Raw genomic sequence first — 107,308 nt, forward strand, 5'->3', positions numbered from 1 at the left:
TATTCCTGACGGTACTTTTGTGGACTCTGAAACAAATAAGGTTTTCTTAGCTAAACCTCTTTCTAAATACAGAATATTTGTTTTCTGTGCATACTAGATATACCAATTTACAGTATATATATATACAATTAGAGCTTACCTTTTCTTGCGAAATGTCGAATACACGATAACAGTTAGGACTAGTTTGAAACTAACCTCACACCATGCACTTCAGAACGTAACTGATGAAATATGAATGCTAATATTACTTCTGCACATGCGCTGCATCTGAGAGGGAGAAAATACATTGGACTCCTGTGTACCGTTAGGCAGAAGCGAAACAAATGAAATATGTACAATATACACGCTTTCAAAATCTGTGGTACTTTAAAGTACCGTCGGGCAACAAAGGGTTAACTCCTCTACGTAGAGATGAATTATATGATTTCATCTGATCTAAAAACAATTTTACAGTAACAAAAAAAATGTTTTTAAATAATAAAGTTACCTGATAAATCAATATAGGCCTTATGTTTGTTGTATTCCAGCACACTTTTGGGCTTCAATAACTCACCTAACGTCTGTTGACCACCACCATTTCCGGTAAAAATTTTGTGTTTAGCATAAAGACATCTCTCTTGTCCTTCCATTTTGTACAAAAATTCCAGTATTGCTTTCTTCTGCAATAACTTCTCCACGTTTTAATTTGGCTGGCAAAACAGTTTTTGGGTTTAATTTTCTGTTGCTACGAAGAGTTCCAATTATATGGGTATTATTCTCTAGCAATTTATGTGCCAATTCTATTGATGTGTAATAATTGTCCACTACAATGGTTCTTCCGCTGTTTAGCAAGTCTCTAGTTAAGTTAACAACTTGAGGTGGAAAAGAATGCTTTTCTGAAACCTCTTTCTCTCTTCCACAGTACACCTTTAGGTCATATAAATAACCCCTCCAAACACAGTTTAAAAAGTTTAATTCCAAATTTAAATCGTTTATTCATGATATATTGCTTAAACTTTAGCTTTCCTTAGAAAGGAACAAGTGTCTCATCTAGGTATAACAATATATTCACCAGGTACTATGGAAGCTTGAAACGTTTCCTGTAACTTTTATAGTAAGGAACAGATTTTATGTAGCCTGTCGTCCATATTAGCTGGTTCGTTGTTCGTAAAATGCCACATTTTTAACAAAACTTGAAAGCGGTTTCTAGACAAAACATGTTTTAGTGAATTTGGATACAAACTTTTTTTGACCAGTAGACAGAAAGGGAAGGAAGCTGAACTAATCTCATCCACATAAGGCATCCTAGAAATGATTCCATTTCATTGTCCGTGGTGTTTTTCCAAGTTTGAACTAGGGAGTGTTTAGAGGTATTTTTAGCTTTTTGTTGATGTGTATTCGCTCCGTGCGTGACCATGGTAGGGGTACCTTGAAACGATGCCAGCGTGCGTAGCGGCGAAATATGACAAAATTGGAATCTTTTTACCCATAAATTTTATCAAAAATGTGTGCAAATACATGTTGCTTATTTAATTGTGCTAATAATAGCAAAAATTGTATGTGTAATTTTTATCGGTTCCCAAAAATTACATATAAATTAGAGAAAAGAAAAAGATGGATCGGTGCTATTAATATGAAAAAGTTAATATCACATAACCTCATTTTTATGCAATTGAAATAGGAAATATTTAAATAATTTACCTTAAATGATATTTTATAAGGCTTCAAGCTAACTGCAGAGTGCCTGATGACTTTAGCTTTTATATCATAACTTTTACTATTACTGTTTTTAATTATATGCTCTTTCACGTTAAAAACTTGATTTGCCACTAGATTTGCCTACTAGATTTTTCCCTTTCTTTTCCGTTTGGGGTTAAAAGATATATTATGATGAATTTTGAGAAACCCAGTTTTTAATACTACATTTATTTTGTACATAAACTGAAAAAATATAATTAAAAAGTTAATTATTAATAATTGTCAATTTCGTCTGTATTTAACAATGTCAAACATATGTCATATGTTTAACCTGAAAATTGGTAGGTCCAAAACTGTCAGATGAAGGCGGTAGGTGTCGCGTCAGTCACGCACGGAGCGAATAGATATTGGTTTCCCGAACAAATAATTGAATAATTTCATCTGTAATCATCATTTTGTAAAAAAAAGTATGGAGTCTGTTCATATTGTTCGTAAACAGTTGCCTTGATTCCTGAACCATTTATAGTAACAGGAATATTTTTCAAAAAATTTCCTGTTGACTGGCCCCATTCAAAATTGATTATTGGCGAGGGTTCAGATTCATCATCAATATAGTCTATTCTATGTTGTGCTATTACTGACTCAATTATGTGGTCTATATTAGTGGATGCCCTATTTATGCAACTAGACGTTGATGGTTGAGGGGTTTTGATTATTACTTTGTAACTCTGATTTTGGAGAAACGTTTACTTGTTGGTCAAATTTTATAACTTTTGTTACCCGCTGACATTTTTTATCAAAAATAGGCAATCTTGTTCTTTTTTTGGCGTCACGGGATCATCAGAATCAGAACTTTAGCTATCTGAGGGCTCGTAGTCGCTTACATCCAGCGAAAAATTGTGTTCATCTCCAAAAAATCTTTCATGTTCACATTCGTATTCACCCATAATTCACAAACCAAACTCGAAACTACTAAATTCAAAAAATAAAAACTAATAAATTCACAAACTAACTCGAAATTCATAAACTATCACGTAGGTACGTATTTTATAACCTCACCGGACTGCAGTTTCCACGATACCACCATTCTAAACACGAAAACGCGTTAAACGCGTTTCATGTGTCGGACACGCATGTCCCCGACAGCCGTTCCGAAAAAAACATGTGTTATCGCCATGGGGGGGGGGACAAATGCTGTCAGACAAAAAAAATATTTTTTTGTATAAAAAAATATTAGTTTATAAATAAAATAAGTTATTCATATGTTTAAAATAATAAAAAAGTTTAAATTAAAAAACTTAACCGGCCAATATGGACAGTTTAATATGACTTCGATTGCAGCACTTTACGTGTTAAATTGTTTATCTGCTCGAACTAGAGTAACTGGAGCGCCACTTTCTCGTGAACACCGAATTGCTTGCCCGATTGAATTTTGCACGAGAACAGTTGGCTTGGACAATACAGGATTGGAGTCGTGTATTGTTTTCCGAGAGTCAGATTGTAAGAGTCTGAGTACGTCCAAGCGAGAGATATACTAAAGCTTGTGTTGCAGATCGACTTTTATTTGGTGGAGGGAGAGTTATAACATGAAGAAGCATATCGTTTGACGCTCGCACGGAGTTAGTCTGTATCACGTATCGAGAATGGGACATTGATTGCATATAGGTACCTGACACAAGTTCTAGAAGACCTTGTTTTACCCTTTTTGGATTCTTGGAGACGACGCAAAATTTATGCGTGATAATGCACGGTCCCACACTGCTCAGATAGTCACTGAGTATCTTGACGAGGTTCAAATCACACTAATTGTTTGGTCTGCTAGCAATCCAGATATGAATTGCATAGAATACGTTTGGGATGAGATGAAGAGATGTTTAAGAAGTCATGTACCGGCCCCCAAAAATTAAAGAGAGCGTCGCAACATATTGGTGCGGGAATACAGTAATCTTACGCAAACCAAACCAAATTCAAAACTAAATTAAAATTGTCATTTTTCAATATTTAGTATATTAAAGGAAAGTTGTTTATTTTCATTACTTTCAATGACGTTTGAAGGATAAAAACGTTTCTTTAAGCAATCCGTTTGTAAACTATGTTACAACCGAAAATATTTAAAAAGAATAATAATTTTTAAAACAAATTCAAATCAAGGGGTGACCCAATTTTATGCTCGGCAGTGTAATTCCAGATAATAAAACTGATATGTATCAGGAATTAAAGTATAAACGTCCTTTAAAAAATCATCTGGAGGTGGATACTGATTCGTTTTGCACTTTAAGATCCCACAGGTTGCCAGTCAAAAAGTGGCCGCAAATATTTATGTTTATATATTTTTGTATATTTTTGTTCATTATTATCATAAAATTAAAATAGAGTTAGCGTACAAAAACACTGCAGTTTGACAAGTTCGACGCATGCTTTAAAAACTTACACAACTGACATGCAACTGACTAGCTATCTCAAACCAGTGGCGTTGCGCGCTAGCTCTCTTTTACTTTATCTTTGATTTCTCGCATTTTTAACAGCTGGCAATCTTCATTTGCGACCATTTTTTTCTCAGGCAATCTTATATCATCATATGAGAAGAAATATTAGCTCTAATTTTATATCAAAACATGCAAATAAGTCATGAGCAACGCATTTTATTTAAAAAATAAATGAATACAATTTTTGTTCAAAAATTAATTACTATTAATTGAATTAAAACTATTTGCGACCACTTTTTAACTGGCAACCTGTTATCAATATTGTAACGAAATAGCCCATCTCCGATACGTCATAATTTATTCTTAGAAGGACGAATCTAGAAAACGTAAGAATCGGCATGTCAATACCGCCCGTATTCGATGGTTCTTTCGAAGAGACAATTAGAGGTGGGACAACGCCAGAATATTCTCGAACCTAGTAACTGTAGTATATATACAAGTAACGATGATTAAGTTTTTTAGTCGTTAAGATACTACCGAACTGTAAAGTTATAAATAAATATATGTATATAAATTCGAACCGCTCGTTTTATTTAATCTCGCTACAGTGGTGTCACGGTGTGAGGATAATTGATTTATTTAAATATAAATTCAGCAGTGACTTTGGAAAAAGACTTTTGAACATTTTAAAAAGTACGCGTGCCTGACCAAAGATGCTGCTAGTAGAACTGTCAGTAAAACAGTTGCGTAAGCAGCTAGAAGAACGTGATGAAGACTGCAGTGGGTCCAAGAAGATACTCCAAGAACGACTGAAGACTGTGCTTAACAAGAATGGAGAAGACCCAGAGACATTCCAGTTTAAATCAACAGAAGAAGCAGTTTTAACGAAAATAATTGATGGAAAATTTGAGAATGTCTCGAAAAAAATTGAAGAATCTTCTAAAAGAGATAATAATAAATTAGAGAATGTTTCCAAAAGATTCGATCAAACATTCGAAAATGTATTTAGAAGATTCGACGAGACTTCACAAATAATTAAAGAAATATGTATTCAAAACAATGAGAAATTTGAAGAAGTCTCGAGAAAATTCGATAAGATACAGAAAAATGTAAACGACAAGATAGGAGACGTAGAAGAGAAGATCAAACAATTAGAGGCCATGATAACTAACACGAAAGTGCTACCACCAGTTAATACAGTAGCCTTAGATCCGGTAGTGAAAGAAGAATCACCGAGAGACGAAATGATACATCATATGAGATTCAAATTGCCACCATTTGATGGAAAGTCCTCTTGGTCTATATACCTTAGACAATTTGAAGCTATTGCGACAGTCAATCATTGGACAGAACAAGAAAAAGCTGTTTCCTTGACTGCTGCTTTACGAGGTGATGCTGCGGATATCCTAAGATCAATTCCTAAGGGTCAAGAAAAATGTTACCAGACCTTGTTCACTCGACTAGATAAACGTTACGGAGATGCCCATCTACAACCAGTCTACAAAGCACAAATAAGAAGTAGAATCCAACGAGCAAGTGAGAGTTTGCAAGAATTTGAAGCAGATATTGCTCGTATAGCGTTGTTGGCATATCCAGAGGCACCAGACAACATTTTGGAAGAAATTGCTGTAGATGCCTTCGTCAATGGGTTAAGAGACAGTGAACTACAGAAAGCTTTACGACTAGCAAAACCGAAAGTTTTAGATGAAGCGCTCGCTATTGCCTTAGAACATGAAACAGCTAGTCAAGCTTCACGGAGCTATCGAGTACGAACCTCTGAAGAGAGCGACGAACAAAACGAGAAACGTCTGGAGGAAATCGTACGGAAAGTAGTTCGTGACATGATGCCGAAGAGACGTGAACCCAGATGTTGGAATGGTAACGACGTAGGTCACATTCGTCGTAAATTGCAAGAAAATAATACAACAGTCAGAAAGCTAGAACAAATCAAACACAGGGCTGGAAAAAGTCATTCAAATGCTGATGCTCAGTCAAGACGGCCATACAGTGCAAATCGTAATCATTGTATTAAATTAGAAGAACGACTTTGCCCCGTGAGACGAACCACCGTCATTAATGAGCAATGGCAGCCTTAACAGCTACAAGACGCTCAAGCAGATGATCCATGTATAAAAAGAGTATTGGATTGGATGCGTCAAAGTGAAAGACCTTCTTGGCAAGACATTAGTGCATGTAGTCCAGAAGTCAAGTGTTACTGGAGCCAATGGAATTGCCTAGTGCTGAAAGATGATCTTCTGTATAGAACCTTTGAGAACGATGATGGTACAGAAACTAAGCTTCAGTTAATTGTACCTAAAAGTAAAGTGTCAGAAGTATTGCGTCAGTTGCATGACGGTGCATCAGGTGGACACTTTGGTATCACGAAGACTCTGCAAAAGGTTCGAGAACGGTTCTATTGGGTGAACTGTAAAGATGATGTAAGAAGATGGTGCCGGAAATGTGAACTGTGTGCAACCAGTAATGGTCGAGCTGGTAAAAAGAGGGCACCCATGAGACAGTACAATGTTGGTAGTCCTATGGAACGAGTAGCAATCGACATTGCAGGTCCACTTCCAGAGACAAATGATGGAAATAAATATATCCTGGTAGCCATGGATTATTTTACGAAATGGACTGAGGCTTATGCGATGCCAAATCAAGAAGCTGCTACCGTTGCAGAGGTACTTGTTAAAGAATTCTTTAGCCGATTTGGTGTTCCCTTGGAGATCCACTCCGACCCAGGGCGAAACTTCGAGTCAACCCTTTTCCAAAACGTTTGTAAACTGATTGGTGTCAATAAGACAACGACACCCCTGCATCCTCAATCAGATGGAATGGTCGAGAGAATGAACCGAACAATAGGTAAACACCTATCCAAGGTTGTATCAGAACATCAAAGAGATTGGGACCAGCATATTCATTTATTCCTAATGGCCTACCGCTCGGCCGTGAATGAAACTACAGGCCAGACTCCAACCTGCCTGATGTTAGGTCGTGAAGTTCGTTTACCCTGCGACCTAGAGTTTGGCTGCAGACCTTCCGAAGAACATGTTGCCAGCGAAGATTATGTCGACCGCCTGAAGTTAAGAATGAACAACATTCATGAACTTGCCCGACAATACATCCAGATAGCCAGTGACAGAATGAAAGATCAATATGATTCTCGATGCAAGAGTGAAAGCTATGAAGTAGGTGATCTTGTTTGGCTTTATAATCCACAACGTCGTCGAGGCTTGTCTCCCAAACTGCAAAGACAATGGGAAGGTCCATATGAAATTAAAAAGAAAATAAATGACGTAATATACCGAATTAAGAAGTTACCGAAAGGTAAACCAAAAGTAGTTCACATAAATCGTCTTGCACCATATGCTGGCTCAAATGAAACAGAAGAAGCACGAACCCTTCAACATGAGATCAAAGATGACCGGCGACCAAGCTTTCATGAATTCATGTCAAATTACGCAGAGAGAAAGAGTGCTAGATTCGGCGTGACCACAGAAGTTCAGCAGGATCTTTTTAGTGTTCCGCATAACGTCTCTCTAGCCCACTGTGTTGCCCAAGATCTTGAGATGACTAAAGGAATCTCATCCGTATTTTATAAGAAATTCGGTCGTTTGGACGAGTTAAAAAAACAGCAACCTAAAGTTGGAAGAGTACTGAGATTAGAAGATGGTTCTCGATCTTTGCTATATATGGTGACCAGGAAGTCGTATACAGACAGGGCAAGCTACGAGGATATATGGCGTGCTCTAACTAATTTGAAGAAAATTGTGTGCAATTACGACATTAAGAATTTGGCCTTACCCAAGATAGGCCATGCACTAGATAATCTGGACTGGAAGATTGTCAGAAGCATGCTTGAAGTGATCTTCCGAGAAACCGGCGTACAAATTACTGTGTGTTGCATTAACCCGATGAGATCGTATCCTTCAAAGTCAGTAGACTGTTATTTCTTTCTAAAGGGTTCATGCAGAGCTGGAGAGTCTTGTAGATTCCGCCATCCTGTGCCTACATATAGAGTTGCTGATCGGGACGATCAGATTTAAGAGGGGAGCAGTGTAACGAAATAGCCCATCTCCGATACGTCATAATTTATTCTTAGAAGGACGAATCTAGAAAACGTAAGAATCGGCATGTCAATACCGCCCGTATTCGATGGTTCTTTCGAAGAGACAATTAGAGGTGGGACAACGCCAGAATATTCTCGAACCTAGTAACTGTAGTATATATACAAGTAACGATGATTAAGTTTTTTAGTCGTTAAGATACTACCGAACTGTAAAGTTATAAATAAATATATGTATATAAATTCGAACCGCTCGTTTTATTTAATCTCGCTACAATATAATCTCCTATTCTTAATTGTATGTAAAAATATGAGTTTGATTAACTATGTTATGAACGTAGTGATCTTGCAGTGAGATCTCTTACTATTCGCAATTATTTATAATATTTCTCAATATTATTTTCTTAAATATTTCTTAATAAAATTATTGTGTCTTTTATCCGATGCTGAAAGAATTCAAGTGAAACAACTATGAGACTATTTAGGCTAAAAAGAGTTTTTGATTAAAATTTAATAAACAACTACTTCATTATTTTACAAAACTGTAGGTATTGCAAGAAAGTCATTACATTTTTACTGCACACTGTACGCAGGTAGGTACTTTAAAACCCATGAGATTTTCCACAAAATTATTCTCTTTTATTTATGGTATTCTCACAATTGCATGAAAATTTAAAAAATATGGATCTCCTGTTCAGAACATAATTTCATTCGATATTTGAATTTGTAAGTACAGCCATCTATTCACAAATAACTCATATAAAAAAAATAGAACTCACCAATGAAAGTCACACATATTTATAGAGAATTATCCTTTAAAATGAGGGCGCTACAAAAGTTACTAAGCTCGAATAATTATAACAATGTAAAAAAACAGCAGGTATTAGTGAAAGTTAGATATTTTAATGTAATGATATCACGATTCACGATCATCATTTTTTAATGTTTTTATTCACATCTTTCATTTACAATGTTCTCCAAATGTATACAACCAACAACATAACCACCTCTCAATTTTCATATTTTATTTTAATTTGGAAAAGTGTTACTCAATCTAAATTTATATTTATTATCCTCTGTAAATTATACATTTAGGATTATACACTATCCTTGTTTAATGTTTATATGTAATCTGATTTTCAGTATTCTTTTAAAATTCTCACATATCACATACGACGTTGGCAATAACGATTTTATTTATAGTAGCGTTGAGTTGACATATTGACATATGAAACGTGAAAGGTTAAGTCAAAATTAAAAAGATGACTGGTTAATTTTTCAGCAGAAGGGATATACTTTGTTTTTAATAAGTGGAACAAATAAGTGTAAAATGGTAAGAGAACTATCTCTTCAGTATTATTTATATATAATTTATCTTTGCTTTATATTAGGGACAAAATCAATCTGGACCAGGAGGTGGTGACAAGAAAGAAGAAAAAGATAAAAAGAAAAAGTATGAGCCCCCCATTCCCACTCGTGTTGGCAAAAAGAAAAGGCGTACTAAGGGACCCGACACAGCTTTAAAACTACCAGCGGTTACTCCCCATACAAGATGCCGGTTGAAACTATTGAAGTTGGAAAGAATAAAGGATTATTTGCTTATGGAAGAAGAGTTCATTCGAAACCAAGAAAGGCTGAAACCACAGGAAGAAAAAAATGAGGAGGAGAGATCCAAGGTTGATGATCTTAGAGGTAAATATTATTTAAATTGTTTTATCATGTACCGCAGTGGCTATATTAGGCATTATAATCTTTCCAAGTATGAGATCTTTTCCTTAGAGATCAGAGAGCATAGCTCATAGATTTGCTCTATTTTTATGGAATATAGACACTTGTCTATTTAAATTAAGTGTATGCCTCTATAATATTAATTTATTTAATAAATAGATCTAATAGAACTAATCTGCTGCTGAAGATAACAGTCAAATATGATATCAAATGAAATATACTAAGAGAATAAAAATCATTGTACAATTATCAGTAAGTGAAGCAGAATTCATTGATATAAATTTCATCTTTGTAGACATTGTTTTTGTCTCACTACACTAGTACCAAAAGCTTTATTTATGTAAAGCATTTTTTGCATTAACTACCAAATTATAATTGTGATTCATTCCAAATATGTAGCTGTTATTGATTGAAAAGGTTTTTAGGCACATTGTGTTATATATTTTTTATATAGTTGGTGCAAACTCAGCTCTTCAGTTCCTGTTAGATTTGATAGTCCTTCTAAACTTGCGCATTTGATTATATATACCTTATAGGAATCTATACTAAATCCCCAATGCGAAAGTTTATGATTTATGATATTGTATAAAACAATTTTTACACAATGTTACAGTACATTTTCAATAATATATTAGTGGTTTGGCTTCAAAATTGTCTCTGCTCTTCTTGTTTCTTCATGAAGTGTTCTTTACCACCAAATTTTATGTCAGTAACTACTTTAGATGTTGATGTTCTTGATCTTTCTACTATATTCTTTATGCATATGTCAAGTTTAGGTAGGGGACTACCACAGATCGCTGAAAATCTAATAAAGTAATATTTACTCATTTTTAGACAAGCCATGAATTTACTAATACGATATCAATCAGTTCTGTGAATATTGGCCAATATCACTTCTTAGCTCTGATTTAGTAGTATATTTTCCAAAAAAAAAACAGTAGTCTTGATTGGTCCCTCCTATGAATTTATTATATACTTGCGGTTAAGAAATAAATGTTTTCCTTTAAGCTTGTGATTCCATCTAATCGTTTGTGCGAGAGGTTCTATATTATCAAGATTCGATACTGTAGTAACACAATTATTATCATTCCATTCTATAAACAATATTTTCCCATTTGCATCAAATCGAAAATTATATCATCCAAGAGCTTCTTTGCCAGGGGCTATATACCTTACCTCGCAAATCAGATCATTAGGTTTTTCAATAAACAATTCGAAACATTCCTACTTATACTTCATCTAATTTACTTACCGTTGCATGTCATCCGCGTCATAGCCCTTGAGGTCACATGATACCAACACAAAATATTTAGGCGGTAGGTGTCTTCTTTTTAGAATCACTTTACTGAGTACACTGGCATTACAGCCACTAGACATATTTTAGTATATACGCGTAGAAATAATATTTAAAGATTTCTATTAATGTTAACTTAAAGAAATACACAATAATATGTTCCATTTAATTTGTATAAATGCATTATAAAGCGTTTTTATGAAGAACATTTGTTCGGAACACAGTGTAACTGTATTCGAACGAAGGTGATATTTTGGCATAAATTGGTAACACTTATTTGACAGTTGCGGTGTTGACTAATGCTAATAAGTAATGAAAAAAGTGCTGTTTTTGTTTAAGTATTCCATTTTACATCCTTATACAATGCATACAAGCGGCTCAAATTGTTTTTAACAAGATTATTTTTTAACTCTTGTTTTGTTTCTATTTACATTATATATTAATTTGTTTATGTTGTATAATCTACTTTTGTAATAATTATGTGACGTATTTGATTTAAAATGGATTCAGGATTTTTTTATACTTTGGCAAGTATGTCAACTTCGATCTCTGTCAATGATAATGACGTGCAACAGTAAGTAAATTAGATGGACTGTATAAGTACTTATAAAATGAATAAAAACATGTATTACAATTTTATAACAATTATTATCTTTTAAACAATCTTCAGTAAATATTTCAACTGATCTATATTATATTTGCCTAACAGAAAAGTAGAATATCAACACTACCGACGCGTGATATATTCATTCCCAAAATCTAGAGATGCTGAAGAGGTATCTCCTTGTTACAAAATCACTTATACTGTAACTGATTATATACAAAAGCGTATCAAAAGTAACAAGTAGAAACTCACAAGTAACGACAATCTACACCTCTAAACAAAGACGCATAATTTGCAGTTTTAACAGATATGGATTCAGTAATCCTTACGAATCACATTTATATCTGTTGAATATAATTATAATTATATATATATATATATATATATATATATATATATATATATATATATAATATAATTTTTACTTTTAATAGCTCTATATATGTGTGTGTGTGTGTTGGTATAATTATAGTGTCGGTTTATAATTATAGTGTTATTTAAATAAACTTAGAACTGTGAACATTTTTAAGGTGTTTGCTGTTTTCTCTCAACTGAAGTAAGTAAATTTAATATTATTTTGACTCTATTATAATAATTGTTATGATGATAAAAGGGTTGCAAGTGTCAGTCCATAATTGAAAAGATATATTAAAAATGTCAATACTCACAATCTAATATTTACTTTCAAAGTTTTACAGAAGCGATCAGCTTCGAGGCTTTCAATATTTGCCTCATCCTCAGGCCCAGCAAAGAGATTGTTTTGTTAAAAACCAATAATATAGGTACGCCAATAAGAAGTTTTCCGCTTACATCCAGGGTACTGTCTGTCTTCATCTTTTCCTTATGACACTATCATTGTAGTGAGGTGATATGTTGATCATTATATACGTATATAAATAAAAGGTCTTACTAGCTTTAGGTCTTTACCTTGTAAGAACCTGTGACAAAAACAACAAAAAAAGGACATCATACTGCATAATATGTGATTTTCCATCTTCCACAAGTTTTTAAACTATATAAAGTCCGGATGTGGCAGCTTATACTGTATGTGTATTTCTCTTTAACTACTTTTAATTTTATTACAAACCAGAAGATAATCCTACCTTTTTAATAATAAAAAAACTTTGACAACAACGACATATATAATGATCAACATATCAGCTCACTACAATAGATAGAGTCATAAAGGAAAAGATGAAGACAGACAGTACCCTGGATGTAAGCGGAAAACTTCTTATTATATATTATTGTTTTTTAACAAAACAAACTTTTTGCTTTGCCTGAGGATGAGGCAAATATTGTAATCCTCGAAATCGGTCGCTTCTGTAACACCTTGAAAATAAAGATTTTGGGTATTGACCTTTTTAATATATCTGTTCAATTATCTATTATCTATTATTTTATTAGAATATTAGCCTGCAAATAATATTTTGCAGGTTTGTATACACAGTCACTAAAACAAATTAATATGTCGGACACGGATTCTGCCGATGAACTCATAAACATACCTTTAACTCCCCCAAAAAGAGATTGAAAAAAGGCCATTTAAGCGTAAACGTGAAAGAAATAATTGTAAACGTGTATAAACACGAGTTACAAGAAAATCTGGCATTAATATTGTCCGCTGTTGAGAAAAGAGTAGCCGATAAAGTTGGAGTATCGGATAGTTCTGTGTTTAAAGTTATTAGAGCGATAAGAAGAATAGTGCATCAATTCTTTTTTAGAAATGAAATTCCCACGATAGATAGAGTTCTACAACAGGTCAACGACGACCCAATCTACCTGATTTCAAACGTACTACTTTTTACAAGATTTTGAAAAAACTTCAATTCAAATTTGAAAAACGTGGCAGGAATAGTATGCTTACAGACAGAGATGACCTTGTAATCTGGAGAAGAGAATTTTTAAGGCAGATAAAAGATTATAGGAATGGCAATCGTAAAATGTATTATTTAGATGAGACTTGCATTAACGCCGGTCATACTAAATGAAAAACATGGATTGATAAGTCAGTCACCTCATCAAGACAAGCATTTTTGGATGGACTCTTGACAGGTCTGAAAAATCCATCATGTAATTCCTGGACCCCGTTGTCCAAATATTTTTCCTAGCAGGATGGCTTATAGAAGGGCATATCTGGATTCATTTCGCATAATGTGTCCAAAGTACTGTAACTTTCGAGATTTTATGGTGGTCAGTACCTCTCGGTTCTTCTTCATTCTTCTGAGGACCTCCTCATTGGTGACTCGGTCAGTCCACGGGATTTTAAGTATTCTCCGATACAGCCACATATCAAATGCTTCCAATTTTCTGCACATATCTTCGTTCAAGGTCCACAATTCAACGCCATAAAAAAGAACAGATTAGACGTAGCATCGCAGCATTCTTACTTTTATAGCAAGAGAGAGGTTGTGGCTCTTGAAGAAGGCCCCCATCCGGTTGAAGATGGATCTAGCTTTTGATGTGGAAATGAGTAGCAATGATAAATAAAAGATACGAAATTATTCGAAATTATATAAACAAAATGGAATATTTTAAAAATGAAAAACTGTAACCCATTTTACTCATTGTACCTATGTAGTTTTCCAGTACTTATTTTTCGTAATTGGATATTACTTATATGTAATAGTAAAAAGTTTTTTTCATCATTTTCAAAGAAAACCTTTCGTTTTACATCCGCAAAGTATGTTCCTTTGTGCGTTGTCGCCTATGCAATATTGGGGACGATCTATCAATGGATTCATATATAGTTTTGTCTTCTGAATCAAAATCTGAAAACGGCATTTTGATATGTCGAACCATCTTCGACATAACCGGCATCAAAGTCAAAAATGGTGACGTCACAATTCTTCTAAATATACATTCGTTTCTGCTGACACAAATAATTGTTAAATCGAAATCGAAACGTCGACTTTTTTATCGTCGATTTTATTTTTTAATGTTAATGTAATGTTAAATGTATAAGTCTATCTACCCAATAATATATGTATAAGTATTTTCCCTAACTTTTACATAAGAAGAGGTCTCTTTTATATCATAATGATAATATTATTACTTATTTCCAAATATTGGTCTTAAAGCGTAAATGTATAAAAACAACTTTCTATTTTTTGCCTTTTGATTAATACCACAATTATCTAATGATGTGTGAATGACAGTTTACAAAAACTAATATTAAAGTATACTTCTTTGGAAGATTAATCATTGGTTACTATTATTTTAACAGTAATCCTAAAAATTATAAATTAATTCATTTCAAATTTAGATGTTATAGACTGCTAGAATCTTAATACAACCCTGTACAATTATATAAATATCAGGTTTCGCTTGTTCTGTACATGCATTTGTTGACGGCTTCTTTTCTGTTAAATGAATTTAGTATAGATTAAAATTAGCATCAACTTTTAATTTAAACCAAACAATGTAATTTCTCTCCCAATGTAGCACATAAATCTTTCATTTTGCACTTCAAATTTTAAGTAATATTTCTGGTTTAAAAATTATATTGACCAGTTCAAAATTTCATTTCTCTTTAGGAACTCCCATGTCTGTTGGTACCTTAGAAGAAATCATTGATGATAACCATGCAATTGTTTCCACATCAGTAGGTAGTGAACATTATGTGAGCATTTTGTCCTTTGTTGACAAGGATCAACTTGAACCAGGATGTTCAGTACTACTGAACCATAAGGTAAGTGATTTTTTGGTATATAAAGATTCAGAACTGTCTAAGAGAGTCTTCTTAACTTAGTTACCCCAACTTAAAAATCGCACTTTTTTGACCACTGTAAATAATTATATGCATTACATGCTTTTGTTGGTTCTTAGGTTAATTAATATGAAATTTTTAAGCAAGATAAATAATTTATATTTATAAACTTTGACTAATATAAAAAATGCAACAAATTTAATTTTCTCGTATCTCTTCTTCTTTGTCAACCATTTTCCATCCACTCCTGATGTAGGTCTCTTCCAATTGCTTCCATCTTTCTCTATCTTTATTTTTTTTATTGATTTATTTATTATCTTGCGCCAATATAATCCACTGTTTGCCTGCCACTGTTCTTATGTCATCTACCCATCTTTTTTGAGGTCTTCCCATGCTTCTTGTTGTCATCCTTGGTCTCCATTCTAGAATTCTCCGTGTCCACCTGTTGTCATTATATCGGGCTATGTGACCTGCCCAGCGCCATTTCATTTTTGTAATTTCTTCCATAATATCCCTAATCTTCGTTCTACGTCTTATCTCGGTGTTTCTAATCTTGTCTCTTAGTGATATTCCAAGCATGATTTGTTCCATTGCTCTTTGCGTTGTTTCTAATTTGTTAGCAGATTTTTTGGTAAGGGCTATTCTGCCGTGTTAACTCAAAAGGGCGTATCTGCTTTAAACTAGTTTGCGAGAAAAATCAGTTTTAGTGGTTTTGATGAGGCAATCGTGATTTTTTAAAAAGTTGTCACTTGTACCATATAGAAGTTAACAAATAGGTTTATACTATCATGTGACAGATTTTGGTAGAGTATAAACTTGGGAAAACAACACTTTTGACAGTTACGCCTTTTTCGCTTAACATGAGGTATATAATTAAGAACGTAACTACATGATTTTTTGAAAATATTTATTGCATTAAACAAATGAACGTTACAATATTAATGTATTAATTTCGTAAGTTATTCTTAATAATTAGGAAAAGTTAAAAAAGTAAACAACAATACAGACTAACTAAAATATCATACTCAGTCAATCAAATATAAATAATTAATACTTAATTTTCTACTCCGAACTAGTTATTATATTATATTAATCATCAATTATTGTGTCCACATTTTCGCTGACAAAAATATTTTTCCAAAATGTAATGCGATTTGGGGGCATTATTTGACCGATTTTAGTGATTATATTCTGTTTTCTTACTAATGGTAATACCTCGTGGTTGAGTGAAAGAGGGTGGTTTTGCAATGCCAATTTTTTGGATATTAGCCTTTAAAAAATTGGCACTTATGATTTTTCCTTCAAAACTAGTTTTATAACCTAATGTATGGAAACCTCTCATGAACTAAACTTCCACCATTTGTTGAAGGTACAGACGAGGGACCAACCTTGTTATTTTATATTGAGATGATTCGTCTTTCCTTCTTCTTCTTCTTCTTCTTCGGCTTTTCCCATTATGAGTTCGCCGTTTTCGTCCTCCACAGCACTCTATTCTCCCAGTCACCTTCTCCGAGGTCTCTATCTATCATAGCATTTCAGACGTATGTTTTCCATTTTGTAGCAGGTCTTCCTCTCCGTCTTCTTCCCGGCGGGTCCCAGTTTAATATTCTTTTCGGCCACCTATGCTCTAGCATTCTTTGTACATGCCCGTACCACTGCATGGCTTTGTTTTCCAACTTTTTTGTAATTGAGCATTTTACTTCCATTCTGTTCCATATTTTCTCCGTTCTTATTCTATCCGCTCTTGTAATTTGTAGACATCTTCTCATAATGTCCAGTTCAATTGTTCTTGTTTCGTCTTTCCAGTTGTAAAAATCATTAAAAGCCATGACGATAACTTCGACATTACGTGTTGACGTTTTAACCGCATTTACAAAATCAACGAAGTCATAAACTTTACCTTTTGGATTTAGTGATTGCTCGACTCTATGGTGAAATGAGTCAGCTGCCATAAATGTACCTATGGCCTGACTCAAAATATCTTAGAGTTATTTTCCTCATGTTCAATTCTAATGAGTTTACAGCATACACAAAAAATGTGTACAAGCACCATTTTTTGTTCTGACCGGAACAATTATCCACCCAAACAACAACTTCTTTGGAATCCCTAATTTTGTTTAAAAATGTATAAAATGTGCTAACAATATCAGCCTTTTTTCGTCCAGAAATAGCTTCATGCCATAGAACAGCAACTGTAGAAGTTTTAAAAGTACCAACTGGAACAAAGCTCTCATTAAAGGCTATCAGTCTAGGAGTAAATATAATTTCTTTGAAAGTATCGCATCTTGGGAGCATAATCACCTACAAAAAGATCAATTTACAATAACTTCAGAACCAAAAATATTTACCTTGACACATAGGTACAAGGTAACAATTTGTATTTGTTTATATAAATAGTATTTTATATAAATTAGTAGAAAATATACTTACTAGTTGTTTCTGCAAAATTATTATCCATATTTATTATGAACAACAAACTAAACACATTCTATGAAAAAACGAAAAAGTAAGGTTAGAAACAAAGTAAATTGAAAGTTTACTACTTTTCTCGCCAACATAATAATATCTTGAAATATTAAGTGAATAGGCCGTATCTGCCGAAAACTTTTTAGTTACAGCTTTTTGTGTTAACATTTACAGTTGCGGCTTTTAAAGCTAACATTTTAGTAGAAAATTCAGATACGGCTATTAATTTAAGCAGTATATATCCGGTTTTATTGCAGATACGGCTATGAACCTCAGGTAGATTTGTAGAAAAGATTACTATATAACTGGTGAGATATGAAACTAGTTTTTAATAAAAATTGCAGTTACGCCCTTTTGAGTTAACACGGCAGTATTGTCTCCAAGCCGTAGGTACAAACTGGTAGTATGCATGTGTTATACACCTTTTTCTTTAAGTTTACAGGAATGCAGGTGTTTTTCAAGATATATGCTAATTTGCAGAAAGTGCCCCATGCCAGTTGTGTTCTTCTTTTAATTTCAGCATCTTGATTTGATTTTTCTAGTTTGATAACATGACCTAGATATACATAATGTTCAACATTTTCTCGTATAGATGAATCCAATGTAATATTGTTATGATTATGTTAGAACTGAAGGCACCTTTGAAAAATCAAATCACAATTGTCAATTACTGTTAGAAGAATTTTATAAATTTTGAAGTCGGGTGGTATTTATGTGATTTGAAAATGGGCAAAAGTAAGATTATCGATTGAAACATGGGTTCAATTATTGTTAGATTTTCCAATTCAGGAAAATTAAACTCATAAATTTCAAAATTATTACAATTATCAGGGGTATAGTGTAAGTGGGCGCTCATAACGAGTGTCCCACAAGCGGTATGGGATTGTACCATAATCGATCAATAGGTAAAATAAGATACCCTAAGAAATATGGTTAGAAGATATAAAACTACAGGTTTAATAGTTTTATGTGACATTAATATTGTTTATTGTTTTAGGTGCATGCAGTTGTAGGTGTTCTAGGAGATGATACTGACCCAATGGTAACAGTAATGAAGCTTGAAAAAGCTCCCCAGGAAACCTACGCTGATATTGGTGGCCTGGATACACAGATTCAAGAAATTAAAGAATCTGTCGAATTACCTCTTACCCATCCTGAGTATTATGAAGAAATGGGTATTAAACCACCTAAAGGTGTTATCCTTTATGGCCCTCCAGGTACTGGAAAAACTCTTCTGGCAAAAGCTGTGGCTAACCAGACATCTGCAACATTTTTGAGGGTTGTTGGTTCAGAACTTATACAAAAATATTTGGTAAGCATAAAAAGTTCTGCATTTATTTTTAAGATATTTGCAACATTTTACTGACGGTTCTATATTTTTAAGAGTTCATGCACATGTTAAATTATAGATTTATGCAGAACTGAACTTATGGACAAAACAAGACAAAGATTTGTCACCCCGTCACATTTTCAGCTGTCCAAAGTCTTTCTTGCTAAACAATATCATTGCTCCAATAAGAACACACCTGTATTGAATCTAACAAATTAGCCTATATGTTTTATTGCTGATAAAGAAAATATAATTATAACTGTGTGTATTTTATATTTTTTCTTTTTTTTTAGGGTGATGGGCCTAAACTAGTCAGAGAATTATTTAGGGTAGCTGAAGAGCATGCTCCTTCCATTGTATTTATAGATGAAATTGATGCTGTTGGTACTAAGAGGTATGATTCTAATTCTGGTGGTGAAAGAGAAATTCAGAGAACTATGTTAGAGTTATTGAATCAGTTAGATGGATTCGATTCAAGAGGTGATGTAAAGGTATGCAACTTTTACTTTACTTGATTTACCATAAAACCATTCAATTGCGGTTATTACTGTAATAATATACTGTATTACTGAGGTCATTCGGTGTAATATATATATATATATATATATATATATATATATACAGTAAAACCTCCCTTAACCGAAACCTTTTTAACCGAAACATCGTTTAACCGAAACGGCTGACAGTTTCAATAATTTCGTCAATAAAAAGTAAATGTTTGTCGCCAAACGTAAACAATTCCGTTAATTTCACTCACCAATTGATGTCTATGTGTGTTGGGAAATCACAAAAACCAAGAGCTCTAAAAGATATTTCTGAAAAGGCATTTTAAGGTATAGAAGCCAAAAAAGTTCATGGATGTCGACCACTTTATTTTTAGAACGGTTTGAAAATGAATTCGTCTCAAGTGTAAAATCCTTTTTAAAATCAAAAAACCTTCTCATCAGCGCATTGTTGTTTGTTGACAATGCGCCCTCACCCTCAAAATCTACAAAATGGTGACAATTGTCAGACTTTTGCCACCGAATGTCACAAGCTTAATCCAGCCGTTAGACCAGGGAGTCATAGAGACATTCAAGAGACATTATAGAGAAGCATTCTTAAGACATCTGTTATTACGGGAGATGAATTAATCCAAAAGTGTTCCCGAAATTCTCAAATCTTTAACAATACAACATTTTTATTGGTGAGCTGAGTCGTGGGCCAAGATCAAATCTTTAACTTTGGAAAAATGCTGGAACAAACTTTTTGATAAGATTTTGATTGACGATCCTGAAGAAGAAAATGGTAAGAAAACGACAGAAGAAATTAAACCTTTCATTAAAAATTTGCCGGGACATGACGAAATTAACTAAGAAGAGATATGTGACTGGTTAGCAGCTGATGTCTCAGAAAGTGAATTCATCGACCAGGACATCATTGATATGGTTCTTTATCAAGACAACCTGAGCATATCAGATGACGAAGATGACGACCCAAGAGGCAACAGGCAGCACAAGACCGTCGACGAGATTTTCAATGCTTTAGAGGAAAGAATTTTATACAGTAGGCCTAATTAGTTAGGGACACGACTAGATTCTGAATTTTTGTTGTCATTACATAAAGTTTTGTACTTTTCAGATTGCTTTACGTTTCGTCGAACAATCGAATGAGCCAAACTCATGACGTTCTGCAAATAAACGATGGAGGGAGAGAGAAACATTGTTGTCAAACGAAAACGCAAAAAAAAATAGCAGATTTCTTTAAAAAAGCATGTTAAACTTGTTCATTTTCCTTAATTTTATTATTTTATTTTGGATTTACTTATTAGAAAACATTACGAAATCAACTTATAGTATTTTTTAATACCAATACTTTGATCAAAAATATTATAAAAAACAATGTTATTTTTAACCGAAATTCTTGTTATCCGAAACGGCCCCCCCCCCCCCAATTATTTCGGTTAACGGAGGTTTTACTGTATATATATATATATATATATATGAAAAGCTTGCAATTGAGGTAAAACTGGAAGGGAAACAAAGTTAATGTAGATTTTTTATATAATACACCAACTATATCAATTCAATTATCTGTATTACAATCTCAGAATGTGCAAGAATAGTAGAAGAAAATAAATTAGAACAATGTTATAAAAGGTAATTACATCATGTTACTCTACCATATTGATATCTATGAAGAAGAAACATATTAAATTAAGTAAAGTTATATAGACCAGAATATTAATTGCATAAATTGTCTATCTGACTGTAAAATTTTATGTTTTTATTTACTCATTTAGAAGAATGTATTTTCTATTTCTGGTCCTATTGATGATGAGCCTTTCTAAATGAGAGTATTATCTTCTATTTAATTTTTAGGTTATAATGGCTACCAACCGTATAGAAACTCTAGATCCTGCTCTTATCAGGCCTGGCCGTATCGATAGAAAAATCGAATTCCCTCTTCCTGATGAAAAGACAAAGAAACGCATTTTCAACATTCACACTTCTAGGATGACCTTGGCCGAAGATGTCAACTTACAGGAGCTCATAATGGCAAAGGATGATCTTTCAGGAGCAGACATTAAGGTAATTATATCTAAAAAAAACTCGAACATGGAAGTAAAACATTTCTTTTACAATTGCCGTATTTAATTAAAAATTAAATTTAAAAAATCCAAAAAAGATCAAGTTCAGAACGTTTTTGGAGTAATCAGTCCATCTTCAGTGAACCTAAAAGCAAGTAATTCCACTAAATGAATAAAAACGTAGGATAAAATTTTGACTATTATATGCAAACTTGTGGTTAATTACTTACTTTGTAGTACTTGCAAAATAACCCCAAAATCAAACTTCTTGATCACATCTTCTACTGCAAGGGTAAAGAATTTTGGAGAGATGGTGTCTCTCTATCTAACTCCTCTTTCCGTTTTTTTTGCTTGTTATTGGACCTTCTGCTACATTTATTTGCATAGTTGCATTGTCATACTTATATGTATTTTATGAGTATTCTATATTTGGAATCAACCATTGCGTTATTCATTCTTTCTAATACGGCCCAGTTCTATTATATTAAATGCTTTATTGTAATCCGCAAATGCCAAATGAAGAGGTTGATTGTATTCGTTACACTTTTCAGTAAGTGTCAGTATTGTCATAAACTTAACAGCAACAATTTTGGACCACCTGGGAATCCCCAGGATCAGAATTTCAAAAATAAAAATTTAAAAGAAGACGTCTGGGTGAAAATCTCAAGAGGTATGGACATATCGAGACAAACATCTTCTTCTTCCTTCTTTTATGTAGGCTTTAAAGCCTGTTTCTTCTTCGATATTAGCCTAATAAATTGTTTAAATTATCGCACCATCTTTTTCTTGGTCTGCCAATTTCTTTGTCCATTTGGTGACTTTTCTCGTGCTATTTGTACTATCCTATCCTCTGCCATTCTACTAATGTGTTCGTTCCACTCCTGTTTCCGTTTTGTCACCCATCCATTTATGTCTTCTATATTGCATGCTCTTATGTTTTCGCTTCTCTCCCTATCCAAAGACTTTTCCCTGATATTCGTCGAAGTATTTTCATCTCTGTTGTTTCTAGTAGTCTCGTCTCGTTTTAGATGTATCAGGTCTTATGTCTGCAGTTTATGTTAATATAGGTCTAATTACTGCTGTATAGATTCTTGTTTTTGTGTCTTGTCTTAGGTGTTTGTTCTTTCAGATTGTGTCATTAAGAGATCCTGTTATCCATGTCGTACTTCTTCTTCAACATCTCTGTTACTAGTTATAGCTATTCCCAAATATCTAAACCTTGCTTTTTTTTCTGCTGATATTATCATATTGTATTTCTTGGTTGTTGTATTGAAGATATGTGTTAATCTTTGGAGCTCGTCTTCTGTCTCGGCGATTAATGTGGCGTCATTTGCATAACATAATATTTGGATTTCTGTGTTCTCCATTCTGTAACCATGACCTTTACGTACTGCTTGTATTATTTCGTCCAATATTATATTAAAGAGAAATGGGCTTAACGAGTCACCCTGTCTGACTCCGCTTTGTACTAGTATACACTGTGTTAGTTTTCCATTTATCTTTGCCTGTATTCGATTATGTAAGTAGATGTTTTCGATGGTTTGTATAATATTGATTGGTATGTTTTTTTTATACAGTAGGTGTAAGACGTCTTCGACTTGGATGCGATCGAAAGCCTTTGTCAGGTCTATAAAACATAGATATGCTGGTTTATTGTAAGCGATGGCCTTTTCTGTGATTTGTCTTAGTACAAATACGGCGTCTACACAGGATCTTCCGGATCTGAATCCTTGTTGTTCATCTAATAAAGTTGTTAGTTTATTGATTTTATTGGTTAGGACTTTTGTGGTAAGCTTAAGTACGGTGTTCAGTAGATTTATACCTCTATAATTGTTGGGGTCTTCTTTATCTCCTTTCTTGAACATTGGTATCATTATACTGTTTCTCCATGCGTTTGGTATCTTGCAGTGCAATATTAGTTTTTGTATAAGTTTTGTCATCTTTAGGGTTATACTTTCTCCTCTGTGTTTTAGAAGCTGCTTGGTTATTCCGTCTGGTCCTAGTGACTTTCTATTTTTGAGTAAATTTATGGCTATTTCTACTTCCTGAAAACTGATTTCTATTTCGTGTCTTAATTCAGGTACATTATTGTGTACATGGAAAAGAAAATGCGAAGGCATGGGAGTACCGGTACGGAACGAATACCTATATACATTAAGTTTTGCAGACGATCAAGTAGTGATTGCACAAGACCAAGACGACCTCAGCTACATGATAAAGAAACTACAAGAAGAATATACCAAGGCTGGCCTAGATATTAACCTCGCGAAAACAGAGTACCTATCTACAAGTGAAGAAGACATAGAAGATCTACAGATTGATGACAACGTAACAATCAAAGGAAAGGATAAATTCAAATACTTGGGGTTTATAATCACGAAAAAGGCAACAACAGAGGAAGAAATTACACAAAGATTAGGGCAAACAAGAACAGCAATCCGACAACTTAACTCAGTATGGTGGGATAGACACCTAAATATGAAGACAAAAACGCAGATTTATAAAACATTAGTGCGAAGTATTATGACATATGGGGCTGAAAATTGGATCATAAACAAGAAAAACAGCAGTAAGATAGTAGCAACAGAGATGGAATGCCTGCGAAGATGCTGCAGAGTAACAAGAATGGATAGGAGAAGTAATGACGAAATAAAGCAAAGAACATCAATAGAAACAGACATACTAACATATATAGAACAAAAAAGACTAAAGTGGTATGGACATGTAAGAAGAACTAGCGACAGCAGATGGATAAAGAGAATAACCGAATGGAGCCCCATAGGAAGGAGGAAAAGAGGACGACCCCGAAAATCCTGGAGGAACGAAGTAGACGACGCCATGAGTAAGAGAGTACTAAACGATGGAGAATGGAACAACAGAGAGAGATGGAAACGGTTGAGCGAGGGAAGGCAGTGAATACTGTAGAATCCCTAAATATATATATATATATATATATATATATATATATATATATATATATATATATATATATATATATTATTGTGTTGATTATTATTTTCCTTTCCTTTAAACAGTTCTGTCAGGTATCTTTCCCATTCATTTGCTGGTATGTTATTGTATTCCTTCAATTCTGCCATTTCTTGCCGTTGGTTTCTTATGAATCTCCATATTTGTTTTTGTGTACCATAAAAGTCACTTTCCATCCTTTTTGTAAACTGTTCCCAGTGTTCATTTTTTGTTCTTCTTACCAACTGTTTTGTTTCATTTCGTATTCTTCTATAGATGTCTCGGGATTCTGGAGAATTTGATGTTTTTTACTTCGTGTAGACCTCTCGTTTCTCTTTACATTTCTCTTTTATTTCTTTTGTGAACCATGGTGTATTGTTGCTGTTTCTATTGTTCACTATGACTTTGCATTTTCCTAGAGCTTCTGTTGCTGCTTCTTCAATGTTGTTTTTAATTTTCTCCCAGCTCGCGTTTATATCTTCGAAGTCGTCTATTTGTTTTAGCTGTATCTTCTGTGCTAGCCTCCTTTGGTACATTTCTCTTGTAGTCATTCCACAGTGATTCTAAATTGAATTTTTCCTCGGTGATTTCCTGCAGAAAATGTTTTGTGTTATTTCCATTCTTATTTTTGCTAGTACTAGTTTGTGTTCACTCCCTGCGTCTGCTCAGTTTAAAGTTCTGATATCTAGAATCTGCTTTGGGTGGATTTTTCCATTAGTGGCTGACTATAAAATCAATCATAGATTTGTGCCCCCTGGAGTATTCAAATGTATATTTATACTGGGGCAAATATGAAATGATAAAATGAAAATTCTGCTTTTGTGGAAGAGAGAACCTTACTAACAATGAACAATATGGTTACTACAGTAAATCCGATTTATTCATCAGCACATTCTCCGTTAACAACTAGTACCTCTCAAGCTGATATTGGTCAAGGCAGTCCAAGGGAATCGCAGTACAACAGAGCTAGTACTTCTCAACCTGATATTGGTCAACATAGTCCAAGTGAATCGCAGCACGGATTCTTTTGATGTCAATGACTACCTTTGGTTACACTTTTTTTTAATAAGTATTGCAGGCTTCTAAATTGTAGCGGTAATACTAATTTATGTGTAGCCGATATGAGGACATTCGCATGAAGTTTTTATAATGGCCACTTAATTCATAGATTTGAGTTCCAACGTCAATGAATTCGGACGTCTTTACTTGTAAATGTCAGCTTCCCAAAAGCGAGGGTGGCTTCTATAGTCTTCGAGAAGATAATGAAATAAAATATATGCTGCACTAGCAACTAATGGTGACGACATGTTTACTCAAAGGTTCGTTGAAAACTGTGGAGGGCACGAGGAGGTTGCGTGTTTCATGTAGAGGAGCGCATGTCGTATCCATTGAAGCAGTTACAGGAGTACGGAGCGTGAGAAGTTCGCGAACATAGTGGATACCCGCCTTAATATGTTTCCATATAATAAGAAATAACAAATATAACATGCTACGAATAATATTGAAAGGGAGATAGAAGGCTGAAGTGGAGTACATATAAGAACAGTGTCATGGCTTCGCAATATCAGAGCTTGGACAGACTTGAACGTTCAGCAATTACTAAGAGCGGCGCAGAAAGGAAAGATTTTGAGGTAGTGCATTTCAAATCTCTATTATAGTAATGGATACACCACAAGAAGGATTGAATACAAAGTCATTTTCGTAACACATATATGGCCTCTGATTTCCCTGAACCCAAAACTCACGTCCATGTGAGCGTAAAAACGTCTTCTCTCTCTAGGCGACTCTGCGCTGTCGTAAATGATCTCCGGACGGGTTATAAATTAAAATGACTTGGACAAATATACGATTTTTTCGGTTGTTTTCCTCAAAATAATTTTTCTTGCTGTCCTGCATGTATAAATAAATAAACGGGCGACTTTTTGACACCATCTTGTTATCGTGGGTGGCCACTGTTTCAATGTTACATTGTAATAAGCTATTGCACAGTTGTAATAACTAATAACTTTTCACTATTTTTAGGCTATTTGTACTGAAGCAGGTCTGATGGCGTTGCGAGAAAGACGAATGAAAGTGATGAATGAAGATTTCAAGAAGTCCAAGGAAAGCGTGCTTTATCGTAAGAAGGAAGGCACTCCAGAGGGACTCTATCTTTAAATACATAGTTTGAGTTGCAATTATACGTTTTATTTAATTTTTTGGTAATAAATAATTTCTAATTATTATTAATTTTTTTTTAAACCATAAAATGCCATCAAAAACCGTTAGATCCAATATATGAATTGTGTAGATGGAAAATTCATATTTTTTTAGAACAAAAGTTCTAAAACAGATCATCCAACAGATGATTTGCAGCAAAATTTACAATCTCCAATTCGACCAATCATAGTGCGTAGGGCGCATCACGTGATTTTCGTCATTCTGGTGATGGTTTGTTAACCTCACTTGTTGTATTTATATGGGCTTGTTAAGGTTAATTAACGCTTTAATGATTGTGTTTTAAATAATACTGCTTTTATTACTGGTTAATAAAACTGGTTTAACAAGGAAAAAAAGATCCGAGAAGTGGAAACCAAACAAATCTAAATTAGCAAGATTAGTTGCTAGTAGGCATTCCCCTATCCGGTGGCGGATAGGGGAATGTCTCCCAGATATGGGTGTTACCGAGGAAATGAAATACCCGGCGTGGACCAAAAACTAGCAAGTAGCGTCCGATCCACAGTGGACGGCTACGAACAGCGTCTGAGCCAGAGTGGGCGGCTGATACAGAACTTTACAACCCGTCTGGCAAGCGAGGTGTTTTAATGCCAAAAATCCTCTTCAGGAAACATGTCGAATTATGAAACAAACGGAATAGGACCCCAGATGGGTAGAGTTACTAACTCGGAATTCCACACCGGGAAACCGGTCCGCCTCAAGGATTCTGGGGGAGGCAAATATTCGACAAAAATAAATGTAGGAACGTGTAACATCAGATCCATGAACGAAGACACTAAAATCCACGAACTAGAAGAACTGACTAAAATACAGTGGGATATTATCGGCATATCCGAAGTAAGAAGAAAAGGAGAACAAAAAATACAGCTAAAATCAGGAAATTTGCTATACTATAAAGGTAATGAAGAAAACACCAACAATGGAGTAGGATTTATAATAAATAAAAAAGTAGTTAAACATATACAATCTACCAAGGGCATACATATCAGATAGAGTAGCATACACGCTGCTTAAATTAAAAAGAATGTCCTTAAAAATCATACAGGTGTACGCTCCAACAAGTACCTACAGCGATGAAGAAATTGAACATTTCTACGAAGACCTAACAACAGCTATGGAAGAAAAGAAATAAAAATGAACGCTATGAATAGGGGACTTAATGCCAAAATAGGAGAACAACTATATCAAGAAGAAGACAAAGTAGGACCCCATGGATACGGCAAAAGAAATGATAGAGGACACACATTGATGAATTACTTGGAGTAGAAGGAACTATATGCAATGAATACATTCTTTAAGAAAATACCCCAAAGAAAATGGACATGGATTAGTCCCAATGGTAAAACTAAAAACGAAATTGATTATATTCTTTCAACGCAAAAATCCATGGTTAAAGACGTAACAGCCCTAAATCGCTTCTCAACTGGTAGCGACCATAGACTAGTCCGAGCCAAGCTGATCATTGATAGTAGATTTGAACCAAGAAAGAAAATGGAAAATAATCAGAAAATGAGTCATGGAAAAACTAAAACAAGAAAAACAGACGTACGGAGAGAGAATAAAGAAAATATTGCCGACCAAGGAAGATATAGAACACATCGATGAAATAAACATGATATTTACTGAAACTCTAATGAAAGTGGGTAAAGAAATAGCACAGACAACAAAAAAAAAGAAAGTTTCATATCCCAGGAAACAAAGATTCTTATGAACACAAGAAGAACATTACTAGAACTCTCTCTTGTCGTTTCCTCATTGCTGAGGATCGTGATTTCCTACAATGCGGGCTGTCAATTCTCTCCATCTCTTGCGATTTTGGGCTGCTCTCATGGACTCGGAAAACGTCTCTCCAGTGGCTTTCTGTACTTGATCTGACCATCGGATAGGTGAGCGTCCTCTGCCTCTACGTCCTTCTACGTTTCCGCACACAATTAGTCTTTCTAAGTTGTCATTGTCTCTTCTCGCAATGTGGCCAAAAAACTTTAAAACATTTGCAAGACACTGAGAGGAGAGTCTGGTCTGAATGTTTAGCTTTTCGAGAATCGACTGATTGGATCTGTGCTCCGTCCACGAGACGCGTAGCATTCGTCTCCAGCACCACATTTCGAATGCGTCAATTCTTTTCCTATCCTCTGATTTTATTGTCCATGTTTCGGCACCGTAACTGAAGATTGAAAAAATGAGTGTCCGTACCAGTCTCATTTTGAGTTTTTTGGATAAAGAGCGGTCCTTCCATATTTTTGACAGTCGACTTATCGCGTTCTTGGCCATCCCTATTCTTCTGCGAATTTCCGTATGGGAGGAGGCTGCATTGCTTAAGGAAGATCCTAGATACGTGAACTCGTCTACTTTCTCGAATTGATTTAGGGCGCCTGTTGTTTGGAGGATATTCGCGTGGTCCACAATCATGATTTTTGTTTTCTGATTATTAATCTTGAGCCCACACTTGTTGCTTTCGGTTTCTACTCTCTTTATCAGTCTCGACATCTCCTCTTCAGATGTTGCTATCAGTGTTGTATCGTCTGCGAATCTTAAGGTTGAGATCTTTTTTCCTGCAATGGAGATGCCGCCTCTCCATCCATCGAGTGCGTTCCTCATTATGTATTCTCCATATAAATTGAACAGGTCTGGAGATAGTATGCACCCTTGTCGTACACCTCTGCTGGTTTTGAAGGTATCAGATTGCTGGTTTTCAATTCTTATTTTAACTGAGTTATCTTCGTATAAGTTTTTAATTAATATTGCCAAATGATCTGGAACTCCCATCTCATGAAGAACTGTCCAGAGAACTTCCCACTTCACACAATCAAATGCCTTTTGGTAGTCTAGAAAACAGATTATTATTGGAATTTTAAATTCGCGGGCCTTTTCTATGAGCTGCCGCATATTAAGGATTTGCTCTCTCGTACCCTTCCCTTTGACAAAGCCTGCTTGTTCTTGGGGAATTTGTTTGTCTAAGTATTGTTGCAAACGGCGTTTAATGATTCTTAGTAATATTTTGCTTGGATGGGAAATCAGTGAGATGGTACGATAATTACTACACTTTGTAGTTGTTCCTTTTTTATGGATTGGTATGCACAATGATGTGCGCCATTCTCTGGGCCACTTTCCGCATCTCCAAATTTTATTACAAATTTTCCACATTATGTAACATCCTTTGTCTCCCATGTTCTGAAGGAGCTCTCCCGTGAGATCATCGCAGCCAGGGGATTTATTCTTCTTGAGGTGAGTTACAGCTTCTTCAATCTCGGACAGCAGAATTTCAGGTTCAGGGTTGTATGCGATGTTTTCGAGGGCTGAAGTGTGGCCTAGATTTACGTGTTCTTCCCTGTAGAGCTCTGAACAATAGTTTTTCCATGTTTCCAATACTCTGTCGATATCACTTATGATAATACCATGTTTGTCCTCTATTGCATAGTTCTTGGGTTTAAATTCTCTCGCAAGAATTTTCACTTTCCGGAAGAGGTCTTTGGTTTCATTTCGATATCCGTGATTTTCTATCTCTTGACAGATTTCAGAGATGTATTCTTGTTTGTCTTTTCGGCATCTTCGTTGAATATCTCTGGAGAGAGCTTTATATGTCTGTTGATCACAGGGGCCAACTTTAAGTTGCTTTCTTTGTTCAATCACTTTCCACGTGTTTCTGCTGATCCACGGTTTAATGCTATTATTTATAGATGGTTGGCGACATTGGTTCACTGTTGTTACGATGGTTTCTTTAATATCTGTCCAGGCTTCATCCACACTTTGTTCTGCCTGATTGTTCTCTATTCTGGTTAGTGCTGGTTCAATTCTCTCTTTAAAGGTAGCTAATTCGGGGTCCGTTAGCCTAAAAGAACGGGGAGAAGCTTTGCGTATGTTCTTGAAACGTATTCTGTAATCAGCCATTAAGAGCTGGTGATTGCTTCCGCATTCTGCTCCTGGAAATGTTTTTGCGTTGGTAATTGAAGACTTCCATCTCGAACTGATCAGAATAAAGTCTATTTGATTTCTTGTTCTATCTCCAGGTGATTTCCAGGTATAGAGTCTACGCGGATGATGCTTGAAATGCGTGTTCATTACAGAAAATTTCCTTTGGTTGCAGAATTCTAATAGTCGGTCTCCTCGCTCATTCCTATCTCCTAGACCATATGGCCCTACAATCATCTTCATGTGGTCATCTAGATTCGTTCTTCCAAGTTTGGCATTAAAGTCGCCTAGTATCACCACTATGTCTTTGTTTGGTATTTTATCAAGTACACCTTCGAGAGCCATATAAAAGTCTTCTAGTGTTTTTACTAGATTAATAGAATTAGTTATTACTAGAACAAGGGGACAGAAATAAAATGGAATACTAAGAAATAAACAAAACTATTAAAAAATATATCAAGGAGTGTAAACGGAGAGTATAGGAAGAAAAGATAGAGAAAACAATTGAAAAAAATAGAAACATGAAGTGCTTAAAGCAGAACCTGGGAAACATACAAATTAATAGCATAAAGAACAAAGAAGAAGTGGAGACCAACAATATAAAAGAAATTCTACAGATAACGCACGAATATTATACAAATCTCTATAAAACCGTTGATTGAATAACCCAATTTGGATTATTCAATCAACGATAAAACAGAACAAAAATTAACCCAAAAAATCCGTAATCAGTTACAACTGAAAATAAAGAACGTTAACTCTGACCTACAACCAGAAATCAGTAAAAATTAAATAAAAAAGGCACTCAAAGAAATGAAGAATAACAAATCTCCTGGGAAAGATGGAATAACTGGAAATGCTAAAAAATGGGGGGAAACTACAGTGGAAGTCCTTTATGTACTAATGAATAAAATATTGAACACAAAATAAATACTCACGTCATGGAACGAGACAATAACACTATTACTATTTAAGAAAGGCGATAGAAAAGATCTGAAAAACTACCTAGCCCATAACGCTACTGAATGTAATGTACAAACTGTTAACTAAACTACTAACAAACAGATTAACAACTAAGTTAGATAATTACCAGTCAAGAGAGCAAGCCGGTTTTAGAAAAGGATTCAGTACAAGCGACCATCTGCTTACGATAAAAATATTAATTGAAAAGGCCAACGAATATCAAATCCCAATGTATATGGCATTTGTAGACTTTGAAAAAGCATTCGATAAGGTGGAACATTGGGCAGTAAAGAAGTCTTTCCAAAATGGGAGAATAGACTATAGATACACGGACTTAATTTCCAATATATATATGATCAAGCAACAACATCCATTAAAATAGTTGAACAAACGGAGCCATTAAGATACGACGAGGAGTCAGACAGGGTGACACTATATCACCCAAACTATTCAATCAAGCTTTGGAAGACGTTATGAGAAAATTACAATGGGAAAAACGGGGTATTAACATAAATGGCCAATACTTGAATCACTTGAGATATGCAGACGACATTGTATTAACAACAGATAAAAGGGAAGAATTACAAAATATGATGGATGATTTAAATAGTGAATGAACAAAAATAGGTCTACAAATGAATTACCTATAATAAAACGAAAATTATGACCAACCAACCAGAAGAATTAATAATTACAATTGCACAAACAACTATAGAACAAGTAAAAGAATATGTATATTTGGGACAACTAGTTAAATAAAATAAAGAAAATCAGACCGGAGAAATAAAGAGAAGGATAGGGTTGGCTTGGGTATCATTCGGAAAACTTCCCTATATACTAAAAAATAGAAAATATCCCCAATATTCAAAAACAAGAGTCTTCAACCAATGTATACTTCCTCTTCTCACCTACGGTTCTCAAACTTGGACGTTTACAAAGGAAAACATGTAAAAATTGCAAAGAGCCATGGAAAGACAAATGCTGAACATCAGGCTATCAGACAAGAAAAGAAGTACTTGGATCCGCAACAAAACAAAAGTGACCGATGTATTAACGCAGATAGCAAAACTTAAGTGGAAGTTCTCTGGACATAACCTAAGACAGATGGAATAAGATGATTAAACACTGGATACCATATAGTTACAAACGAAAAAGAGGAAGGTCACAAATGAGATGGTCAGATGACTTGAAGAAACACGCAGGCCCGAAGTGGATACAAACTGCCTACAATAGAGAGACGAGGAAGAAGGAAGAGGAGGTCTATGTCCAAAATTGGACAGCAAGGACTGTATATATAGATAGATAGAGTTATTGATAGTCTAAAATATTAGCATTAGTCTTTAACAGTTGGCAACACTAATTTGCGACCATTTTTTCTTAGGCAACCTTATATCATCGTTTTAAGAAAAAAATTAGCTGTAACTTAATATAAAAAACATGCACATACGTCATGAGCAGCATATTTTATTTAAAAAATAAATTAACGAAATAAATTATTTGTCAAAAACTAATTACTATTAATTGAATTAAAAATATTTTCGGTCAATTTTTTGACTGGCAACCTATTACCAATGAATTCTCCTAATTTTAATGTTATGTAAAAATGAGAGTTTGATGAACTACGTTATGATCGTAGTGATCCTGCAGTGTGATCTTGTACTAAAATGTATGCCTGATTTTCCTACTTGTAACCTTAATGGAAGACAATTTCAATGCACTACTGTTCCTTTCCAAGATATTAGACGTTTCCATCAAAACTTCTACTCTCATGAAGATAAAGTTCACCAAGATAACTTTATTTTAAAGTTTACCTAATCAGTATAAGTTAAAAGAAGAAGACCATCTTCTGGACGGTACAAAAGACAACCTATAAGGACCAAATATTTTATAGGCTTGAAAGGTAAATCCATGATACCTGTATGCCTTAATACGTTCATAGGTGTACTCCATGTTTCACGATTTCGAGTAAATGGAATTTTAAAGCGTTTCAGAGAAACCTGTGAGCTTAGTAAAGAAAACAGAGGAGGTGACAGAGTTTCTACTAAAAGTTTTCGTAAGAAAACGCATGTAATGAATTTTATAAATGGATTCAAATGTTCAGAGCCTACTTACTGTGCCAAACACATGGGCAGAAAATATCTTTCTGCTGAGTTGAATATTAGGAAAATGTGCAAAAGTTCACTCACAGAAGATCAGAGTGATTTGAAAGTAACACACTGGTACTTTAGGTCAATTTTTAACACGAAGTACAATCGTGGCTTCGGATCTCCTAGGGTAGACATTTGCTCTACTTGTCTATTGTTAGATGAACGATTAAAACACGCACAGCAAGGTAATGAAAGGCAAGAGCTCATGACTGAAAAAGTGTTCATAAATTACGTGCTAATACTTTTTATGAATCGTTTAAATGCACTGCCCCAAAAATTTAAATTGTTGGTTAAAATTTAAATAAAGCAAAGTTCAAATATTTTGCTTCATAATTAACATTATCCATGAGTTGGTGGAGCAAATCTCATAGTTAACCAAATTTTGGTCCAAAACTCACATTGTCTGAATTTAAATTAAATTGACAAATTTAGGCAAACAGTTTCTATTACAACAAAGTTGTTACGCCAAAAAAAAATTGAAGCATTATACCATGGCCTTCAATATTAAAGCTTTTCTCATTTTTCTGTTAAGCGTGGAGAATGTAAATTTTGAATTTACATAATTCATATTGGGATAAACTAAATATAAATATAAAAAAAATTGTACTCAAAGTACAGAGTAATTCTCAAGGACACGCCACTTGAAATTCAAAAACCATTTTTTTAGAGTGGCCTAAAAGAGTCTTGAGATGGATCATGTACTTTGCCGACTATGGGAGATAATGCAATTAACAACAGTTGTTGAATGGCAGGATTATCTACAAAGTTCTAAAAATGACATCTAGTATTCATGTTTGGGGATGTAGCAAAATTATAATAAACTAGCTGACCCGGCAACTTCATACCGCCTTAGAATTAAATAACACTCGACTATATTCTGTACGAAAAACGTTTAATCAATTTAATGCTTTGTGATACACAATATTTTTGGTCTTTTGGCTAAAATATACAACAAAGACGGTTTTAGGACGCGCGAAAACGCGACGTATGATTGTTCATGAGCGAAACATGGAAACTCAAAGTTGATTCCACAAATTTCCAACGATTGGCTTTGCGATTTGTTTATCGTCATTGCAAAATTCTTCCTCTTTATACGCAATTCTGCTTGTTCATTGGTAGATTGATACCTCTATGAATGGTTGTCACTTATTTTTTTGCGCGGCCGTCCGATACTTCTACCGATTGGTAATTTATCTCTTGCTATTTTGACCATACGGAGTCTCTACCATTCTGCTTGAGGTTGTTTTTTTTTCTGTTTAGTGCCCATTCGTTTATCCACTGTACGTTTTCTTCTAATGTCTCAACTTCTCTTTAGATAGCTCAGCGTATTTCCTGTAATTCTTCTCATTACTCTCATCTGTGCTGTTTCCAGTAGTCTTTGTGTGGTGGCTGTGTCAGGTCTTGTTTCTGATGTATGTGGTGGCTATGTCAGTCATTATTGGTTTTACACTGCCTTCACAAATTCTTGACTTCATATTAGTGTTAATATGTCGGTTTCACCATATAGTGTTATTAAGTCATCCTGCCAGTCTATTTGCTTTTTTAACTTAATCTCTCACTTTTTTATTCAGGTCTCCATAGCTGGAACGAGTAATTCCAAAGTATTTTATTTCCATTACTTGGTTAGGTAATACTGATGCCATCGATTTCTATTTTAGATCTGATTGGTTATTTGCTGGTTACCATTGTTTTAGTATTCGGAGTTGAGATAGTCATGTTAAATTCTTTTGTTTATCCTCAGTTTAACCTTCAGGACGCATTTTCTTAGTTGTTTTTTTCTATTGTCCAAAATTCACCGTATATTTCCATTGCTTGTAAAATTGCTTTAATTGCATCTTTGGTGGTTTCTATGTTTGGGAGCGATCTGAGCGACATTGTATTTTTTTGGTTTTACCATTTTGTCAAATGTAGATAACGGTATTCTAATGATAGCTATGTACATATTCATTTGTGGAGTACTACTTTGGCCGGGAGCTGTATTTCCGTTGTCTTTCCGAAAAAAACTAAAATCTCAATTTCCCAGTTTTTAAGGGTTTTAACGTAAAATAAACTTAATTTTAAAGTAAAATTGTGGCTTATTGCCAACAAAAACAGTAAATTACCTCAAGATTTAATTTAAAATTCGAATGTATTTTTTCATCTATTGAAAAGTGCTTTTATTGGTTTCCTCATTAGCTTTTTCGACATCAGTTCTTACTTTTTTGAGATTTCTCACTAATAACAGTGTATACAGCGTGATTTTCTAATGACTACGAAAAATTAAATATTAGATTCATCCAATCTATTGGATTTAACATAATACATTTTGGAGCACAATCTGTAGTAATTATTTGGGAAACTATCAATAAATTGTCAAGAGCTTCGTAAACGCTAAATTTATAAAAGTGTTCATTATTCCGAAAATCTAATTCAAATTTAGATCAACACGAGTCATAATGATTTTTCCTATTTATTTTCGAGCACTATTATATTTACCTACATATTTATCTAGGCCTATTATAATAACATTTTCTTTAATTCAGGTATAAAACCACTTCGTATTAACAGTATTAAATAAGCAATCTTATATTACAAATAATTAATTGACGATTGGAGTAAACTATTAAGGATGTCGCTAGCTTTACACGTTCTTGGAATCTTTATTTTATACTACCAAATGAATTTCTGCCAAAAATAGATTTCTATATATTTTCAGAAAGGAGAAGCAAATTATGGAGCAGGAATTAGGGGATTTATAAAAATCTTAGGTGTTATAAAATAAATAATTAGGTAGGGGATTTACAGTAGGAATCGGGTGAATTACAGGATTCGTGGAAATATGTATATAAATAAAATTCTATGCTTCACCTCCTCTTCTTTTCCAAGTTGTATTTTGTATTAATTAGATTAAGTGAATAGTACAAAGGTATAAAACAACAAATATTTTTTATATCCATGTTATTTTATTAGGCAACCAACAATACATCTCATCATTTTATTCAGAATTAGGCAACCATATATATATTTATTCCAATCTAGCGATTTCTAGGGATATTTTAGTGTTCAATTTAGGGAGGACAAACAATTTTACCTGGCAACCCTGTGTATATTTCAAAGCAGAGAAAGCAGACGCCATGCCAAAGAGCTAAGACCAAGACCATAGGTACATAATATAAGGTCCATTCGCCCAACTCGGGCATATTTTGACAGATTCATAGCTGGAAACCTACAACACAAAAGTTCCTAGCTCACAGTATTAACAGCTTAAATAAACTTTTATTACAGACTTCTTTCATTGAAAAAAGAAGAATTATTATAAATAGTGGAAGTATGTACTAAGCCCATAAAATTTTGGGTAGTATATATTTAACAAATATATTTCAGTTGTTATAATTTAACATAACTATTTATTATATGGTGCAAATAAATAAATATTAATTGTCGGTTATTCGTAAAGTTCTATTTTATTTACTATTTAGTTTTTTTACTATTAATATTGGCTATGAGTACGTGTGCTTGGTTGTATAGTAATTTCCAACCACTTCCAGTCTGTAAAAAAGTAACTAACTTCGCAAAAAAAACGGGTGTGGCAGTCCAGTGGGACTGCCAGTAGATGTTATACTTCTATACACGCGTTCGCCATTACAAATTTTTATAGGAGTCAGTCTGCACAATCATTACATATGTAATGCTATAGGTAAGAGAGAGAGAGAGCAGAAAGAGAAACATAATTAGGTATATGTAAGATATTCATGTTTAAGAATAAGAAGAATTGCGTTTTGTTATTTTTGTATATCTGTGTTTAGTTTAAAATAGGTACTGTCATTTGTCAAGTTACTATGTATTTGAGGACATAACCTCTATAAGGTAATTAATTAGAGAGTTTGTAAAAGGCACATGTTTTGTAAAACGTTCTTTTGAAATATATGTTTATTTGAGCCATCTACATTTATTATTACCAGTTATTACTACATAACAATTATTTGGCGACGAGGAAAATAATTGTACAGATATTTTGAAGAAAAAAACATTTTAATAGTTCAAAATGTCTAGGAATGAAGATAGTGCCAGGGGTTACCAACCAATTATTAACGTAGTAAATACGGGCGGTGTATCTTCATTAGCCATTTATAAACAGGGTGACGATTTTGAAGTTTTTGAGGAACGTTTAGAACAATATTTTGGTGCGAATTTGATTGAGGAATCTAGAAGGGTTGCTGTTTTAATCACATTACTAAGTGAGGAGGTTTATAAAGTTTTAAGAGACCTATGCAATCCAGAGAAGCCCAAGGAAAAAGATTTTGAAACTCTAATGAAACTTTTAAGTACTCATTTTAAGCCTAGATTGTCAGTGTATCGAAGGAGGATAATTTTTGACCTGTTAAGGCAAGGACAAGAGTCAGTTAATGATTGGTATCTGAAAATTAAAAACCAGGCAGCACAATGCGATTTTGGTGACAAATTGTTATACCGAGTCCAAGATAAGTTTGTGGTAGGCATGAGGCCAGGGCCAATACTAGATAGACTTTGTGAAGAAAGTCCTTCAAAAAGTTTGCAAGATTTTTTGGAAATTGCTTTGAATAAGGAAGCAGCATTAAGGGAACAAGGTAACAAAGTGGAGGTTAATAGATTTCAACAAATAAAAAAAGTGGAATCCAGAGTGGAAAGGAAAGAAAATAGTGGAGAATCAGAAGAGAAGGCAGAGGTAAAGTGTAATTACTGTAATAAAACAAATCACACCTTTAGTAAGTGTAAATATAAACAATTCACTTGCAAAAAGTGTGGTAAAAGAGGTCACATAATGGCAGCCTGCAAAGGTAAAGTGGAGAAAAATTATTTATTAGAGAATGTGGAAGACTCTTTAGAGTTGTTTAGTTTAGATTTGGAAGAAATAAATTCTATAAGGCCAATATGTGTACCTGCTTTACTGGAGACTGTGTCAACTCAAATGGAACTTGACACTGGTGCAGGAGTTTCTTGCTTGCCATATTCATTTTATAAAGAGAAACTAGGTCATGTTCCATTGGAGAATACTTCTCTTAGATTAAAAACTTATTCAGGAGAAATAGTTATACCTGAAGGCAAGATTTCAGTTAATGTATCAATAAACAATTGTTCAAAAATGTGTGAATTGATTATAATTAAAAAAGCTACAAAAATTTTATTAGGCCGGGATATCATTAATAAATTTAATTTGTCTTTGAAAGATTCTGAAGTTATTATAAATGATATAACGATTTGCCCTGATAAGTTATCTGATTTGTTGTCAAAATATTCAAATGTTTTTAAAAAAGAGTTGGGTTCCTATAAAGATGAAAAAGTCAGTTTAGAAATGAATGAAAAGGTTAAGCCCATTTTCCACAAACCTCACCCAGTTCCGTTTGCTTTTCGGGAGAAGGTGAAAAATGAGCTTCACAAATTAGAAGCTGAAAAGGTTATAGAGAAAATTTCAAATTCGAATTGGGGAACACCACTAGTGCCTGTTATGAAAGCAAATGGCAATATTCGTATTTGTGGCAATTATAAAATAACAGTGAACAAGTATTTGAAAGATTTTAATCATCCCTTACCCAGAATAGATGATATCTTTGTTGCTTTACAGGGTGGTCAAAAATTTACTAAATTGGATTTTTTAAATGCTTATAACCAGTTAGTTTTAGATGATAATACCAGTCGTTTGTTATCGTGGAGTACCCCATATGGTATTTATAAGGTAAATCGTTTGCCTTATGGTACAAAACCTGCTTGTTCAATATTTCAAGCTATTGTAGAAAAAGTTTTACAAGGTTGTGCAGGTACTGTAAATTTTTTAGATGATGTGGTTGTCACAGGTAAGAATTTTGATGAACATTTAAAAAATCTGGAGGAAGTCTTATGTAGATTAGACAAGGCTGGATTTAGGTTAAATTCAGGAAAATGTGAGTTTTTTAAAGATAGTATTTCTTACTTGGGTCATAAAATTACAAGCCAAGGATTAGAAAAAGATAAAGGAAAAGTAAGTGCTATAATTAATGCACCTCGACCTAAGAATTTAACAGAAATTCGTGCTTTTGCTGGGATGATAAACTATTATTCACGTTTTATTCAAAATTTGCAAGGAATTTTGAAGCCTCTATACAATTTAATTAGTAAAGGTACAGAATTTAAGTGGACAAAAGAATGTGAAATGGCTTTTGAAATGGCAAAAAAAGAATTAGTTTCAGACAAATTGTTAGTTCATTATGATCCACAGAAACCTATTCGTTTAGCTTGTGATGCTAGTGACTATGGTATTGGAGCGGTTCTAATGCATGTAATGGCTGATGGTTCAGAGAGGCCAATTTATTATATTTCTCGTGTGTTGACTAAGGCTGAGCAAGGTTACTCAATGATAATGAAAGAAGCATTAGCTGTATATTGGTCTGTTTCTAAACTCTACCAATATTTAGCTGGTCAGAAATTTGAAATTTCAAGTGACCATAAGCCTCTGCAAGCTATCTTTGGAGAGCATAAAAGCTTACCAAAAATGGCTGCTGGGCGTATTCAACGTTGGTCATTGTTTTTAGCTGGTTTTAATTATACTTTTCGCTTTATTAAAGGCGTCGATAACTCTAAAGCTGATGCTCTATCAAGATTACCTTTACCTGTAGGTGAAGATGAAATTGAAACAGATTTAAATTTTGAATATATCAATTTGGTGGAAAACTTACTACCAGTTGATTCAAATTTAGTATGTTCTGAAACACGAAAAGATGTAGTTTTAGGTAATGTGTATAATTTAATTAGATATGGGTTTCCTAAGCATACTGAAAATTTAATTTTTAAGCCTTTCTTAGTTAGAAAGAATGAACTCTCAATAGAAAAGGGTATTATTATGTGGGGTTATCGAGCAGTCATTCCCACTAGCCTCAGACAACAATTGCTTGAGGAACTTCATAGTAATCATGAAGGGATAATTAAAATGAAATCAAATGCACGTTCATACTTTTGGTGGCCTAATCTAGATTCTGATATAGAACAAATAGTAAATGGTTGTAAGGTCTGTGGACATCTAAAACCAGAGCCCACCAAAGCTAAATTAATTAAAACTCAATTATCGACTTATTTTTATGAAAGAATTCATGCTGATTTTATGGGACCTATTAAGGGGAAAATGATACTCATAATTATTGATACTTTTTCAAAGTGGCCTGAAGCTTTCATAATGAGTTCTACTGATACAGAAGCTACTATAGATCGTTTTAGAGAATGTTTTTCCCGATTTGGTTTGCCGCGAATTGTTGAAACGGACAATGGAAGTCAGTTTACTTCTGAAAATTTTTGTAATTTTTTAACTAATAATGGTGTAAAATTTTTAACTTCACCACCTTTTCACCCAGCATCAAATGGATTTGCGGAAAATGCGGTAAAATCTGTTAAATCTGGTTTAAGGAAAGCACTTTTAGATGAAAAAAACAAAAATGTTTCATTAAATACATTATTGTGTCGATATCTTTTCTCTTACAGAAATTCAGTTCATGCTACAACAGGGTTGTCTCCCTCAAATGTTATTTTTAAGTCAAAGATAAGAACACGTTTAGATTTATTAGCACCAAAAGGTGTGCAAGTTAATGAAAAAGCAAATAAGCAAGAACAGAATTATAAAGGGAAAAGAGATGTACATTTTGAAGTAGGGGAGAGAGTCTGGTGTAGAGATTATAGGAACCCAAATAAAAAAGGTTGGGTGGAATGTGAGATTGATGAGATTTTAGGTGATAGAATTTATTTTTGTAAGTTAATAGATCAAAACATTGTTTGGAAAAGACATTTGAACCAGATATTAAAGAATATATCTAATCCCTTAGATGTAATTGTGCCAAATGAGAATGTGTCTCAACCTTTAGATGTAGTTGTGCAAAATCCGGTTATTATACAAAATGAATCAGAGCAAGAACTACCGATAACTCCTGAGACAGAGCTAGAGGCGATTCCAGAAATAGGTTCGAATGATTTAAATTTTGATAAAAATACTTCAGAGGTTGAAAATGGAATTTTGTTAAAAACTGTATCTAGTGCAAAAGATAATCTTAAGTTAGTTAGTAGTAGACCTAAGAGGGAAATTAAACCACCACAACGATTGAATTTGTAAAGGGAGGTATTTGTAAGATATTCATGTTTAAGAATAAGAAGAATTGCGTTTTGTTATTTTTGTATATCTGTGTTTAGTTTAAAATAGGTACTGTCATTTGTCAAGTTACTATGTATTTGAGGACATAACCTCTATAAGGTAATTAATTAGAGAGTTTGTAAAAGGCACATGTTTTGTAAAACGTTCTTTTGAAATATATGTTTATTTGAGCCATCTACATTTATTATTACCAGTTATTACTACATAACAGTATATAGGTATATGATGCATTGTTTGCTGTATATAAACAACATTTGACTTGTAATAGAAGGATTTCATCAAAATATAATAATATTTTGATGAAAATGTATATTTTTATTTTCATATATGTATGAAAGGAGTTGAATGCAAAAATTGTTTTACACATACTCTGCAGTAAAATTCATTGTTTATTTTGTTATTAATATAAAAATACAATACAATACACTGCAACATAATTCAATATAATAATACAATACAAATTAAAATGCAATATTCATAAGTATTTAAAAATGACAATAATATACATAGAAAAAATACACTACAATACAGTGCAATATAATTCAATATAATAATACAATACAAATTAAAATACAATATTCATAAGTATTTAAAAATGACAATAATATACATAACTTTTCTACTTACGCATATGTTTAATTTACCATGTAATAATTATAAAAAAAATGCTTCCCGACTGGGAATCGAACCCTGGTCTCCCGCGTGACAGGCGGGGATACTGACTACTATATTACCGAGGACATGACATAAACGTATTTCAAAATTGACAGTTCTGGGTGAAAGTGATTCACGTGATTTATTGAGATTATTATTTTGAAATACAAAAGACTAATATAATAATTATGAACATTTAATATACTCGGTTCGCTATTCCCAGTCCAAACTGTCTAGTGAATTTAGTAATTATTTTTTTGCGAAGTTTTGACAGACTAAAAGTGGCTGGAAATTACTATACAACCAAGCACACGTACTCATAGCCAATATTAATAGTAAACAAACTAAATAGTAAATAAAATAGAACTTTGCGAATTACCGATAATCAATATTTATTTATCTGCACCATATAATAAATAGTTATGTTAAATTATAACGACTATAATATATTTTTTAAATATATACTACCCAAAATTTAATGGGTTTAGTATACACTTCCACTATTTAGAATAATTCTTCTTTTTTTAAAGAAGGAAGTCTGCAATAGTAGGATACTTGAGCTATTAATACTGAGAAGTAGGAATTGTTGTGTTGTAGGTTTCCAAAAATGAATGTGTCAAAATATTCCCGAGCTAAGCGAATGGAGTAAAAATGATAACACTACTATTCGCGATTGAAAACAAAGTATCTGACCTCTGGCGGAATAAATTTAAACTACTAAAAGTGGTATAAACAAACCAGACAGCTGTTGATTTGAATAGAATTATTAAATTTTTTTAGTAAATTTCAGCATTATGACTATGTCACAGTATATTGCCAAAGAATATTCTTTATAAAGTAATATACTGTGACTACGTTAAAGTATTTTAAATCAAATCGGTATTGTTCTGTTCCTCAATGCAATTCAAGATCGACAAAAGATATTTCTCTTTCCTAAACTGGAAAACTTGAGGAAAAAGAGGAAATCAATAAAAAGAAAATACCACTATCATTAAGTCAATAACATACTGAGAATACATAATTTATTTTCTTGAATAACAGAAATACAAATACTTACCATGTTGGGATAGTATCGTGAGGTTTTTTCCTTATGATTTATTACGGAATCTTTTAAAGACAAATCATGTGCTATGATCTTTTTTGACAGGTGACTCTCCAAGTTAAGTTTGATTTCATGTAATCAAATGAGGGGTGTAAAATCAAAGGCGGCAATCTCCACTTTTTCTTGTTTTGAGTTAGGGGCGCCATCTGTTGCGTTTTTTTATTACCTGTTAGGTAAAACTATTTGTAAGAACCAAAAGCGATCTTATCTTTATACAAATCGCAGTGAAAAATTCGTGTTGGGATCAAAACTGGCAATCTCCATAGCTGAGTGCGTACCAAATACGGCAATCTCCGCTTCGGCCAATAAAAACCACGTAGCGCTCGCACGTGATCAACACATGGTTAGATTTGCCGTAATATCGTGCTCGTGATAATATAGTTTGTTTTAGTTTTGGGAGACGTTACATTGTTTTTGTGCTTTTCCTAAACTATATTGTATCTAGGAAATTAGTTTTAAATATAAAAAAGTATTAATTTTTTATCATGGAAGTTAATGCATCTCCTGTTACACCAAAAAAGGCACAGAAGCGGATAAGACAACCTGAAAAATGGAAGAAAAATGTTGCAAAACGTCTAAGGTGAGTACTTTTGTGAATGTTATGATTCCATTTCCAAGCCGTTGTGAATTTTGTTTTTTTTTTCATTTTTCTTAAAAAATTGTTAAGATTTGAACCCACTTTAGTACTTATGTTCATAACTATTTTTTGTTGTAGATATTCTGCGAAGAATATGCCAGAATACCCAACATGTGGGCACAATTCAAAAACATATAAGTGCTGCTTGCCGAAAATATACAGAAAGATATACAGAAATTTCATAGCCTATTCTATGAGACCTAAGATAAAACGACTCAAGATGCCCTTATTTTGAAATACTGTGCACTGTGAATAGTACTGTCCGGCGTCGACCGAAAAATGAAAAGCATTCTCCAAAGAAGCACCAGGTAAAATGTTTCATCCGTAATTTTTTATCCAAGGAGAAAATTCCAGTGTGCCAATCAGCTTTTTTGAACGTGCTAGGGATACCAAAACACAGGCTTTCCTACGTGACAAAACGATTTACTGAAACAGGCCAAATATCGATTGAACTCAGAGGTGGTGATCTGAGAGTGCAAAAGTTTATAAACCAATTAAAATGTACTGAATCCCACTATTGCCGTTCAGTGACGAAAAGAATGTACCTTCCATCTGAACTCAGCGTCTCTAAATTGTATTCAATGTACACTGCTCAGACAATTCCAGCGGAGACTGTAAAGAGATCGTATTTTCGCTATATATTTAACAGAAAATACAATTTGAGCTTTAAAACCCCAAGAACAGACGTTTGTTCAAAGTGTTTAGAGCTAAGTGAATGCATTAAATACAAAAAAAATGAGCAATCTAAAATTAAACTCATGACTGAAAAACGGCTTCACAAACTTCGAGCCAAAGCATTTTTCCAATTTCTTCAAGAAAAGAGAGAACACCTAGTTACTTTGTCGTTTGACTGCCAAAAAAATTTGGTCCTCCCCAAAGTTCCTGATCAGAGTGCTTATTATTCGAGGCAGCTTTATTTTTATAACTTTGCTGTTGTTGAAGGTTCTTCAAAGTCTCTACTTTCAGAGGAAATTATATTTTCATACTGTTGGACTGAGGACATGTTTGGCAAAGGATCAAATGAAATTTCCTCTGCAGTCTTTCATCGAATTAATAACACTGATTTTGACAACATGTCAAATATGGTACGATTGGTCGCCGATGGATGCAGTGGTCAAAATAAAAACTCGATCATAATTGGTATGTGCTGCAAATGGCTAGCCGAGAGCGCGCCACCAAATATTAAATTACTTGAGTTAGTTTTTCATGTAGTTGGCCACTCTTTCTTACCATCTGATAGAGTTTTCGGTCAAATTGAGAAGAATTTACGAAAAAGATAAGTAATAACGGCACCTGACGAATACAAAGAAATTATTTCCCAATCTTCTACTATCGTTGATATGAAGCAAAGCTGTGTTTATGATTGGCAGTCTGCTGTTCAGGAGGTTCTTAAACCAGTAGGAGCATGGGGTTTTCAATTTAAGAATGAACTTCATTACAAAAATGATTTCGGAACTTTTGTCAGTATTGCACGAAAAGGCAAACAGATTAGCATGATCAATCCAGAAAAAGTTATCTCTGATGCTCACAAAGTAAATAATTTAAAACTGCGTGATGTGCGAAATCTTTTGACCAAACATTTTGATTTAGACTGGACCCAACTTGATCAGCTTAACTATTATAAAGAGCTTTTTCAACGTTATGAACAAGAAGGAAACGATAACCTGGAGAATCCTGTTTCAGAGTTAGAGTCTATCGAAACCTGTGAATATATACCTGAACTTCCGGATATTTTAGTTTAAGTGATATGCATATAAATTACTTTTACATATTGTATTATTTTTCAATATCAAAATATATTTTTATTATCTAACTCGCACAATGACGTTTTATTAGTTTCAAAATTGGCAATATCCTTATAGATCATTTTCATATCCGTCAATCTCCAAGCATTGCAAACAAAAACGGCAATCTCCAAACTAAAATATTAAAGAAAAGGAAAATAAATAATTTTTTAAGCGCCTACTTGTGTACATCCGACCACAAACCAAATTTTATATGATTCATCATCAGTTTTATTGTTTTAATTTAAGTTTGTTAGTTTCTACAGTTTTTTGCGGTTTCCCAAAATTATGGAAATGGGAGATTGCCGACTTTGATTTTACACCCCTCAAATGAACTATCTTACAATAAACTCAACAAGTTATTTATTTATGTTAATATACAATAAAGTACTTACATGTCAAAAAATAGTATAAAATAAAATTAACATATTAAAAACAAAAGGCATAATATAAAATAATGCATATATTAGGTAGTAAGACAAACATTACACAAAAACATTATACTCTGGGTTCCCAGGTATACACAAAATAGGATTCTGGATTCATCAATACACAAGCCAGTTCCAAATATTTAAGTTAAAATTTAAGAATTCATCACTTGAAAACTGCTTCCCCTTCAACCAATGATCTCTTTGCTTCACCACAATACTCAAAGATATCATTAGGCTAATTTCCATTTTTAAATGATAAAAATAACTCGTCTTAAACCAAACTAAACATGCAAAAGCAATGGTAAACATTAGTTGTTTATACCATTTATATCGGCCATGACACTGCAATCGACCTGCCCTCTACATTCAGTTTCAATCGCGAATACCGAAATTTTTTGTTCCATGTTTGACATTTGCGGCTATCATCAGCATATTTTCGGTCATAGATAAGCTTTCGGTAAACTCATAACTCATATACAAACCACCATTATTGTATGTGTGTACTTATAGAATTATTATAGCGATTTCACTTTTTGGGTGTAAAATTATTATTGAAATAAGTAAAATCAAGTGTACTCAAATGGAAGTAAAACAAGAAATTAGCGATGAAATGTGTAAAGTAGAAGTGGAGTATAATGATCTGGATACTTCTCTTTTGGATGGTTTTAAATGTGAAATTAAGGAGGAATTCAATAGGCAAAGTACAGATGACACATATGATTATTTAGACTTCAAGGAACATCGTATAAATACTAAAATACAACATGGGAATAAATTTAAGCCATTTGAAGAAAACCAAAAAACTGAAAAAGGTTAGTATGTTAGTAATAATATATTTTCTCGCGGTAAAAGTGTATAGAACGTTCTGGTTAAGTTAGCTCCAAATGAAACTTCAATTTTGCGTTTGCGGTACTGCCATGTCCTTATTTATGTATATGTTTTATGCCTTAAATGTTTTGAAACTACATTTTTATTATATTTATGAAAACTGGTATTTTTTTAAATTTACATAAAACTCGAACGAATGAATATTTGTTTCTTTCGATATGAGTTGCAGTTATTAGAAAAAAAAAAATTGTAATTGCTATTTGGTAGATATTGGTTTGTAGCTAACTCGACAGGAATGTTCTATATACTTTTACCAAAGAATATAGACTTTACCTTTCTGGCTTATTTAGAAGTAGTATAAAATAGAAATTAATAATATATATATATATATATATATATATATATATATATATATATATATATATATATATATATACAGTAGACTCCCTCTATAACGAGAACTGAAATGATAGACTAATTACCTCGTTATAAGCCGATCTCGTTATATCAGACAATCATAATACTGTGCATACATATTAATCTGTAGTTTTCTAAACCATTAACTTCCTATAGTGAAGCCATTCGGAGCAGTATAAGATGCTAATAAATATTGTTTGAATGGCGTTTTTGAAAAAAAGTTATTTACTTTTATTGTTGTTAACTCTGTTATTTTTAACTGCTTTAAATGGTCCAGTATCATTCTCTCATATATATGTTCTAAAGATGTGAAACAGTTGTATTTATTCATTGCAAAGAAGTTTATTGTGGGCTGCAGTTAAGTTTATTGAGGGGCTGTTTGAAAAGGTATTTATTTATAGCCACGACCGGACTAAAAACGTAAAAAACACGTCTTTGGATCTTATTTTCTCTCGCTATAACCAAATTTGCCTCGCTATAGACAGGTATAGTTGAATAGAAATTTCACGGGACATCTAATGTATCTCGTTATAAGAGAAACCTCGTAATAACCGTGTTCGTTATAGAGGGAGTATACTGTATATATGTATATATATATATATATATATATATATATATATATATATATATATACTTACTTTATATAACTTTGATATTAAATACAATTTAAGGATGTATAAGACAATTACAAATTTGTAATGTAAGTGCTTTCTTTTAATGATATTTTGTTAAAAGAAATATCAAAGAATATAGATGCATAGTCATAGTCATACTTTATTGATCCTTTAAGACATTCAAAATAAATGTATAGAATACGTCACTACAGAATTTAGTATACAAAATATTAATGTGTATAATACAATATTCACAGTGTAAAAAAAAAATTACAAAACCTAAAATATATAAAATAACATTTTTACAAGTAAAATATGAAGCTACTGCAGTTTGTCCTCGAGATATTCATTTATAGAATAATATGCTTTTCTTAAGAGTAAATCTTGACATTTTTTTTAAATGTAGAGATAAGTGGTATTTCTTTCACAGTTTTTGGCAAATTATTGTATTAGGTCAGTCCCATATATCTGAAGCAATTTTGAAATTTGGATGTTCTGTGTTTAGGAACTCCTAAAGATTCAGCACTTCTTGTATTGTAATAGTGATTGTCTGAATTTACTGGAAATGTATTGATTTCCTCTTTGACATAAATTAAACATTTATAGGTATATAGGCAGTAGAAAGTTAAAATTTGATGTTTAATAAAAACTGGTTTACAAGACTGTTGATAATCCAAATTAAAATTTTACTTATAATTTTTTTTGGTTAATGAACACTTTGTTACTATCTAATGAGTTCCCCCACAAAATTACATTATAGCACATGTGGCTGTAAGCAAGGCTATAATAAATGTTCATTAATGCCGAGATGGGTAGTGTGTTTTTAATTCTAGATATGGCATAAAAAGCTTTATTCAATTTCATGTTCACTGAATTCACTTGCTCTGACCATTTGAGATTACAATCAATGAATACACCCAAAATCTTTGTAGAGTGAGTGGAAGATAACATTGTTTCTATCATGGATGGTTAAGATATAGTCATATTTAGATGAGTTGTATGAATGAAAATAAATAATTTGCGTCTTGTCAATGTTTAATATTAGTCTGTTGGTATTACACCAGCGTATAAAGCAGTCAACAACAGTCTTCATTGTCATTTTTAATTCCTCGAGTATACGTGCAGAGACTATTAACGAGGTATCATCAGCAAACATTGATATTATAAGTGCCCTTATGTGATCTGGTAGGTCATTAATAAAAATTAGGAATAATAATGGTCCCAGCACGGATCCCTGTGGTACTCCTTTATTTGTTGTGTATGTTTCTGATCTTGATTCTTTCATCTTAACAACACTTTTCCTGTCATTTAAGAAATTTATTATCCATTCTAGAAATATCCCTCTAAAACCAACGTTATATAATTTATTGCGAATAAATGTTATGTCTAAGCAGTCAAAAGCTCGTGATAGATCAAAAAAATAGTCCTGCCACGTGGTTTCTACTATCTAATTCATCATAAATACGCTCAAACAAGCTGCATGCAGCCATGAGTGTTGACTTTTTTGATCTAAAGCCGTGTTGGGTTGGAGTTAATAAATTGTATTCTTTTATAAAATTTAACGTTCTGTTGTATACAACCTTCTCTATTACTTTCGAAATTATGCTAAGGACAGATACTGGTCTATAATTTAAAATATCATGAGGGTCATTCTTTTTGAAGTTTGGAATAGCTTTTGCCATTTTAAATATGGATGGAAATTGGCTGGTTGTTATTGAGAGATTACTAAATGGGTTAAAGGAATCGATATATGATCACTTATCAGTTTTATTATTTCTACAGATATGTTATCAATACCAGTACTAGGCTTATTTTAGTTGATCAATTGTATTTTTTATTTGGAGTTATGGGTAAAAAGAAAAATGTTTTGTTACACATTTTTGAGGTAGTACAAGAAGAAGGTAACGATGTGCCAAAATGAGTTTGAAGATTGTATTCTGTAATTGTAGCAAAATATGAGGCAAACGAATTAGCAATATCACAAGACTTGATAATAATGTTATTATCATAATGTAGAATAATATCAGACCTGTTCTTTTGCCTACCAGTTTCACTGTTTACTAAATTCCAAATTGTTTTTGGTATATTGTAAGATTGATTAATTAAGTCACTATGAAAGTTTTTTTTAGTATTTATTAATAGACAATTATATTCTTATTTTGCCTGTTTATAGGTATCTTGAGACTCGAGACTCCCTATATTTTTTGCTATCCAGTGTAGATTTTTTAGTTTTTCACTAGCATGTCTTACCTCATTTGTTACCCATGTAGTCTTATTTGTTTTGTGTGCTTTATACCGAGTTTATATTGGACAATATAAATTTAGATTGTAATCTAAAATGCTAACAAATGAATTTGTGGCATATTCAGCATTCAATTGTGAATAAACTTCATCAAAAACTGTAGAAGAAATCCCTGCTTTAAACATCAGCATATTTTCATCTGACATATCCTTGTAACTGATGGGTTTTTTATCTTTTTTCGATACTTTATTGGCTTGCAAATTTACACTAAGTGAAAATACTTTATGGTCACATAAGTGTCCCTCGAACACATTTGATTTATAAAGATGTGGTTCGATATTTGTCAATATGTAGTCCAATTTTGTAGATGATGTTTTACCCACTTTATCTACGAAAACTCTTGTAGGAGCCTCAGATGTGACTCGCAGATTATAACTTACTAAAAACTTGTTAAAAGATTGCTTATTATTAGACATGACAAGATAATCAATGCTTAGATCCCCACAAATATCATGATATGACTTACTGCCTCTCCTTTGGAAATATGAACCACAGAAAACAACAAATCTGCACCAAATATAGGCAATTTACAGCGTTTTCATATGGTTTGGGTTTGGGTTGGTCCAGTAATGAAATATGCTCTTTTCTATTTTTACTTTGACTCATGTTTACCAGAAAATTTCAGTAAATGCAGCAAGCCTTGAGCACATTTTAAAGCATTATAGCTTAAGCTTATTTAAAACAATGTTTCCCAAAGTTTCTTTGATCAGTGACCCAGGAACCTCTACTCAACTACATAATGTTATCAAATACTACAATAAAACAAATTGGGTGTATTGTATTTCTCTAGTAATTAATTAATTGATCCCCGCTACAAATTGAAAACTTTTGATTTATTGGAATGGGGCCATTACTTGAACCAAGAAACAGAGACAGAACTTCAAGAATTATATAGAAAATATGAAAAAAATGCCTCAACCTGGAATCAACAAGGAAGTTGGATATTCGTCTGGGTCCTCTAGTGGCGAGCACAATCTCAAAATTTTCTCATTGTAAAAAAAAGGGTGTGCCTTGACGATGAACTGGATCAAAACTGGAACCAGAATAAATTTCCGACTATGGCTCGTTTGGCCAGGGATATTTTATCCATCTCAGCAACATCCGTCCCAGTAGACACGCTATTCTCCAGGACTGGCTTGACCATGAGGAAACAAAGAAGCTGGCTCAGTGAGGATTCAATGGAGGCGATCCTTTGTGTCCAAACATGGTCAAAAGATAAAATGTTCTTTAATTTGTTTAAAGAATACTTGTAGATATATATATATATATATATATATATATATATATATATATATATATATATATATATATATATATATATATATATAATGAAGATATTGAAATAAGTACTTTTTTAAAAAAATTTTAATAAAATCCTTTATAATATATACCTTTTTATAAATGATTTTATTAAAATTTTTTTAATATATGGTATACAGCCAACTACAGGAACTTAGTTTCCTTGTGGAAGTACATTTTTGTTCAGGTGTGGCTTGTGACTATTATAAACAGTGTGTCTACCTGTCCAATTAAATTGACACCAAATGGAAGGTGTTCTTTTAGTTTTATAAAAAAAGGTATTCTTTATAAGGTTCTGCATGTTCTAAAACCTAAAATACAATCATCTTATATACTAAAACGCTAAGCCCTTTTCTTGTCCACCACTTTACTCAATAACCATATTAGATAATTAAAATATTTTTTCGGAATATTATTAGTATTACGTATGAGATTGTCAAGATATACTTTTGGTACAAAAATTCACTTCCGGTTTTGAGATGACCGGAAGTTAAAATTTACTTTAAGTTTTAGACCCCACAATGTATATATGAATCGAAAGGTCTCGTCGAAACGAATCTAAATATGTACTTCCGGTTGCAATCCGACACCGGAAGTGACCCTAAACGCGCATAAAACGTCAAGATAGAGCAAATCTGACACCGGATTCGTGATCAGCATGCAAAATTAACTCCTATTATGCAAAATTAACTTCAATTTCCAGTCCAATTAGCTTTTGCTATGACCATCAACAGAGCACAAGGACAAAGTCTGAAGAAGGTTGGGATTTATCTTCCAAATCCTGTTTTTTCCCATGGACAGCTATATGTGGCAATGTCTCGATCCCGCTCATTTGATGGCGTAAAAGTTTACATAATTCCCGGTGCTAAGCAAAAGTTTTCAGAAAATGGAGACATTGTAACAAAAAACATTGTTTTCGACGAAATATTTCGTGATATTTAATACACTTTTTACTTGCATTATTATTGATGAATGTTATGTATATTCTTGCTTATATTGTTTGTATTGATCTCTTAATTTTTCTCGCAAAATAAAAATTTCATTTAAAAAACTCGATGTTGAGTTGGTCCGCTAGTTAGGTATTAAGATAATAATTGTTTTCAGTCATATACGCAGTTTGTCAAAAACATGAATTTTATGAAGAGTAAAGTAGGTGCCTTTATTTTTAACAATATTGATAGTCATTATTAAGAAAATTTCATTACGATTAAAAACTGCTGTCTATATCATCCATCCAAACCGCAGTTTGTACATACATTAAAGGAAAATATTATGATAAACAGTCTGAATTGTGTGTTAATACAGGTGTCATTTTTTTACAAGCTTACAACGATTTTCAGTCTAAACAAAAGTAATAGTTAATAAAAAGGTACTAAATTAGAAGATGGAGTACCTTTTACCTTCCCCTTTCTGGTCTAAATTTTCAGAAATATATGACAATAAAACATTGAAAACTTTTAATTAAATTGTTTTGTGAATGATCCTATATATAGTATAGTATCTGAAACAAATTAAACAGGAGAAACTAGAAACATATTTTTACACAATACATTGTACTGGAAAATATGCCACTTGTAGAAACTGAAGTAATTATTAAATTAGTCTAATACTATAATTTTGATGTTTAATTGTTATGACAATTTGTAAAAACAAAATATGCTCAGAAAAAATATAAATATAAAAATTGTCTTTATTACCATTAGTATAAAAATATATTTAAGGTAGCGGAACCAGTAGTTGACAGCTTAAAAAAAAATGTATACAAATCTGTCACTAAAACAGTTACAGATTTAAATATTTTTATTAACTATGTCTCAGGATAGTTGTTAATGTTTGTAAAATAAGAAACTAACTGAAAATATTTACAAAATGTAGTATTAAACAAAAAATGTTAGATTTTCTTACAGGTTGCAAATTAATCGGTAGATGACATTTAATATTTTCAAAATTCCAGTAGTTGACACCTACACGATCCAGTAATTGACGATATTTTAACTATCCATCAACTTCAAGCTTTTTCTTAAATTCATATTTTAATTGATCTCCAGCACAAGTTATATTGGGCAGTTCTAACTTCTCAAGGATTTGGAAAAAATTAATGAAATTTATGTCATTCTCATTCAACTTAAATACAGTTTTTGTTTCATTACAAGCCGTCATACCTACATCCCGTCATTCAACTTCATCATTGTTGCACACTTCTTGTCTAACACACACAAATTTATATTCCTTCTTTTTACCTGGAAATGACACAAGAATGTAGTCGCCTTCTTTATACACTTGTGTGGAGTTTTGTCCATTGTTAGGTATATTTTCACTCATCGAGTCTGTATTACGTTCTTCAATTTTAAAATCTAAATTTGTATGTTTTTCTGTGTCACACACTTAGAAATAAATACTTTTCTTTTGTGCGTTTTTCTTTTATTTCCTAGAAGTTGCACTTTTTCTTCTTTTTCTTTTTTTATTTTTTCTCGTTCTTCTTTTTTTCGTTTTCTTTCCTCCGCCTGTAGTTTTTTATTTTCCTCTAGTACTGTTTTTTCCATTTGCTTTTTCTAGTGATAATCTTGCCATTGTTTTGCAGTAATAACTGAAGGTACTTTTTCTTTCTTAGCTCGTTTTAATTGCTTTGACTGTTTGGGCTCAGGCCAAAATAGAGCTCTTTTAAATGGAGATGGAACCAAATATGATGTTGTTGACGGTTGTCTCAATTGCAGGGCTTCTGTTTGACTTCTTTCTGGTGTAAAATGTTTTGTTGTTTTACTTGGTGAGTTAACAGGAGATGAGGATGCTTTAAATAACTCATTACCAATATTTGGCTCCTAGAGGATCATTAGGTTTATAAGGTACTTCAGTTTCTTCCCTCTCATTAGCAATATTTGGCTCCTCTAGAGGAACATTAGATTCAGAAGGTACTTCAGTTTCTTCCCTCAAATTTTCATTTGGATTTTTTGTTTTTAAATCTCCATTTTTTATTATTTGGGATTTAAGAACGTTTAATTCAGACATTTTTTCTTAAAAAAAAAAAATAAAATAAAGAACTCTATCCCGTTCAACTCTATTTTTAAATATTGCAATTTTCTCCTCAATATTATCTTCTAAGAACTTTAGACCAAATTCTAAAACTTTGATTTTTTGACTTGTCGCAGCGTTGCAATGGTTGGGTATATCAGATTCATGTAACTCAGTGTTTATTATGTTAACAGGATTTGGATTTCTTGTAGAGAAATCGTGGGAATACGACATTGACGTCCACAACATATTCATAGATTTCAAACAAGCCTACGACTCAATTTGATAAGTTATATCAAATATTGCAGAGCTTTAATATCCCCCAAAAATACATCAGACTGGTAAAAACAACAATGGATTCGTCAATAGCAACTGTCAGAGTCCAAAATGAGCTTACTGAAAACTTTACGATAGTCCAAGGATTAAAGCAAGGAGACGGGCTGGCACCGACACTATTCAACCTGACCTTGGAATTTGTGATAAGACAGCTGAATATAGGAAGAGGTAATCTCCTAACAAATAAATCAATACAGATTGCCGCCTATGCCGATGATATCAGCATCATGTCTCGCAGAACAGAAGAGGCGGCAGAAATATATTCACAATTAAAATCAAAGGCAAAAGAGACCGGACTAGAAATAAATATTCAAAAGACAAAAAAGTTAACACAGGCAAGAGCTAGGGGAAACAGACACACAGTTGAATTAGAGGACGATATTGAAACGGTAGAAAGTTTCACATATTTAGGAGTTAAATTATAATAGTAACAATAGTAAAGGGAAACAAAGCTTATTTTTCACTCGATCATGTGTTTCGCTCCAAAAACACACACTGGAGATCGAAAATCAGGGTCTACAAAACTATTATCAGACCAATAGTATGTTATGGATGCGAGACATGGGTGATGACAGAAGAGACAAAAAGAAAACTGGAAGTCTTCGAAAGAAAAGTCCTAAGAGAGATATTTGGACCTATTAACGAAAACGGAATATGGAGATCCAGGTATAACCATGAACTCTACCAACTGTTCAAAGAGACACCGATCTCGGAATTCGTTAAACTTCAGAGACTTCGCTGGGCTGGTCATGTAGTAAGAATGGAGACAGAAAGATTGCCGAAAAGAGCCCTTGATAGTAAAATGCAGGGCGCAAGACCAAAAGGAAGGCCACGGAAAAGATGGGAGGATGAAGTGGCAGCGGACGCGCAAAATTTGCTAGACGTGAGAACCTGGAGAAGATCGGCGCGGGACCGACAAGGTTGGAGGCATAGTTTGGAGGAGGCCAAGGCCCGATTTGGGCTGTAGCGCCATTGGAGAGAGAGAGGATTTGGATTCCAAGGAACAAGACCAGATTTTCGAAATGCATTTTGAAGTCCAGTTGGTGTCACTCTTTCTTCTAGTAGTTCAGCAAGCCAGGGGAAAAAGTAAACCTTTTTAACACAGGAGCATCGTAAATGGTTAATTTCCATTGCTGAACTTTATTTTTCCAACTATCCTTAAGAGTACGAAACACAGCTACATCCATAGGCTGAATGAGATGAGTGGCATTTGGAAATAAGGCAATCAAAATTATTCCCTTACTTTCACAGAATTTACTTAGATGTAATGTTAAATGAGAAACATGTCCATCTATGAAAAGAATTATTGGCAAAGTAATATCGGCATTTAAGAACCATGGATAGAAGACATTTGTGATGTATTCGAAAAATGTCTCTTCTGTCATCCAACCAGTTTCGCTCTTCCCAATACCCGACCAGTCAGGAACTGACAGCTAAGTCTCTTGGGATTCGTTCGTAACGGAACAATATCATTGGAGGTGCCATCGTTCCAGCTGCGTTCTCAGTTATTAAAACTGTAAGGCATTCTTTGCCATCACTGTTGACCTGCTGATATACAGTTTTATCGCCTTTCTTTGCCAAGACTTTACTACCTTTTGGATTTAGAAAGAATGCAGACTCATCAACACTCGTAAGGGATCATTCAAAACTTCCTCATACTTATGTTCTGTTACATAAGTTTTAATTTCTTGAAACCAATTTAATATATTTTTTTTAGTTACTGAAACTGCTTATTGTTAAATTTGGAGCAGTCCTTGTAGATACTTCTGGATTTCGTTTCAAAAAACTATAGTACTATTTCCGCCCAGGTCTATTTGATTTAAAAGAGATCTTTCTTTTCAGTTCTTGTATTGAGTGTTGAACGCTGGTAAGTAAAGCTTCTTTACCAATTGGAAACCCAGCTTTTGCCATTGTGAAAATCAAAAGAACAATATTTTTTTCTTCTTCCTTCGTCAAAATGGAATCTGGGCTCATTTGTCTAAATTTCGACACGCTTTTTTTAATTCTATTAATTAATGTACTTCTGGGTACTCCGTTGTTTTTAGCTGCAGAAGCAACTGATTGACCATTTGAAATCGCAGCTAATGCAGATTCTATTTGCTGTTCTGAATACCGAAACGTATTTCTTTTGGTTGGAGGCATCATAAAATATCTGAAATAAAGAAACACTAGTAGTCGACAGTCATATGATCTAGTAAATGACATGCTGTTATCTACTGGTACAGATCGAAATATCCCCTTGAGAATATTTTAGAAAAAACAACACGCTTTGAGAAGGCTTGTAAAGCGTTTTTAGGGACAAATAACTTTAACGATCATTTCACTAGTAGTTGACATTCATGTATGTGACACTGAAATATTGTATTCCATCGAATTTGATTAATGTGGTTATATCTGTAAGAGTTCGTATAGTTTATCGAATGGTAGAAATGAAAAGAGACAATTTATTTAATATCCAAGCTGCTGCAGATTCTATAATCAATATTTCTAAACCAAATATCATTAAGGCTATCACTTCGATATGAAGCAAAAATGCCGTCAAAGGTTTTATCAAAAACTGTCCACTCGGCAGAAGTTTGGTCCAAAACTAAAATTAAAAAAAAAAGGGAAGAGTGTCCAGGTTATTAGAAGAGTAATGGTAGGACCTGCAGGGAATAAACCTATTAGTGAAGAGAAAAAACCAAACTTGCCGGCCACGATTCCTTTGTTAAATTATGAAAAGCATAAAGATTTTTTTATAAATATTTCTTGAGTTGCAGTTAGCTCTTTGTTAACACAGCAGCGTATGGCACTTAGCCCTTTTTAAATTTTTTAAACGAAATTATTTTGTTTTTCATTGTTTATAAGAATGTTTTCTTTTTTTTGTGCAGGCTGTTTTTTGCTTAATCGTTTACATCCTTAAGTTAAATTATATTTCTTAATTTTGAAAAATGTTGTTAATTATGGTCTTTAAATAGTTGACGTATTTTTTAACAATTGTTGATATTTTACGTAAGCACCTACCTTTATAACAATATGTAAGTAAATATTATTTACTTATACTTATTTTCTAAACTCTCACACATATATAAGTATAGCATAACTTTAATTTTATTTTCATATTTTTATGGAAGAAAAAAAAATATTTCGCAATTCTGCATTCTTCGCAATTCTCGTATGTACGCATTTATCTTTTTTTATACATTGAAGCGACCGATTTTAACTTGGCTATTTTTCAAAGGAGTACAATATTTCATAAACGAGAATTATGGTATAGTCTACAAATTCGAAAATAGTACAGTTCGCAATGAGTACAAAATATACAATTTTCGTATATTTATCATCCTTACTCGACGCAATGAGTACAAGAATGATGGTAATTTATATGGGTAAATTGTTGATGCATAGTAGAATATAAATATTCCCAGCATCGCTCTTAAAGGCTTGATTAAGCTTGAGTATACAATTTACTTTAATTGCTATCGACACATTTAACTTCATCTTTCCTCACTAGATGTCTCTAGTAGCATACTCTGGTAATTATTTTTTCTATAATTGCCAGACTAGTCGGTGCGTTTTGATTTGGTTTTGGTTGGAGTGTTCTTACAAACTCTCTGTGATGACGGTTAGACCCAGAAACACGTGTTAGGTAGTGGTAAGATACTCAAATTAAATCCAAACGCACCCGTTTTCGTATATTGATTAGTATATTTCTTTTGTTTTAAATTTATTTTCTCTTGTAGTCAATATGTATATTAGAATCAGTTTCATTTTTAGATTATCTCCAAAAGAACAAAATGGAAATTATGGAGGCAGTAACTGAACATTCATCCCACGAAGAAAATTATATGAATCAAAATGCTGAAGGAAAAACATTACATAAAAATAGGAAAGTGGTTACTGGAAAGAGGCCTTACAAGTGTAAAATTTGTTTTAAGCAGTTTGCTCAAAAAGGTTATTTAACTGAGCACATGAAAGTTTACACTGAAGAAAAAGTGCACAAATGTGAAATTTGTTTTAAGCAATTTTTTAACGCGAGTAGTTTGAAAAGACATTTGAGAGTGCACACTGGAGAAAAACCTTACAAGTGTGAAATTTGTCTTAAGCAGTTTACTACAACTAGTCATTTAAAAAAACATTTGAGATTGCACACTGGGGGAAAACCTCATAAGTGTGAAATTTGTTTTAAGCAATTTAGTCAAGCAGGTGATTTAAAAACACATTTGAGATTGCACACTGGAGACAAACCTTACAAGTGTGAAATTTGTCTTAAGCAGTTTACTACAACTAGTCATTTAAAAAAACATTTGAGATTGCACACTGGGGAAAAACCTCATAAGTGTGAAATTTGTTTTAAGCAATTTAGTCAAGCAGGTGATTTAAAAACACATTTGAGATTGCACACTGGAGAAAAACCTTACAAGTGTGAAATTTGTTTTAAGCAATTTTTTCAAGCGAGTAAATTGAAGAGACATTTGAGAGTGCACACTGGAGAAAAACCTTACAAGTGTGAAATTTGTCTTAAGCAGTTTACTACAACTAGTCATTTAAAACAACATTTGAGATTGCACACTGGGGGAAAACCTCATAAGTGTGAAATTTGTTTTAAGCAATTTAGTCAAGCAGGTGATTTAAAAACACATTTGAGATTGCACACTGGAGAAAAACCTTACAAGTGTGAAATTTGTCTTGAGCAGTTTACTACAACTAGTCATTTAAAAAAACATTTGAGATTGCACACTGGGGAAAAACCTCATAAGTGTGAAATTTGTTTTAAGCAATTTAGTCAAGCAGGTGATTTAAAAACACATTTGAGATTGCACACTGGAGAAAAACCTTACAAGTGTGAAATTTGTTTTAAGCAATTTTTTCAAGCGAGTAATTTTAAGAGACATTTGAGAGTGCACACTGGAGAAAAACCTTACAAGTGTGAAATTTGTCTTAAGCAGTTTACTACAACTAGTCATTTAAAACAACATTTGAGATTGCACACTGGGGAAAAACCTCATAAGTGTGAAATTTGTTTTAAGCAATTTAGTCAAGCAGGTGATTTAAAAACACATTTGAGATTGCACACTGGAGAAAAACCTTACAAGTGTGAAATTTGTCTTAAGCAGTTTACTACAACTAGTCATTTAAAAAAACATTTGAGATTGCACACTGGGGAAAAACCTCAAAAGTGTGAAATTTGTTTTAAGCAATTTATTGAAGCAGGTAATTTGAAGAAACATTTGAGATTGCACACTGGAGAAAAACCTTACAAGTGTGAAATTTGTTTTAAGCAATTTGTTGAAGCAAGTAGTTTGAAAACACATTTCAAAGTGCACACTGGAGAAAAACCACAATGATCATAATCATCCTCTCTGTCAACTCTATCGTAACGACCGAATCTCCGAATTTTATTAACAATCAGCTGAAACTCAAGGTACGTACCTAATGGGGTTAGTCCACCTAGCTAACGTAAAGCAAAGAAAGCATGGTATTTATGATGACGTAGCACTTAGTCGTAGGCAATGCCTCCATTGTATATTGTTCTCAATGGTACAGGTGACATCGTTTAAGTCCGCTAAAGTACGTTCATAGACATATTTACTGTAACTCACCAAAGGCTGCAAACGATCATTAAGAAGAGAAACGTGGCGATTAGACTTTTAAGGACAAAGAGAACCAGAACTGCTAGAACAAAATTCACTGCTGCTCTTAGGGAATTAGTAAGATCACATATCCAACCGACACCAAAGGACATAAGTCACTACTCTCAAAATAAATCATTGAAAGTATACGTAAGCCCAGATTTGAACATTAGTCGTCTTTACAGAATTTTCCAAGAAAAATATTGTACAAGTAATATTCGTCAAAGTTGTTATTATTGAGTTATTATCGAGAAGTATGTAAAAACGATTTTCTCAATGTGCCTCTCAAGAGACTTAGAACAGACACTTGCAAAACTGTGATCTAAAAATATTGAAATAAAACTTAAAAATAAAGTACAAAGGCCAAAGTACAGTTGGAGTTACATCATCGCAAAAGTAAGAAATCCAGAACTATAATGGAACATATAATTTATTTCCAGATAACTGGAAGCAATGCCTGCGTTTTATCTATGGATTTAGAAGAGGTGCTTTTTGTACCAAATTTCGAGCGCTCTGAATTGAATCTTGCTTTAATTTTTAAATAAAAGTAGAGAATATCGGCCAACCTATAATGTGTGTGGAATGAAAGCATCGGAAATCGTGGTGGCAGTGAAATCAGCTCTTATTTGCTAAAAGTTTTAAATGAAGGCGGTACAAAAAACAAAGAGAGTGATGAAATATTGTATTCCATCTAAGTTTATTAATGTGGTTACATCTGCAAGAGTTCGTATAGTTTCTCGAATGGTAGAAATGAAAAGAGACAATTTATTTAATATCCAAGCTGCTGCAGATTCTATAATCAATATTTCTAAACCAAATATCATTAAAGCTATCACTTCGATATGAAGCAAAAGTGCCGTCAAAGGTTTTATCAAAAACTGTCTACTCGGCAGACATTTGGTCCAAAACTAAAATTTAAAAAAAAGCGAAGAGTGTCCAGGTTATCAGAAGAGTAATGGTAGGACCTGCGGGGAATAAACCTATTAGTGAAGAGAAGAAACCAAACTTGCGGGCCACGATTCCTTTGTTAAATTACGAAAAACATAAAGATTTTTTTATAAATATTTCTTGAGTTGCAGTTAGCTCTTTGTTAACAGAGCAGCCTATGTCACTTAACCCTTTTTAAATTTTTTAAACGAAATTATTTTGTTTTTCATTGCTTATAAGAATGTTTTCTGTTTTTTGTTTAGGGTGTTTTTTGCGTAATCGTTTACATTCTTAAGTTAAATTAATTTCTTAATTTTGAAAAATGTTGTTAATAAAATGTTTTTCTTCAATGCCTGTGTTTTGTTGTTTTGGCACTTAGCCTGTTTTTTACTCATGGTCTTTAAATAGTTGACGCATTTTTTAACAATTGTTAATATTTTACGAAGTATCTACCTTTATAACAATATGTAAATAAATATTATTTACTTATACTTCTTTTCTAAACTCACACACACACATATATATATATATATATATATATATATATATATATATATATATATATATATATATATATATATAGCATAAGTATAGCATAACTTTAATTTTATTTTTATATTTTTATGGAAGAAAAAATAATATTTCACAATAATATATAGTATTTACGCATTTATCTTTTTTTATACATTGAAGCGACCGACTTGAACTTCTTGGCTATTTTTCAAAGGAGTACAATATTTCTTAAACGAGAATTATTATGGTACAGTCTACAAATTCGAACATAGGTGACTCTTGAAAAAAAGATGATTCATAGAAATTTCACGGTCATTGTAAAACCTTGTACCCGACCGTCTTTACATCGCAATATTACTGGTTTTTTCGTGTTCATATGCTTATATTGAATACGTTGAGGTGAAACTATTACTTAAGACAAGAAGGCTCACTATTATACATATAGAAGACAACACGCATGTTTCTCAAACATAAATTGTATCCTTGAGTACACTTCAGCTGTCTTGCGTTTTAGTAACATTTAATTTGATTAGTATATTTCTTTGTTTTTACATTTATTTTCTCTTGTAGTCAATATGTATATTAGAATCAGTTTCATTTTTAGATTACCTCCAAGAGAACAAAATGGAAATTATGGAGGCAGTAACTGAACATTCATCTCACGAAGAAAATTATATGAATCAAAATGCTGAAGGAAAAACATTACATAAAAATAGGAAAGTGGTTACTGGAAAGAGGCCTTACAAGTGTAAAATTTGTTTTAAGCAGTTTGCTCAAAAAGGTTATTTAACTGAGCACATGAAAGTTCACACTGAAGAAAAAGTGCACAAATGTGAAATTTGTTTTAAGCAATTTTTTAACGCGAGTAGTTGGAAAAGACATTTGAGAGTGCACACTGGAGAAAATCCTTACAAGTGTGAAATTTGTCTTAAGCAGTTTACTTTAACTTGTCATTTAAAACGACATTTGAGACTGCACACTGGGGAAAAACCTCATAAGTGTGAAATTTGTTTTAAGCAATTTAGTCAAGCAGGTGATTTGAAAAAACATTTTAAAGTGCACACTGGAGAAAAACCTTACAAGTGTGAAATTTGTTTTAAGCAGTTTTCTCAAGCGAGTAATTTGAAAACACATTTGAGATTGCACACTGGGGAAAAACCTCATAAGTGTGAAATTTGTTTTAAGCAATTTAGTCAAGCAGGTGATTTAAAAACACATTTGAGATTGCACACTGGAGAAAAACCTTACAAGTGTAAAATTTGTTTTAAGCAGTTTATTTCAACTTGTCATTTAAAACGACATTTGAGACTGCACACTGGGGAAAAACCTCATAAGTGTGAAATTTGTTTTAAGCAGTTTGCTCAAAAAGGTTATTTAACTGAGCACATGAAAGTTCACACTGAAGAAAAAGTGCACAAATGTGAAATTTGTTTTAAGCAATTTTTTAACGCGAGTAGTTTGAAAAGACATTTGAGAGTGCACACTGGAGAAAAACCTTACAAGTGTGAAATTTGTCTTAAGCAGTTTACTTTAACTTGTCATTTAAAACGACATTTGAGACTGCACACTGGGGAAAAACCTCATAAGTGTGAAATTTGTTTTAAGCAATTTAGTCAAGCAGGTGATTTGAAAAAACATTTTAAAGTGCACACTGGAGAAAAACCTTACAAGTGTGAAATTTGTTTTAAGCAGTTTTCTCAAGCGAGTAATTTGAAAACACATTTGAGATTGCACACTGGGGAAAAACCTCATAAGTGTGAAATTTGTTTTAAGCAATTTAGTCAAGCAGGTGATTTAAAAACACATTTGAGATTGCACACTGGAGAAAAACCTTACAAGTGTGAAATTTGTCTTAAGCAGTTTATTTCAACTTGTCATTTAAAACGACATTTGAGACTGCACACTGGGGAAAAACCTCATAAGTGTGAAATTTGTTTTAAGCAATTTAGTCAAGCAGGTGATTTGAAAAAACATTTAAAAGTGCACACTGGAGAAAAACCTTACAAGTGTGACATTTGTTTTAAGCAGTTTTCTCAAGCGAGTAATTTGAAAATACATTTGAGAGTGCACACTGGGGAAAATCCTTACTAGTGTGAAATTTGTCTTACGCAGTTTACTACAACTAGTCATTTAAAAAAACATTTGAGATTGCACACTGGGGAAAAACCTCATAAGTGTGAAATTTGTTTTAAGCAATTTAGTCAAGCAGGTGATTTCAAAACACATTTGAGATTGCACACTGGGGAAAAACCTTACAAGTGTGAAATTTGTTTTAAGCAATTTTTTCAAGCTAGTAATTTGAAAACACATTTGAGAGTGCACACTGGAGAGAAACCTCAATGATCATAATCATCCTATCTGTCAACTCTATCGTAACAACCGAATCTCCGAATTTTATTAACAATCAGCTGAAACTCAAGGTACGTACCTAATGGGGTTAGTCCAACTAGCTAACGTAAAGCATAGAGAGCATGGTATTTATGATGACGTAGCACTTAGTCGTAGGCAATGCCTCCATTGTATATTGTTCTCAATGGTACAGTTGACATCGTTTATGTCTGCAGAAGTACGTTCGTAGACATATTTTATGGAACTCGCCAAAGGCTGCAAACGATCATTAAGAAGAGAAACTTGGCGATTAGACTTTTAAGGACAAAGAGAACCAGAACTGCTAGAACAAAATTCACTGCTGCTCTTAGGGAATTAGTAAGATCACATATCCAATCGACACCAAAGGACATAAGTCACTACTCTCGAAATAAATCACTGAAAGTATACATAAGCCTAGATTTGAACATTAGTCGTCTTTACAGAATTTTCCAAGAAAAATATTGTACAAGTAATATTCGTCAAAGTTGTTATTATTATTATTGAGTTATTATCGAGAAGTATGTAAAAATGATTTTCTCATTTTCTCAATGTGCCTCTTAAGAGACTTAGAACAGACACTTGCAAAACTGTGATCTAAAAATATTGAAATAAAACTTAAAAATAAAGTACAAAGGCCAAAGTACAGTTGGAGTTACATCATCGCAAAAGTAAGAAATCCAGAACTATAATGGAACATATAATTTATTTCCAGATAACTGGAATCAATGCCTGCGTTTTATCTATGGATTTAGAAGAGGTGCTTTTTATACCAAATTTCGAGCACTCTGAAATGCTGTACCTAAGGCAGCTATCTTGCTTTACTTTTTAAATAAAAGTAGAGAATATCGGCCAATCTATAATGTAGGGTAAGTCCGGGAAAGACGGACCACTTTTTTCTCACTTTGATTACTTGAAAAATTGACTAGTGTATGATACGATTTTTAGAAAAGAATACTTATTATAGTTTGTATATTTATTATGCAAAATAAAAAACATGTAACTTGAGGAATATAAAAGTTATAGAAATTAACATAAATACTTCTTATTGGCCCATCTATACCAATACGTAATTACAGATGGGCCATTCCTATTGGTAGAGTTGGGCTAATTTGAAACATAAAATAATGATGTTAACCTATTTCTTTTTACTAGCAATTTTTCCACATGAGTGACAAACATTTTCAAATTTTGTACAGTTGTCATGGCACCAGTGTTTGCAAATCAAACATTGAACCCAGTCATCTTTTCTGGATGTTTTGCTGTAATCTTCACCACAACCAATGCACTCATTTTCATTAAATTCGTCTTCGTCTTCGCTGTCATCTAAAACTGGCACATCTGCATTCATTTCATTCATCCGACGAATCTAACTCGTACTTTTTATATTGACGCCTTTTGTTTTGCTGCTTTGGAACTGTCTTCTTTTTTGATTCTTGTTTCTTTATCTTCTTTTCTTGAATTTTGTCTGCAGAATTAAGAATTTCCGCCACTCTTCTTGCTCGGCCCCTTACTCCTTACATTCTTTTTTGCAGCATCAATTTTGGGTACAGGCGATAACGTGTCCAATACTTTTCCAGGTGTTACACTTGAGTCTTCAACATTAGACGTACCAGCTGCAGTTTCTTCATCAACGACTAGAGTAATGCCTGCAAGTGAAGGACCTGGTTCATCTAAAATATTTAGATCTATTTCTGTATTACTTTGTTCTTCTACTATAGCTGAGAAGCTCTCATTTGTGGACAAAAAAGCGTGCTCTGGAATTTTATCGGGATCAAACGGTACAATTCCTGTGGCAACAAATCCAGATGTTCCATTTTTCACCGTTGCTGAGATTTTCCACGCATTTCAGAACAACTCACCAAACTGGTAACGTGTAATTTTTCTTGTTGGGTTATTTCTGATATAGTTTTGACATCTCGAGTAAAAATTAGCCTTTAAAGATTTAAAAAAAGCTCGGTCCAACGGCTGCAGAAAATGCGTGGTATGACTGGGTAGGCACAACATTATAATTTCGTTGTTTTCGGCGCATTCTAATACTTCCACTGCTGCTGTATGGGACGTATGTCCATCTAATATCAGCAAAACTTTGCCTTGAGGCTTTCGAGGAATAAATAGATTTTTTAGCCAATGTAAAAAAATATCTGCATTTACGTAGGCCGATTTTTCGGACATTACAAACATTGCTCCAGGTGGCATTCCATCCGCGCATTCTTCTTTTCGATTTTTTCCTTTAAAAATAGAATACGGAGGTAAAAATACGCTCTCAGCATTGCAGCAGCTTATCACAGAAATCGTTTCTCCTTTCTCTCCTGATGTAATAACAGGGACATTCTTGGATCCTTTAGACGCAAGTACAAGTCCAGGCCTATTATTTAACTGCAAACCTGTCTCGTCTACGTTGAAAATATGCCCCGGCGTATTTATTAGTTGACTATTGGTTAAAATACTTAGCAGCAGATCGAAGTACTGTTTAACTACCTCTTGGTTTAATCCTTTTGCCCTGTCCAAAGAAACTCCTTCACCTTTTCGCACTGATATGTCTGGATGGCGTCGTAAAAAAGACTGCAACCAGTCCAAACCAGCTTTATTGTTGTTTCTATCGAATTTGTGGCTTACATTAAATTTTTCTGCTAACTCAAACGCCACAGTTAGTACATGGTCACGAGTGGGTGCAAAACCATACTTTTGCAATTTCTTAATATGCAGCACTAATTTCATCTCGATCTCATCCCCAAGAGTTGAAGAAGGTCCAAGACGATTGTGTTTGTTTAGATCATTATTTTTCATTCTTCTCTGTATGCTACTTCGAGGTATGCCATAAGCTAATGCAGCTCGATTTAGTCCCATGCGATTTTTTCTGATAGCTGCAACCGCATTTTGTAGTGCTTCTTCGCTCCATTTACCTCTTTCAACAGTAGATTTCCGCTTATAATATGAAGGCATATTGTAACCTGTAACAACATACAAATTAATTAATAATACTTATTATTAAACAAAATTGTTGAATAATACAAACCCAATTATTAGCCCATCTATACCGATACACTGTGGCCCGTCTATCCCAAAGGTTCGGTAGAGACGGGCCACGCCATCGAACACACAGTTTAAATTTTATAAGGGTATTTTAGGTTAGGTTCAGTTGTTTAATCTCAATATAACAGTTGAAAACATAAATAATAAAAAAAACTTACCTTTTGTCAAAACTTACACAACTTGAAAATTCACCAAGGAAAAATTTCACCAACAACATATAATTAAGTTTAATCAGATAAAAGGCATATATCGAGCACAGTTTAATTAAATCTTGCCCAAGTACTTTCGATCCCTAGATCATCTTCAGGGGCATCTGAAATAAGCCAAGAAACGTTTTTTTATAACCAAAGAAATTGATTAACTTCGATAAAAACTCTATACATCTAATCATCCAACCCAACATAAAATGGCTGCTTTCAACAGTTACATTCATAGGTTACTCAAAATTCCACTTTCTAATGATAATTTTAATTCAGAACTTAATACTCTTAAACAAATTGCTTTCAATAATGGTTATGATCCTAACATTATCTATAAGCTTCTAAATAGAGCTAAACTAAAAATTGCAGAAAAGCTTGCATATTCATCACAATGTTTTCTTCAACCTACTGCTTCAAATAACACCCGATATTTCTCCTTCACCTACATTAGCAGCATTTCCAATAAAATATCTAAACTTTTTACTTCTACAATCGATAACATCAAAATTTCCTTCAAGTCACACAACACCTTAGGTTCCTTCTTAATCAACACCAAAGATAGGATGAACACACTTGACAAAAGTGGTATTTACAAATTAAAATGTGATGATTGTGATGCCTCTTATGTAGGTAGAACCATTAGAAATTATCCACTAGAGTTTCAGAACATTTGAAAAGACCAAACTCTTCAAGTTTTGGTCAACACTTATTATCCAGTAAACACAATTTTAACATCAACACTGGTTCATCTATCTTACATGACATTAGTAGAAAGAAAAACTATATGGAGTTGGATTTATTGGAAGATCTGGAAATTACAAGGGAAACAAATGAAAACTCTCACTGTCTTAATACTCAAATTAATTTAAATTGTACTAAATTTAAACCTATTTTTAAAAACTTTATTACAGATTCACCTTATAGGGGACCCAGCTCGACTGTTTAGACTTCCTGCACTGAGCACATCCATAGTAATTTTATAGTTATACCATTGACTGTGGGTTCAACTGAACTACTTGGATTACACCCCATTTATAAACTTTGCTTTCCATTTTGATTTTCAATTATTAGTATTTTAATTACATAGTCAGATCTCTTCCTTTCTACATTACAGATAGTGCATGGTAGACCATTTTATTGTAGTCAACCACCCACTGTTTAACATATTGTTTAGTCCGCTTCTTGCATTCTTACTTTTCGTCTATTTCAGTTGCTCTCAAACTAACACCTTAATTATTACAGACATGTTTGAGTGTGAGATCTGGATTATTCAATCTACTTAAAAAATATTCTATATAATTTTATATTTCATCAGTGACCTCCTATAGTAGTGTCAGTTGGACTTTTGGTCAATACTTAGTTTCATAGAATTGTAAAAGTTGCAGATCACATATCTATGATTGTGACTGCTCATCCAAGTTGTCATTTGTCACATATCACCCCAACATTTCCGTTAGATCAGGAGCCATTCTGTCTCCGGCTTCTTCAAGTAATGTAGCCTTCCTTAAATTATTTTAAAGTGTTTGTTTGTCCATTTGTAGTGTAGTGTAATGTACATTTATATGTTTATGACATCCTGTTCTTGCCGGATAGGCCACAATTGACGAAGTAAGTCTATAAACGTTAATCATATAAAAACCTTTTTTCAACCATAAAACTTCGAGTTTTTATCGAAGTTAATCAATTTCTTTGGTTATAAAAAAACGTTTCTTGGCTTATTTCAGATGCCCCTGAAGATGATCTAGGGATCGAAAGTACTTGGGCAAGATTTAATTAAACTGTGCTCGATATATGCCTTTTATCTGATTAAAGTTCATTTATTCGAGCATTCAACCTTATATTTTTTTTATATAATTAAGTAAAAAAATCTCCGTTGTTTATGCATACACGTCGCAATGACCACGTTCACAGGGTCTGTCGTTGACTAAATGTTATAAATCAACGTTGTCGCACTGCACAATAAACAGAGGATCTGCAATATGACGAATGGCCCGTCTATACCAATGGCCCATCTCTCCCGGACTTACCCTATGTGGAATGAAAGCATCGGAAATCGTGGTGGCAGTGAAATCAGCTCTTATTTGCTAAACGTTTTAAATGAAGGCGGTACAAAAAACGAAGAGAGTGATGAAATATTGTATTCCATCTAATTTTATTAATGTGGTTACATCTGCAAGAGTTTGTATAGTTTCTCGAATGGTAGAAATGAAAAGAGACAATTTATTTAATATCCAAACTGCTGGAGATTCTATAATCAATATTTCTAAACCAAATATCATTAAGGCTATCACTTCGATATGAAGCAAAAGTGCCGTCAAAGGTTTTATCAAAAACTGTCTACTCGGCAGACATTTTTGGTCCAAAACTAAAATTAAAAAAAAAGCGATGAGTGTCCAGGTTATTAGAAGAGTAATGGTAGGACCTGCAGGGAATAAACCTATTCGTGAAGAGAAGAAACCAAACTTGCCGGCCACGATTCCTTTGTTAAATTATGAAAAGCATAAAGATTTTTTTATAAATATTTCTTGAGTCGCTGTTAGCTCTTTGTTAACACAGCAGCGTATGGCACTTAGCCATTTTTAAATTTTTTAAACGAAATTATTTTGTTTTTCATTGTTTATAAGAATGTTTTCTGTTTTTTGTGCAGGCTGTTTTTTGCGTAATCGTTTACATCCTTAAGTTAAATTATATTTCTTAATTTTGAAAAATGTTAATAAAATGTTTTTCTTCAATGCCTGTGTTGTGTTGTTTTGGGACTTAGCCTGTTTTTTTACTCATGGTCTTTAAATAGTTGACGTATTTTTTAACAATTGTTAATAGTTTACGTAAGTACCTACCTTTATAACAATATATAAGTAAATATTATTTACTTATACTTATTTTCTAAACTCACAAACATATATAAGTATAGCATAACTTTAATTTTATTTTTATATTTTTATGGAAGAAAAAAAAATATTTCGCAATAATATATAGTATTTACGCATTTATCTTTTTTTATACATTGAAGCGACCGATTTGAACTTGGCTATTTTTCAAAGGAGTACAATATTTCATAAACGAGAATTATTATGGTACAGTCTACAAATTCGAAAATAGGTGACTCTTGAAAAAAAGATGACTCATAGAAATTTCACGGTCATTGTAAAACCTTGTTGTACCTGACCGTCTTTACATCGCAATATTACTGGTTTTTTTGTGTTCATATGCTTATATTGAATGCGTTGAGGTGAAACTATTACTAAAGACAAGAAGGCTCACTATTATACATATAGAAGACAACACGCATGTTTCTCAAACATAAATTGTATCCTTGAGTACACTTCAGCTGTCTTGCGTTTTAGTAACATTTAATTTGATTAGTATATTTCTTTGTTTTTACATTTATTTTCTCTTGTACTCAATATGTATATTAGAATCAGTTTCATTTTTAGATTATCTCCAAGAGAACAAAATGGAAATTATGGAGGCAGTAACTGAACATTCATCTCACGAAGAAAATTATATGAATCAAAATGCTGAAGGAAAAACATTACATAAAAATAGGAAAGTGGTTACTGGAAAGAGGCCTTACGAGTGTAAAATTTGTTTTAAGCAGTTTGCTCAAAAAGGTTATTTAACTGAGCACATGAAAGTTCACACTGAAGAAAAAGTGCACAAATGTGAAATTTGTTTTAAGCAATTTTTTAACGCGAGTAGTTTGAAAAGACATTTGAGAGTGCACACTGGAGAAAAACCTTACAAGTGTGAAATTTGTTTTAAGAAGTTTTCTCAAGCGAGTAATTTTAAAACACATTTGAGATTGCACACTGGGGAAAAACCTCATAAGTGTGAAATTTGTCTTGAGCAGTTTACTTCAACTTATCATTTAAAACGACATTTGAGACTGCACACTGGGGAAAAACCTCATAAGTGTGAAATTTGTTTTAAGCAATTTAGTCAAGCAGGTGATTTGAAAAAACATTTGAGATTGCACACTGGAGAAAAACCTTACAAGTGTGAAATTTGTTTTAAGCAGTTTTCTCAAGCGAGTAATTTGAAAACACATTTGAGAGTGCACACTGGAGAGAAACCTTACAAGTGTGAAATTGGTTTTAAGTAATTTATTGAACCAAGTGATTTAAAGAAACATTTCAAAGTGCACACTGGAGAAAAACCTCAATGATCATAATCATCCTCTCTGTCAACTCTATCGTAACGACCGAATCTCCGAACAATCAGCTAAAACTCAAGGTACGTACCTAATGGGGTTAGTCCAACTAGCTAACGTAAAGCATAGAAAGTATGGTATGTATGATGACGTAGCACTTGGTCGTAGACAATGTCTCCATTGTATATTGTTCTCAATGGTACACGTAACATCGTTTAAGTCTGCAGAAGTACGTTCATAGACATATTTCCTGTAACTCACCAAAGGCTGCAAACGATCATTAAGAAGAGAAACGTGGCGATTAGACTTTTAAGGACAAAGAGAACCAGAACTGCTAGCATAAAATTCACTGCTGCTCTTAGGGAATTAGTAAGATCACATATCCAATCGACACCAAAGGACATAAGTCACTACTCTCGAAATAAATCATTGAAAGTATACATAAGCCTAGATTTGAACATTAGTCGTCTTTACAGAGTTTTCCAAGAAAAATATCTACAAGTGATATTCCTTAAAGTTGTTATTATTATTGTTGAGTTATTATCGAGAAGTGTATAAAAAAGATTTTCTCAATGTGTCTCCCAAGAGACCTAGAACAGACACAAAACTGATATAAAAATATTGAAATTAAGGGGGTATGTTCACGCCGCAGTTAAAATGAGTGGCATTCAAATTAACTAACGTTTAACAATTTTTTGAATAGATGGCAGCACGTGCATCATATTTTAATTTTCTCGAAATTTAATTCTCTGAACAGCGACATTGTTGCCAACGAGGCCAAGTACTGGAACTTAAAATATAATATACGATTTTGTTGTGTTGTTGTTTTAGTTTTATAAACATTTTAAATAGTGCATATCAGTCTTGTTTTCTAATTAAATTAAAAAATTAAATTTCAAGTACAAAAAATTACTTATAATAAAAATATACACCTGTAAACCTCATAATTTATTAACCGAGCAGCGGACGCTGAGGACTGATCAGTTCTTTGTAATTTTACATTTTTCTTGGCAACAAGGCTATTGAATTTATATTTATTTTCAGACAGTAAACGAAAATCTTCCGTTACTAAATAAATTTTTTGTTCTTTTTTAACTTCACAAAAGTCATTGTATTATTTTCCTTGAACCTGGGAACTCTAAGAGTTGCCACGTTCCCACTGTACGTTAATTTTCTGCCAGGGTCGCGTGTCTACCGGTTCAGCTAACAAACTGTCCAAAACAATAGCAATTTTCGTAAAAGCACTACGAACTAAACTCGAACAAGAAAATGAAGACGGTGACTCATTTTCACTCATCATTTAATTTTGGTCAAAATACTGTACCAGGTGCAGTTTATAATACAAGGTTTACAAGACCTAAACACCGACTGTCACCGCTTGAAAATCTTATGATTGCCCTTCGTATCAACCGTGACATTGAGTAAAGTTAGCCAACTGTAGTGTCAACGACAGTACGCGTGTTACTTTTAAGCAATTAATTTGTTGTATATCAGATAACCGAAATAAAGTTATAAAATATATACATTCCATCAAATTCCATAAATCAGTGGCGTATCCGCATAGACATAAATATTTAGTATGTATACCCTTAGAATAATGAATTATGTTGTAGATATTGTAAAATTCTTAAAAAATGAATTTACGTGGTTAATAAAGAATACAGTTCTCACCTGTTACTATAAATATGGACTAAAAATTTAACACTTCTAAAACTACACTCATGATAATCAGCAAAGAAAGAATTGAGAGGGTACAGTTTACCATCAACCAAAAAGTAGTAGAACGTGTGCCAAAATACACGTACCTTGGCACTAGATTAAATGAGCAGTGGGACCACTCCCAAGAAATAAAAGCTCGAATAGAAAAGCAAGGGCAGCGTTCATCCAAATGTCAAAGCTGTTCAAATCACACAATTTGAATTTAGAACTGAAACTCAGACTCCTCCGATGTTATATATTCTCCATCTTATTATATGGAGTAGAGTCTTGGACTCTAACGGAAGCAACAACGAAGAGACTGGAAGCGTTCGAAATATGGACATATAGAAGAATTCTTAAGATATCATGGATGGACAAAATATCAAATGCCAAAATACTCCAAAAACTTAATAAAGAGAAGGAAATAATGTGCACGGTGAAAAGAAGAAAATTAGAATATTTCGGCCATATCACAAGAAATGACACAAAATATAACCTGTTAAAATGCATTTTGCAGGGAAAGGTGAATGGTAAAAGAGGCGTCGGAAGAAGAAGAATATCTTGGCTCAAGAACTTGAGGACCTGGTTTGCGACATCCACTACAGGGTTTTTTAAGGCAGCAGCTAATAAGATTATCATTGCCAGAATGATTGCTAACATTCGGAATAACGGATAGGCACCAGAAGAAGGAGGAGTCACTTATCTAATTTAGACCTATTGACTACTTACTATACATAGAGTGCGGTTACAATTTTTAAAATACTAATTTTTATAAACACATTATTGTAGTATATCCAAAGTCAACTGAATCACGTAAGAAACTGATAACTTTAAGATAAAATGACTCCAGTTTAGAGGCAACCGAATTTGTGATTTTTTTTTGTAATTATAAAAGCCTTAAGATGCTTTAACTTTCAGGATTTTTTATTTTTTTTCATGAATTTACTCAATAAAATCTTTAGTGTTTGCAGAACTAATCAATTAATCATAACTGAACCAACTTTTTAATAATCTCAGGAGGTGCAGTTAAAACCTGTCTAATTATCTTGTTTTCACACCACACATGAGGTAAAGTTATCGGTGCGTTTTATTTTTATGTGGTGTCCCCAATAGGCCTAATCCACAATGCAATATTCATTCAGAGTCTGTTTCTAAGAAGACAAATCAAAATGAGATTGTATTACTATAAGAGTAATACGTTTTTTTCACAACACTGATAAAAGCGACTGGTTCAATTAATTTTAAAGGACGTATGTACCTCGTCTATCTAGCTATGGAAAGCTCGAAACAGTATGGATGATAAAGGCATAATTTACAAAAGATTCAGCTGACGAATAATTACATACGAGGCAGAAACACGACCTGATACAGAGAGGACATAAAGAATGCTAGAAACAGCAGAGATAAGAACCTTTAAAAAATCGATGGTAACACATTATGGGTTAGGGCTAGAAGTGCAGATATACGACGGATATGCAAGGTGGACAACATTAATATCTGGATAAAAAATAGGTAGAATGGAACGACTACATAAACTGAATGACAATAAATAGAGCAGTAAGGACGGTGAAACTGTTTCATATACCGAAAATTCAACGTATGTAAAACTTCTCTTAGGGTTTCACGGCTCATGGGAGGAATCATATCGTTTTCTAGTAACTTGCCCTTAACTTTTTTGATCGTTGGAGGCTTATTTTTTAAAAAGAATGTATGCACAGTCCTCCGGATTAAATTCATTAGCGTTTCGTTTAAATCGAGATGTTTTCATCCACGCTGGCGAGTTTTTGGCGCACTTAAAATTTCTGTGATTTTTACTTCACGCACAATCCGCTCCACTGTCGAGGCTGACACCCCTGTTAAAATCGAACAGCGATCTACAGCTTCCATTGTAGGATGTGTTTTCTTAAGTCCATCATACAGTACACTTTCCACGCGATTTGTTTCTCAGCTTTTGGGAGTGGTTTGTACCGATGAGATTTTGTGGTACTTGCGCCAGCAGCTGCATCCATTTTTATTTCTATAAAGACGAAAATATACTCTCATTAATATAGCCGAATTTTATTATTTATTACATGTTTTAATTTCTGTATTAAACAATGTCATTAAAGTATCTTTTCCGTCGACCGTCCATTTATGATCAATTTTAACACCCCCAAAATCATTGATTAATGACCCCTATTAATTAATGATTTTCTATTAATCAACGATTTCATTATAGGCAACACAACAGACATTGCTTGGATAAATTAAACGCTCTGTGATTGGCAGTGACCTGTGGTGTAGGCAACCAAACATATACCTATTTATATTCCCACTAAAAAATTAATTTAAAATTAAATAGCCGCTGTTAGTACTATCTGTCATTGTATGTCATTATTTACTTTATTGTTTAAAATTCTGTGTATTTGAAAAATCAAAGGATTGATATTGACGAAGAGTTTAATTTAACTCTTTAACTTCTTCTATCACAGAATTTACAGAGGTCCAAGAAGACTTAAATATAAATTTGTCAAAATGCTATACAGCAGATAAGCATTTATCAATATCTTCCTTTAATTTCAGTAATTGTACCATTTCGAATATTAATGTTTACTATAATAAAACTACCACTAAGGAAACTTTGAATAAAGTCAATGAAAGCTGAAAAAATTGTTGTTTATCGTTAAGTAAATAAACATTTAAACTAATATATCTTTATTTCTGGAAAGTACGGTCGACAGAAAAGTTTTGTAACGAACTCGTGAATTAAAATGGCGATTAACAATCTCGAACATTATAGCGCCCGCTTCGCTCACGTGTTAAAATATCAAAATTGTTAATCGCCCTTATTAATACACTTGTTGGTTAAATAACTATTATTATTAAATGTTGCTTTATTACCAAGTAAACTTGAACAAAAATTGAAAGGACATAATGAACAATATTTCTTACCTTAACTTAAATATGGCGATAGAAGTTTTTAACTGTATCCGGACCCTTTTTAAAATTATTTGCCGACCCCCGTTCTATATATTTTTCGAAATTTTCTTAATTAAAAAAAATTGATAATACAATAAAGGATTACTGACTAAAAATCAAGTATTATGTAATGGTTTTGCTTTATTACAATATAATAATTAATTCTTGATTTTTTTATTAGACATCTAAGTCTTAATAGTTTTGTATTAAATTTTACAATGCGTTTAATGTGTTACTTGTCATTTCATGATTTCATTTAAGATAAGAAGTACCTATGGCAAATCAATAAATCTAAATTTCACAAGTAACTGTTTAATGTGCTCACCTCTAAATAACGAAATATATTTAACAATAATAATAGAATCCTATATCTACGAGTTTCCAGTGGAAACTTTCCACTATTCACTATAATATCGTATCAAAAATCACACAGGCTCACTGCATTACAGTACGCTACTGACACTCGCTAGATTTGCCAATTTGCAATCCCTGCAAATGTATGCGTCACCGTCTTCAATATCTTGTCTGAGCATACCGTTCTGCGTTTTCGCAGAAATAATACGTTCTTCATTTTCTCGGTTCGAAATAATACAAAATTAAATTTTAAGCACAAAAACTTACTTTTGTATTAAATTACACAAGTTTGGTTTTATTTTAATACAGTTTGCTTTGGTGGTAGGTACAAATTCGACTAACTGTATCTAATCTATGCAATTCTAATATTATTATTTATATGGAAGATGATACTACATTCCCAGATTAGACATTAGTCCCAGACATTCCCCAGAAGTCGTAAAAATTAATTGCGTTACACTTATTACACCAGCACTCAGCTGGACGTGCTGATTAGGGATTTTTTAAGTAAACATATTACATATACATACATACATTACATAATATATACACAAAACGTTCATTCATTTGGAAATATTTTATTACTCATATCTCAGGCGACAATTCTGAATTATGTACCTGTCCAAAAATATTTATTCCAAACTGATAAAGAAATTTGCAATTGTTTGTAAAACAGGTAAATAATGATCAAAAAAGACATTATGATAATTGAACTATTTATGTATAAAAACAGTGTTTATAAGAAATCTAAAATATGTTGGTCAGTTGAAAAACACTGTCACTACAATAACAATTTTTTTCATATCAAATATCATATGACCTTTTTGGAGAACCAAATACTCGATTTGGTGGAAGATAGCTATGACCTCTTATGGGGAAAAAGAACTCCACCATTTTTACATTTTTTTGGGCATATTTGGAAAGACAGACACAAGTTATAGCCGCGACTATTTAATTTTTGTTCTGGCCCCACATATCCATCACTCACTAATCGCACAGTAGTAATAGGGCTTTTCCATTTTTGTTTTTTGAGTTTATCAAAAACGAAGTGAAGCAAATTCGTTAGATCCTTTTTTAAGGCTTATCCTCGAAAATCCTAACGGTAAAATTCAGTGAGATATCTATTTCAAAAATATCTTTCTTTACATAAACCAAATCCATTCACGAAGAATATTCTAAACGTCATCCCTTGTACTAGATTTTATATTTATACCTACTTAAAACCCCCTGTGGTGAAAAGTCTTGGGTCTATACAATAAAGCGATCGGGCAGTCTTCTATTCAGTGCGGTTATGGGGTAATTAGAATAATACGAGTATACCAGAGTAATATTATTTATTAAATAATTAATTCACAACTTAGCAAGGGTACATACAGGTAACAAATAATCGACCTGTAAATGATTCATAACAATCAAATCGAAGACAAACTTTTATAAAATTTTATTACAAAATAATGTATAACAAGATATTTTTTTATGTCTTATATTTTCTTTTGTTTATTTTTGTTACTTTTTTTACTGACAAATTGGCTTTTAACGTAGATTAACGTAGAAAACACGGATGGAAGGATTAAAAAACTCAATGAGCTCGAAAGAACTTAAAGAAGAATAGAACAAACGAATTGAATGAAAAATGGACGTCGGAAGACGTTTTATACGGATTATATCATATTATAGGTACATTATTATTATATCATATTATATATAATTATATAATATATACACGATATTGAAGAAGGTTACAACATAGACAAAATCTACATTGTCAACTACACAGTGAAGACCCAACAATAATAGAAGTTTCAAATGCCGTCCTAAAACTCAAAGACAATAAAGCCACAGGAATCGATTAAATCTGTTGGGAAATGTATAAAAAGGTGGTGATCAACTTTTTGCAGTAATCCATAAACTAATACCTAGTACTTATATGGCAGAATGGATTGGTACCAGAAAAGTGGCTAAATGAAATAATATGCATTGCATAAAAATGGCGATCAACTGGATTGTAAGAACTATAGAGGTATTACTCTGCGTATAAAATCTTCGGCAATGTATTGTTTGAAAGACTTTTAACATTTTACAAAGGATATTGTTGGTCAATATCAATGAGGATTTACTGCTGGAAAGTCAACTATACATCAAATTCAAGCACATGGGCAGATTCTAGAAAAGTCACTAGAATATAACATAGATACACACTATCTCTTCGTCGACTTCAAAGGAGCCTATGACAGTGTTAAAAGAACTGCATTATATAATGCAATGATAGACTTTGTTTGGGATCACACCGAAGTTGGTTAAGTTGACCCAACTAACAATGCAAAACGTAAGCTCGTGCGTTAGAATTGAAGGAGAAAACTCTACATGCTTTGACGTTAATGATGGTCAAATACAGGGGGAGGCTCTGGCGTGTCTCCTCTTTAATGTTGCCTTGGAAAAGGCAACCAGAAAATTAAATATTAGAATGAATGTTACTATTTTTAATAGAACCATGAGAAACATGGTGTAGTGTTTTACAAGGCTTGCGGAGCAATGTCTTATGAGTCTACACCATGTCTTATGAGATTTATGAGAAGCATTTATGAAATTTGGATGTATACTGAGTAATTATTTCAAAAATTTACAACTAAGGATTTAATTTGTTACATGTAAATATACTGTATTACTATATGGATGTGAAACATGGATCATGAAGGATAATATGATAGACAATTTAGGATGTGACTCAGGTATATGATAAAGTATGGCAAAGACGCCATAACTATAAACTAAGACTATATTTACCAAAACGATACTCTCAAATACTTGGAAAGATATTTCAGAATTAAACAGAAAGATACATACACGGAACTGAAAGAAATTACAGCAGGGCTGCCACAAAGAAGTGTCTTTACCTTTTGTATACGTGTTATATTATTGTTCTAGAAAATAATACAATTGCAACATTTACCGATGATACTGCTATCATAGCAATATGCAAAACCAGCGAGGAAGCGACAGAAAAATTACACAGATGTTAATCAAATATATACTCCAGGGAAATAAGCAAAAAATAGACCATGTTCGTGACACTCAATAATCCAGGTCGCTCACAACTTTTTTAATTATTGTAGACCTTATAGGAAGAAAACCTACTTGTTTCCTGCCTTGAATTTGGAGCCGTTTTTTAATTATTAACAATTTAATGCAAAAAACGCGATTTTTTCTATGATTATTAATGATACTAGGTATTAAAAAAATAGATTTTTGGAAGAAAATTATTTTTTCACGAATTGTTTAAACAAACTAGACCATTTATTAATTAATTAATATATAAACAAAAGACATATTTGTAATGTACGTAGAAATTACATACAAATTAAAAAAAGAGTGATCAAAATCCATTGAGTAGATCCGGAGATATAGAAAATTTTATTAGTTTAAAATTGTTTGTTCGGTATTTAAACGCCATGGATTTGTTCTTCCTAGTCACTATTTGAACTACATTTTTGAAAATTCGTAGAGGGTTCTGTAAAGGTACAATGTTTGTGCAAATTTTTTAACAAAAAATACAAATCCCATTCTTTAACAAAGGTTCCTTAATTATTACATATAATCAAATTAGCTGTGAATTAACAAAAAACATGGCTAACTTTGGCCCAAATTAACCTAGGCCAAATTTTTTTATTTGAAAAGTCGGGTGAAAATACTAGCTTTTCGAATGTAAAACAAGATTTTTTCTAGGGACAATGTTTTTAAAGTTATTCTAAATGTTTATAAACTACATAATTTCAAAAATTTGACATCAGAATTTTTGACTATAATAAATTATTCTTTTATTTTTTTTAATGCATATTGATAGTATAAGTCTTTTGCTTTCATTTGTCACCCACAGAATTAACCTATCTTTATTATTTTCTATCTCTGTTGTTATTGTAAAAAAAAAGGTCTCTGAGATAAACAAATACAATAACTTTTAAACTAATTAATATATCGGTCCCAAATTTTGAGGGTTTGTTAAGTACCCCAATACCCAACTTTGGGTGGAACTCTAAAGTTTAAAGTTTAAGTTTACTAAAAGTTTTTAACAAATATCAATTGTCACTTATTTTGCAGTTTGCGAAGCAACAAATTGACTTTTCAACTTTCAAAAATCGGCATTTTGAAGCTTTGTCAATATTCTAAAAAATAAAATTTTGTAATTTTATGTCAATTATTTAGCTTCCTAATGGAGTGCAAAAAATAGAAAAAATCGCGTTTTTTGCATTAAATTGTTAATCATTAAAAAACGGCTCCGAACTTTAGGCAGGAAACAGATCGGTTTTCTTCTTATAGGTCTACAATAACTAAAAAAGTTGTCAGCTACCTGGATTATTGAGTGTCACGAGAAAATCCTTATTACCCTGGACAAGCAAGTGACGAAACAAACTTCATATATTATGTAAACTTTACTAACAAAAACGTTTAAAATAAATATTCCAATAACTACAAATAATCAAATTCCATATTCAAATACTGCAAAATATTTGGGTATTGTCCAATAAATATAAATAATCAAATTCCATATTCAAATACTGCAAAATATTTGGGTATTACTCTTTAATAAGCCCTAATAATGTTATTCAACATTATTTATGAGAGAGTGTATATTTCTTACCTACCTGTCGGCGAGAATCCAGAAGCTATCGACAAAGACAGCATGTACTGACCGAGAGAGAGTAACATTTAGCAGAACTTTGAGATTTTTTAAAAAGTTTATATCAAATAGCTGCTTTGTGTTACACTTTATGTTAAAAATCAAAACAGATTCGGAAAGTGGGTCAAATTCTGTAGTGCCCTATTTAAAAAAAAATACGTTTACGTTTATTTTAACCAAAAATATTTGAAAAAAAATATTGTTTAAACAATTAATTAATTTACAACCAAATAGTGCACTAGAACTTTTTAAGACCTTTCATATAAAAAAATAATCATCTCAATATCTGCCATAGTTTTTGCGTTATTTGATATAAACTTTTACATTGGAATTTAGCTATGCCCAGAATCGCGAGGAACGGCCTTAAACTCGTTTTCTGTCCAAGTGTAGGATGTCACATTATCTGGAGTCAGTTTACTTTTAGAATTTTGTGTGACCACAGTGAAGTTGTAAAGATAGATTTACTTATTATAGTAAGTGGCTTGATCGGGTAATTTGGGCAAGGGTAGGTTTTTTCGACAATCTAAATTTTTGGGGCAGTGTATTTAAACGATTCATAAAGGTCGATTCTCACACACCCGTGACGTGATCGTAACGAGACAGTGCCGTATCAGTGCTTCGCCGACCCGTGATTTTGACTGTTTCACTTCCTGTTCACACAGGTCAGTACCGTGGACGGCGTATACAGTGAAGCTTTTCAGAATGGCGCTATTTACCGATACCCAATTGTTGATGATTGCTGTGATCTTGGACGAAGAAGAACAACAGGAAAATGAAGCAAATGCAACAAATAAGCGCATGTGGGTCCATCAAGCATGGAAGAAGAAGGCATAGGAAGGGGAATTTTCTACTCTATATAAAGAGGTGGTGGTTGATGGAGTCGTTTTTTGAATATGTCAGAATGTCTGAGAATTCGTTGATGTTGCTATTGAGTAAATTAGATGTTTATCTAACTAAACAAAACACACACTGGAAAAAGGTTACACACCAAGAGAACGGTGATTTCAAAAAGCGAAAATTTGAACACCAAAATATGTAACAAAAGAGGATTCGTGATTCGGCAGTGATAATAAAAATATCGTCGGCGAGAAATCTTAAAATACGGTACGGTCACGTCGACACCACTGATAGCACTGAGACACGCCGGTGCCGGCCGAGTGTGAACTGCGTCATTCATATTCCCAGAAGAATACTTTTACGTCGTCAGTGAAATGACGTGTCGGATACGGTCACGGTCACGGGTGTGTGTGAATCGCTCTTTAAAGGCCTTATAAAGCACGTATACGTAATTTATGAACACGTTTTTCAGTCATGAGCTCTTGCCTTTCATTACCTTGCTGTGCGTGTTTTAATCGTTCATCTAACTATAGACAAGTAGAGCAAATGTCTACCCTAGGGGATCCGAAGCCACGATTGTACTTCGTGTTAAAAATTGACCTAAAGTACCAGTGTGTTACTTTCAAATCACTCTGATCTGTGAGTGAACTGATAAAAATTTTGCACATTTTCCTAATATTCAACTCAGCAAAAAGATATTTTCTGTCCATGTGTTTGGCACAGTAATTAATCTCTGAACATTTAAATCCATTTATAAAATTCATTACATGCGTTTTCTTACAAAAACTAGTAGAAACTCTGTCACCTCCTCCGTTTTCTTTACCAAGCTTACCGGTTTCTCTGAAACGCTTTAAAATTCCATTTACTCGAAATCGTGAAACATGGAGTACACCTATGAACGTGTTAAGGCATACAGGTATCATGGATTTACCTTTCAAGCCTACAAAATATTTGGTCGTTATACAAATTTGGACCTGCTTCAGTACAAATAGCCTAAAAATAGTGAAAAGTTATTAGTTATTACAATTATGCAATAGCTTATTACAATGTAGCATTGTAACAGGGGTCACCAACGATAACAAGATGGTGCTAAAAAGTCGGCCGTTTATTTATTTATAGATGCAGGACAGCAAAAAAAATTATTTTGAGGAAAACAACCAAAAACATCGTATATTTGTCCAAGTCATTTTAACTTATAACGCGTTCGGAGATAATTTACGACGGCGCAGATTCGCCTAGAGAGAGAAGACGTTTTTTCTCTCAATTGGTCGTGAGTTTTGGGTTCCCGGAAATCAGAGGCCATATATGTCTTACGAAAATGACTTTGTATTCAATCCTTCTTCTGGTGCATCCATTACTATAATAGAGATTTGCAACGCACTACCTCAAAATCTTCCCTTTCTGTGCCGCTCTTAGTAATTGCTGAACGTACGAGTCTGTCCAAGCTCTGATATTGCGAAGCCATGACATTGTTCTTATACCTACTCCACTTCAGCATTCTATCTCCCTTTCAATATTATTCATAACATGTTATATTTGTTATTTCTTATTATATGAAAACATATTAAGGCGGGTGTCCACTATGATCGCGAACTTCTTACGCTCCGTGCTCCTGCAACTGCTGCAATGGATACGACATGCGCTTCTCTACATGAAACACGCCGCTTTCTCGTGTGCTCCACAGTTTTCAACAAACCTTTGAGTAAACATGTCGTCGTAATGACGTCCGAATTCATTGGTGTTGGAACTCAAATCTAGGAATTAAGTGGCCATCATAAAAAGTTCATTCGAATGTCCTCATATTGGCTCAACATAAATTAGTATTACGCTACGGGTGATAGTTTTACAAGCCTGCAATACTTATTAAAAAAAAAAGTATAATTAAAGGTAGTCATTGACATCAAAAGAATCCGTGCTGCGATTCACTTGGACTGTCTTGACCAATATCAGCTTGAGAAGTACTAGCTCTATTGTACTGCGATTCCCTTGGACTGACTTGACCAATATCAGCTTGAGAGGTACTAGCTGTTAACGGTGAATGTGCTGATGAATAAATCGGATTTACTGTAAATGTTTCGGGCCATTTTGTATAATAATTATGGGACTGACTTAGTGTAGTAACCATAATGTTCATTGTTAGTAAGGTTCTCCCTTCCACAAAAGCAGAATATTCAATTCATTTTATAGTCACTAATAGAAAAAACCACCCAAAGCAGATTCTAGATATCCAAACTTTAAACTCAGCAGTGGCAGGAAGTGAACTATTACTAGCAAAAATAAGAATGAAAATAACACCAAAACATTTTCTACAGGAAATCACCGAAGAAAAATTCAATGTAGAATCACTATGGAATGACTCTACAAGAGAAATGTACCAAAGGGAGCTAGCACATCGAAGATATAAACACGAGCTGGGAGAAAATTAAAAACAATATTGAAGAAGCAGCAACAGAAGCTCTAGGACAATGCAAAGTCATACACTGAACGAAAGAAACAACAACAATACCATGGTTCAGAAAAAAAATAAAAGAGCAATTTAAAAGAATACGAAATGAAACAAAACAGTTGGAAGAAGCACAAAAAATGCACACTGGGAACAGTTTACCAAAAGGATAAAAGCAACTTTTACGGTACACAAAAACAAAATATGGAGATTCATCAGAAACCAACGGAAAGAAATGGCAGAATTGAAGGAATACAATAACATACCAGCATGGCAGAGGATAGAATAGTACGAATAGCACGAGAAAAGTCACCAAATGGACAAAGAAGTATTGGCAGACCAAGAAAAAGATGGTGCGATAATTGAAACAATTTATTAGGCTAATATTGAAGAAGAAACAGACTTTAAAGCCTACATACAAGAAGGAAGAAGAAGATATTTGCCCCGATATGTCCATACGTCTTGTGATTTCCACCCAGGCGTCTTGTTTTAAATTTTTATTTTTGAAATTCCCATCCTGGGAATCCCCAGGTGGTCCAAAACTTTTGCTGCTAAGTTTATGACAATACTGACACTTATTAAAAAGTGTAACGAATACAATGAACCTCTTCATTTGGAATTTGCGGATGAAAAACATAAATATAAAGTTTCCTGGCTATGGCATCTACAGGCATCATAGAGCAAATTCAGGAGGTATCTGTTTCAGGTACACTGAGAAAATGAATATTCCACACATCAGAATACTAACAACACAACTAAACGCAAACGCTATGGAAGCAACTACAATTAAAGTACAGATGAGGTAAGAAGAAATCAGAGTCACTTCTGATTTCTTTATACGTAAAGCCACGAGATCCTATAATAGACGACGACCTAAATGCGTTGATGAATATAGAAAAACAATCCACAGAATACAAGACCTACATGCGAGATCCTCAAACTGGAACAATAGAGCTTCGAATAGAAACGGAAGATTACTGAACAACTATCTAACAAACAATGAAGACACAATGGTAATAGCGTTGATTGAACCGATACATTTCCTAGGAAATGCTCAACCCATCCATCTAGCCAGGATATAAACCTAAATATCTAGACATAAACCAGGAAATAAAGGACACGATAAAGCCATGAGCAGAGCCAAAAAAAGAGTTAGAAGGATAAAAAACAAGGAGGACAAGAACAGGGCAAATCGGCTAAACAGAGAAGTGAAAACGGCACTAGCAGAACATAGAAGCCGATGGTGGAATAACCACGTTCAAGAAATGGAGCAACAAGGTCCAAACATGCAAAATATATGGAAACTACAAAAAATTCTAAGAAATGATAGAAAACCCATATCTCCACCCACTACACGGTGAAAATGGAATTGTCTACTCCATAGATGAAAAAGCCGAGGTGATGAGAACTCTCCAGAGAAACTGTATATTCAATTATCACCAAGACGAAGAATTCATCAAAAAACAACATCTACCAGCAAAAGTAATAGTATTTTCAACCAACATTACGAACGCAATCCTTAGATACAGGCTCTTCCCAAATAAATGGAAGGCAGCCCACATTATCAAGGTTCCGAAGCCAGGAAAGAATACCACGTTTCCGCAAATCTCTTATAAACACTGATTTTACGTACCTAGAAATTTGTGATTCTGAATTCCAAGTACAAATGCAATTAACTGATTAAATTTAAATAGGTACACAAAATTGTGCTTAAAATTTTATTTACCAATCGTTAACAACTCAAAATTGAAATACGTACCTGGCTACACCTACTTTGTATCATTTAGTAAGGTACCTCTAAACTTTGGATAGAATTTAAAATTGAACCTAATGTAACGAAAGACTAATGGTGACTATTCGTTACAGCATTAAGGGAGTACTGCCATTTTATGATAGATATCGGCCTAGTACCTTAATCTGGGGAATTCCATCCGATAATTTAAAAATCCGAAATTACACTTCACAATTTCGAATTTTCAAATTGTAAAAAATAAGTCTTTGGTGTATGTGCTAAAAAGCAATTCTAGCGTACCTACTAACTAGATCAGGAATTGTTTTTTGATCGAAACACCTTACAATTTTTTGAGCTTTCTTTCCCGGTGATTGACTTTTAATTAATTTTATTTATAGTTTATAAAGAAAAGAGTTTTAATTATATTATTTGTACATATTTAAATTAAAAATATAAATCATAATATCTTTTCTAAAAAGATTCATTTATTAGAAGTTGAAATAATAGTTTATTTTCTTTAAAAAATTTAAAAAAAACGCAAAAATTTAATGTTATTCTACGACCACGTGACATCTACATATCTAAAGTTGCATTTGTTGCCCCACTCTGTCTTATTTTAGAGCACGGTTCGTAGACTTACTACGGTTGCCTCTTACGACTGGGGTGCTGGGATGCTTGAGTTACGTCACCAGAGTACACAAGAATACAAAACCCATTTATTATCACAGTTTGTTCGTGGTAATTATCCTTCAATTTATTATTTACTTTATATTTTTGTATTTGAAATTTTGGTGTTGTTTTCTATATCTAAAAACTTATTTTGAATTATCGAAGAAACGTTATTTAATGTAGTTGTACATCGTACCTATTGTCTTCGTATCTTTTTATAAGATAGGTTAAAACTTGAAGCCCTATATTTACGTAAATCTAGGACTTTATTCTGGTTAATTTTAAGTACCAAACTACCTACATATCAACAGTTTTCCATAATTAGGTATTATAATCTACTAGACATCTTTATTTCATAACTATCTTTACTATTTTCCACACATCAAAGACATAAAAACATATTAACAATGTTACGATTCAAATTACTGTACTCTCGTGACGTAATTTCGGGCTTAATGTTCATTGGTTAGTCGGAAGAGGCAACCGTAGTAAGTCTACGAGCCGTGATTTTAGAGGCAGTAATAGCGCTGACATGACCGCTCCCTAGTGTTACGAATAAGGAACTAAAATCATGATCAACTTTTGGGTTGAGTTTACCGAGAGTACAAGCTGATAATAGCCGCAAATGTCAAACATGGAACAAAAAATTTCGGTACAGTAGTGTTGACAGGTTTTGATAATGTAGATGCTGTTTGCTTCAAATATAAAAAGATAAAGCTTTAGAAAAGTACATTTTGTTTATATTATGTTATGAATTCTGCAATTTTTGATTTATATAAAACAAGAATGAGTAAATATTTGTTTCTTTGGAGATTAATTGCAGTTAATTATTAGAATTTTTTTTAGCAATTACCCTTTTTGATAGATTAGGGGATAGATTTGGCAATCGTCAAATCAGCAGTTGCCAGATTACAACAGATTTTTGCAATTAATCTCGAAAGGGACAAATCTTTACTCGTTATTGCTTCATATAAATTAAAAATTGCAGAATTCATGAAACAGTATAATCAAAATTTACTTTTTAAAAGCTTTATCTCTTTATATTTGAAGCATACAACATATGCGTTATAAAAACATGCCAACAATGCTAAACCGAAATATTTTTGACATTTGGGGCTATCTTCAGCTTCAGCTTGTACTTTCGCTAAAGTCAATCAACTTTTGTTTTGATGTTTTGTGACTTTGTGTATATAGCACAGAACATGGTACAATGAATACACACATACAATACATACAATGTGTATTCATTGTACCATGGCACAGAATACTAGTGATTAGTATTCTGTGGTATAGCCAAAGAGTCTGAGTCTATCTATATTCTCATTCACGACATAAGCACAGAATACTAATCACAACCAGAAGCGAAACGGAGGGCTTTTTCGCAATCCAAATTTCTTTGCGCATGTGCGAAATCCGCCATGTTTTATGTAGTTTTGATGTCTTGTTTGTTTATGTATTGAGAAGTGTTTGGTGTTTGTTTTTTAATAGTTAGTATAATTGATTTAGTTAGTTAGTTAGTTAGTTATTTAGTTAGTTAGTTAATTTAATATATTTGTGAAATAAACTTATTGTGATGGCTGCACCAAAGGGAGGATTTTATTGTGTTGTTCATGGGTGCCCATCGAAAACTGGTGAAGGAATTAGTCTCTTTTCAATACCGACTGATCGTAGCAGGTAAACAAATTAAATTTTAAATTCAAACGTATTACAAATGTTGTCTGAATGTTTATATTTTAGTTAAATACACTTTTTTTTAGAGCTGAATTATGGCTGAAAGCGGCCAATAGGTATGATCTGCTTTTCAAACATGTTAAATTGCATACAAATTATAAAATGTGCGAGAAACATTTCGAACCGGCGTACATGTACAAAGGAAACACAAGGAAGAGATTATTTCAACAAGCGCATTAAACGATTTTCTCACATACTCTTCAGTATTCGAAACACACAGATGAACCATTTGTTCAATTTTTTCACATGCGAAAAATCATGTCATTTTTTCGCTGTATTACTAGCTACCATTCTACCAAAATTTTACAATTATTTCCCGTTCTCCAACCCTTCCTACTCACATTTTAACCCCACTCCATTAGAAATACAGACAGTTGTAAGATAGCAAAGAAAGTCTCACTCTCTTGCCTGTTGTCTCTCGATGATAACGGACATTCTCTCTTGACTACTGACTGTTGCTAGAAACAGTCGTCCTCTCTTTCGTCTGCTGAGTCCCACTAGGCAGACGTATAATCTCTCTATCGCTACCTATCGCTTGGTACAGACTTACCAAGCTTTTTCTCCACTCTAATTATCTCTCTCGCTTATACTTACGCGAAAAATACCGCAAGTACTATTTTAAATCGTGTACAGACGCAAATGTGCTATATCTCGTGTGATCTAAGTGTTAGTACCGCGAAACACGTCTTCAGAAACCGGTAACCGGACAGTTTCCCCGTATGAAGAACAACCGCGACTGAAAGCCTCTAAATACCGCGAGTGTGTGTATGTGCAGCAGAAGAATTGGTAAGACTTTATATAAACTTAATTTGCTATAATCTGTATAACCTTTTACCACATATCCTAAGTTATTTGAACCAGCCCTATGTAATACAGTCCTCATTATATAACTGAAATTATATTCATAATTTCACATATGTACACCCTTTTTGTACATATTGTGGTCTATTCGAGTCGGATATAAATCATAATATCATAATCTCTCTCTCACTCTCTATCTCTCTGTCTCACATCTTGATTCTACATAGTTTGGTACACTTTTGAGTCATATGTAAATCCTCATTCTCTCTGTTTTATCTCATGCTCGATTGAACATATTTTGATCTAATTCGGTTCAGATAAATCTTACCTCTGCTGTAAATCTCATTAGATTTGGTCCTTCGAAATTATGTATTTCTATATATGTGTATATGTTCTTTGATATATATGTATATACGTATGTATTGATAAATCGATATATTGATAGATCGTTGTTTAATAATTCTTATCTGTGTAAATTCCAATTTTATGATTCTATTGTTAAAGGACGTTAGAAAGTCAGGTAAAATTACCCATTGATAGATACCTGTGACGTAGTAAAAATCCCAGCCTTTGTCAACCAAAGTTACTCATTATAATCCCAACTAATTGTATTGTTCTCTGACACGTTTCGCCATAGGTACATATCTAGGTAAATTATTTGGGATTTTGTCCTATTGTTCTGAATAATAAATTTTTACAAGAATTCTCCGCTGTTATTGTCATTAATCCCTAGCATAATAATTGCTTTATTTAAATCGCTCGATGACACAAACTAAATTTTTACAATAATCTCTGCTCTTAGAAAGTATTTGCGTATTAATTGCTTTATTAAATCAATGAAAATGATCTCTATTAGTGTCAATTTAAATTAAATTCACGATACCAAATATAATTTTCACACACAAAAAAAAACAAGAAGTTGATAATCTGATTACACTCTTATATATACATATTTTTCTCTCTGCTCTTTGTACTCTTTCCAAGAGTCGCTAGGTTTTATTCTCTTTCTCATTCAACTCTGACTTGTACACTCTTATTACACTCTATATAACTATAATATACTCCAATTCAAAATGGCAGAAATTGCAGAATATTTTTATGCAATGCACGTTTCACAAAGAAATATCGCCAGAATTGCGAACGTTGTTAGTTCAAATGAACAAGGCCTCTCTAATTGTAGAATTAGGGAATATATTACTCAGCTTAGGGCATCTTATAAATCGTATTTGGATGCTTTGGAAAACCTGGCTGACGACGAAACTATTCTCGAAAGTGAGGAAGTAGATATTACTTATGAAAAATATATGGATGCTTTATGTTTCTTAGAAGAAGAACTGAAAGCTAAACAGGCTTTTAAATTTGATACAAAATTTAAGGCGAACACTTCCAGTAAACACATTGTTAAAAGTACTGATTTGAATATAAATGGCCAAAAAGAAGTTAAAAATACATTTTACTCTGACACCCTCCCCAATCAGTTCAAACAGATGAAAGAAATAACTATAAGTACTTCGTTTAGTTCTGCAATTGTTTAAGCTCAGACGCAAGAGCTTCAAAAGCCGACTTATAAAAACACTTCTAATAACATTAGTACTCAAGATGTAATAGGCCAGCCTCTCTTAAAAAATGTGTTACCAGCACAAACAGTCACTTTTCAAAATACTCCAGAACAAAATATGATTACTGAAACTGTAATATCTGCATCTCCCGTGCTTCTTAACATTTCTCCCCCACAAATATTACAAGAATCCAATACCTTGGTTTCAAGTCAAGTTTTACATACACAAAATATTTTAATCTCTGCTCCTATTCTAAAGACTGTCAATTTATCTCCATTGGTTATTGAAAACTTAACTCAAGTACCGCCTTCTTGCGGTGTGCAAGCGGAACTTTCAAATATACCTCCCCAAACTCGTATACAAATTCAAGATATCTCTCAACCTGGAACTTTAAATGCTCTAAATATACGACAGGTTAATAAACTCTCTATTCAAGCTCAGAATATATTCACTCCCACTTTCTTACATTTCAATAAAATTTCTACACAAAAATCTATTGATTTATTATCAATTGCAACACCTTGTGAAGAAGGTGATGTACATGTCAATTTTTTGAAAATTATCCCTCCTCGGAATAAATCCATAGTTCCTCCACTAATACACGAAAATCAAATACTCCTCTCACAGCCTCGTATTGACACGGATGTCATCAAATTTCTCTCAATACAAACTGTTCTTACTCATACCACCTCACAATCTAATTCATTAGATTCAGTAGAACCTGCCTTTTCTTCTGTTACCGTGGCCCTACCATTCGTAGAGGGCCAAGTAACAACAGCTCCTGCAGTGCCCAACAATATTCTGTTACTGGAGGCCCAGTCTGCATTGCCGCCTCCTGATATGGCGAACGTTAATGTAACGTGCTCTACTCCGTTGTTTACTGTCTCTCAGGTTCAAACTTTTGCTAACCAAACCACGCACTCAGTGGCTTCTCATACTTTAAAAAGGTTTGCAAATATCGACAATATCTTGACCAGCGCCAATAACTTGAAAAGATTACACATACTTTATTCTCAACTACGCTCGCTTTTGAACACTCACAGTTTTCAACTCTATAAAATATATTCAAATTCTCGTGCCTTTTCAAATGAATGTAATATGATCTCCACTTCAAAAGTCAATCTTGACTTAGTTAATAGCTTCTCTAAGGTCGTAGGTATTAACAGGTCACCTTATCAATACGATTTTTCTTTTAAGTTGCCTATTTGTGAAGAGGCGCCTCCCTTAACAAAAAGAAAATTATGTACCTATGTTTCTCGAATGTATAACTCCTTAGGAAAACTCTTATCTTTTAGAGTACACTCTAAATCTTTCTTACAACTTATCTGGTCATTGCCCTTAGACTGGTACAGTGATATACTGGATGACCTATTGATCCCGGATTGGAAATCATTATTGGATACATTCCAATCAATATCTAAAATAATTACATTTCCCAGATGCCTGACACTTCCACTGCCTAAATCGGATATGCAATTACATTGTTTCACCGATGCCTCTCAGGACATTTATGCTGCTTGTGTCTATCTTCGAGTCGTGTATAGTGACAACACAGTCACGTCTCGCCTCATAACATCGAAAACTAGAATAGCTCCACTAAAAAATAAACTAACTATTCCTCGGTTAGAATTGTCTGGTATCTTATTATGTGTCACTCTTACTAGAAAGGTACTTGAGGTTCTTTCAAAAAACGTCACAATATCTGAAGTTCACATATTTTCAGACAGCCTCATCGCTTTAACATGGATTTTAACAACTAAATTTACATGGAATCCATTTGTACTTCATCGTGTCAGTCAAATCAAAGAATTAAGTAAATCCTTTTTATTTCATCATGTAAGTTCCTCTTTAAACGTAGCAGATTTGCCCTCTAGAGCCTCAGATATCACTCAGTCAAATTTAAAAAAATTGTGGACCGAAGGTCCCCCCTTTTTAGTTTCCAGTGTAATAGACTACTCTCAATTCAGGATAAAAGAATGGACGGGAGATTTACTGGAACTCAGACACACTCAGGTTACTTTAAGCACAACCTCTGACATATCTCAAGTGAATAATACCCTTGAAACCCTTTTTAATAAATGTTCGTCATTTTCAAAAATTCAGAGAACTCTGGCATATGTTTTTCGTTTTCTCTCAAATCTAAGAAAAAGACATACTAATTCACCTTTAGAATTAGGACCACTGCAGGTTTGTGAAATAAGCTCCTCCACCACTGTGATTGTTAAGTACATACAATCACAGGCCTTTCCTAAAGAATTTCATGAGTTAAAACATCGGAAAATAATCTCTGATAAGACTATCAGGGCACTAAACCCCTTCCTCTCTGAGAAAACTGGACTTCTTCATGTAGATGGTAGATTAGAATTTGCCCATATCTCTTTCGAACAGAAACATCCCTTGCTACTACCATCTAATCATACAGTTGTCAAATTAATGATAAAACAAATGCATGTTAAATTGGGACATGCAAGTGCCTTGACCACGTCAAATTTTCGTTCGAAATATTGGCCTATCTCTGGACTAAGACAAACAAAGAAGATAATACACGACTATGTGAAATGTTTCCGTTTCATGACACCCAAGTCAACACAACTTATGGCAGATCTCCATCCCGATCGTGTTCTCTCGACAAGACCTTTCCAAAAGGTCTCAGTAGATTACGGAGGTTTTTTCATGATCCGATCCTCTCATCTTAGAAAGGCTCCATTATACAAAGCATACATAGCCTTCTTCATATGTATGACCACCAAATGTGTACATATCGAACTTGTCACCGGCTTAACAGCTGATGCTTTTCTTCTCACCCTTAAAATATTTATTGCAAGGCGGAGTGCTCCCAAGATTATATGGTCAGACAATGCTACTAATTTCTATGGTGCCCGCAATCAGCTTCTTGAGTTAAACGAACTCTTTAAAAGTAAGAACTTCTCGCAGAGGATTACTAATTTCTGCTCTGAAAACTCTATTCGTTTTAAACTTGGAGTGCCTCGTAACCCTTCTCAATTTGGATTGCATGAGGTAGGGATTAAAGGTGCCAAATACCATCTTTATCGTCTTGTAGGAAATCTTCGTTTTACCTTTGAAGTTGTTTATACAATAATTTGTCAAATCGAAGCCATTTTAAACTCAAGACCTATCACTCAGCTCTCAAACGATCCAAATGATCTCTCAGTCTTAACGCCCGGACACTTCCTTGTAGGAAAAAGTCTCTCAGAAATACCACAGAACCGTCTTTCCCTCTTTCAGCATATCTCGAAAATTCATCAAACCTTTTGGAAAAGGTGGTCGGTGGAATATTTGCATATGACCCAAAGTAGGAGTAAGTGGAACATCGCTACTGATCCTTTAAAGATAGGTGATGTTGTACTAATTAAAGATGAAGAGACTCCCCCACTCCTCTGGCCTCTGGCAAAGATTATCGAAGTGCTCCCAGGCAAAGACTCTCTTGTTCGAACTGTTAGGGTATCCACACCTAATGGCGAATATCTTCGGTCAATAAAGAAAGTAGCTAGGTTACCCTTTAACCAATAGTGGTACTTTCTGCCAAACATGTATATAGTTTCTCTAGACTTTAGTTTCTCTAGATTTTAAATAGTTCTTAGTTATCTTAGTTTTTACAACAATGTCCCTAATGTATACCGGTTTACCCTCGTTCTCGAAGTAACTATTTGATACCCTATCCCAGTGGCGTAACTCTTCTCGCCCGCCCCCAGTATGTTCAATTTTTTCACATGCGAAAAATCATGTCATTTTTTCGCTGTATTACTAGCTACCATTCTACCAAAATTTTACAATTATTTCCCGTTCTCCAACCCTTCCTACTCACATTTTAACCCCACTCCATTAGAAATACAGACAGTTGTAAGATAGCAAAGAAAGTCTCACTCTCTTGCCTGTTGTCTCTCGATGATAACGGACATTCTCTCTTGACTACTGACTGTTGCTAGAAACAGTCGTCCTCTCTTTCGTCTGCTGAGTCCCACTAGGCAGACGTATAATCTCTCTATCGCTACCTATCGCTTGGTACAGACTTACCAAGCTTTTTCTCCACTCTAATTATCTCTCTCGCTTATACTTACGCGAAAAATACCGCAAGTACTATTTTAAATCGTGTACAGACGCAAATGTGCTATATCTCGTGTGATCTAAGTGTTAGTACCGCGAAACACGTCTTCAGAAACCGGTAACCGGACAGTTTCCCCGTATGAAGAACAACCGCGACTGAAAGCCTCTAAATACCGCGAGTGTGTGTATGTGCAGCAGAAGAATTGGTAAGACTTTATATAAACTTAATTTGCTATAATCTGTATAACCTTTTACCACATATCCTAATTTATTTGAACCAGCCCTATGTAATACAGTCCTCATTATATAACTGAAATTATATTCATAATTTCACATATGTACACCCTTTTTGTACACCATTAAAGAAAGTCATAAGGCTGGAAGGTAGATACTTTTTATTTATTCACAATTATAGTGCTTTATTATAAAAGTCATATAAAAATCAGTATCTACTTACAACTATATACAAAGTTGTTTGTTGTTTTTCAAAATAGGTATAAACAAGATCTGGAATTGTGAAATTGTGATCTTTTATCAGCCTTATTAAGAACATATATCTTATGGTTACATACTGAGTAATATTTATGTTGTGGTTTTAGGTATAACAGAAATAGATATTGTGCAGCCAGTTGCCATTAAAAATCCAATTGATGTTAACCATAGTATAACTGATACTTTGATGGAAGAGTTTCTGTTAACAGGTAATTTTATTTATTGTTCCTACAACTGTATTATGCATTCAACTAATCACTAATAAGCATTAACATATCTACTTTGAACGTTTATATGTTATTTGGTTATTAAATATATTTTTATATTTCAGATGTTAATAGGCAGGAAGTGTCTAGCCCACCTAGGCCCCATACTCCAGAATGTTTCACAGCTGAAACACAAACCCCCTCCAAGTTGTCAGGAGGTACACCCAGGAAAAAGAAGCTAAGATTAAAAATAAAAAAATTGCGTGCAAGTGCAAAGAAAGCATATGCGTCTTCCAAACAGAAGGAAGACAATAAATCTTTAAAAAAATTTTTTCAAATGTGTGACAAATTTTTAAACAAATCCCTAGCACAAATAGTGAAAGCTCAAGCAATTTTAAAAACTAAATGTCCAAAAAGTAGAAGGTATTCTGATGAATATAAACAATTTGCATTAACACTATATTTTTTGGGCCCAAGAGCCTATGCTTTTATGGAAAGAATATTGTATTTGCCCTCAAAACGAAGTCTTCAAAAAATTACTGAAAATTTGGTCTGTAAACCTGGTTTGAATAATGACCAAATATTTGATGCCCTAAAGTTAAAAGTGAACACAATGTTAGATCAGGACAAGCACTGTAGTATTTGTATTGATGAAATGTCTATTAAAAGTAATTTATTTTTTGATACAGGTCGTGATGAGATTGTTGGTCTATATGATATAGGAAATGGGAAAAAGGAATCAATAATTGCACAAAACGTACTTGTGATAATGGTTCGAGGCTTATATTCAAATTGGAAACAACAACTAGCATATTTCTTTGTAAACAGTACCTTTGAAGGAAATCACCTTCTTCCTATTATAAAAGAATATATTTCTAAACTATTTCAATCAGGTTTATATGTGAATTGTCTTGTTACTGATATGGGATCAAATTTTCTAAAATTGAGTAAATTACTGGGGATTTCTCCAGCTAACTCAGAATTTGATGTCAATGGACAAAAAATTATTTAACAAAATCCACAAGGAAAATAATTCCTGTAGCTGGCTGTATACCACGTATAACAAAAGAGGTTAGTCTTTGTATGTGGGTATATTTTATTTTATAAAAACCCTTAAAAGGGCAACATTACAAGCACGAACGTTTTCGGAACAACTGTTCCATCATCAGGTTAAAATACAGGTTACCATGCCTGAGCCACCAAAATATTTGGGTAAAAACCCTTTAAAATGAAATGTGTTACCAAAGATTGTACATGATGTTGATAATATTATATGATGTTTAATATTTTAATTAGATTTTACTTCAGGTAACATACACCCATGCTCACTGGAACTCACTTAAGCATGGGTGCATATAAGCATATATTGGTGGAACTGAATATATCAAAATTTATTTATCATTTCAATAATACCTGCAGCATGAAGGGGTAGTGTTACTAGGGGTACTATGTAAGTCTGCATACCGCTTGCAACTGTTCCATTTAAAACTTGAGTAGCTAACTTCACTTTCATTTTTTGAAAGTTTGTTGGTTGAATATGCGCGTCGGTAGTTATTTCTAGGTGATTTTTGTAGATGTGGAGGATCAAAAAATAAATAAGCTTAAGCAGTGACATTTAATTTTCTGGAAAGCTTTATAAAGTTTGACCCTAAATCAGTTAGTAGAATGTGACCATGTAAACCAGATTCTGATAATTTGGTAACACATTCAGTGAGAACTTTAGTGAAGTCGTTCGCGTCACAGGTTGAATTAAAAAAATAAGCAATTGGCTGTTTCCAATTCTGAAACAGTCCTCTTTCCATAATAACTGTACAGTTTTATGCAACTACAGACTGATTTTTTTCTTTCTCCATGTTTTGGAATCCAACAATTTCATCACAACTAAAATGAAAATAAAGATTTGACTTAAGCACAACTTCATAAATGCATATACTACAATGTTTATCCAATTCTGACATAGTCTTAACTTTAAACTGAATAGCATTAAATACAGAGGTCTGAGTTAATCCAGGTTTACAAACAATGTTTCCAGTCATTTCTTCCAAACAACGTTTAGTTGGTAAATAAAGAATTTTTTTCAAAAAGTTTTAAGTTTTGGGTTCAAAAAGTATAATGTGAAAGCGAATTGTTTCTATTTCTTTGAATACATTCTGGTCTTTGGTACTTTTCTCTGCAACAGTGCTTGAGATTTCACAATTTATTAGGAAATTTGTCACATAATTTTTTAAACTGTTCCAATTCTGGTTTTGAGTCGTTTTGTTTTTTATATGTTTTTGTATTTAAAAGTTTCCATTTTAAAAACCTTATTTAACATTTCAGCTTAAACCTGGTCTGACTCTAATTTACTTTCTTTTAACCTGGATAAAACAGTAGCATTATCCTATCAAGGAGCTCTTCAACTCTTAAAAGCCAGATCAGTACCGCTGATTCTGTAAAATTTCTTGGTATTTTTTGAGACAGCAACCTTAAATGGTCCCTTCATATCGATTTGTTAAGTAAGAAACTAGCCTCAGCCTGCTATGCAATAAGATCTGTTTCGAAGGCGATCAATTTATAATCTTCCAAAATTGCATATTTTTCTTTCTTCGAGTCTCATCTTCGATGTGGTCTTTCTTTTGGGGGTTCTGGTACAGCTGCCCAATCCGTTGATATTATTAAATAAAAAAAGTAATAAAGTATCTGTTTGGCCTCAGAAGAACAACACATTGCAGAGTCTACTTCAAAGATCACGGGATTTTACTTCATTCTTTATATATTTTAGAAACTGTTTGCTTAGTTCGTAAATACCTACATGTCTTTCCAGCAAGACCTTATCGTGACTACTAAACGAAAATTCAACCTTTGATGTTTATTTACCGATGCCGTTCACAGTTAGTAAACAAATCTATATTATATTCTGCAAAAAAAACTACAACGATCTCCCTTTACGACATAAATCTGCAACATCGTTCCCGAAGTTTCGTAAAATGACAAAATGCTATCTATCTGAAAGACCATTTTATTCAGTAGAAGAGTTTCTTAATTAATAACTAAGAAATTACAATATCTTAATGTACAGTTCCATGGTTCTTTACCCGTGGGTCATCATTACCCAAAGTAACTTAAACTTATTAGTTCCTACAGTTGATTATGCAATTTGTTATTGTCTTTTTTCTCTGAGTCTTTGTAAGCTTCGTCCATAAAATTGTAAAATTGTCAATGACAATAAAGCATATATTTCTATTCTATTCCCATCCGGGTTATGTTTATCCATGCTTATGATGGTCTTTTAGAATGGGGCGGAATAAGGAATATTTACTTGCATTCTATAAACATTCAGAAGTGGTTAATTAAATTTTTATGAAAAAAATTAAGATATTACAGCGAACTGTTATACAATGAGAATAAATTTTTAACTGTACGTAAATTGTCCTCTTACAAAGCCCTTATACACATACATGAAATAAAAAAGGATACTATTATACATTAGCAATCATGCGCATCAAACTAGTTATATAAGGAATAATGCAATTTTATCTAAATGTAATAAATCCATACTCCAGAAATATGTTGGCTACATAGGGCCCAAATGATACAATTGTCTACCGGAGAATTTAAAACAAATTAAGAGTTATAAAAAACATAGATATCAGTATAAAACTAAACAATGGATTGGAAACAAAATAACACGATTCTGCGAGGAGCAGATTAATTGATAATAGTAATAAATAAAAAATATCGAAATATACTTTGTTTACCAACTACAATATTTCTTGAATTTATTGACATATTTATGTCACATGCTATATTAAAATGAATGTATTTTTGTAAGTGCGCATATGTAACTGTTTATATTAATACATTTGTTAAATATTCGATTTTTTGTACATATATTTTTTAAGTATCACACACAAGGGGTGCTACTTTTATGGTAGCTCTATTTCAGTGATTTTTCATGTTTATTTAGTGTTAAGTATGCTTATTTTTTGTAAATCTATATTATAATCTAAGCTTCCTAAATAAACATTATTATTAGTATTAATTACAATAAATTTCTATTATTATTATTGTGTTTTATTACAATTTTTTACCCCTCCCTACCACAAATGTGATATATCCAGGCGAATTGAATGTAGTATTGTACAACCAGAAGTTTCAGAGACCTCAGATGCACATAAAGAGAAATCGAAGAGGTATACGTGTATATTAATTACAATAAATTTTTATTATTCTGTTTTATTACAACTTTTTACCCTTTCCTACCATAAATTTGATATGTCCTGGCGAGTTGAATTTACTACAATACAACCAGAAGTTTCAGAGACCTCAGATGCATAGAAAGAAATCTAAGGGGTATACAGTCATTCTAGCCGCAGCTGCAGAGTTTTTACGCGCAGCGAAAATATCGTGGTGTTGGAGGTTAATAGATATTCACGTTCAAAGAAATTCCTCAACAGGAAACAAAAAAGTCAGCAACTTAAGACAAAGTTAATAGAAATTTCAAAAGTATAATTCTGTATTGATAAGTAAAAAGTCTTGAGTCAAAATGTAGATTTTGAGTGATGAAGTGTTTTATTAACCTTAAAAAAACGATAAAAAGTAATAGAAATCAACTGCTTTTCATCTCTATTTTGAAATTAACTCTCAAATTCAATCGATTTTTATCGGTTTTTTAACGTACTAAAATACTTTTAAAACGGTAATTTGTTTGTTAAAAAAAAACAAATCGATATTTTTGACTTAACAACTTTTTAATTATCAGTACAGAATTGATATATGTTATATTAAATTTTACAGAAAAAATAAAATTCATACAAAACAGATTACTTAAAAATGATTACTTCATTTCTCAGTGTAACTATCATTTGACTACAGTTTTGAACGACTTCCTCACTACTTTTCTTCGTGTACGAATGCATAGTTTTATTGCTACTGTCACTCTGAATTTCTGTCCTCCCAACATCAAAAGTTCCGACAAAGCTTTCGCTTCTTGTTGTGATTAGTATTCTGTGACATAAGCTTTAGTTTGAGAGGCTGTGTTTTCATCCCTTTCCATATAATTTTGTGTTGGTGTGTGTTTCTAAAAGGTGAGTTGAGCTTGATAACAGCTAAATAAGCTTTATTTTGTTAGTTTGCATAGTTTGTTTATTGGCTTAATTTTTTTGTTTTTCTCTGATTGCATGCTTATCTCTTCTGGTTGATTGTTTAAAGTAGTATGAGCGTCACAGGGGGGGCGGCCCCCCCCCCAGCACAGGGCCAGAATGCCAAGATCAGATGGATAATGGTGATAATTTTATTAATAATGCGACCAGTAATAGCAATAACCTTAAAAAAGAGCCAGTTTTTTATTCACAAAACGATAATGGGCCTTTTTTGGTATATGTGGAATCCACTGAAAAAGTGGGTTTCAATATTGGTAAATTTAACAATATTAAAATTGCTAGAGATATTTGTATTCAAAACTTAACTGATATTAAAAAAATTAATAACAAAGGCTTAAATAGAATCTCAGTAGAATTTGTTAACTTTCAAGCTGCAAATAATTTTGTAAAAAATAAAACTCTTCTTGATAAAGGCTATAAAATATTTATACCATTCAATTTTGTAACTTGTAAGGGATTAGTTAGGCAAATTGATGTCGAATTAGGAGAGAAAGAACTGTTAGAGTGCTGTAAAACAGACAGCTCAGTAGAAATTCTTCAAGTTAAGAGACTTAATCGTAAAATAGTTAAAAATAATGAAACTACATATGAACCTACTGGATCGGTTCTCTTTACATTTAAAGGAGTTTGTCTCCCTAAATCCATAAATGTATATAGATTGGAAAGACCTGTTTCTGTATATATTTCACCAGTAACTCAGTGTTTTAGATGTTTAAGGTATGGCCATACACGTACAAATTGTAAAGGCAAGGAGAGGTGCTTTACCTGTCCTGAAGAAAAAAATCGGACGGGGAGGTTCACTCTTCTTGTGAAATTAAATGTTTTTATTGTAAAAACCCCCATAAATCAACCGATAAAACCTGTCCCGAGTATACAAGACAAAAAAATATCAAAGAGCTCATGTCTTTTGAAAATATAACCTTCTATGATGCTAGCGAAATAGTTAAAAAAAATTATTTGACACGTGATGAATTTGTATATCGCCCTTCCGAATTCCCTATCATTAAAAACTTTAATAGAACTGAAAAAACTCATTATAATAAAGATAACCTCATTCAACCTTCACAAAGACGTACACATCATGTAAGAACCGACCCTATCAAAAGATCTTTTCAACAAGTTGTGGCTGAAAACAATAAAAAATAAAAAAGAATAATTCACAAAGGCTATGATAAAAAGGCTCATAATGAAAATTTACTATTTCCCAATTCAAGATCTCAAAATGAAAACAACTCACCAAATTTCTCAAAAAAACTTGAAAATAATATAAATACACAGTTGCCTACTACTAGTGCAGTTCATACATATAATTCACAAGAATCTCCTTCCTCATATCCAGATGAGGTTAGATGTATTATTAATGCAATCTGGAATACTTCAGAAAATAATAAAAGAGTAATTAAAAACATACTCTTCAGTCAAAATTTTAATATGAATATAGACCCCGGTTCCCAATGAGAGTCCTAAATAACCTTCTTTTCTTTTCATCTAGGTCAGATACAATTAAGTTAAAGATAATTTTTTGGAATCTAAGAAGCATAAATTCAAACAGGGGTAATTTAATTAGCTTAATTTACAACGAAAACCCTGATATTTTTTTAATAAATGAGTCTTGGCTAAAGGCCAATGACAATTTTAGGCTCAATTCATATAACATAGTTAGGCAGGATAGAGATGATGAGTATGGTGGGATAGTAACATGCATTAGAAATAATATGTATAATATTTAAGAAAATTAAATCTTTTTCTTCAGAACATATTCAATATATAAAAATAAAAGTAGGTAATTTACAAGTAATTAATTTTTATTGCAACTCACATATGCATATAAATAACAATATTTTAAATGATCTTATTTCCTTTAATCCACAAACATTATAATTATGGGAGATTTTAACTCTCATCATCCCTTATGGGATAAAGCTACATCCAACAAAGGAGGTAGAATAATTTATGATTTCCTATTTGATAATGATCTTGTGATTATGAACGATGGTTCACCAACACTATTTCAATTATCAACGGCAATACCAAGTGCAGTAGATTTGACTATGGTAAGTGGGAATCTAGCTATACAGGCTAATTGGGATACTATTAAAGATTGTGGTAACAGTGACCACTTTCCTATACGTCTTTTACTTAATGATAATGGCAATTGTGAGGTATTTAACAACATGACTAGTCCTTATAAAATTAGAAACTTTAAAAAAGCTGACTGGGAAGCGTACCATAATAAAGTTTTGATGTACCTTCAAGATTTAGATTATAACTTAACTTATGATCAACTAATGTATATTATTAACACAGTAGCTGATCAAGTAATTCCGTTTAAACAGGCCGGTATACATGTTAAATGCCTGGTGGGATAATGATTGTACATCCTGGGTTAAGGAAAGGAAAAAAGCCATAGCAAATTTTAATAATGTCCCATCTATGGAAAATTATATATTAGCAAAAAAAACCATTGCATTAACTAAGAAAAAATTAAATAATAAAAAAAAAAGAAAAGTTTAGGCTTTTCTGTGAAACTTTAAATAGGAACTCTAGCATGACTTATGTTTGGAACAAGATTAAGAAATTCAATAATAATAACTTCAAAACAGGAAGATTTAATCTTACTATTCCAGATAATCTTAAAATATCTATTTTAAATAAAATGTCAATCATAAATATAGATCCAAATTTTGTTCTTGACAATGTAGATGAAAATTTAAAGCCCTTTTCCATAAATGAATTAAACCTGGCCTTAAATAAAAAGAAATCATCTGCTCCTGGTATGGATGATATATCTTATGAAATGTTTCAATTTTTACCTTTCAAAGCTAAACAAATTCTTATTAATAGTTATAATAAAATTTTAATGGGTGGAGAAATACCAGCCGTATGGAAAACATTTAATATTATTAGTTTTTTAAAACCAAATAGGGATCCGACAAATCCAGAAAATTATAGACCAATTGTCCTGTCTTCATGTGGAGCCAAAATTCTAGATATAATGATCAAGAATCGATTAGACTGGCAATTGGAACATAATTTAAAATTTTCAAATAATCAGACTGGATTTCGTAAAGGAAGAGGTATATATGACAACATAACATTCATCACATCTTACATTAACCTTGCATTTCAATCCTCTGAGTCAGTCATCGTAATTTTTTTAGACATAAAAGCTGCATACGATAATGTTGACATATATAAACTCTATAGTAAACTCAAAAACTTAGAAGTGCCTATCCGAATGTGTAACGTAATTCTCAATCTTTTGACAGAACGATCACTATATTGTAGGGGTAATGACGGCTCCTTCCTGGGTCCTGTACCAACAACCTCGGGTATACCACAGGGCTCCCCTCTGAGTACTATTTTATTCAATATTTACTTAAAGGATATTTTTGATTTAAATTTGGGAGAAACATCTATCATAGGGTATGCTGATGATTTGGCAGTTATGATCAGAGGAAAAAGTGTAGCAGCCATGGTAAATAATATCAATAATGCTTTAAAGCACATAAATGCACACCTTCGTGAACACAACCTGTCACTTTCCATGGATAAATGTGAGGCAGTATGGTTCACTAGAGGGAGGAAACATACCATCCCACCCCCCGTACATATTAATAATGCAATCATTGCCTTTAAAAAAGAGGTTAAATATTTGGGTATTATACTGCAAGAAAACATGAAATGGTCACCACACATTACTAACATTACAAATAAAGCAAAAAAATCACTAAATGTATTAAGGGCACTGTGTAGGGTATGGTGGGGTGCAGATCCAAACACACTTTTGATCGCCTTCTCTGCTCTAGTCCAATCACATCTTGATTTTGGATCAGTGTTTCTTAGACCATGTTCTAAGGCCGCTCTCAGTAAATTGGATGTGGTGTTTTATGAGGGATTGCGTATATGTATGGGATGTATGCGTTCCACACCCAGGGCTGCACTTTTAGCCGAAGCATCTATATTAGATCTGGAACATAGAAGAAAACTACTGGCCCTTAAATTAATTTCAAAATTCTTAGTTGTAACAAATCATCCTACTATTCAATTTATCAACAACTTTCTATCAAAAATAATCCATAGACCGGAGTATTGGAATAAAGACAAAATACCATACCTAGTGGAACCACTTCAACAGTATAGGCCCTATTTAAAGTTAATATATAGAGGTTCAAATTTTCCATGTTACGAAATTGATTTTCATATACTCAATAAACCTTTAAAGTCTTTTAACTGTAATTGTAAAAAAGGAGACATTATGTCAAGAATTAATTTTGAGGCCAAAACTAATAGTCTAAAATCTCAGTATACTTTCATTTTTTCTGATGCGTCAAAGAGGGACAACAGAGTTGGTTTTGGTATATTCATTCCATCCCTAAATTATAAATTTTCGTCACGTCTTCCCAACCATTTAAGTATTTACAAAGCAGAAATAATTGCCATACATGATGCAGTAAAAACTGCCATTAATAAAAAAATTAAAAATGTGATAATTTTCTCAGATTCACAGGGGGCTATAACAAAACTCTGTAATCCTTCTTTTGCAACAAATTCTGAATATTGGGTTCTTACGACAAAAAGGCTAATTGCTGCATCTAACATGAATGGTTATAATATCCAATTATCCTGGATACCGGGTCACTCAGGTATACCTGGGAATTCAGAGGCAGATACTTTGGCCAAAATTGGAACAGATCTTAATATTCCCAGAAAAATGGTATATGACATAAAAGACATTTTAAATTTCTTAAAACAGGATATTTTAAACATTTTTAAAGATAAATGGAGAATCTTAGTCTCATCCAGACATCGTGGGTATGCTAGAGTTCAATCAACATTCACCGATAAGACATGGTATGGCAATTTAAATTATAAAGATAGGAGACACATCACAACTATAATTAGAATGCGTACAGGTCATTGCCTGACTAATGCCCATCTTTTCAAAATCAATATAAAAGATGACCCTGCCTGTGAATGCGGCATGATAGAAGACCTGAATCACATATTTTTCGAGTGCCCTATTAACTATATTCCTAATTTGGACTTATATAAGTACTTTGTATCAAAAAAGAAAATATCACCATTATCCATGACTGACATTCTATCCTCTCCGGAAGACGAAACTATAGAGATAATCATGCGTTTCATTAACATTAATAAAATCAAACTCTGAAGCTCAACTATCCAATTTCCCCGATGTATCCTATAATCCTGCCTGTTTTAGTGCTTTGGTGTTGGCCTCTTATTCCATTTGTTGTATTATTAATGTATCCTCCAATATTATTGCCGTAGATCAGAAAGCCGATACAATAATAGCGAAGTTATAAGCTATATACAAACAAGAAAAGCGCTACCACGAGAAAAGCTGTAGTTCAGTGAAGTTTTCAGAGATTCCTGCATGGCCCAGAGCCAGACAAAGTGGGGTCTCACACAAATCGGGCTGGCAATTGCCTTGCAGCAAAGCCATCAATACAACAAGACAAGACAAGATAACCTTAACCCTTAACCCTATAACTATCACAACGTGTC

General features: G+C 33.1%; 3 protein-coding genes across 5 annotated transcripts; 2 read left to right on the forward strand and 1 right to left on the reverse strand.

Annotated features, from left to right (window-relative positions):
* Window positions 1-9,345: 9,345 nt before the first annotated feature.
* On the forward strand, window positions 9,346-27,061 carry Rpt2 (26S proteasome regulatory subunit Rpt2). Its single transcript, XM_072522643.1, has 7 exons — window positions 9,346-9,502; window positions 9,561-9,861; window positions 15,332-15,486; window positions 18,968-19,282; window positions 19,594-19,791; window positions 21,661-21,870; window positions 26,859-27,061. Exons 1-7 carry the CDS (start codon window positions 9,500-9,502, stop codon window positions 26,991-26,993), a joined length of 1,317 nt encoding a protein of 438 aa, XP_072378744.1. The 5' UTR covers window positions 9,346-9,499; the 3' UTR covers window positions 26,994-27,061.
* A 1,084-nt stretch (window positions 27,062-28,145) lies between these two features.
* Window positions 28,146-31,307, reverse strand: LOC140433642 (uncharacterized). Its single transcript, XM_072521623.1, has 3 exons — window positions 31,085-31,307; window positions 30,449-30,973; window positions 28,146-28,165 (listed from the first exon to the last, which is right to left on the reverse strand). Exons 1-3 carry the CDS (start codon window positions 31,305-31,307, stop codon window positions 28,146-28,148), a joined length of 768 nt encoding a protein of 255 aa, XP_072377724.1.
* A 15,938-nt stretch (window positions 31,308-47,245) lies between these two features.
* On the forward strand, window positions 47,246-64,753 carry LOC140434408 (uncharacterized). 3 transcript variants are annotated; one of them, XM_072522648.1, is made up of 3 exons: window positions 47,246-47,617; window positions 59,367-60,551; window positions 60,636-62,499. In XM_072522648.1, exons 1-3 carry the CDS (start codon window positions 47,386-47,388, stop codon window positions 60,935-60,937), a joined length of 1,719 nt encoding a protein of 572 aa, XP_072378749.1. In that variant the 5' UTR covers window positions 47,246-47,385; the 3' UTR covers window positions 60,938-62,499. The 3 variants fall into 3 exon arrangements, with proteins under 3 accessions (XP_072378749.1, XP_072378750.1, XP_072378748.1); XM_072522649.1 differs by lacking the exons at window positions 59,367-60,551; window positions 60,636-62,499 and adding an exon at window positions 63,267-64,753; XM_072522647.1 differs by having other exon boundaries at window positions 59,367-62,499.
* Window positions 64,754-107,308: the final 42,555 nt, after the last annotated feature.

This window comes from Diabrotica undecimpunctata, chromosome 2 (assembly GCF_040954645.1).
Source record: "Diabrotica undecimpunctata isolate CICGRU chromosome 2, icDiaUnde3, whole genome shotgun sequence".
Taxonomy (NCBI): domain Eukaryota; kingdom Metazoa; phylum Arthropoda; class Insecta; order Coleoptera; family Chrysomelidae; genus Diabrotica; species Diabrotica undecimpunctata.

Bases quoted from the DNA above. Each gene is read 5' to 3' on its own strand.
- Rpt2 (XM_072522643.1), top strand. The intron at 9,862-15,331 runs GTAAATATTATT...ATTTCTCTTTAG, and splicing joins CAAGGTTGATGATCTTAGAG to GAACTCCCATGTCTGTTGGT. The intron at 21,871-26,858 runs GTAATTATATCT...CACTATTTTTAG, and splicing joins TTTCAGGAGCAGACATTAAG to GCTATTTGTACTGAAGCAGG.
- LOC140433642 (XM_072521623.1), bottom strand. From the start codon at position 31,307: ATGGCTCTCGAAGGTGTACTTGATAAAATACCAAACAAAGACATAGTG. The intron at 30,974-31,084 runs GTAGACTCTATA...AAACATTTCCAG, and splicing joins GCATTTCAAGCATCATCCGC to GAGCAGAATGCGGAAGCAAT. The intron at 28,166-30,448 runs GTATTATCATAA...TTTCTTCCATAG, and splicing joins TGCAATAGAGGACAAACATG to CTGTTGTTAGGTCTTCGTAG.
- LOC140434408 (XM_072522647.1), top strand. From the start codon at position 47,386: ATGGAAGTAAAACAAGAAATTAGCGATGAAATGTGTAAAGTAGAAGTG. The intron at 47,618-59,366 runs GTTAGTATGTTA...TTTCATTTTTAG, and splicing joins AAACCAAAAAACTGAAAAAG to ATTATCTCCAAAAGAACAAA.